We start from the raw sequence: 114,924 nt of genomic DNA, 5'->3' as shown, positions 1-114,924 counted from the left end.
AGAGGGTTGGAAGGAGGATTCAGGGACAGTTATAACTGTAAACTCTGACCTGGATTTGAAGAATGAGAAGGGTGGGGCAGTTCAGATAGCAGAAATATTACAGAATAGTGGTCAAAATGTGTATTCTGTAGATTGCCAAAAAGCAGGGTCATCATTTGAGAAGTTGCTGGAAGAATGCAGGTAAGCAATAACGGAACATAACCCTTGACTGCTTCCTCATCTGTCTTTCTACCTCTGAAATCAAACCCATCCTTCAGGATTCAGTGACATTTTCCTTGTGCCTTATTACTGGAAGAGAATTTTCTCTCCTGTGAACTTCTATGGAATTTTGATGTATATGTTTACACCTGGACAGTTTTGAGAGCAAAGGGAGAGACAATTAATAATTATGCTAAAGCAACAAGCATCAGTGAGGACTCTCCCGGGCAAAGCAGGACATAGGATCACCTCCATGCTCCATTTGTATGGGCTTAAACTGCCATGGCACCTTGGTTTATGTTTTCTTCCTCTCATCATCCTTCTCCTCCACTTCTGCCATAAGAATACACACACCAGAAAGTGTACAATTGGCAGAGCTTGGCCTTAAATACCATTGTATCCTCTATAGTAACTTTTTACAGAGAAAGTGCTCTCTAGATATTTAGTAAATGGGCAGATTAGCTAATTTTTAGCACTGTTCTAAGTAGTTCTATTTTTGAAAGCATTGTTTACCACTCTGGGATCTTTCCCTCTTATATGTTTTTTCACAGGGATATCATTATATGCAAGATATATAAAAGAATAAAACATCACAAAAGTTACAAATGAAAATTGGCCTTGGTATTTTATAGTAATATTGGATTTATATAATATATATTTAAACAGACATAAATTACATCCATAAGAGAACATATACTGTTTTTGTTACTTATAAAGAAATACATATAGATATGAGTGTAGTTATACATATTTGTATATCCAGAAATGTTTGCAAGGTATAAGAGTAAAAAATAGACTTTTGACTCTCTAGAGCTCAAGGACTACATAATATTCACCTCGTTCTGTGCTATGATGGAACTACTGAGTTTACCATTTAAAATTTAATCTCTAAAAGGAATTAGGGCTTCTGGACCATGTTTTTTCTTCAATATCATTTGGCCTGACTCTTATCTGCATTATTAATGTTCCTCGTTCATCAAGGATGGTGAAGAAATGTCTTATTCAGCAGTATTTCTTGCAGTCACAGAAAACACCAAAGGTAACTTCAGTGTGGTGGGCTCCAAGTCTTTGGGCCTATTAGATGACCTCTCTTACCTTTCAATAATCTTAGGACATTAAAAAAAAAATTTCATCTAAAAGCCCACCAGGACAATAGTTAAAAATTTAGTTCTAAGTCTCATCTCACATTAAATCAGAATCATCAGGAAAGGGCCTAAAAATTTCTATTGAATTGTGCTGTTAGAAAGAGGTAGAAGAAAGTTATAACAAGCTTCCCAGGAGGGTCTTATAAGCAGCAAGTCTGAGAAATCCTGTCTGAGTGATTGGTAACTGGGTAAGGTTCAGGCCTTTAGGAACTCATCATTAGTTGACTGTAGTACTTAATTAATAAAATACTCAAAAGTCAGAATGGACACATCACCAAGTAGCATCTCTGAGTTACCGAGTTTGATTAAGTATGGTCGTGTTATATATCTAAAGACTTACCAGCAATCTGGGCTGAATAATAACAAGGCAGCTTACATTTCAACCTATGTGATTTAGATTTACTAAAAGAAAAGGAGTTCTAACATCAGGGAGACAATTAGCTCATATAGGCCTTTGTAAAAAATTAGGAAAAATTCCCTTTTATCCTCTGGGGAAAACAACTCTGTGCTGGGACAAGGGATTCAGTAAATGAATTTCAACAGGTACTGTGTAGGAGCTTCTCTTTGAAAGGATCACAGGATACTCTTGAATTTTTCATCTCTCAACATATCTTCCAGGACAAATAATTCTACAACCATAACACCTGTAAGGGGAGGAACCATGCCCATCCTACATGGTATGGAACAGTGCCTGTACTGAACTTTTTAAAAAGTTGAATAAATGAATAACCTACCACCTTAATAGATATTGCAAACTGCACTGAAAGCATCCTTCACAATATCTTGAAATTTAGGACCAACCAATAATACTTTCCACAAAGCCAATAATACTTTCTTTTTTTTTTGCAGGGAACCTAACAATCAGCCTGTATGACAGTGTCATATTTCAGAAGGTGGGAGCTGCATGACATACTATTATTATTCAAAAACAATGACTGCCAGAGAATGAAAATGGGGAGGTATGCCAAATACTATTAGCCCATCTGATGGTATTTAATTCTTATATATTCTATGAATGATATACAAAGAATGCAATTTAAAAACTATGTATATATATGTATATTTTTTCACTGTTTTCACTAATTTTTTTTAAATTTTATTTTATTTTTAAACTTTACAATATTGTATTGGTTCTGCCATATATCAAAATGAATCCGCCACAGGCATACATGTGTTGGATTCTTTATTGTCTGAGCTACCAGGGAAGTTCTTCACTAAATTTTTTATGGGCATGGAACAAGAAATTTCTACCTCTTCTTTTAAATCTAGTAAAATTCAAAGCTGAGCATCAGTCCCATTGGATTGCCAGAAAATTTAATCTCATTCAATATTACAATCTTCTCTCCCAGGACTCAATCGGAATCCCTGAGGCTTATAGGGTGTTTAGTAAGTGGGAAGCCCATCATAGCTTCTAAGGGCAAACTTATTGGCCGCACTGGATCCCTGACGGTCAGTATTTTAGACTCAACTCTGCTGGGCACACCATGCAACCATTTTTCGGAAGTTTTGCCTCCTTCTGGGTACACTGTCACAGAAGAAGGGGTGGGGCCCTAGGAATCACGGGACCCTATTGCTTTTGGGCTCTGTCCCGGTTTCAAGGACAAACTCAAGCGCTAAGTTTTTGCAAACTCAGCACTTGACATTAGCATGTATTGCCTCCCTCTCTTGCCTTAGATACAATTCTCTGGCTCCTCCTACCCACCAAGAAACCCAGACTCATTTCTTAAATAAACTTATTCCTCTACAGAAGACCCAAGAGCTTTTAAAGTGCCATAAAATAGAATTTCCTGAAATGATGCAAACGACCTCTGTGCTGTCCCAATCCAGCAACCACTAGCCACACGTGGCTACTGAGCATTTGAAATGTGGCCAGTGCAATTGATGAATCTAACTTGTAATCTTAGTTAACCATCACGAAAATGTAAACAGCTTCATGTAGCTAGCAGCCACCTTTCTAAGGGCTTTTACTTCCACCCTGCTACAAAAATACTAATAGTCCAACCATCCACACGAATCAAGGAGGATGGAAAAATTAAAAAAGCAGTAGGATATAGCATCTCAGGAAAGTTCTGTGGTGGTGAGTTAGAGGGGTGTTTATTGTGATGTTCAACTTTTCTGTATGTTTGAAAATTCTCAAAAATTTGTGGAAAAAAAATCCTGCCATAAATTAACACCCAGTTATACATGGATTTATGAGCAGGGATTTTGAGGGAGAAGCTCCAGCCATTTTATTCTTTTTCAGAATTTATTATTTATTGATTTGGCTATACACCGAGTTTTAGTTGCAGCACTCAGGATCTTTATTTACAGCATGTTAACTCTTGGTTGCGACACGTGGGATCTTAGCTCCCAACCACGGACTGAACCTGCATCTCCTGCGCTGGGAGTGAGGAGTCTTAGCCACTGGACCACCAGGGAAGACCCTTGTTTTAATTCAACTGATTCAGACAAACAATAGGGCTAATAAGGAGGGCCCAGAGCCTGAGAAACCAGGAGATGGATGTAAGGAGAGAGAAAATCTAGATACTTTGAGGTGAGAAAAAAATATATATTAGCTGTTAGGGAAAGTAAAAACTCTGCCTCCAGGCTTACCTCTGAATGGAAGGGTTCTCCTCCCCAGGGAGGTGGAGGCAGTGTCTTTGGGATGGAGGCACTTTCTCTTAGTCACTGTGAGGCTCCAATGAACTTCTGGCCTCATTTGTCACAGATAAAGAAGTCAGGCTGGCAGAGGGAGAGGTTATTTAGGGCAAGCACGTCGGAATCACGGGCTAGGAAGCAGCGGCAATCCTGTGGCTGTTAACACAGAGATGCTGAAATTTATTCAGGGAGGGACCAAAGGGAAAGCTGAGAGAGGAGGATGAGTGAGAATTGGGTTTGATGTACCCAAAGAAGATCATGCTAGAGCATACCATCCTGCATAACCGAGTCGACTGGGCAGGCACAAAGTTGCTATTCGCTCCTTTATTTTTGCAAACTCAGCACTCGACCTTTAGCATATTTTGCCTCTAAGGAGCATTGGGACTGCTTGGAAACACTGCCATAAACAAAGTCCTCCAGAATCAGATTCTTAGAAAGCTAAGGCTGATTCTTCTCAACCTTAAGATAAAAATTAGAACAGAGGTCTGGTTATCTCACATTCAGAAATAACAGAGTGTCTAGGAAGATGTGCAGTGTGAATTTGATGTTGAGGAAGATTTTTCAGAAGTGAGCTTGGACCTATGGGAATAAAATCTAAAGCAATGTACTGTCTACCTAATGTCACACCAGGCAGAGGGAGAATGATTGCTATTCTTTGTTCTTATTCTATCAATCAGAAAAAGATTCTTTAAAGGAGTAGAAGACAGATGGCATCTTGTCAAGATATTCAGTATATCACAGTTTTAAACATTTAAATAATTCATTGTTTCTATTTCAAAATACCAAACTCTTCTGAAATGTGTTTTTCTGTTTTCTCTCTCTTACTTTTGCATAGATGAAATGTCAACATATAGTCAAGAAATCAAGAAAAAAAAATAACCCCTGGTAAATCTCTGTCATGGTATTTGCGTAGAAACATTTGTTACATCAGGTGAGCCAGAAACAAATTTCTTATCCATCAGTTATCTGAGCTTCTCAGGTATTTTAAAAGAAAAACAAAGTTACCATTAACTACTAAAAGAAGTTAACTACTTCTTTAGTAGCTAATTAACTACTAAAAGAAGTTAATTGAAGGAGTTGAGTGGAAGGATTCCTTGGACTACAAGTGATGTTTCACTTCATTCTTGGTATATTAATCCCTGTAACTGCACAGTTTAGTCTGTTTATTGCACTTACTAAAATAGCTATTAAAGCTGTCACTGCTTATAATATTTCCATTTCCTTTTGTGAATATTTATTCAATGTCTGTCTACCTTTATTAGACTTTATTATTCTCTGTCACTGGTATTCATTTAACATTTGGTGAATGAATGAACGAATGATTAAGCAACACATTGTTATAACTCAGATCACTTCCTCAATTTTCTCCATAATCAGATCAGATCAGACCAGATCAGTCGCTCAATCCTGTCCGACTCTTTGCGACCCCATGAATCGCAGCACGCCAGGCCTCCCTGTCCAACACCAACTCCCGGAGTTCACTCAGACTCACGTCCATCGAGTCAGTGATGCCATCCAGCCATCTCATCCTCTGTTGTCCCTTTCTCCTCCTGCCCCCAATCCCTCCCAGCATCAGATCTTTTCCAACGAGTCAACTCTTTGCATGAGGTGGCCAAAGTACTGGAGCTTCAGCTTTATTATCATTCCTTCCAAAAAAAATCCCAGGGCTGATCTCCTTCAGAATGGACTGGTTGTATCTCCTTGCAGTCCAAGGGACTCTCATGAGTCTTCTCCAACATCACAGTTCAAAAACATCAATTCTTGGGCGCGCAGCCTTCTTCACAGTCCAACTCTCACATCCATACATGACCACAGGAAAAACCATAGCCTTGACTAGATGAACCTTTGCAAAGGAAATATGAAAGGTAAGTGCCTGATCATTAACATCATCTCCCTAATTTACTTAAATGAATAAAATTGGAAAATTTTAAAGGGATGAGTTATGACAAATTTAAAGGGATGAGTTACGAGTTGTTTTTTGCATCGGCAGACTTTTTTTTTGCATTGCCATGCTTCATACACAATGCAAAAGAATGGTACTGTGTGTACTGTGCTATTTGGAGAAGAAAAGAGGACTAGAGAGCATACAACCAGATCCTAATCTCAGAGAGCTAAGATGGCTTGCCCCATAGTGAGGTAAGGAGCCTTCCTGTAACTGTGCTATGAAGTTTTCTTATAAGTGTGCTATGAACTTTCACAAGGTGCTTTTCAATTTTTGAAACATTTTCACATAATCTCATTTAGTCTACATACTAACAAAACAAATATTACGGTCCCATTCCCAATTATCCATTGCAAAGGTATAAACCAAAGCAGAGAAAAGTAAACAACTTTGCCCAAAATTGCAAAGTTATTAACTTTAAGGAATAGAGCCTTAACTCAGATTCAGCAGTTCTGACTTCAGTTAACTTCTAACTTTTCCATAGTGTCACCTCTGAGACTAACTATGTGCCAGTTTATTTGGATAGTACATATTTGCCCTCTATTTTTCTTGCTCAACTTTATAGTAAAATAGCCTTAAGAACAAACACATTATCTTTTTATTATTCATAACTGCTTTGAAGGCTAGGTTGGGAGTAGAAAACTGGGGGCCTTTGGGTAGATTATTTCATATTTGGGGGCTTCATCTGTAAAATACAGAGATTGGATAATTGATTCTAAAGTTCTTTCCAGCTCCCAAGTTTAATAATGTTATATGTTTATCTTTTTTATTTTTTGCATACTTACCTTTACTTTTGTCTTCACCAGAACCACCTATTTTTCTTAAGCGTTTTCCTTTAATTTCTCAAATATATCATAAAATAATATAGATACCAGTGTATTGATGTAGGAATTGGGGAGAAGAAAGCCAAACAGAGGCACAACTGAAGGGCTTTAACAGTCCTATAAGATGTGCTAAATGCTTATGGAATCAATACTGTGCTCTGTGTTTGGAGAAGTTGAGAGTATAATTAATTAGAAGTTAAAGTTATTCAGTGACTACTATATACCTAACACTGCTGTGTTCATTAAATATTAACTCATTTAACCTTAACAGCATTCTGAGGTATTAGTCTCACTTTACAGCACAAGCACAGGAAAGTTAAATAATTTGTCCAAGTAAACAGCTAGGGAATGGTGGTATCAAAATTTGATTGCAGGGGTTCCCTGGTGGCTCAGTAGTAAAGAATCCACCTACAGTGTAGGGGGCGCAGGTTCGATCCCTGGGTTGGGAAGATCCGCTGGAGAGGGCATGGCAACCCACTCCAGTACCAAAGAAGATTCTTGTCCAGAGAATCCCAAGGACAGAGGAGTCTGGCGGGCTATAGTCCATAGGGTTGCAAAGAGTCACACACGTCTGAAGCGACTTAGCACGCACACATGGCCTACTCCAGCGACCAGGCTGATCCCCACTTCACTATACTGTGTGGCTTTAAGGTACTCCCCATTCAGTAGAAAAGATTACATGAACAAAAAATGCACCATAACTATAATACAAATATATATATAAAAGTGTGTTAAGTCTTACAGAACACTATGTGTTTTATGAATGGTTATAGAATGTATTATGTGTCAGGAACTTTTTGTCTATTATTAGGTATTTATTTTCTTTAGTAAATATGGAAAATTAAGCTCAGGAAATTAACCTTCCCAAGTCATGAAAAATAACAGCACACCAGGGGGTTTCATCTCAGGTCTAGGAGACCATGTTCTTGCTACTGTACCATGCAGTCTCACACATTCAGTCAGTTATGGCAATCATTAAAGGCTTCACAGAGAGTAAGACGGAGAAGGCAATGGCACCCCACTTCAGTACTCTTGCCTGGAAAATCCCATGGACGGAGGAACCTGGTAGGCTGCAGTCCATGGGGTCGCTAGGAGTCGGACACAACTGAGCGACTTCACTTTCACTTTTCACTTTTATGCATTGGAGAAGGAAATGGCAACCCACTCCAGTGTTCTTGCCTGGAGAATCCCAGGGACGGGGGAGCCTGGTGGGCTGCTGTCTATGGGATCACACAGAGTCGGACACGACTGAAGCAACTTAGCAGCAGCAGAGAGTAAGAGTTGAGATGAATTCTAAAAAAAGAGTAGGCTTTTTTCATATGGAGAAATGGCTCAGAGCAAAGTAAGGGAAAGTATTCTCAGAAGGAATGGTTGTCCCATCTGCCTGGAATAAAGTGTTAGTCACTCAGTCATGTCCCACTCTCTGTGACCCCATGGACTGTAGCCCACCAGGTTCCTCTGTCCATGGGATCCTCCAGGCAAGAATACTGGAGTGGGTGGCCATTCCCTTCTCCAGGGAATCTTTCCGACTCAGGGAAAGAACCCAGGTCTCCCATTTTGCAGGCAGATTCTTTACCATCTAAGCCACCAGGGAAGCCCATGTGAACAAAAGATCATGTGACCTTATGCAAGGACCAAGTTACTAGGCGTATCAAAGCAAATTTCCAAAGTAGTTTTAATCCAAAAAACACTCATGGAGCGCCAGATATGGTGATTTGTGCTAAATACTTTAACCTTAGAACAGAATTGAATGAAGGGAATTTTATAAATTAAAGTGGTCTAAGTGTGCAGCCTTCCAATGGTCTGACAGTCCAAGTTTAGACATTAAAGATCTCAGAAAGATACCTTGATCATCTGCTCCTTTAACTGTAATCTTCAGAAATTTTCTTCCAGATGGACTCTTTACTTGAAACTAAAAGCGTACAGTTTAAGATTATATATGCTGACCAGGACCTTGTTGTTCAGTCACTCAGTCACGTCTGACTCTGTTACCCCACAGACTGCAGCACGCCAGGCTTCCATGTCCCTGACCATCTCCCGGAGCTTGCTCAGACTCATGTCCATTGAGTCGGTGATGCCATCCAACCATCTCTCCCTCCATCTTCTCCTTCTCCTCCTGCCTTCAATCTTTCCAAGCACCAGGGTCTTTTCTAATGACTCAGTTCTTCGCATCAGGTGGCCAAAGTATTGGAGCTTCAGCTTCAGCATTATTTGATGAGGACCTTGGTTTCTGGTATTCTCTGCTGCATACCAACTATGGATTAATCCGCAGACTCTGAAAATCAGACCAGCAGGTAATACCAGCTGTCCATCAGCACAAACATTTAGCTTGACTATAAATGATGGAAACAAACAAATAAGAACTAGTCTTTATGAAATAATATGTGCCTCTTTGAAGAGAATGCACTCTTGAGGAAAACCAGTGAGAAATACTGTCTAGCATTGGAGCCTGTTATCTTAGTCATTCTTTCCCACAAAATTGACATTACCTAAACTCCTGGCATATAAAAAGGTTAATGTTTTTTGACTGCTTAACAAACTTAAGATCTGATTAAGGCAACTCTGAATTATATCAACTAAATTAAAATAATTAGGATTGAAATTTGGAATCCGTGTAAAAGATTCTACAAAGATTACCTAAACCTCAAATCTTACTTTGAAAATATCTTTAAGCAGAAATACGAAATCTCTTATTTCATTATATTTCAATTTAGTTCACTAAATAACTTAAGAAATCTATCAGCAACTGACAGTTGCCTAACTGGTACAAACATAAATGTTTGCGTAGGGATTAAATCTATTTTCAGTTTAAAATCGGCAATATTATTTTTAACTAAAAAAGGAAATGTCAACCCACTCCAGTGTTCTTGCCTGGAGAATCCCAGGGATGAGGGAGCCTGGTGGGCTGCCGTCTATGGGGTCGCAGAGAGTCGGACACGACTGAAGCGACTTAGCAGCAGCAGGTTACTTTATTAGTTTCTCTCGTTATCAGGGAGTAAAAAAGAGCTTTTTTCTTTTTTTTTAAGGACTAATTTAAAGTGCATTCTAACAGGAAACGCGAGATTTCCAGCAATGCTTGCAAAGATGGGCCCAAGTGTGATTTTTCTGCGCCACCTTGTGGCCATAATGCAACTACTACACGTGAAAGTTAAAGGCTTTTTCCTGAGCTGCTGAGGCCTTCTAAACAGCCGCACTGCGGGAACCTGCCTCTACTCAAACATGCAGAAAATGGTATCTTTCTTTGTAGTCAGTGATGGGAAACAGACTTGCCCTTATCCCTCCGTTCTCTTCCATTTCCTTCATTCTTTAATTCCTTATCCTGGGGACCGCCCTCCCACCGCCCTCCTAGGGTCGTTTCTGCGTTTGACCTCTCCACCTCCCGGGGCATCCGGTGGGTACGGCCCCTTCCCCATGCGCAGCCCTCCCTCCAGGTCCCCGCCGGCGCCTGACCTGCAATCCCAGCCGCGAGGGCCCGCCCCCTCACACTGGCAGCCAATGGCGGCTCGGATCCGCCCCGCCCCTCCTGCCGCGTCCCGAGCGAGTTTGGGCCTGGGCGGCAGGGCTTGAGCCCCTGGCTCTGCTATTAGGCTTCGGTAGGCGCACAATCAGGAGGCCTGCGGCCTGGCCTTTGGGAAGCCATGGACTCGCAGGGGCTGAAGGTGAGCGGGCAAGACGTGCTGCGTGTTGCAGTGGGGGGATGGCGAGGGGCCGCGGGGCGTGGGGAAGCGCGCGGGCCGACCGGGCGAGGCCGTTGTTACTTGCGGTGCCCGCTGCCCAGCCTGGCTGGGTGTCCCCGTTTGGAGCGCTGGCCTGTGATTTACATCACCTGCTCTCCCTCCGCCGACCCTGCTTAGGAAGCTTCATGCCGGGCAGCCTTCCCCACGCGCTGCGTTCCGAATTGCCGTTAGTGTGCGGGCCCATCCTGTTGGTCGTCTTCACTTTTACTTTTGTACCCTGTTTGCTCATAAGGTTTTTAGTCATTTTATGACACTGAGTGCGACTCCGAGATGCGATTTTTAAGGACTCCAGCAAACTAGTGTCAGCAATCCCCCTGCGACGGTAAAAGGGGCAAAAAGATTTTATGAAATCAATTAAAGACATAGGCTTGAAAATGGAGTATTTTAGGGTGATGGTCGGACACGACTAAGCGACTGAACAACAACTTCTCTGTTTACCACTGATGCATCTCTTCGGCAAATATTTAATGACGATCCACTTACGAAATGATGATACGAAAACAAAGATATGAGGCTTGGAAATAAAATAAGTTACTTTTTAGGATCATGATCTCCATTCATTTGTTCACTGATTCCCTTGTTCAACACATGTTGAAGGAGGGCTCACTGTCTGTCCACTGGAACTGGGGATAGTAATGAATAGAACAGTCCCCGCCTTCACCGATTTTATAGTCTATTGCTGGCGAAAACCTTAATTAAATTAATTCAACAAATGTTTATTGAATGTGTCCCATGTGTCTAGCATTGTTCTAAGCCCTGAGGATAATAAGCCCCGCAATAATAAAGCTAAGAAAAACCCTCCCAAATTTTTCTACATTTGATGGGGGGAGGAGTTAGTCCCTATACAGGTGAAAGCAGTGTGTATTGTTTGCTGGTGATGAGTGGATGGAGAACACTTAGCCAATGATAGTGTCTTTTGCTTTTTTGTCTGAAACTTAATTTTCCTGTGGAGCTTTCCCCGTCCCCTTAAATTTGTTCTTCATATTGCCACCTAAATGAACTTTTCAATAAAAACACTTCTCATGCTAAAAAGTGTTGTTTTTAGCATGTTCTAGTCTAAATCAACTCAATAGGAGGTCCTTGACTCCAGCTTTTTCTCCAACCACCTCTTCCAATTATCCCTGTTCTACTTAAGCGTCTAGAAATGGCCAACTTTCTCTATAATGGGCCAGGTGGTACATATTCAGGCATTATCGACCATAGGGTCTCCGTGGTATCGAGTCTGCCGTCATAGCATGAAAACAGCCATAGACAGACAATACTTAAGCAAATGAGCCTGGCTTTGTTCCAATAAAACTTTACTTACGGACACTGAAAGTTGAATTTCATGTAAGTTTCATACGTTATATTTTTCTTCTTTTTCCTCAACCATTTGAACATGTTGATTTGCTGGCTGTTTGAAAGCAGGCAGCAGGCCAGACATGGCCCATACGCCACAGTGGGCCAGTCCCCGCTCCCGCATACAAGGATGGTTTTAGTCCTCTCCATCCTCACCCGATCCCGGTGAATCATGGCTTAATTCTGCCTTCTGTGTTGTTTGAGGTCCTCTTTTGGCCGACTTCCTTATGAATCATGAAGAGGGATAGGTAAGAGTATGTATGTAGGAAGTAGGAGTTTGTGAATAGAGTCAGTTTCTAAGTCCTCCCCAAGAATTTTACTCTCCTATCCTCCCATACCCCAACCTCACTCTCCTGCATTCCCAAAGCAGTTTATAAGCTCTTTTCTTGCATTTGCTACACTACATTTCAGTCTTTTAAAAACTTTGTTTTATTGAAGTATAGTTGATTAACAATGTTGTATTTCTAGTGTACAGCAAAGTGACTCAGTTATAATTAACTGAGTTAATTCTTTATAGTTAAATGAGTTAATTCTTTTTCATATTCTTTTCCATTGTGGTTTATCACAGGATATTGAATGTAGCTCCCTGTGCTATAGTAGGGAGAAGGCAATGGCACCCCACTCCAGTACTCTTGCCTGGAAAATCCCATGGATGGAGGTGTCTGGTAGGCTGAGGTCCATGGGTCCGCTCAGAGTCGGACACAAGTGAGCGACTTCACTTTCACTTTTCACTTTCATGCATTGGAGAAGGAAATGGCAACCCACTCCAGTGTTCTTGCCTGGAGAATCCCAGGGACGGGGGAGCCTGGTGGACTGACGTCTATGGGGTCGCACAGAGTCGGACACGACTGAAGTGACTTAGCAGTAGCAGTGTATAGTAGGGACCTTGTTGTTAATCCATTCTCTGTATAACAGTTTCTGCTAACTCCAAATTCCCAATATCTCCCTTCCTCCCTGGCTACCACCAGTCTCTTCTTTCTGTCTGTGAATCTGTTTCTGTGTCATAAATAAGTTCATTTGTGTTATATGTTAATTCCACATTTAAGTGATATCATATGTTATTAGTTTTTCTGACTTCACTTAGTATGATAATCTCTAGGTTTATTTATGTTGCCGCAAAATGGCATTTTTATTATTAATATTCCATTATGTGTGTGTGTGTATATATATATATACACTACATCTTCTTTATCCAGTCTTCTGTCGATGGACATTTAGGTTACTTCCATGTCCTGGCTATTGTAAATAGTACTGCTGTGAACATTGGGGTATATGTACCTTTTTGAATTACAGTTTCCTCCAGATATATGCCCAGGAGTGAGATTGCAGGATCATATGGCAACTCTATTTTTAATTTTTTGAGTAGCCTCCATATTGTTGTCCATAGTGACTGCACCAACTTACAGTCCCACCAACAGTGCAGGAGGGTTCCCTTTTCTCCACACTCTCTGCAGCAATTATTATTTGTAGATTTTTTTAATGATGGCCTGTGTGAGGTGATATTTCATTGTAGTTTTGATTTGCATTTCTGTAATAATTAACGATGTTGAGCATCTTTTAATGTGTCTGTTGGCCATCTGTATGTCTTTGGAGAAATATCTGTTTAGGTCTTATGCCCGTTTTTCCATTGGGTTGTTTGGGTTTTTTTGTTGTTGTTTTTTCTGAATTGTATGAGCTGTTTGTATATTTTGGACATTAAGCAAATATTTTGCAAATATCTTCTCGCAGTCCATGGGTTGCCTTTTCGTTTTGTTTATGATTTCCTTTGCTATGCCAAAACTTTTAAGTTTGATTTGGTCCCATTTGTTTGTTTTTTCTTTTATTTATATTGTCTTGGGAAACTGACCTAAGAAAACAATTGGTACTATTTATGTCAGAGAATGTTTTGCCTAGGTTCTCTTCTAGGAGTTTTATGGTGTCGTGTTTATTTTTTAGTTTTTAAGTCATTGAGGTTTTTTTGTATATTTGGTGTGAGGTTGTGTTTTAACTTCATTGATTTACGTGCCACTGTTCAGCTTTCCCAGCACCACTTGCTGAAAGAGACGGTCTTTTCTCCATTGTGTCTGTAACTCCAACATATTCTTAACCTCCTTTGTTGAAGATTAATTGACTATAGATGTGTGGTCAAATAGTCTTTAGATTCTAGTCTCTGTTGACAGTTTTAAGCATTTCTGGGGCTTTTCTGGGACAAGAACCGTGTCTTATTCATCTTTATAGTCACTGTACTTTGTCCAGTGTCTGGCACTCAGTAAATGTTTTTGGACTGGACAACCTAACCTGAACGAAGATAGTAGAAATTGGTGTAGGGAGTGGGAAGTAGACTCGAGCAACAGAAGAGCCTACTGACTGGTTAGACTTAGGGGGACTATGCAAACAGGAAGAGAGAATTTCTGACTAGGTGTCTGGCTTGGGTGGTGGAGAAACTGAAAATAGAAATCTGGAGCTGCGATAAGAGGTCTTGACACGTTTTTCTGTTTTGTTTTGTTTTGTTTTTTTAATATCATCAACATATGGAGTTTGGAGGAACTTTTTTCCCCCCCTGAATAGGAGGAATTGAGTACGATAATTCAATGAATCCTCACAATGACCTGTAAATGACTACCAGCATTTTATCAGTGAGCAAACTGAGGTGCTGTCGGATAGACCAGAAATTTGAAACCAGGTCTTTTTACTTTAAAATCCATGTCCTTTGTAGGTTACCCTGCCCCTGCCTTTCAGGAGAGTTATATAGGTGCTTAGCGATACTAAATGCTGAACAGAAAATCAAGTAAGATGATATTAAAAGGGTCCAATTCTTTGCTATCCTGTGCACTGTAGCCCGCCAGGCTCCTGTGTCCGTGGAATTCTCCAGGCAAGAATCCTAGAGTGGGTTGCCATGCCCTCTTCCAGGGGATCTTTCCAACCCAAGGATCCAACCTGAGTCTCCATCTGAGCCCCCAGGGAAGCCCCAAAAGTGTCCTTAGTTGTGGCAAACCAAGGAGTCACTTGCAACCTTAGGGAAGCGGCTCTGGAGGAAACCTGCACTCTTCTGAGATGTGCTGTGGGGGTCTTGGAAATGGCATCTGAATCATGCTGTGAAGAAGCTGTGGCTGAGACGGGACCAGAGATCTGCAACCAGAGGAGGGAAGCATAGTGAAGGTTACAGAGGACGTTTGCCTGACTTCTAGAAAAGCTCTCAGACCCTCCACAAACAGTAGATTGGGAAAAAAAAAAAAAAAAAAGGAGCTGTATAGACACTCATTTTAACCCTGTCAATGAGTGCTTCATTTGTGTTTCTCACAGATGAGCAGCTGAAGAGTCATACTAGATAGGTATGGAATGGCCTGAATTGGTTCGTGGAGGTGAATCAGGTGTATCTTAGTAATGGGGAGTATGGAATATGGTTTCCTTCTTTGATTAGGTTAGCAACTAAGCCTTAGATAAGATCCTAAGAAAAACAGTATAAAGCATAGCTGATGGTGGGCTTCCCAGGTGGCACCAGTGGGAAAGACCCTGCCTATCAATGCAGGAGACATTAGAGTCACAGGTTTGATCACTGGGTTGGGAAAATCCCCTGGAGAAGAGAATGGTTACCCACTCCAGTACTCTTGCCTGGAGAATCCCATGGACAGAGGAGCCTGGGGGGCTGCAGTCTATGGAGTCTCAAAGAGTCGGACACGACTGAAGCGACTTAGCATAGCTGATAGTACTTTTCTGCCTTGTATATGAATAATGTAATTTTGAAAAAAAGCCTGAAGAGAGTGATTTCCTTTAAAAAATAGATTCTTTGTTTTACTGACAATTATTTATTTATCGTGGAACTCAGAAAACATAATCTTTGACAATAAATTGCTGGGTTTAATAGGTCATTACTTTGTGATGCTACAAAAGCAAAGTAGAAACAAAGTGTTGTTTGTTTTAAGAAACCTATAGTCTGGCGATAGAAGCCTCTGGTCTTTTTTTAAAGTTTTTTGGTAATTGAAAGTACTCTGACTTCAATATTGTTAAGAAAGCATTTAGGAGAAAAAGATTGAAATTATTAGAAAATATTGTTATTTTAGTAGTCTTATGTTGATTGTGTTCTACATTCCTTAGTACTAAGTGCTAGGCTTTAACAATATTTAAGGAACTTAGAAGAAAAATATGGTAAGTTTTAGATTATTCAAGATCTTAGATTAATGCCTGCTTGTTAGAGTATTTCAGAACATTGGAATCTCTCTTAACTTTATCTTTATTTCCTTTTAGGCTTTGATTAATTACTACTGTCAGGAGAGATATTTCCACCATGTGTTACTTGTTGCCAGTGAGGGAATGAAGAGCTACGGCAGTGACCCAGTCTTCAGGTTTTATCATGCCTATGCTACATTAATGGAAGGTACATGCTAATTATTAAGCACTCCCACAAGTTTTAAATTATTGTTTTGCACCAAGAATAATTTTTCACTTTGTGGTTTTGATTTTCAGGTAAAATTCAAGAAGCTCTTCGAGAATTTGAGGCTATTAAAAATAAACAAGATGTATCACTTTGTTCTCTAATTGCACTGATATACGCTCATAAAATGAGCCCTAATCCAGGTATAGTATTTAAGTATAATGCTTAGACAGTTTTTCTACTCAGTTCATTTTGATTTTTGTCAATGACCTTAACCTTCAGTCTGTATTATATATTATCTGTGGATACTATTAATATCATATTTGTTTTATCGTCCTAACAAGACCTTAAGTTTATTAAGCACAAGAAATGTGAGTCTTCTCTAGCTTTCATATTTCTTATATACTATGGAAGAAGTTTCATTAGCCTGTAGGAATTGTTTGAATTAATACAAAGGTGACTATGTGTTATCAATGGTTAAACCAAAAAAGGACAGCTCAAAACAGGCGTATACCTAAATTACTCTGTAGCAGCCAACTTTAACTTGTGTGCATATATAGTTAAATGCGCTTCCTCTCTTCTACTATATCTTAAGCTTCTTAAAAGCTCTTATACCCCCCAAGGGGGCTAGCTCTTTTTAAGATATTCAGTAAATTTTTATCCAGTAGTAGGTTGGGATATATGATTAGATTATATAAGGAACTTTATACATAAACCAGCAATTAAAATTAGGTTAACTGTCTTAATATTTAGTGTATCGTAATGGCTGAGGCAGAACAGTATTAAAATTTTAGGTAATAACAAAGAAATAATATTGTATTCATCCATACATATCTAGTAACAGCTAATAGCATCATAAAAAGATCTTGTTTCAAGTAATTGGACATTTACCAAATGTCATAGAATTGTTTAAAATAATAGAAAACAGTTTTTTCTTAATCAGAGTATCACTTACATCCTTCCCACACATATTCGTGTACAAATCAATAAAATGTTATTTAATATGTTTAGCTTGTAAACAAATCTAACAACTAGATACTTTCTGCAAGGGACAGATAAAGTGAGGGGTTCCCAACCTTAGGGTGGTAGACCAGTACCTCCTGTCAGATCAGTGGCGGTATTAGATGAGGAATAAAATGCACAATAGATGTAATGCACTTGAATCATTCCCAGACCAGTCCCCTCCAAGTTTGTGGTAACACTGTCTTCCTGGAACGGGTCCCTGGTATTGAAAACATTGGGGACTGCTGAAGAGGAGCCACAAGAATTGTAAGAAGTGATCTGCAATATCAGTTTATAATTTAGTTGGGAAAGAAAATGTTAAACCTACAAAGATTAAATACTAATGTTATTATTAAGTAAAATGATACAAAATAAAACAGACGAATCCATAATTAATTGAAAATGGCATGTACTGTTTATCCATAACAGTAGGCTGGGAGGGCTTTGTGGAAATGGAGATTGATCTTGTCTTTAAAGGATAGCTAGGGTTTGAGTATAAAGCATATTTGTCAGACAGGAGAACTTGGTGGGCAAATATGTCAAAATGGTTCAGGATTAGGCTCCTCTCTGGATCCCCTTTCTCTGTGCTCCAGCAGGAGTGTGTATAGCTGGAGCAGAGAGTTTACATAGGAAAGCTAATGTAGTCAGTAAGCCTAAAAAAAAAAAGTAACAAAATATGCTTCCTGGAAGCAAGTTGTCATTTAATTGGTTATTCCCAAGAGTACTGGTTCTGTTGGAAAATGTGATTTCCAGGACACTAAAAAGATGGAGGCAGAAGTATTGTTTAGAGACACCTGAGTCCTCACTCGACTTTGCATAGATGATGCTGAGTGGGCTTGAACTCAGGAGAGGCCCAGAAGCCTGTCAGTCTCCCTGAGAAAGGGCCTAGATTGTTCTTGTACATTCTTCATGAATATTGATGAAAGCCCTGGTTATGAAAAGGCTGTGATGCATTAAGAACTGGAGCTGATATCCAGCAAGAGCCAGCTTTGTGAGCTAACCGATTCTCCGCTTGATGGAAATATAGGCAGGAAGGTGCAATGCCTGCTTCCTCCCTGATAAGTTCTGTTTCTGTATCACGACTATTTGATGAAAATTTCTGAAGGTGTTCCATGGGCGTGTTGGGCAGAAAGGATATCTTGCCAAGCAGTCTGGCCCTCCAGAATGCGATTTTGTTTCCTAAATTCTTCACTTGGTAATCCTTCACTTGTTTGTATCACTAGAGTTAAGAGGAAGAATCATGTACTTTCCTTGGTAGCCATTTCCCAAAAGGTAGTCTGTTAGAATCTCAACCCTCAACTTTCACATTTCTTTTTCCTATTACCTGACTGATCCACATTCTGATTTGACCCAGGATTTGGATCTAATTGACATTTGTGTCCTAAGCACATACGTAACAGATTGAATAGAAGTGATTAGAGTTCTAGAAGTCACTCAGTCATGTTGGACTCCTTTGTGACCCCACGGACTGTAGCCCTTCAGGCTCCTCTGTCCATGAGATTCTCCAAGCAAGAGTACTGGAGTGGGTAGCCATTCTCTTCTCCAGGGCATCTTCCCACCCCAGGGATTGAACCCACGTGTCTTGTTTCTCCTGCATTGGCAGGCAGATTCCTTACCATTAGCACCACCTGGGGAGCCCATTAAACTATATAAGTAGCAGTAATTATACCACTTTTCATTGGCCAATGACAGCAGCCTGACATGTTTTAGAATTGGATTAAGAATTAGGGTAATTTGACTACTAGTTCTGGGTTTTCCCTTAATAATTGTCCTATATTAGAATCATTACTAACTTTTTTTTTTTATGTCTTGAGAATGACGTAAAGTATAGAATGGCAATGTGGTCACAGTAGTTGTTAGCTACACATGGCCGTAGAGCATTTGAAATGTGTCTTACTTGAGGATATGAATTTTAAATTTAATTAATTTACTTTTACTGGTAGTTGATTCAGTTGTTAGAAATATGTTTAGGATGAATATATGATTGTGTTTTTTCCAAAATAAATTTTATGAAATCTAAGCGTATATTAAGATTTTCTGAAGAAAATGTAGCATCTTAATTGAGATGTGCTTTGTGTAAAGTGCATATCAGAATTTAGAAAGAAGGGAAAAAAAGGAAATTATCTTCTTAATTTTCAAATCCATATGAAATGATCATTTGGATATATTGGGTTAAATAAAATATATCATTAAAGTCAATTTTACTTCTTTTTACTTCTTTGTAGCTACTAGGAAATTTTAAATTACTTAGTTCAGTTCAGTTGCTCAATAGTGTCCGACTCTTTGCGACCCCATGGACTGCAGCATGCCAGGCCTCCCTGTTCATCACCAACTCCTGGAGTTTACTCAAACTCATGTCCTTTGTGTCGGTGATGCCATCCAACCATCTCATCCTCTGTCGTCCCCTTCTCCTCCCGCCTTCAGTCTTTCCCAGCATCAGGGTCTTTTCCTATGAGTCAGTTCTTCGCATCCAGTGGTCAAAGTATTAGAGTTTCAGCTTCAGCATGTCTTTCCAATGAATATTCAGGACTGATTTCCTTTAGCATGGACTGGTTGGATCTCCTTGCTGTCCAAGGGATTCTCAAGAATCTTCTCCAACACCACAGTTCAAAAGCATTAATTCTTTGGCACTCAGCTTTCTTTATAGTCCACCTCTCACATCCATACATGACTACTGGAAAAACCATAGCTTTGACTAGACGGACCTTTGTTGGCAAAGTAATGTCTCTGCTTTTTAATATGCTGTCTAGGTTGGTCATAATTTTTCTCCCAAGGAGCAAGCATCTTTTAATTTCATGGCTGCAGTCACCACCTGCAGTGATTTTGGGGCTTGCATATTTCTTGCATTTATTTCTACTAGTGTTGCTATAGAGAGAAGAACTATATTCTCTGCTGTTAATCATCTGATCTATCGTAAACTCTTGATCTAGAATTTAATTTTCACTTAATGTGTTTTTTCCCTCTCCTAGATAGAGAAGCTATTCTCGAGTCAGATGCCAGAGTGAAAGAGCAGCGTAAAGGAGCTGGACCAAAAGTTTTGTACCAAGCAGGCTTGTTTTTGTGGCACGTTGGTCGGCATGATAAAGCGAGAGAATATATTGACCGAATGATCAAGATATCAAATGGGAGTAAAGAGGTAGCTGATTTTCTTATTTTGAAATAGTATCATTAAAGAAAGCTTAATGTTGTTTATATATTCAGTGGTGTTCTTTGTTATTGCCCACTCTATGCTCACTTTATAAGTAACAGCTTTATTTTAATATTTTATAAAATTCTGGTTTTCTTAGGTTGCTTTTTTTTAATGCAGTCTATTAGCTCTTGACGAGATCCTTCCTGCTTCCTTCCCTCCCTTCCTTCCTGTCCTTTCTCTTTCCTTCCTTCCCACTCTCCGTATCGAACTGCTCTAGGTACAGGGCACCGTTATGTGCACTGTTAATAGAAAGATAAGAAATGCATAAACTTGACTTTCATGAACGAATCACCTAGCAGTGTTGTAGAGCACATACCCAGTTAATATTATGAGAAAATTGACAAATGGAATGAGAAGTGTGATTAAAATGTGCAGGGAAATATTAGTTAGCATTTATTGCTCATTTACTTTGTGCCTGGCACTATTCACCCATTACATAAACATTAGGAGAATGAAGAAGAATTTCTTGAAGGAAGTAGTATTTGAGCTAAAATTTGAAAGAGGGATACAGTTTCCACCAGCAAAGATTATGGAAAAGGGAATTAGATATACCCAATACGGAAATAAGGAAAACAAGGAGACATGTAGGTTCTGGACAGTGAGAACCTCACATCTGACCAGAGTTTAGGGTAAACGGAAGAGAATGGAAGAAAAGGTTGGAAAAGTAGATTGGGACAAATTGAAGGATCTTCATGGGTAGGTACAAATATTTGTATCTAATTTGATATGCATTAAGGGTCACTGAAGATTTTTAATCATGTCAGTGTTACTTTAAAGTGAAAATTCAGAATATGAATTTAGCAAAGGTTTACAGGATGAACTGGCCTGGGAAGGAACCAGAATGCAGGCCCCTTTACAAAGGTAGTACTTTCTGCCAAAGGTTTTAAGGATCTACACTAAAATTATACAGTGGATAGGAACTTGAGAATTATCAAATACCTGCAGGAATTAACAACTTATTATAAATAGTGCAGGAAAGATACTGAGGTGTCAGATATCAAGGATGTCTCTCTGAAGTTTTAAGCCTGGACAATTCAGAGACTAGTTAATGTGGATAGAAATTACACTGGGATGAGAAAGTAATCTTGGAGAGAGATGATGTGTTTGCCTTTAGACGTGCTATATTTCAGGCACTGGCAGGACAGTGAGATGGAGACAGTAGATGAACTTTTGGAAAGAAGAGAAAAAATTAGAAGAGGTGTTGGACTAGAAATAAAAGTTGGGAATCATGCACAAGTTTGAAACAATTCAAATAAGGACAGTGATCTAGTGAGTAGAAGTAGCATTGTTTAAGAATTCTTACCTGTCTTTTCAGGTCTAATACAGGGAAGTAAATATGATCTTAGTTAAAGATTTAGAAGATTTAGTAATTCACCTAGAATTTTTTTTTACAAAGGAGCAGATTTCATAATTTTTTATTTGGCATTAAAAAGAAAAATAATATATGAGTATCCGTTTTATTTCTAATCCTATAAACCTTACAGCCCATTGGCTTACTAACATTTCTGAAGGTAAATGTTCATGACTGCTTCATTTTTAAATTTCTGAGGGCATTTTATCCTTTTATTTGAATCTCACTGAACTAGTCAAACAGAATGAGATAGTTGCCAAATTATCTTAATATTTAATAAATGTGAAACAAGGAACTTCTTCCTCATCTTATTTCATTTGGTCTGCTTCCCCCCAAAAAAGTAACAAATTCTTATTTATGTACTGAATTACATGTTTAACAATTATTATTAATAGTTTATTTAAAAAGCCCCACGTAAGAATATTGGTTATTTAGCATTAATGGTTTTACAAACTTATTCATATTAATACTGGCTATAGTAGTAATCTTAAAGACTGAAACTCATAATAGTTCTCAAGACTCTAGGCTGGCAAGGGCTTGAAAGTGATTTTATTGTAGTCTTATTTTTTATAAGATTATTCAATAGAGTGATTTTTGTGACTGATTACAAATAAGAATGATGTAGCATTTAACTCATCCATGTTTGTTTCTTTCATTTCCAAGAAAAAATAAAAGAATTATTTGTTTTACAGGGACAGGTTTTGAGAGCATGGCTTGATATTACAAGAAGAAAAGAACCTTATACTAAAAAAGCATTAAGATACTTTGAAGAGGGATTGCAAGATGGGAATGATATTTTTGCTCTACTGGGTAAGGTGAGTTGGAGTTAGATTAATAAAATGATGTTTTAAAATTTATTTGTAGTATATCTGAAACCCAACAAAACTAAGTAGCTCAAAATGATGGTTTTAAATGTTGCTTTCAACTCTCAACTGCATTTGTATAGGATGATGAACAGTAAACTAGGGAAAAGTACTCCCTGCCAAATTCTTAAATCCTGGATCAATTTTATTTGTTTTTGCTGTTGCTGTTGTTGGTTGTGATGGTTCCTACATTATTTACTCACCAAACATCTATGATGCGTCTTAATATGTGTGAGGCATCACTCTAGATACTAGGGATACCCTGAGCAAAATAAAATGTCTTTCTTTCATGAAGCTTATGTTCTACCAGTGGAGAGAGACAATAAACGAAGCGAGTCATGTTGTATATGAGAAGGTGATAAGTACAGTGGAAGAATACAGAGCGAGAAGTACAACTGGGTAGGAAAGCAGTTTTAAATGTTGTAGTCAGAGAAAGTGATTTTGAGCAAAGATGTATGGGAGGTGAGGTTTAAAGCCATGTGGGCCCCTAGGGAGAGCATTGCAAATAGATGGGTAGAGAGTTCATATACCTTAAGGCATATGCCTTTAGTCTGGAGACTAAAGCACAATGAGTGAAGTGGAGAGAAGTGAAGGATTGAGGGAAGGAAGGTGAGTGTCAGGGCAGGTGGGTATGGATGGGATGGGGATGAGAGGCTGGCTCCTTCTGTAAAGCCCTTGGCTCTTGCTTTGAACCAGGTAGACTGGCAGCTGATGAAAAGAGAAATAACATGAACTCACTTAGCCATACGTTGGGAGGGCTAACCAAGTGGCAAAGTCATTAGAAATCATTGGTGGGTGGAAATGTTTAATTTGGACTCTTTCTTCAATCCCACTGATGACTTTGAATGCCTTAAATTTTTTTTTTTAATTTCAGCAAAAAGAAACTAAATTTATATTAGGAAAACAGTCTATTAAATTAGCGATTTGGGGGAGGGGATAAAAAAGAAAAAGAGGATTATTAGTGTCTTGGCTACTGCCAATATCCCTACATTGCTCTTGTCAATTTCCAGGGCTAGTGAGCTTCTTCAGATGCTTGTCATCAGGACAACTAGAATTCGTGCTGATTGGACTCAGGTTTTGCCTAATGGCGCTGCTAGAGCTTATGGACATATAGCAAGTTGTTTTTTTTTTTTTTTAAGTTTTTCTGTCTCATTTTTCATCCTCTCTAGTCCTTAAAGCAAAGCTAGTAGATAATCTTCTCAGGTAGGGCTATTTCAAGTGTTAATATAAGCAGCTTAGGAGGATTTTCCCTTTTCCTCTAATACTTTTTAGACTGGTTTAAATTCTTTTTCTGATATAACCCATTCCAATTATGTATGTATTTTTCAGTTCATTCAGGCAGAGGCTTCCCTTAGTTGAAGTCCAACCAGGAATGATATGAACCAATTATATAGCAAATTTAGTTTCATTTAATATGATATGTTTTCTGAATGTTGAGCTTTAAGAAAACGAAGATCATGGCATCTGGTCCCATCACTTCATGGGAAATAGATGGGGAAACAGTGGAAACAGTATAAGACTATTTTTCTGGGCTCCAAAATCACTGCAGATGGTGACTGCAGCCATGAAATTAAAAGATGCTTACTCCTTGGAAGGAAAGTTATGACCAACCTAGATAGCATATTCAAAAGCAGAGACATTACTTTGCCAACAAAGGTTCGTCTAGTCAAGGCTATGGTTTTTCTTGCGGTCATGTATGGATGTGAGAGTTGGACTGTGAAGAAGGCTGAGCGCTGAAGAATTGATGCTTTTGAACTGTGGTGTTGGAGAAGACTCCTGAGAGTCCCTTGGACTGCAAGGAGATCCATCCAGTCCATTCTGAAGGAGATCAACCCTGGGATTTCTTTGGAAGGAATGATGCTAAAGCTGAAACTCCAGTACTTTGGCCACCTCATGCAAAGAGTTGACTCATTGGAAAAGACTCTGATGCTGGGAGGGATTGGGGGAAAGAGGAGAAGGGGACGACAGAGGATGAGATGGCTGGATGGCATCACTGACTCGATGGACGTGAGTGTGAGTGAACTCCGGGAGTTGGTGATTGACAGGGAGGCCTGGCGTGCTGTGATTCATGGGGTCGCAAAGAGTCGGACACGACTGAGCGACTGATCTGATCTGATCTGATCTGAATATGATATGTTGCTTTCACGTGGGAGGCAATGGTCTAAGGAAGTACTAGATGTGCTCTGTTGGCATGATTTTGTTATTTTAAGTTACCAGCTATTCAGACAGATTCCAAGGGTGTCTATATATTTTTTAAAATTATCTTTATTCCTTTTTGCAATTACTGTTTGCCGTTGAGAAGTTTAAATAATTTATTTTGATGCAGTCAGTGGCATCATTGGATGGTTCTCACACTTTTCCTTTAATTCTATGGGAATATAATCTCAAACTGATTTCAGGAATGTATTGCAGTTATACTGTGCATCTGTTGAGGCAGATGCTCATTTTGAACTGAGATATTCTAGGACTAAATTTACTCCTGAAGGGGATTCAGTAACACGTTTTAAAAAACGTGTTAGGCCCCATCATCTGTTCTTAAAGCACATACTAATTTGTAGATTTATATTTTCTGACCATGAAAGTAATTGCATGTACATTGTAGAAAAATTTTAGAATACAGTAATATCTGAATTAAAAATAAATATCAGCATTGGAGATAACCAGGTAAATTTATTATATTGTAAATTACATCTCTGTTTCATAAGTATAGATCTACAAATTAACATAATGACCTTTAATGGCACCTGAAATCTTATTAAATGAATATGCTGTCATTTAATGCTATGTGGCCATTTTGGGTTCAGTTCAGTTCAGTTGCTCAGTCGTGTCCGACTCTTTGTGACCCCATGAACTGCAGCACGTCAGGCCTCCCTGTCCATCACCAACTCCTGGAGTCCACCCAAACCCATGTCCATTGAGTCGGTGATGCCATCCAACCATCTTATCCTCTGTCGTCCCCTTCTCCTCCTGTCCTCAATCTTTCCCAGCATCAGGGTCTTTTCAAGTGAGTCAGCTCTTTGCATCAGGTAGCCAAAGTATTGGAGTTTCAGCTTCAACATCAGTCCTTCCAGTGAACACCCAGGACTGATATCCTTTAGGGTGGACTGGTTGGATCTCCTTGAAGTCCAGTGGACTCTCAAGAGTCTTCTCCAACACCACAGTTCAAAAGCATCAATTCTTCAGTGCTCAGCTTTCTTTATGGTCCAACTTTCGCATCTATACATGACCATTTGAAAAACCATAGCCTTGACTAGACAGACCTTTGTTGACAAAGTAATGTCTCTGCTTTTGAATATGCTGTCTAGATTGGTCATAACTTTCCTTCCAAGGAGTAAGCGTCTTTTCATTTCATGGCTGCAGTCACCATCTGCAGTGATTCTGGAGCCCAGAAAAATAAAGTCTTATACTGTTTCCACTGTTTCCCCATCTATTTGCCATGAAGTGATGGGACCGGATGCCATGATCTTGGTTTTCTGAATGTTGAGCTTTAAGCCAACTTTTTCACTCTCCTCTTTCACTTTCATCAAGAGGCTTTTGAGTTCCTCTTCACTTTCTGCCATAAGGGTGGTGTCATCTGCATATCTTAGGTTATTGATATTTCTCCTGGCAATCTTGATTCCAGCTTGTGCTTCATCCAGCCCAGCGTTTCTCATGATGTACTCTGCATATAAGTTAAATAAGCAGGGTGACAATATACAGCCATGACGTACTCCTTTTTGTATTTGGAACCAGTCTGTTGTTCCATGTCCAGTTCTAACTGTTGCTTCCTGACCTGCATATATGTTTCTCAAGAGGCAGGTCAGGTGGTCTGGTATTCCCATCTCTTTCAGAATTTTCCAGTTTATTGTGATCCACACAGTCAAAGGCTTTGGCATTTTGGGTTACTTTAACTTTTTCTATTGTAAATAATTCTGCCATAAATATCCAGTTATGTCTTTAAGATAATTCTTAGAAGTGAAAATATTGAGATAGTTTTGCAATTTATATTGTTTATCTCTAAAATTTTCTTGAGGCAGAAAGTAATTTTTTTAAAAAGATAAAAATTTCTTAGTTTTAGATGCTACTTACAGATATCCTGGAAATATTTTATTCTAAAAGGTAATTTTTTCTGTTATAAATACATTCTTTTTGATATATTCTTTAAAATTTTTATCCTATAATTATATTTCTGTTATTTAAGGTGAATTTTAAAACAAAATCACTTATTGTATAAAATGTTTTGATTCTGTGTGATGTTTCAAAATTTTGTTTGATTAAAACTTACTTTTCTGATTATAAAAGTGAAAACTGTTCCTTACAGAAAGGTCAGAAAGCAAAAATATAGAAAATTTTAAGTAATAGAATTCTACCTCACCTGCTGTGACAACCTAAGTGTATATGATCATAGTTTTGATATCACTCTTTACTTTTTTCTCCCATTAGGCACAATGCCTTGAGATGCGCCAGAATTATTCAGGTGCTCTGGAGACTGTGAACGAGATAATCATGAATTTTCCAAGTTTCCTTCCTGCTTTTGTAAAGAAAATGAAACTACAGCTAGCTTTGCAGGACTGGGACCAGACGGTTGAGACAGCACAGAGGTTAAGTAAAACAAGATCTCACAAATATCTTTGGGTCTGGTTTTAATTTCAAGAAAAAAGAAAATCTATGTGTATTTTTTTCTTGTAAGATATTTTCAACTTGATTTTTTACAAATAATGTAGAATTGAAGAAAATCTTGACATTCCATTGTTTTTTAAGGACTGAATTTATTGATTTACATAAATATATATTAACACCTGAGTAGCTATTCTAAGACACTCTTAAGGTTCAGAAGGACAATAATTGCTGACCTCATGAAGCTTATATTCAAATCAGAAGAACCATGTAATAAGTAAACAAATAAGAAATTCTGTAGGGTGCTAACAAAGTTATAAGCTCAGTGGAGAAAAAGTAAAGCTGGAAAGTGAAATAGGGAGTTGGGGGAAGGGCTTCTATTTTATCAGCTGATCAGTGAAGGCCTCTGAGAAGATGCCATTGACAGAGGGAGCAAGCATGCAGACATTCCAGAGAAGGTTGCAGACAGAGGGGAACGCAGGTGCAAAGTCCTTGAGGCAAGAGTCCGTGTCATATGGTTAAGGGTGGGAAGGAGCAAGGTGACTAGGCGGTAACCTCAGAACAGAGGGTGGGAAGGGGAAGGTGTGCCAGGCTGGGAAGGGTCTTGTTCATCATTGTAAAGAGTTTAGTTTTTCTTCTGAAGTCTGAGGGCCTTGGATGGTTCCCTCTCTCTTCTTCCCTCTCTGCTTTTCCTTCTTTCTCTCCCGCAGTCTCTTCTTTTTCTTCTTACTGTTAAGTTAATGAAACCAGGATTTTTATCCAGCAGGTATTCCATGATAGGAATTGTATTGGTTGTGTGCCATATTAGCGTATAACTTGTTGCTTATACTCAGTTTTTCCAATAAATTGTTGACGGATCCAGAGGCTTGGTTAGATTCACATTCAATACTTGTTTTTGTCTGACAGTTAATGAATAAGTATTGATGTGTTCTTCCATCGAACAGACATAATCTCTGCATGCCTCTTTTTTGTGTGATACTAGTAGCAATTCATGCTTAATACTTGGGTATTTGGTTTAGGATTATATTATTGAAGGCAATGGCACCCCACTCCAGTACTCTTGCCTGGAAAATCCCATGGATGGAGGAGCCTAGAAGGCTGCAGTCCATGGGGTTGCTGAGGGTCGGACACGACTGAGCAACTTCCCCTTTCATGCATTGCAGAAGGAAATGGCAACCCACTCCAGTGTTCTTGCCTGGAGAATCCCAGGGATGGGGGAACCTGGTGGGCTCCCGTCTATGGGGTCGCACAGAGTCGGACACAACTGAAGTGACTTAGCAGTAGAAGTAGCGGCAAGATTATATCTTTCCTTCTGCGTTTCTTAGTTAGAATACTCCTGTAAAGAAAAACTTCTGCTGGTTCGTTATCTAATGTTACAGTTCATATAGGAAAAATTGGATAAATGCTTGAGTCTTTGACCTTATTCCCAGGTTTCAGAAAGAAGTAAAAAAGGCCCCTTGCATACCTAGCATTCTCCAGTGGTGATTAAGGATTTGGGTTTGTTTGTTTATGTGATATGGATTAAACTTTGAGTGTTTCTAACCATTTTGGTTATTATAGTTGCTCAGGTTGACTTGTCTTTGGTCATTAGTAGCTTCTTCAAGTCCTTATGACATGATCCAAAAGTCTTTTGTAGTGTCCGTACTGTTGCATATGGCAAGATAAACCAGGGTTATTTTATATATTTACTGACCCATTATAGGTATCGGCCATTGTACAAGGCAATCTAACTCCTTTTACTGAGAAGTGGTATTTGGAGGCCACAGTTTGTACATAAATAAGTTTCTGATGTTTATACTTTTCAGATTTTTTTCCTAGGCACTGTTTGTGGGCTGGGTGTTGGAAGTATCTATATAATAATGTGCAATATATATATATGTATCTTGGGGCATTTAAAAAATGATAAACAGACTTGTTATATAGTATAGTTTCTCACAACTCAGTAGTATTTATCCAATGTCAAATGTGTACATTTGAGGCAGGGATTGCACTCTCTCCTCAAAATCACTCTCGCCTTATCTGCTTGGGCTCTGGGCTACCCAGTCTCCCAGCCATCTCTGCAGGTAGCTGTGGCCAGTGTGACAGCAAGCAGTATTTATACTCTCATCATTAGTCTATTGAATGTCCCCTCCCCTATCCTCAGGAATTTTGGCTATTGTCAATGTGAGGTTTTTTGTTTTGTTTTTTAAAAAAACAATCTGGTAGGATAAGAATGGTACCTTACTTTTATTTTTACTTCCTTGTTTGTGTTGCAATTGAGCATTTTTTTTTAATGCTAAAAGCTGTTTTTTCCCCCTGTATATTCACTGTATATTCACTTTTTTTCTTATTAATGAAATCTATCCGTTCCTATACTTCTAATGGACTTTGACATCTTTTAAGAAGTTCTCCATCATGTTTCTTTTCTGATGATTTTCTTGGCCTTTTGCAATTGACTATCAGAATAGCTTGTTTAAAAAAAAATGCAAAAACCTTATAAGATGTTGGGTTGAATTGCATGAAACCTATAGATTATTGGGGAGAATTTCTTTAATCCCAAATTAGTAGTATCTTTAGGCAGCTACTGATGTGCAGCAAACAACCACACTTCTCAGGGCATGTGATAATATGTGCTCATTTCTTACTTTGGTGTGGATCATCTAGGGTCACTGACCCAGTCCAGATGTGGCTGGGGCTCCACTTCAAGTTTCATGTCCAGCTGAGAGGGCATGAAACCTCACTGCAGTTTGGACTCAGGTCAGCTCTAAGGGTCTTCTCTGGGCTCCAGCCAAATAGCACCAGCTTTTTAGAGGAAGCCCTTCTCCTTGTGATGGCAGAGATGCAGAGGACAAGCAGAAATATGCAATGCCTCTGAAACAGGGATGGCGCACTGCCATTCCTGTCCTGATCCTATTGGCCAAGAAACAGCTCCAAGTTGTAGTTGGGGGCAGTGAAGTACAAGCCAGGATTTGTAGGAGGAACTGCTCAGTTACATGGCAGAAAGCATGTATCAGGGAGAGTGAAAAGCTGCAGCTAATAACATAGCATGCCATGCATGATAAGAAACCTAATGTGTTACCCCGTTTGTTCAGTTCCATCAGTTCTTCAATGCTCAGCCTTCTTTATGGTCCAACTCTCACATTCATATATGACTACTGGAAAAACCATAGCTTTGACTATATGGACTTTTGTCAGCAAAGTAATGTCTCTCCTTTTTAATATGTTATCTAGGTTTGTCATAGCTTTTCTTCCAAGGAGTAAGCGTCTTTTAATTTCATGGCTGCAGTCACCATCTGCAGTGATTTTGGAGCCCAAGAAAAGAAAGTCTCACTGTTTCCATTGTTTCCCCATCTCTTTGCCATGAAGTGATGGGACGAGATGCCATGATCTTAGTTATGTGAATGTTGAGTTTTAAGCCAGCTTTTCACTCTTCTCTTTCACCTTCATCAAGAGCTCTTGAGTTCTTTGCTTTCTGCTGTAAGGGTGGTATCATCTGCATATCTGAGGTTATTGATATTTCTCCTGGCAATATTGATTCCAGCTTGTGCTTCATCCAGTCTGGCATTTTGCATGATGTACTCTGCATATAAGTTAAATAAGCAGGGTGACAATATACAGCCTTGACATATTCCTTTCCTAATTTAGAACCAGTTTGTTGTTCCATGTCTGGTTCTAACTGTTGCTTCTTGACCTGCATACAGGATTCTCAGGAGCATGTAAGGTGATCTGGTATTCCCATCTATTTGAAGAGTTTTCCACAGTTTGTTGTGATCTACACAGTTAAAGGCTTTAGCATAGTCAGTGAAGCAGAAGTAGATGTTCTTTTGGAATTCTCTTGCTTTTTCTATGATCCAACGGATGTTAGCAATTTGATCTCTGGTACCTCTGCCTTTTCTAAATCCAGCTTGAAAATCTGGAAGTTCTTGGTTCACATATTGTTGAAGCCTAGCTTGTATAATTTTGAGCATTACCTTGCTAGCATGTGAAATTGTGTGGTAGTTTGGACATTCTTCGGCATTGCCCTTCTTTGGGACTGGAATGAAAACTTGGAATTGGATTGGAGTGACCTTTTCCAGTGCTGTGGGCACTGCTGAGTTTTCCAGATTTGCTGGCATGTTGAGTACAGCACTTTCACAGCATAATTTTTTAGGATTTGAAATAGCTCGTCTGGAATTCCATTACCTCCACTAGCTTTGTTCATAGCAATGCTTCCTAAGGCCCACTTGACTTCACACTCCAAGATGTCTGGCTCTAGGTGAGTGATCACACCATTGTGGTTATCTGTGTCATTAAGATGTTTTTTTGCATAGCTCTACTGTGTATTCTTGCCACCTCTTCTAATATCTTTTGCTTCTGTTCGGTCCATACTGTTTCTGTCCTTTATTGTGCCCATCTTTGCATGAAATGTTCCTTTGGTATCTCTAATTTTCTTGACGAGGTCTCTAGTCTTTCCCATTCTATTGTTATCCTCTATTTCTTTGCATTGTTCACTTATTTCTTATCTCTCCTTGCTATTCTTTGGAACTCTGCATTCAAATGGGTATATCTTTCCTTTTTCTCTTTTGCCTTTTACTTTTCTTTCCTCAGCTATTTATAAGGCCTCTTCAGACAACCATTTTGCTTTCATAAACACATTAAGATAAAGATCCAGAGATTCTTTTGGTTTTAAATAATGAGATTGATAATTTTTATAAAGGAGATGTCATTTTGCTAATGAAAATTACTTACTTAAACCGTGGAGTAATCAGACCAGCAAACCAACCTTGCAAGTTATCAAATAATAATACATAATTTATTTCAACATTAACTGAAATTTTTTTTGCAGGTTGATGCTGCAAGATAATCAGAATTTGGAAGCACTGAGAATGCTGGCCCTTTACTATTTGTGTAGGGAGGGGGATATAGAGAAGGTAAGTTGTATTGTACTATATAACTTTCCTGTATTAAATATATGTTTAGTTACACACACATGCACATACTAAAGAGCCTTGAAGTGCTTTTAGAGTGTATATCATGGCAATTTTTAGTTGAGTCCTAGAAATATACCTTAACAAAGGTGGGTATCTTAAATCACCTAGTAAAGCAAAAGTATCATATAGTTAAAATTACCCTTGAAAGCTTTAAAAATTATTAATTACAGCAGATGCTGTTTTTATGTAAAAATCATGTGTCATATGATATATGATTAATGTAACAAGTGGTACTGGTTATAGAAGAGAACATACAAAATATAATTCATAGTACTTTTACAATTTTATTGAGTTTGCGTAAGTTAAATGGGTTAGGATGAAATCCCATTGAACCTTATAAGGCACACGTTTCTCTGGTAATGAACACATTGACTATATATTTTGGTTTATGGGATGCCAAAATCCACTCTGAAATCAATAATATTATAACAGATAATAGATTTAGACTCTTACCTAGGGTTAAATGGGTTAATGTGATAGTACTTAGTAAGTACTTCAGTAAATACTAGAAGAATCTTAGTAGGAGCATATCTGGAGTAAATTTTCCAGGCATTGAAATTATTTTTCAATAATCTGATTTTTTTGGTCTCAAAAATATTTTAAATATAATCCAGGCTATGTAGGTAATCCAAGGACTGACCTCATATAATATTAATGTTTGTAAATAAGTTATCATTCATATCTCACATGTGTCATAAATTATTGGAGAGGGAGCTTGGCATGTATAGTTAACTGGATATTATAGGTGTCTTTGAATATTTGGATATCACCCAAAGGTTTCTATTCAGTAACAACTATTAAAGAAGCACATTTTATAATGCAATTTTTACTTATAATCATTGCACTTTTTATGGAAGGATCCTTTACCTTTTTGTACCATATGATTTCATTGGAAGAAGGGGAATTGATAAAAGCAAAGATTTTTTTAACATATAAATACTGATTTACTAATGTACATGTCATGTATTATGCTATTTTTATTCTTAATGTATTTTAAAATTATACTGAATACTTTTGTTTTAGGCTGCCACCCAGCTGGAAAACTTAGGAAATGCGTTGGATGCCGTGGAACCACAGAATGCTCAACTTTTTTATACGATCACAATAGCCTTCAGCAGAACTGTAAGAGTACAGCAAAGCTCTGTTATTCGTAGCTGGCAATATAAAATTAGTCACAAATGTTGAAGCACCAAAAAGCATATGGCCTAGAGTGAAAATACTTGAAAATTCATAGATGTGCCTATGAATATGTGATACATTCTTAAGGGAGGTAGTTCAGAGGAGATACAGTTTCCAGCTATAAAAGGCCATCATGGAGGGTTCATGGAGGAAGTGGCACTTGTGAATCCTTTAAGAATAGGGAAGTGCCTTCCAGACGAAGGAAATGGAAAGTGATTTATTTTAACCAGAGCATAGGATTTATGACTAAGGTTGTTCTTTCCTTTATGTTTTTAAAACTGTTTTTTAAATATTTTAAAATAAGTAATGGAATATTAGGGTTGAGGAAATGGTTTCTGTCTTACTTTTTGTAATAGTAAAGAAATTATTTTTATGACAAGCACCCATAAAGAGGTAATTGGAAATGGAATAGATAAATATAGCAGAATCTTAAAACCAATACAAGAAACGAGAGGATTGAAACTATGCTAGAAAAAAATAAGGAAAAGGGCAGACTGAGTAAAATAATTATTAAAATAAAGTTGAAAGAAAATAATTAAGTTTATTATTGTTAGATGACATGAATAAACTGAATTCTCTTAATTAAAAACAAAGGTTGTCAGATCATGTGAAATTTAGGGGAACTGCTCCCCATTACAGAAATTTGAGTTAGTGGGGAATATTAACATTTTTTTATTTACCTACTGCAGACATATGATTGTTACTAGTTTACAGCAAATCAAACAATTTAGTAAGTAACAACTCTTCAAAGTAATGATGTTCAAAAAGTATATACTTAATTCTGACAACATTGCCATTTCCTGAAATATTTTTGAAGGCGTTTTTTCAAGAAGATTATAAGGCGTGGTTCTCACTAGTGGCACACTTGTCTTTAGGGGTAAATCATATTCTTATCCTAGTTTTCAATGCAATAAAAGTTCAATAAAATATATACATCTCTCTATATTATGCTATATCTACACACACACATATGTAAATATATATAAAACCTTAAATAATGATTTTCTTCTCTAATTATAAGACAGTCATGAGACAGTTTAAAAAGCGAGTTATAAAAAATATGCTTGTGGAGTAGCATAGAAGCAATACATTTTTCAAGAGAGCTGTTTTTTAAAAGCACGACTCATTAGGATGTTTAAGTTCTGATAGGATATAAACTGTTGATGCACTATCTAGATAGTAAATACAGTAGATTTATTATTCTTCTAATTTTTTTCCTATATTTTTCATCTGTGAAATGCAAATTATTCATATGTACATTTAGAAAAAACAAATTCTTCCATCTTCGTAGACTTGTTTTAGTTTAACTTAATTTTTTTTTCTTTTTAGTGTGGACGTAGTCAACTCATTCTTCAGAAAACCCAAACATTACTAGAAAGAGCTTTTAATTTAAATCCTCAGCTGTCAGAATTTGCTACAGAGCTTGGATACCAAATGATTTTACACGGGAAAGTGAAAGAGGCCTTGAAGTGGTACAAGACCGCCATGACACTAGACGAGACCAGTGTCCCTGCTCTCGTTGGTATGGCAGCTGCATCTATGAGCGTTCCTCATACAGAGGCAAACAACGATTGGTTTTAACACCTGCCTTTAAAGAAGAAAAGACATATCTTGTAGTTTTCTAAAATTAAACAGTTCTCTACTATCTACAGCAGAAAAAAATCATGTACCTTTAAAAATAGAATTTTTGTTTCTTAGAAACTATCTGCAGGTAATAGATTTTTATGAGATAATTCCCATAAATTAAGAATTCCTTAGTAACTGATTTTATGTGGGTACAAAGCTACCCATTTCCTTTTACTCTTTTTCTTTTTTTAATCTAAAACTTTGTATTATGGCCAAAAAGAAAAAAACCTTGTTTAATATTGTTTGTGTTAACTTGAGATGTACATGCCTGAAATGATGTGGATTTTTCCCATTTTCATCTGTTTCCTTTTTAGGATTTATCCAGTGTCAATTAATAGAAGGGCAACTACAGGATGCAGATCAGCATCTAGAATTCCTTAGTGAAGTTCAGCAGTCTTTTGGAAAATCGGCGGTATAGTATTTTATTTTATCAGGGAAGATTGTAACTACTTATAAAATATGAAATTTTAAATGTTTAAAAATTTAACAATGGGATTAGAGGAGTAATGTACTAATTTTAATATGTAGTTACATTTATTAATTTTCCACATGATGTTAAAAATCCAAGTAAACTAATATTTAAGTTTGAACAAATAGTGCCTACAAATATCTCTTCATATACATTTGAAATCTAAGTAGAAATAAATGGCTTTATAACTGTATGGAGTAATTTATGAAAACTACTTATTTTCCAGGAATTAACCTATTTACATGCAGTTCTCGCTATGAGGAAAAATAAACGACAAGAAGAGGTTATTAATTTGTTAAATGATGTCCTGGACACTCATTTTTCACAGTTGGAGGACTTACCTCTTGGCATACAGTATTTTGAGAAGTTAAATCCTGATTTCTTGCTAGAAATTATTACAGAATATCTGAATTTCTGTCCAATGCAGGTGTGTATTTCTGGGACTTATTTTCAAAGATGCATTTACATGATGTTTTATAAAAGGTACTAATTATGTTCTACAGGTTAGACTATAAAATGAAAGTATTTGTATCTATATTAGTTGAAATAGTTTTTAATGAAAATATTTACAGTAATGATAACTATCAACTAATAAATGTTTTGGTTTACAAATGTTCATTTGTAATTCATAAAATCTTAAAATCTTGAATTTAAACTATTAAAAGTCATTTAATTTAGGCACCCACCTTATATTAGAATCTACTCCATAATATCCTCATTAAGTGTCCATCCCACCTTTGGATTCACTCAAAGATAAAGTTCTTATTTGTAACTATGATTATTAGACTGTATTTCCTGTGTTAAGTCAGATTTTGCTTTGTGTTAAAAAAACTCAGCTATTTACTGGTCCTCCTTTTGTTCTCTGCAGTGACATGGAGCAAGTCCAGTTACTTAGTGTATTCCTCATTCATAGAACAGACCTGCAGATGTTGGAAATTAATTTTCCTGTTTCTGAACAATTCCAGGTTTCCAACCATTTCTTTTTTTATGACATAGTTTGAGATCCGTGGTTGTGAGCCTGAGGATATTCTTGATTTTATCAGTGCCTGATTAAGCTCACTATTCCAAATATGGATTTGGCCTGAAAAACTTAGATCAGATTCTTTGCTTCCTAATTCTGGATATCCATCAGTTTCTTTTTTGTGAATCAAATTACATTATCGACCCCTGTAGATTTAACAGTTAACCAGAGTCCTTAGACCTGTTAATCACTGTAACTTTGGACATAAGTGTCAGATCAGATTAGTCGCTCAGTCGTGTACGACTCTTTGCGACCCCATGAATCGCAGCACGCCAGGCCTCCCTGTCCAACACCAACTCCCGGAGTTCACTCAGACTCACATCCATCGAGTCAGTGATGCCATCCAGCCATCTCATCCTCTGTCTTCCCCTTCTCCTCCTGCCCCCAATCCTTCCCAGCATCAGAGTCTTTTCCAATAAGTCAATTCTTCACATGAGGTGGCCAAAGAACTGGAGTTTCAGCTTTAGCATCATTCCTTCCAAAGAACACCCAGGACTGATCTCCTTCAGAATGGACTGGTTGGATCTCCTTGCAATCCAAGGGACTCTCAAGAGTCTTCTCCAACACCACAGTTCAAAAGCATCAATTCTTCGGCACTCAGCCTTCTTCACAGTCCAACTCTCACATCCATACATGACCACAGGAAAAACCATAGCCTTGACTAGACGAACCTTTGTTGGCAAAGTAATGTCTCTGCTTTTGAATATGCTATCTAGGTTGGTCATAACTTTCCTTCCAAGGAGTAAGCATCTTTTAATTTCATGGCTGCAGTCACCATCTGCAGTGATTTTGGAGCCCCAAAAAATAAAGTCTGACACTGTTTCCCCATCTATTTCCCATGACGTGATGGGACCGGATGCCATGATCTTCGTTTTCTGAATGTTGAGCTTTAAGTCAACTTTTTCACTCTCCACTTTCACTTTCATAAAGAGGCTTTTTAGTTCCTCTTCACTTTCTGCCATAAGGGTGGTGTCATCTGCATATCTGAGGTTATTGATATTTCTCCCGGCAATCTTGATTCCAGCTAGTGTTTCTTCCAGTCCAGCGTTTCTCATGATGTACTCTGCATATAAGTTAAATAAACAGGGTGACAATATACAGCCTTGAAGTACTCCTTTTTGTATTTGGAACCAGTCTGTTGTTCCATGTCCAGTTCTAACTGTTGCTTCCTGACCTGCATACAAATTTCTCAAGAGGCAGGTCAGGTGGTCTGCTTTTCCCATCTCTTGAAGAATTTTCCACAGTTTATTGTGATCCACACAGTCAAAGGCTTTGGCATAGTCAAGAAAGCAGAAATAGATGTTTTTCTGGAACTCTCTTGCTTTTTCCATGATCCACAGATGTTGGCAATTTGATCTCTGGTTCCTCTGCCTTTTCTAAAACCAGCTTGAACATCAGGAAGTTCATGGTTCACATATTGCTGAAGCCTGGCTTGGAGAATTTTAAGCATTACTTTACTAGCGTGTGAGATGAGTGCAATTGTGCGGTAGTTTGAGCATTCTTTGGCATTGCCTTTCTTTGGGATTGGAATGAAAACTGACCTTTTCCAGTCCTGTGGCCACTGCTGAGTTTTCCAAATTTGCTGGCATATTGAGTGCAGCACTTTCACAGCATCATCTTTTAGGGTTTGAAATAGCTCTACTGGAATTCCATCACCTCCACTCACTTTGTTCGTAGTGATGCTTTCTAAGGCCCACTTGACGTCACATTGAGGATGTCTGGCTCTAGGTGAGTGATCACACCATCGTGATTATCTGGATCGTGAAGATCTTTTTTGTACAGTTCTTCTGTGTATTCTTGCCATCTCTTCTTAATATCTTCTACTTCTGTTAGGTCCATACCATTTCTGTCCTTTATCGAGCCCATCTTTGCATGAAATGTTCCTTTGGTATCTCTGATTTTCTTGAAGAGATCTCTAGTCTTTCCCATTCTGTTGTTTTCCTCTATTTCTTTGCATTGATCGCTGAAGTAGGCTTTCTTATCTCTTCTTGCTATTCTTTGGAACTCTGCATTCAGACGTTTATATCTTTCCTTTTCTGCTTTGCTTTTTGCTTCTCTTCTTTTCACAGCTATTTGTAAGGCCTCCCCAGACAGCCATTTTGCTTTTTTGCATTTCTTTTCTATGGGAATGGTCTTGATCCCTGTCTCCTGTACAATGTCACGAACCTCATTCCATAGTTCATCAGCACTCTATCAGATCTAGGCCCTTAAATCTATTTTTCACTTCCACTGTATAATCATAAGGGATTTGATTTAGGTCATACCTGAATGGTCTAGTGGTTTTCCCTACTTTCTTCAATTTAAGTCTGAATTTGGCAATAAGGAGTTCATGGTCTGAGCCACAGTCAGCTCCTGGTCTTGTTTTTGCTGACTGTATAGAGCTTATCCATCTTTGGCTGCAAAGAATATAATCAATCTGATTTCGGTGTTGACCATCTGGTGATGTCCATGTATAGAGTGTTCTCTTGTGTTGTTGGAAGAGGGTGTTTGTTATGACCAGTGCATTTTCTTGGCAAAACTCTATTAGTCTTTGCCCTGCTTCATTCCGTATTCCAAGGCCAAATTTGCCTGTTACTCCAGGTGTTTCTTGACTTCCTACTTTTGCATTCCAGTCCCCCATAATGAAAAGGACATCTTTTTTTGGGTGTTAGTTCTAAAAGGTCTTGTAGGTCTTCATAGAACCGTTCAACTTCAGCTTCTTCAGCGTTACTTGTTGGGGCATAGACTTGGATTACTGTGATATTGAATGGTTTGCCTTGGAAATGAACAGAGATCATTCTGTCATTTTTGAGATTGCATCTAAGTACTGCATTTCGGACTCTTTTGTTGACCATGATGGCTACTCCATTTCTTCTGAGGGATTCCTGCCCGCAGTAGTAGATATAATGGTCATCTGAGTTAAATTCACCCATTCCAGTCCATTTCAGTTCGCTACATTTGTCCCTATGAAATTTTATCTCCTCATACTTATCCCATAATTTCAGATTATTCTATCTTTTGGGGTCCTAACTGTCATCTGTTTTATATGGATCTTTGTTGCCTCTTGAGAAACCTATATGCAGGTCAGGAAGCAACAGTTAGAACTGGACATGGAACAACAGACTGGTTCCAAATAGGAAAAGGAGTACATCAAGGCTGTATATTGTCACCCTGCTTATTTAACTTCTATGCAGAGTACATCATGAGAAACGCTGGGCTGGAGGAAGCACAAGCTGGAATCAAGATTGCCAGGAGAAATATCAATAACCTCAGATATGCAGATGACACCACCCTTATGGCAGAAAGTGAAGAGGAACTAAAGAGCTTCTTGATGAAAGTGAAAGAGGAGAGTTAAAAAGCTGGCTTAAAGCTCAACATTCAGAAAACGAAGATCATGGCATCCGGTCCCATCACGTCATGGGAAATAGATGGGGAAACAGTGGAAACAGTGTCAGACTTTATTTTTTGGGGTTCCAAAATCACTGCAGATGTGGCCTGCAGCCTGAAGTTAAAAGACGCTTACTCCTTGGAAGGAAAGTTATGACCAACCTAGATAGCATATTCAAAAGCAGAGACATTACTTTGCCAACAAAGGTCCGTCTAGTCAAGGCTATGTTTTTCCTGTGGTCATGTATGGATGTGAGAGTTGGACTGTGAAGAAAGCTGAGCGCCAAAGAATTGATGCTTTTGAACTGTGGTGTTGGAGAAGACTCTTGAGAGTCCCTTGGACTGCAAGGAGATCCAACCAGTCCATTCTGAAGGAGATCAGCCCTGGGATTTCTTTGGAAGGAATGATGCTAAAGCTGAAACTCCAGTACTTTGGCCACCTCATGTGAAGAGTTGACTCATTGGAAAAGACTCTGATGCTGGGAGGGATTGGGGGCAAGAGGAGATGGGGACGACAGAGGATGAGATGGCTGGATGGCATCACTGACTCGATGGACGTGAGTCTGAGTGAACTCCGGGAGTTGGTGATGGACAGGGAGGCCTGGCGTGCCACGATTCATGGGATTGCAAGGAGTCAGACACGACTGAGAGACTGAACTGAACTGAACTTGTTGTCAAACATCATCTGCCTATGTGGCTCCAAGTAGAACTGAGAATGGAACCCTCTTGTATTACCACAGAGTTCATTCCAAGTTGACATATATCCATTAGCGCTCTTTTATTACAAGCAATAAGCAGATGACTTAACTTTGTTATACTCAACTCACAATTCAACATAGAGATATCATGGCATGCACTATCAAATACTTCATTCCTGAAAGCGTAGTTTTTAGTATTCTCCCTGATTTTTCCCTGAAGTTACAGCTTCAGTAACTGTGTTAACAAGGAAATGAGAATAATGACCTTTCCTTAGGGAGCTCACACTGCCTTTTATTGGTCATCATATCCTTTTCCAGACTTTCATGACCAATTTTTTTCAACTAACCACTCTGGAATTGCACTTGGGATTGATCTCAGTTTCTCCAGTCATGATCTGCTTTCGGTTGCTCATGAGTTGGAAAGCATTTTTCAGTACCCATGCAGTATTTAGAATTCATCCAACAAATGCTTGTAGGGTTCCCAGTGGACTGTTCAGAGTTGGGGAAATAGTTGTGTAAAAGCAAACAATATTCCTTGCCTTCTTAATACATGAATACTAGCAGGAGGAAACTTAATACAATCAATCTATTATGCAGTATATTAGGAGATTACAGGAGAAAATAACAAAACAGAGTGAAAGGGGGTAGTAATTTTAAATAAGGTGGTCTAGGTAGGCCTCATTATGATGGTAAAATTTGGAAAAAAACTTCAAGGTCACGTGGGAATATAGTATAGAGTGTTTCAGGCAAAAGGAGCCATTGTGCAGTGGCCCAAAGGGACAGAGGAGGGCGGCTGGGACCGAGTGAGGAGGCAGGGAGTGGCCACTGTAGGTCTCAGCATAGGAAACTGAATTGGTGGTGATTTCTCTGACTTCAGTTCTGAGAACAGTGGGGAGCCACCAGAGCGTTTCCCACATGATCCAGTTCAGCATTTTAAAAGGCTTCTTCTGGCAGCTGGACTGAGGGTAAACTGTAAAAGGAGCAAAAAATAATCTGTTAAATTGTAGTTGGGTCCCTAGTGCACTGCTGCTGCTGCTGCTAAGTCGCTTCAGTCGTGTCCGACTCTGTGCAACCCCATTTCTCCAATACGTGAAAGTGAAAAGTGAAAGGGAAGTCGCTCAGTTGTGTCCGACTCTTAGCGACCCCATGGACTAGGCCCACCAGGCTCCTCTGTCCATGGAATTTTCCAGGCAAGAGTACTGGAGTAGGGTGCCATTGCCTTCTCCGAGTGCACAGTCATTCTGTTTTTCCATAGTGTAACCTTCATCAGCATGATAGAATCTAATTAGCATTACAATGCTGTTTTCCTGGGGAAATATCAGAAAGGCAGACTTGTCTCTCCAGCTCTGTTTCTGTTACTTTGGCCCTTTTACATATACATGTACATACTTTTTTTAAAAAAAATCAAGCAGATATCTTAGAGATTGTCTTTGTAAGCCCTGGATTTTTTACTATGATTCATTCTGAAATTAGAGGAAAAATGATGGTTGTTTTCAATTAGTAATTTTTAGCAAGGGGCAGATGACATCACAACCTCACCCTGTTACCTGTGCTTTCATTATTTTCAATTGCACTGAAAAAGTAAATATATTTTAAGAATATACACTATATCCATTACCATGTAAAGTTTTAAAAGTCTCATCTTTAAGACACATAAGGACCCTTAGCCCTATAAAAGACGCAAAACTAAATATGAAACTACTGTAGGACTAATAAGACAAAGAATGCTAAAAAAAAATTTATTACCTAGATAAGTGCTTTAGAAATTTCAAGAAGTTGAAGTATTCTAGGCACCAATAGTTGTGTTCTGAAAATTCTTTTGAGCACAGATTTTTTGGTGCCTCAACATTGAAGATACCACATTTTTCTTGTTAGTAACAGTGGCTCCTTGTAGGGTCAGTTGTCAGTAAGAGGCTGTGCTTCAGTTACAAATCTGTGAGTGTGGAGCGTAAGGTTACGGGGATGGGAGGATCGTCCTTCAGATAAAGGAAGGAGCATTAGTAAGGTAAAGCAGTAGAGTAAACGTGGAATATCTAAAATCTAATATCACATTTCTAAGTTGTGAGTGGATAAAGATTGAGTAGATAGCCATTAAAAGAATAAACAAGTGGTCTAGTACTACTTTAGTTATTAAATTCATTATTAATAAAAAGAGAAATTGAGGGCCTAAACACGTCAGACAGAAAAGTGGGGGATATGAGACATTCGGTGTAGTGTACACGCATGTGTTCTGCCATTGGATTTTTACTACGATGACAAAATCTGAATTCTCTAAAAACTGACTTTGCGGTATTCTCGAGGGTGGTGCAGGTTATTGAATTGAATAAAATCCCAAGACAGGTTTAGAATTAGAACTCACATTCCCTTGACTCTCAGTTCCAGCAAGAAACTCTGCCTCTCATTATTCCTTTGAACAGGTGTGTTTCCTTGATAAAGCTTTTGAACATAAATGCTCCTTTCATATGTTATCAAATTAGTAGCTGTATAGTAATTTCACAATTATTTTGATGAGCAAAAGCCATCATTTATATAGTCTGTTCATAGATCTCAGGGAAATAAACTAGTATTAATCTAGTCATAGTGAGATATTGGACAATAAATAGAATAAGAGAAGTTTTAGAAAAGCATGTAGGTTTTGCTCTTCACATTACAATTAATAATGTGTTTATTTTTAGCCTAATACTGTTAAAAACTTATAAAAATGACTTGCTGATTTGTTTTGTTTAGCCTGCAAGTCCCGGGCAGCCTCTTTCTCCACTTCTCAGACGTTGTACCTCAATCCTGGAGACTATAGTCAGAACCGTTCCTGGTCTTCTGCAGGCTGTCTTTCTAATAGCAAAAGTGAAGTATTTGTCAGGTAAGGTGTACATTAAAAGCTTAAAATAACCTTTATATTCTGATGTTGATAAGAACAAGTATTAACAAACTAAGCACTCCTCATATATGAAGAATAGTCGCACAAAATACACATTTTATATATGCACAGTTCATTAACTTTTAACAGAATAAAATTGTACAACTCTTAACTATTTAGTTCTTTAAAAAAGATTACCATAAACTTCTGTGATTCAAATGAACTTCTGGAAAAATATAGTTCTACCACTTTAAAAAAAAGTCCATCAGATAGTACTAAAGCCAGGCAGTAAAAAATTATAGTCTTTAATCTCTCCTTTGAACAGATCATAATCCATCATTATTGATTCATTGGCATAATCAAATCTGATGTTTATCAGGTTTCAGATACTTAGGAAATATATTAATTCCTATCTAGTTTCTGTGATTGGTAATTCATAGCTTTAAAAAAATAACCTCAGTTGTTACTTTAGCGTTTTAGGACATACACATGTTTGGCAATATATATGTAAGTAGACCATCACATATATATATATATATATATATATATATATATATGTATATATATCTTTGCTGGCTACATGCTATGCAGAGTAAATTAAGTTTGTAAAGTCCTGTAGGGCAGAAACCACCTTAAATGTATTCATTCTCATGAACAGTTACTTCCTATATATAACAGAAAGAGTTAAGAGATTGTCTTTACTAATTTTTTGGATCTTGGTTTTAACTATTTTTAAAAAAGAACCAAATTATCAGAAGAGTTTATTTCACCTCTAAAATACTCTAGTTGTAAGAAGTGAGTCTCTGATACCTTCTCCTAAGTGAGTTCTGTTGAGCCACATGATATTTCTACTTTATTTTCAGTTAGAATGGGTGTCACCTACTAGATATTCAAATGGGACTTTGAGTTCTGTTATTAATTTATTAAACATTTATTTTGAATTTTTATATAAATCAGTCTCAGTATATTAATAGTAATATTTCATTGCCAAAGTCTCTAGGAATGAAGTGCTTCCCTTGTGGCTCAGCTGGTAAAGAATCTGTATGCAATGCAGGAGACCTGGGTTTGATCCCTGAGATGGGAAGATCCCCTGTAGAAGGGAAAGGCTACCTACTCTAGTATTCTGGCCTGGAGAATCCCATGGACTATACAGTCCATGGGTTGCAAAAAGTGGGACATGACTGAGCAACTTTCACTTTCACTAGGAATGAAGGGTTTCCCTGGTGGCTCAGATGGTAAAGAATCTGTCAGCAATGCAGGAGACCCAGGTTCAACTCCTGTTTCAGGAAGATCCCCTGGAATAGGAAATGGCAACCCACTCCAGTATTCTTGCCTGGAGAATCCCATAGACAGAGGAGCCTGGTGGGCTACAGTCAATGGGGTGGCAAAGAGTCGGATACGACTGAGCGACTAACTCTTGCTAGGAATGAAAGTCTTGTACATTAACCCCACTGTTAAAAAGAGCAGCCTGAAATACTGTGAAGTAGTGCTGGCACATGTCTAAACAGTAGTATCTTGCTAAGCTGCCAACTGCAGTGACTTCTGGTGCAAACTACCTGGAGTTGGAGCAGACTTACGGGTTAAGGGCACAGTCTCCATCAGATGCCCCAGCTGTAGACAGCAGCCACAGGCTCAGGGGATCCCAGAGCCATATGCATGTCTGACTTGCTGGCTACAAATTTAAGGGTTCTGACGACTCCCATCAGGTTCAGTAGTTTGCTTGAAAGACTCACAGAAGTCAGGAAAGCACTATAGCTAGGATTAGAGTTTTATAGCAAAAAATATCCATCTGAACTAGCAAAAGGAAGAGATGCAGAGGTTGAGGTCTGGGAGGGTCCCACGTGTGAAGCTTGCATTGTCGTTTCTTAGTGGAGTCAGGACACATCAACTTTCTGACACATCAACATGACAAAAATCCCTTGGACTGCAAGGAGATCCAACCAGTCCATTCTGAAGGAGATCAGCCCTGGGATTTCTTTGGAAGGAATGATGCTAAAGCTGAAACTCCAGTACTTTGGCCACCTCATGCGAAGAGTTGACTCATTGGAAAAAACTCTGATGCTGGGAGGAATTGGGGGCAGGAGGAGAAGGGGATAACAGAGGATGAGATGGCTGGATGGCATCACTGACTCGATGGACGTGAGTCTGAGTGAACTCTGGGAGTTGGTGATGGACAGGGAGGCCTGGCATGCTGCGATTCATGGGGTCGCAAAGAGTTGGACACGACTGAGCAACTAAACTGAACTGAACTAGAACATTAGCAGCAGGGAAGCTCACCCAGGGTTCAGTACCCAAGAGTTTTATTACATAGACAGCTCCCCTCTCCCCAGGTCAGGCTGGTATGGGTGACTTAGAGTCCCTAACCCTCTAACCACATGGTTGGGATCTCTGGCCTGGCCAGCCCTTAGTCATATTAGCATAAGTTATCAGGGCTTACCATGAATAACAAAGATACTCTTATTGCTCTGGATATTCCAAGATTTAGAGATGGTCTCCTGGGAACCAAGGCCAGCCAAATTCTTTATTACAGAAGACCCTGACAAAGGCAGAACTGCAGGACAGAAATGAAATTTCTTTCATTTTTTCCTCAAGAGAATTTGAGCTGATCTCAGATAAGAATGTGATATTGATGTGATATTTGTTTGTATGGCCTTTTTTCCCAACAACAATGACCTGTTTCTCTATTTTTAAGTAATTAGTGGCCTTCTAAAGCTAACTGGCCATATTCCTTCTCTTTACCTTTAGAAAAAACAAAAACGATCTCAGTTATTCACATAGTTCTCATTTTTTTTTTCAGGCTCTTATTTGCAAACCCTTCTTTTGGGAAATAATCTTTCTATTTTTTAAAATATATTTATTATTTGGCTGCGTCAGGTCTTGGTTGCAGTATGCGCGATCTTCACGGAATCATGCAGAATCTTTCATTGTGGCGTGTGGGCTTAGTTGCTCCATGTCATGCAGGATCGTAGTTCCCTGACCAAGAATCAAACCTGTGTCCCCTACCTTGCAAGACAGATTCTTAACCACTGGATCACCAGGGAAGTCCCAGTAATAATCACTTTTTTTCAGCTTATCTCCATGATTCTTCTCTTTCCTACAAGAATGTGGGGGTGGTAATTTGCTTGCAAATTTATTATGCTTTATTATTTATTATTATTATTTATTATTATTATTATTAAAATAATCCTTTCTTTTTTTGCCTGTAGAGTTCTGAGTGTTGAATTGCATCAGAATGAAAACTCTAATATTTATTATGCTTGATGGTTAATTGACAGATTTTGATGCTTCATTTAATAAGTTATTGTACTAACTCAGCCAAATTTTTTTCATTAAGCCCTTGTTGTTAAGAAGAATATTTTCTGTTTAAATGGATTCTGTTATAAGAAGGTTGAGCCTTTGGGACCGAAGGCCTGACTGTAAGCCTTATTTTGTTTGTTGAGGTGTCAGGTAAGGTCACAGAGAGTTATTGAACAGATAATAATTTAGGAGAGTTACGCAGGGCTCTGGTCTAGCTGTACCTGCTTAAGGCCAGTTTATGAGATGGCTAAATGTGAATCAGTGTGAGTTATATCACGAAACTTCTAGCACCTAGAGTCTGTGCTGGTGTTTCTCTGAAGAGCCTCTTCCTCCCTTAGCTGTCAGCCCAAGGTAGAATCCAATATTTTGATCACTTTCATTTTGATCATTTCCTTCTGTTTTAAGACTCCCAGATGTAGTTAATATCCTATAATGGAATATAATCTGCAAAAATACTGAGTCACTACTTATACCTGAAACTAACAGAGTAAATCAGCTGTAAATCAGCTACAATTAAAAAAAAAAAAAAGACTTCTAGATATACAATAGATGTGTTTCCAGAATATTTGAATATTTCAGTTAGTATTAAAAGGCATTTAAAGTCTGTAACTCACATTTCTAAATTTCTAGACTATATTCCTATGCTTTTTTGTGTTGTCTTTTGTGCAGTAGTAAAATTTCTGGCCAAGAATGATTGTACAACTAAATCTTTCTTGTTAATGTGGCACTATAAAATTCTAGTTATTTAAATTTCTATGTTTTACATATTTTAAAGAAGTTATAAATTTAAAAACATTAGACAAGGAAAGTAAAAGTACATTTATAGGACGGTCAGTAACAGTGGTGATGGATTCTGATTTTTTCACATCCTCTGATTTGCTCCTTATCACCAAGGGGATGGCCTGGCTTTGGATATATTCTTTCATGCAAACTAGAAAGAAGCGGATGGTGGCGCTAGTGTTAAAGAACCTGCCTGCCAGTGTAGGAGACATAAGAGATGGGTGTTAGATCCCTTGGTCGGAAAGATCCTCTGGAGAAGGGCATGGCAAGCCAATCAAGTATTCTTGCCTGGAGAATCCCATGGACAGAGGAGCCTGGTGGGCTGCAGTCCACGAGGTCGCAGAGTCGGACACGACTGAGCGACTTAGTAGTGGTGGTTCAGGGGGAGTTTAAGCTGCGGACCTCCAGGTCAAACACCGGAACTATCCATACACTGCTCTTCTCCCTCTTCGCTCAGATTTCCTCTTAATCGTTTTTTTTTTTAACTTTGTTTCCTCACCAGGTGATATTGAAGCAGCTTATAATAACCTGCAGCATTGCCTGGAGCACAGCCCTTCCTATGCCGATGCCCATCTCCTGATGGCTCAGGTTTATTTGTCTCAGGAAAAATTCAAATTGTGTTCTCAGTCTCTTGAACTATGCCTGAGCTATGATTTTAAGGTAAGTGTTCCAGACTCAAATGGATAAGTCATATCGCTGTCCTTAAACCTTTAGCAAATGTTTACATGTTCAACTATTTTGTATTTTAGCCTGTAACATTTTGCTAATAAATGCATTTTTTTAGTGGAAAATGTTTTGAACTCGTTAGCAGTAGGAGAAAAAAATGGAGGCACCTGTGGTTTAGTTTAACAAAACTATATGGACTTGGCAACAAAAGACCTGGAATTAGCGTCTGATCTTCCTACCTTTTGCTCTCTGAACCTCAGTTTTCTTTTCCATAAAACTTATAATACTCTACAATTTTAATGAACATTAAATGTACTGTGAATACATATAAAGATAGTTGTAAACTATAGAGCATTGTTGTTGTTCAGTCATTTAGTCCTGTCCTACTTTTTGCAACCCCATGAACTGCAGCACGCTAGTCTTCCCTGTCCCTCACCATCTCCCAGAGCTTGCTCAAACTCATGACCATTGAGTCGATGATGCCATCCACCCATCTCATCCTCTGTCGTCCCCTTCTCCTGCTGCCTTCAATCTTTCCCAGCATCAGGGTCTTTTCTAATGAGTCGGTTGTTGTTATCAGATGGCCAAACTTTAGAGCTTCAGCATCAGTCCTTCCAGTATTCAGGATTGATATCCTTTAGGATTGACTGGTTTGATTTCCTTGCAGTCCAAAGGGCTCTTGAGAGTCTTCTCCAACACCACAGTTTGAAAGCATCAATTCTTTGGCACTCGGCCTTCTTTATGGTCCAACTCTCACATCCATACATAACTCCTGGAAAAACCATAGCTTTGACTACATGGACCTTTGTCAGCAAAGAGATGTCTATGCTTTTTAACATAGAGCATTGTGCCAAATATTTTTATGTTTTAGGATTTTTATTGTTTGTCTCTTTCTTGGACCTTGATTTTTAATAACTTTGGATACATCATCACAGAATGCCTAGTCATTTTGAAAGTTGGTATGTAGTTTGAGGACATAAACATGCTAGATTTCTATCCAAGACGTTCAGTGTAAATATCCCATATCCCTGAGCATTACGTAAAATCCTAGGTTCAGGGGCTTCCTGAAGTCACGTTAGGAGCTCCTCAGACTTTCTGTTTGTCTGGCAGTTCTTTGACTCTTTGATGTGAGAACCCTTTAGTTAACTGGAGAATTCAAGTTGCAGGCAAGGTTTGCAGAAAGTAACACCTGGTTCTTAGAATGGTAGTTCTTAAGACTAATGAGACATTATGACCCCAGTGCCAGCACCCCACCCAATAAATCAAGATCTCTGAGATCAGAGCATAAACGTGATTGTTTACACAAGGACAACAGGTAAACTTGATGCCTAGCTCTGGCTCAAACCCAGCCTTAGGAGGACTATAGCCATCCTAGAGGTTAGATGGCTGCCACATCACCTCATTCTGTACCATCTTCTTTTCTTGACTCCTTCCTCATCGTCTGTCATTCTCTTATTTTTTCTGTATATGCTTTTGGTAGCCAAACTAAAGACAGAAGCTTCAATAGTACACATTTCAGAGTAGTATCAAAGGGTAAAAACCCATGTTTGGTTAACATGCCCTGAAATGTTTAATCTTTAAATTAGAAAATAAAAAGAAACTGTAGAAATCTGATAACTTATATTTCAGTACAAGAAGTCTCAGATAAAGAAATTTCATTTTCTGAAAACTAAAATAATTTCTTCGAATATACTTGCTGGCCTTCTAAACTCTGTGTGCAGTTTCTCTCCTGTCATGGTAGCAGCACCAGGGGAATGCTAGGTAGTGGCAGGTTACCTGAATTCTGATGTTTCAGTAAATGATCAGAACATGAATAAGAGGACAGAAAAGGACCTCATGCATTCACAGGGTGGACTGTCCTCAGCATTCCTATTATCACAACATTTTATGGATTGTAAACTATGTGTTGATATTGCAAGCACTCCAAGGAAGGATTTCTGAATATTATTTTTTCAGGTGAGAGAATATCCTTTATATCATCTGATAAAAGCACAGTCACAAAAGAAAATGGGAGAAATAGCAGAAGCAATTAAAACTCTGCACATGGCAATGAGTTTACCAGGAATGAGGAGAATTGGATCTTCCTCAAAGTCAAAATACAGAAAAACTGAAGTTGATGCAAGCCATCGTTTATCAGTCTTTCTTGAGTTGGTAGAGGTTCACCGTTTAAATGGAGAACAGGTAGGTCAAACTTAATTCAATTGCTCAGATCTGAACTTTGTTATCCAAATATATATAGTCATAGGAAATGAAAATGCAAAAATTATTCCCTTGAGCAAGTGGTTAAGTTTAGAAAATTTGTTTCTCATCACTTGGCACCAGATGGAAGCAAACATGAATGCAATTCTGAGAAAAGAATTAGAATCTTGTAAAAAATGAGGAACTTATCATTTATAATCTGTTTTTTAAGTTACAGTGGTTGCTAATCAGTTACTTCATATTTCATATTTTAGTGGAAATTAAGGCTATGTCTAGGTACTTGCCAAACCTCAAAGAATGTCTACTTCACTAACAAATTAACATAAAATGCACTTAATAAGGAGAACCAATTCCATTATAGATTGATTCTATGATGCACAATTTTTTTTTCTTGGTTTAACATTTCTTAAATCAGCTAAGTTGAGATGAATTAAAATAAATGATACTTTAGGTTCATTGAGGTACCAGTGTGGAAATTAAGAAATATTTTCACCTGGAATATAACAAAAATGATGTCTTAGTGTAGGGAATACCTGCTATATAGTGAAGAACCATCTGGTCCAGAGAGCGACTGTGGACTGGATCCCACTGAAGACGCAGTAATGAACATGACGAAGACTTTAGGCTTTGGAGTCAGGCTGCTTCCCCATTTGTTAACTCCTTAGCTGTCTGAGTCTTATTTTCCTTATTGCAAGGTGGGAGGTAATTATAGTAACTACCTTGGAGGATTGTCATAAGAAGTAACGGGTTAATACAATGCTGGATGCAAGGTAAATGTTAATTAAATTATAGTAGCAGCAACTCTTATGTAGCAACTGCTGTTGTCATAGTTATGAGAACACTTTTCAGCTAACAAATACGTCATCTTAATTTGGTCTCTGAGTTTTAAATTTTTGTGCTTTTCAAAAATCGATCAATATATCACAAATATCAAAACTGTACTAGCACTTATTGTTCATTCTGTATTAGAAGAAGACCCTCATTTGTAGTGTGATATGTTACAGTTTTGAATGTTATTTTGATGTCACCCTTACAGCACGAGGCAGCCAAAGTTTTACAAGATGCCATCCATGAATTTTCTGGGACGTCTGAAGAGTTGCGTGTCACTATCGCTAACGCAGACCTAGCTCTGGCCCAGGGAGATGTGGAGAGGGCTTTAAGCATGCTTCGGAATGTTACAGCCGAGCAGCCGTATTTCATAGAGGCCAAGGAAAAAATGGCAGATATATATCTGAAGCACAGAAAAGAGAAAATGTTATATATCACTTGTTACAGGTAAATGGGTCTTTCAGCCCATTATATTTTGACACATGTATCTCCTAAAATTAATCCCCAAACTTCTTTCTTCCTTTTAACTGCTTTTCGTATACTTTAATAGATCCCTTCCTTAATGTGTTCTTGCTTCTTCTACTGTGACCAGCCACAATCACTCTAACCAGGTTACACTCTCCCTAAAACCTAAATCATAGTAATTAGGATTTATTTCAACCTGTGACTCCCTCCAGCTTCTCAGCTCAGTCTCCCTCCTCAGGTATTATTTTTGGACCTTGAATCTTCCTGGGTGGGAAGGAAAAGAGCAACAATTATGTGTCTTCTAATAGCTTAAAAGCATTATGTAATGTAACAATTCAGGGACTAAATGGTCATGTTTAGCACTGTCTCATAGCAGAAGAAAATTATGGCTTAGTATACATTGCACTAAAGTATGGATTACAGAAATGGCAGGGGTTTAAAGTATCATATGCTGATGCCCTTAGGATTTAGTGGGATACACAACACACAGACGTGAGTGTGCACATGCACACACAGGTTGCTCTTACACTTCTCCCCAAACAAAAAGATAAAGATACAAGCACATAATCCATGTGAAAGAAAATTAATGTTTTTATCCTTAAGAATTTTGATGAATTGAGTCATGTTGATTCATCTATATTTTGTAAATATCAAAGCCCAGAAATCTGTTCACATTCTTTGTGGTTACTGAGTGATGCAAAGAAACTGAAGAGTACCTCCTGTATAGTTGAATGGGCGGGAGCTTCCTAAATTATGTTTTCTGTGATGTTTCTAAAAGATCAGCACTATCATCTCTAATGATATGACAGTGTTTTAAAATTGAGTACATGTATTGGATCCACTATAGTAGAGTAGTTAAAAGCATAGTTTTTTATTTTATTTTTTTAAGCAGATCTGACACATTAGCTATGTAGTAAACTCTTAGCATTATCTGTAAAGTCTTAGTTCTCTTTTCTCATTAGTTTTTGGACCAATTAAATGAGATGTTCACTAATGACTTAGCACCATATTACTTGAGCAACTTTGGTATTTTCACCTTTAGCAGTTTACATTTTGTAGATAAAAAGAAGCAGCAAATACTAAAGTAGAAGATTTTGTATTTTTATCCCTGTATATGACTTACACCATGAATATCAGAGCTCAAAACACATAGGATGACAATAAGTATTTGTCATATTTTGGAACTTCATTCCCACATCATTTTAGAATTAAGGAGAACAAAACATATTTCTGGATAATGAGAGCTTACATATTTACTGTCTTGTCAGTATACTTCTACCTGCTTTTCAGGAAATGGAAAATTTAATGAAAAAAATTGTTGCCCTAGAGTAAACAACCTGGTTGTGAGTATTGGTAGGGTTTTAATAGTATGTATTACACTGTGGGATATAAAGAGTACTCAAAGGCTATTAGTTTATTGAAATAAGTGAGCTTTTCTTTTATTGGCTTAGAAGAAGAAATTTGTATTCAGTATGCTAAGTAGACTTCATCTGATTTCCAGAGAAATGGCTGAAAGGATGCCCAGTCCTCGGTCTTTTCTTCTCCTTGGTGATGCATACATGAATATTCAGGAGGTAAAGTTTATGATACTACTGTACCTAGATTTAAAAACAAAAAACCAAAAATTCTTCTTTGTGATTAGTATAACATTCTACGGAAAGGAATTTGGTTTTTTTTCCCTCCATTTTTAATGAGATATAATTGACATGCAGCATTGTGAGTTTAAGATACAACATGATGATTTAACTTACATACATCATGCAGTGATCATCACAGTAAGTTCAGTGACTATCCATCATCTTATATAGGTACAAAATTTTAAAAATAGAAAAAAATATTTGTTCTGTGATGAGACCTGTCAAAATCTACTCTTTCACAGTTTTCATATACGGGTACATATAATGTACCTCACTGTTAATTATTATGTTGTACATTACATCTGTAATACTTTTAACTGGAAGCTTGTACCTTTTAATCACCTTTATCCAGTTCCCCCTCTCATTTTACCAATGTTTACTTAATAGTTGAAGATCATGTCATCACAATAAAAAGGAGACAACCATGACATTTAAAAAGTTGTAGTTATTTTTTTCAAACGAAGATCCAGTTATTCAGCACAGACGTTTGAAATAGAGATGATACCAGAAGTAAAGTGAGAGTCATCTTTAAAAGGGTGAAAAGAGCTACTGGCTGAGACGGAGTTTTCTTCAAAGGGAAGCAATCCTCTGACCTCTGATTCTGTCTTTTCTAATGACTGCCAGATGAAAAGTCAAGAAGCTATCTCTCAGTTCTCATATGACTACTTATGAGGACCTGGGCCTACTTAATATGGTTGGGATTGTCCTACTAAGTTATACCTGTACTGCTGCTGCTAAGTCGCTTCAGTCGTGTCCGACTCTGTGCGACCCCATAGATGGCAGCCCACCAGGCTCCCCCATCCCTGGGATTCTCCAGGCAAGAACACTGGAGTGGTTTGCCATTTCCTTCTCCAACGCATGAAAGGGAAAAGTGAAAGTGAAGTTGCTCAGTCGTGTCTGACTCCTAGCGACCCCATGGACTGCTACCTACCAGGCTCCTCCATCCATGGGATTTTCCAGGCAAGAGTACTGGAGTGGGGTGCCATTGGTGACTGTCATTTCCCTGAAATTGTTAATGTTTCTGGAATTAATATGTGCTTTATTAGTCTTGTTAAGTTTTCCAGATGTAGAGCTTAGTTATAGAAGTGTTGCCATTTAATGGGAGCCAACTAAGCTGTTATTTTATTGCTTATTTTTTGTATCTGCCAACATTAGCCTGAGGAAGCCATAGTAGCGTATGAGCAAGCACTAAATCACAACCCAAAGGATGGAACATTGGCAAGCAAAATTGGGAAAGCTCTTGTGAAAACTCACAACTACTCAAAGGTAAATACTTCACATTTTTAGATATATCTGTTGGATCAAATTTGCGAACCCTGCTCGTTGAGAAATCTTCAGCAAGCACTATTTGTATCTTAATGGTTGGAAACCCCAAATTTGTTTTTACAAACTGGAATTTGTGTTAAGGACTTTCTCAGTGTCTCAGATTCTTCTCTGCTTCGTTTTGCAAAGGATGTTGAGACCCTCAAGTTTACGTCAGGCTTCACCTTACACCCAATTTTGCCATCAAGTAAATTAAGATATGTTTACTGTTAACATCTCTTTCATTATGTGACAAAGCATAATAGATATCCTTTCTGTTGAACCAGTTTTGAGCCATGTGCTTTGAGGATTTTTTTTTTTTTTCTGTTTTTTGTTTTCTAGTCAGGATAATGGATTTTCCTCTAATTGTTATATTCTTGCCCTACTCCTTGTAACTGTTGATCATATATATAACACCTAGCAAAGAATTTTCAGTCAGTAAATTTCACTAACTTTTGGAATAAAAATTTTGAGTACTTTTGTTATTTGCTAGAAGAAATTCTAGTTGCCTTCTGTGAAGTTTGATTCTGTAAGAAAAATGGCATACTTAACCAATAGTGCAAGTCCGTGTATAAGCTGCTTTTAGGTTACTTCCAGTTGCTTTAAGTCATAATGTGTGTAGGATCTATGCTTGAATGCCACTCTCACTGCCTTTTCTCTTCCTAACTGAAATGGATTCTGTTTAGGCAATCACTTATTATGAGGCCGCTCTGAAAAGTGGACAACAAAATTATCTCTGCTATGACCTGGCTGAGCTCTTATTAAAATTGAAGTGGTATGATAAAGCAGAAAAAGTTCTTCAGCATGCTCTAGCTCATGAACCTGGTATGAAAATCTAATTTTAATATACCTGATATATCTGATCCTTTTTATTTTGATATTATATTAGTATGTATTACCTCCTTAATATGTGTGAGGTTGATTTAATTTGTCAGAATGTCAATCTACTAAAATAAGATATTCGTGTTATAGAGAAACACTTTACTTTCCAAAGTGACATAAAGGAAGTTTTTTTAACTAAATTTTTATTTCTATTAGAGTACACTTGATTTACAATGTTGTATTAATTTTAGGTGTACAGCAAAGTGATTCAGTTATACATATATATAATATATATACACATACAATATAGCCATTCTTTTTCAGATTCTTCTCCTATATAGATTATTACAGATGACTGAGTAGAGTTCCCTGTGCTATATAGTAGGTCCTTGTTGATTATGGTGATGTGTATTTGTTAATCTCAAACTCTTAATTTATCCCTCGCTACAACTTTCCCCTTTGGTAACCATAAGTTTGTTTTTGAAGTCTATAAATCTGTTTTATAAATAAATTCATTTGTATCTTTTTTTAGTTTCCACATATAAGTGATAATCATATGATATTTGTCTTTTTCTGACCGACTTCATGTAATGTGAATCTCCAGGTCCATCCATGTGGCTGCAGATAACACTATCTCATTATTTGTAATGGCTAAGTAATGGTCCATTGTATATTTGAAGTTGATGCTTAAAGCCTACTAAGTTGAATGCATTTTTAATTCCATAGAAATACTTGCATGAGTCTTGTCAAACCTTGCTTGAAACACTACAGATGGCCTTAAATGTGGATGTGCATTTTTAAAAAGGTTTTAGAGATTAAAGGAGTATGTTCTACTTCCATGGGCATAAGCATATTACATTTATTCAGTATAAATACTTTCATTTAATAATTACTTGCTTAGCACATCCAGTGGTGTACTTAGATGCCTTAGTGCTTACATTAGTTTTTGAGGCAGATAAAATTATCTCCATTTTTAAATTAACAATCGATACTCAGTTTTCTTGATAGTTTATAGGTTCACCTAGCTGATAAAGAGTAGCACCAGGGTTCTGATAAACATCTTAAATTTAACTTGTCTGAAACTGAATTCCTTATCTGCCTCCCCACATCTGTTCCGTGTGCGGGCTTCATCTCAGTAACTTCATCTTTTCTTTGCAGTTTCAGATAGCCAAAATCCTGGCCTTCACCCTGCTCCTTGTCCATTGGAAACCCTCTTGGTTCTTGCAGATATATTCAGAATTCTCTCGCGTCTCCTTATTTCTCCCACTGTCAGCCTGTCCTTGCTTATGTGGATTACAGCAGTAGCCTCCACCTGGTCTCCGTGTTTGCACCCTCAGCCCCACGCCCTGACACAGTCACTCCTAACCCAGCAGCAGCACTGGGCCTTCCAAACAGAGGAAGCCCGGTCCCGCCTGCTCCAGTCCCCCTCGTCTCCCATTTGTCTCAGAGTTAACTGGAGTCTTACAGGGGCTTATGTGGCCTCCACAGGTGCATGCTGCCACCCCCCTGACCTCTGCTTCCAACCTGCCCTCACCATTGTCACAGCCTCCTTGTGGTTCCTTGTACCACCTTTTCTCACCTGTAAAATAGCAATAACAAAACATGCCTCTCAGGTTGAAAGTTTAAAGAAACAATGTACGTAAACCACTTCAAACATAGTATGACGCACTTGATAAATGGTGGAAGAAACAACTTTGTGTTAATTACCTAGAGTTCTTTTAATACTCTTGAGCACTTGCCTTGTACAAGGCTTTAATTGCTTTGCATCTATTATTTAATAATTTATGAACCTGAAATTTTACAATAATTCTATGAGATAGGCACTGTTATTTCCCATACTTTACAGATGAAAGGGAGGGACAGAAAGGATAGATACCCTGTTCAATTTGTATCTTGTTAACTAGCAAATGATAAAGCCTCGATTTGAAGCCAGACAGGTTGACATCAAAGTCAGTGTTTATTATGTATGTGTGTGTGCTTTGTGTGTGTGTGTGTGTGTGTATATACACACTTTTTTAAGTTCTACTATTAAAAAATAGCAGTTATCTTAATTGCATGTACCAAATACCCTATCTTGTCTCTGAAAAACTTCGATAAACGGAAATGCTTACACACTTAATGAAAATTGAAATTCTTACTGTGTCGTTGTATTGTTCTATGTCTAAGAAGAGTCTCCAGTTATTCTACAGTTCTTTAACCTTTCTTTAGGCCACTTTTTAATCATAAATCCTTCCCCCTCTGCCAAATTTGGCCATTCTTCATTTAACTTACTGAATATTATTAAACTTAATTCACTATTTTTCAGAATCAAGTTTAAGAACTTGTAGGAAAATGTAAACATTTTAAATGAGTCATAATTTTCCCAATATATTTTCTTTCATAGTAAATGAACTGTCGGCCCTCATGGAGGATGGACGTTTTCAAGTTCTTCTAGCAAAAGTTTACAGTAAAGTGGACAGACCTGATGATGCAGTCACTTCATTGCAACAGGTAAGGAAAATACCTTCGTTTGTGAAGGAATGAGGGTGGGTGGCGGTCTCAGAAGGAAATATACCACATACAAAAAAAAAAGACAGTCTTTAGGCCCAGCTGTTCTGGAAGGTAAGTCAAATAGAAATAACATTTGAATGCCAGTGGATTGTACTGTTTAAAAATATCATTGCTAATTATTATATAACAATTAGGGAAGGTTGATATTTTCAAGGTTGATATTTTTAATCCTGTTTTACAACTAAAGAAGCTTGGTTTAATAACTTGCAAGAACTCACTCAATTAGTGTCATAGGCAGGAGTTAAACTCACTTTTCTTCTGTTTATTTCTTGCATTTATTTATATCTTCTTTAGTTTCCCTTAATACTTTGTGGTTTTTCAACGTAGAGGTTTTGTACATGTTTCCTTAGATGTATTCCTAAATATAAGTGTCTGATGTGTTTTGATGATTTCTTAATTTCTAGTTTGTTAATAGTATTTTTAGTACATGACTTAAATTTTATCTAATGTATTCTCTGCATCTGTCAAGATGGTCATGTGACTTTTTTCCAATTTTTTTTTCCTGTGGTATATTAAATTGATTGATTTTCAGATGTTAAACCATCCTTATATTCCTGAAATAAATGACACTTTGTGATTTTTTTAAAAAGATATTGCTGGAATTTAAAGATATTTCCTAATATTTTGTTCAATATTTGTGCACATACATTCAAGAGAAAGACTGTTCTCGAAGACATGCTATTTCTTAATGTTTGGAACAATTCAGTATTAGCATCTTTGAGACCTTGAAGCTTTTTTGATGGTAGATTTTTATTAATGGATTTAAAATGTCTAGATTTCAGACTCATCATTTAAAAATTTTTTTCCTTCTAAGTGATGTCCTTAATACCTTCCCAAGAATGGAACAGCTAAGTTGAATAGCCTCAGTGATTTTAGAGACTTAGCATGTTTTACAGGGGTGCTCCCTTCAGAAAGACTAGTCTGATCTATATGCCATTGACAGTATGTGGATGTACTTACTCCCTGAAACCAGTCAATATTTGATTCAATAACTTTCAGGTACTATTAATGTAATAAACATTTACAATTTTTAATGATAGTATCTAGACATCTTTTCTAAATATTTGTTCCATGGTTGCATTTCCTCCTCAGAGAAAAGACTCTCTACTTTTATAGTATTATACTTTTATAGTTTCAAAGATAATTGCATGGCTCATTTGCAAACAAGTACCTTTTGAAGACCTCAATTAAGACATTATCTTTGGATCAGGCTTTGTTAGATTGAAGACCAATCATGTTTAAATAAATCTGTAAAATTATGCTACATGTGAATGATTGAGAATTGTTTCATTTCTTTTCTACTTCTTTTTTTAATTGCTTTTTATCCTTACATTTTACTAGGCTCGAGAATTACAAGCTCGGGTGCTAAAACGTGTTCAGATCGAACAGCCAGATGCAGTTCCTGCACAGAAACATTTAGCAGCTGAAATTTGTGCAGAGATTGCAAAACATTCTGTTGCTCAGCGAAACTATGAAAAAGCAATTAAGTTTTATAGAGAAGCTCTTGTTCATTGTGAGACAGATAATAAGGTCAGTACCTTTATAAAATTTTCAGCACCTTGTAATCCAGATGTCATCTCATTTCCCCAAATGTAAATTTCTTAACAGCTTATTTATAAAGATTTGAAAAGAAATGTACTAAAAATACAAGTTAAAATATTAATATTGGTTTTATAAATACTGTAAAATACATGCTGGCTTGAATTAATAATGTTAGAGTCTAAAAATTATTATGGAACAAGTGATAAAAAGTAAATCTGTAAGCTTTTATGTTCATCTATGTTTTAATAATTACTGTAAAACGATTTCTCAATCTCAAATACCTGAATCTAGAGGATTCAATTCAGTTAACTGAATACCTATTGTGTATCAGTCGCTGTTTAGTGCTGGATATACAAAAGTGGCTAGATTGAATCTCAACCTCAATTGGCACAATGTTAGAATAAATGCAAAGATAATATTAGTGTAGAAAATATATACATGGCATTTTTTGAAAGTTTTTATTGGCTGTATCATTGATTTATAATGTTAGTTTCAAGTATACAGTGAAGTGATTCAGTTATACATAGATTCATTCTTTTTCAGATTCTTTTCTCACATAGGTTATCACAGAATGTCGAGTAGAGTTCCTGTGTTATACAGCGCTCGTTCGTGAAAGTCGCTCAGTCATGTCCAACTCTCTGCAACCCCATGGACGATACAGTCCATGGAATTCTCCAGGCCAGAATACTGGAGTGGGTAACCTTTCCCTTCTCCAGGGGATCTTCCCAACCCAGGGATCGAACCCAGGTCTCCCACATTGCAGGTGGATACTTTATCAGCTGAGCTACCAGGGAAACCCTATCTTGTATACAGTAGTGTGCATATGCTAATCCCAAGCTCCTGATTTATCCCCCCACTACATTTCCCCTTTGGTAACCATAAGTTTGTTTTTGATATCTATAAATCTGTTTCTATTTTGTAAATAAGTTCACTTGTATCATTTTTTAAAAATTAGATTCCACATATGAATGATATCATGATTTTAGTTATTCTGAGTTCACTTAGTATGATAGTCTCTAGGTCCATCCATGTTGCTGCAAGGGGCGGTATTTCAGCTTTTTTGTGAGTAATGTTCCGTTTTAATATGTGCCACATCTTCTTTATTCCTCTGTTGATGGACATTTAGCTTGCTTCCATGTCTTGGCTGTGGTGCATAGTGCTGCTATGAACGTAGGGATGAATGTATCTTTTCTAGTTATGTGTTCTCCAGATATATGCCCAGGAATGGGATTGCTGGATCATATGATAGTTCTATTTTTTATTTTTTTAAAGAAACCTCCATACTGTTCTCCATAGCGGCAGTACCAATTTACATTCCCACCAAGAGTGTAGGAGGGTTCCCTTTCTCTACACCCTCTACAGCATTTGATGTAGACTTTTTTTGGGGGGAAGGATAATTTTTTTCACAGAATTTTATTTTTTGTCAAACCTCAGTGTGTGGCTCAGCTGGTAAAGAATCTGCCTGCAGTGCAGGAGACCTAATGTAGACTTTTTGATGATGGTCATTCTTGACCCAGTGTGGGGTAACACCTCACTGTAATTTTGATTTGCATTTCTCTGATGAGTAGTGACACTGAGCATCTTTTCACCTGCTTTTTGGCCATCTGTATGTCTTCTTGGGAGAAATGTCTGTTTAGATTTTCTGCCCATCTTTTGGTTGGGTTTTTGTTTTTTTTTTTTTTTTTTTTTTTTTACTTTTTTAATATTGAGCTGCGTGAGCTGTTAATTTGGGAGATTAATTTCCTCATCACATTGCTTGTAAATATTTTCTCTCATTCTATGGGTTATTATGGTTTCCTTTGCTGTGCAGAACTTTTCAGTTTCATTAGGTCCCATTTGTTAAATTTTTTTTTTCATGACCAGGAGGTGGATCCAAAAAGATACTGCTGCAGTTTATGTCAAAGAGTGTTCTGTGTTTTCCTCAGAGCCTTTTATAGTGTCCAGTCTTGCATTCAGGTCTTTGATCCATACTGAGTTTATTTTTGTGTGTGGTGTTAGAGAATGTTCTAATTTCATTCTTTCACATGTTTCGTGTAGTTTCACGAGCGTGTGTCTTCCTTCACGCCTCTCTCTTGACTTACCCGCCAGAAGGGAGCAGGAAATGGCGGCAGTCAGTTCCCCACAGGAACCGTCTGTTAGTGCTGATCTCTAGGATTTTCTACTCTCAGTCTAGTAAATGGCTAAATATTTAAGTGATGTAAAACACAAGACAACCATGTTCTAGAATTTGACGTTTAAGATTGAACATTTTGAATTAACATAGCTCTTTCAGACATAAGGCAAAAATAAGTGTTTATTAAGTCACAACCAAACAGGTGCCTCGTTCAGTGATGACTAAAGTGACTGAAATCATAGTTGTAAGTCTGGAGCATGTCTGCTGTAAGCCTTTTATTGATATTTTACGAATGAGGAAACAGGTTTAGAGAGGTAAAGGGCCGTGGCCCCATCGTGGAGATGCTTGGACTAGAATCTTAGCTGCTTATTTTGGACCTGTTCTTTTCACAATGCTTTGTCTCTACTTTTCAAGTGAGTTACAGCCTGTTTTTCCATAATTTTTCCAGTATAAGAGAAACTAGAGATGAGCAAACCTATAGCTTTACCTGCCTGTCGTGGATGGCATTTTTATTGTACTAACTTTGGTCAGGTGACGTCTGCGCCCTAGACACTTTCCTGACTTTCTGCTCTAGACTGTTTCTGATTAACCTCGCCCTTCGCTACAGATAATGCTGGAGCTGGCCCGATTATACCTGCTACAAGATGATCCTGACGCCTGCCTGCGGCACTGCGCGCTGCTTCTCCAGAGCGACCAGGACAATGAGGCCGCCACCATGGTTAGTCCGGGACACTTCAGTGCCAGCAGGGCCCTCGTGTCTTGTATTTATTCCATGTGGCAGTTTCAAATTTTACCTGATAAAACTAATAGTAGATGTGAGGCCCGGCTCTTGGGAAAATTAATATTTTTAAGATTATTAGCACATTTTTAGTTTTTCTGTATGACTAAAAGGATGCCTGGTCAGGAATGGTTCCTGTGGTCAAGTTACTTAAACATGCTGGAGTTTTTAACAGTTTCAGTCAGACTTTCTGAATTACAGAGAAAATTCTTTGTATAACATTTTAAGACACTGTATTTTAAATAGTTTTGTCTTTCTCAATTTTATGAGGGTTGAGGTTTTTGTTAGCTTTTCAAACAGCTTCATAGATGACAGTTTGTGAGGTTCATAAATGAATCACTATAACTGAAAAATACAAGAACTCTCCCTTTTAAAACACATAATAAGAAAATCTCACTAAATCTTGCTAATTTTATATTCCTTTGAAATATTATTTTGGGTTTTTAAAAGATTTTCTTGTTATTTTTACAAAGTCCAGTGAGGTTTCTTCTCTATGATAACACATAGAGTGCAGTTTCCTTCAAATTTCTGTTTTAAAAATAACTGCTTAAAACATATTTTCTGCTAAAAATAGTTTTTGTGAACAGAGAGATCTGTTTCACATCCTTGACGGATCTCAGTGCTAATCTACTTAAGGTGTACTTGAATTTAAATGGCTCCATTTTATAAAACTTTGCCCTCGTGTTTCTCCTATGTGTCTTCATAGCAGTCAACCTTGATAGGAATAACATGCTTTGTAAAATCACATGGCTGTATTTTTATAACCAACTTTTACCTTTATAGATGATGGCAGATCTCATGTTCAGAAAACAGGACTACGAACAAGCCGTGTTTCATTTACAACAGCTTTTAGAACGAAAACCAGGTAAATATCTGCTGATTTTATCTTCAAATGCAGTTAACGCCCTTTCTCTTTTTGGCTGTTACACTTCTTGGAAAAACCGCAACCATGGTCAAATCCAACACTGTTTATTCCACACCTGCCGTTGAGCAGCTCAGATGATTATAAGGAAAATGACTGGTCATTAAAGTCACTGGTCTCATTTTAAGACCACCAACCCCAGATGTGCCCTCAGATGCTACCAGGCAACCCTACTGCATCTCTGATGAATTCACTCACTGCATCTCTGATGAATTCACTCACTGCATCTCTGTTTTACTCTTCTTCCTCTCGCTTCAAACCTCCGATAACCTTTCCCCTTTCCTCATCCTCAGCTAGGAACCTTCCCTCCTGGCTCACTGAGAGGACATGAATACCTGGAAGAGAAAGTCTCCTGCTTCCTGTCCTCAAGTCAGCCTGCCCCCAGCCCTTTCCCCCTTCAGGCCTGCCACCCCACCTGCAGCACGGCTCCCTGTGGGCACTGGGCGCTCCCCTTGCTTCCGAAGGGTTTGCCTTCTGGCATCCATGTCTCCTGCACCATCATTTTCTTTGCAGTTGGCACGTAAATAGGCTGTGACATCTCCCCACCTTGAAGGCATCAGTAAATACATAACAACCAGCTCCCACCTCTCCATTTACTCTACCCGTCCACTTCCTGCTCCATTTCTCCGGTTTCCTCTCAGGTGTTTCTGTCCGTGTGCTCTTCACTGTCTCCTGCACTCCAGGGAGGCCGTGTCAGCCGGGCGGCCAGTGACCTCCATGTTTCCAGATCCAGGTCTAGTTCTCGTTCTCTGCTTCCCCAGGTCTGACAGTGTATTTAGCACAGCTTATCCCCGCTCCTTCATCAAAGACTTTCTTCACTTCTGGGATGCTGGGCTTACCTGGTTTTTCTTCTCCCAGCTGATCATTCTATTTCACTCTCCTTTGTTAGATCTATCTTCTCTTTATGACTTTTAATTTTCAGAATGTTTTAGACATCTGATCTCAAACTTTTTCCCCGTCTTTAATACCTTCACCACACTCTTATGACTTCATCCAGACCCAGTGTCCTTCATGTCCGGTGTGCAGTCTTGACTCGTCTACACCACTGCCTGTTTGCACTCCCACTTGGGTGCCTGGGAGGCTCTTCAGCTTAACCTGTCCAAAGTAGAACACCAGGTCTTTTCCTTCCCTCCAGACCTGCTCCTTCTCTTTTTCTTTTAGTAAAGGGTATTATCCATTATGCATTTGCTCTGGTCCCCAGCCTTCTAGTTAGCTTTGTCTCTTCTTTTCCTCATACACCACATCCAGTGTGTGAGCGAGTCCCTGTTAGCTCTACTTTCAGAATAATCTAGAATCCCATCACGTTACCACCTCTGCTGCTGCCACCCTGGCTCAGCATCTCTCACATAGACTGCAGCGTTCTTGTAATTCATTTCTGTTTCTACTCCTTGGCTCCAAACAGTTTAGAAATGCTTTCAGCTCAAAGTAGCAGAGGTATCCTCATCCCCCCACTAGACTCCTAGTGACCTAAATAATTATGGCTTTTATTTTACTCTTATGTATCAATAAAAAAAATTTAAAAGTAGATTGTTCCAGCAGTGATTCATACATTCCCTAGCATCGTCAGGAAGTCTGAGTCCTTTTTCTTCTGCTATCATTAGCCAAACTTTCATTCTAACTTTTTCATCCAAGATGACCACCACACCTCTGGGCATTGATGTTTCTGGATGGGGAACGTGGAGGTGAGCCAAAGGGCTTACCTCCCAGTGAATCATCTTTTTTAAAAAAAGAAAAAGAAAACATTTCTAGAAGCACCTCTGTGACTGCAGAAGAGTGGGAAATGTCATCTTGTAGCTGAACACAGTGTCACAAGATTAAAATCAGAACTCTGGTAGTGAAGAAAAGGATAGGAGATACGTGGTAAGCAACAGCCCCAGCAGGTTATGACCTTGAGACTTGTCACTTGCTGTTCCCTCTTCACAGAATATGCTCTGCTTCCTCCCACTCAGGACTTTGCTCCCATGCTGCCTCTTCCTGAGCCTACCCTTCCCCAGCCATCCTACACCACTGACCCCTCATCATTCTCCATCCTCTTACCCTGTTCTTGTTTTTTTGTTTTGTGTTGCATTTGTAGAACAAAACCAAAACTGTGATCTGTTATTTACAAGCATCAAGTGGCCAGGAATTGTGCCTTCATTGCTATGAAGATGTAGAACAGTATCTGGCTGAGTATAAACTTTGAATGAAATGAAATGAATGAATAAATGAAAGAAGAGGGTGAGGGGAAACGGAAGGTGGGATCAGGGAATGTACATTCCTTATGTGTAAAAGAACTTGATAAAAGAATATGTGAACTCAGAGAAATCCTTGAGCTGTCATTCAGTTCTTCCAACCCCTTGTCTCAGGATGATGCCATGGAAGGTTAGAGCTCATGGCTATAGAAGTGGCTGTGCCTCAGGCACAGATAAACTCTGCATGTTGTACTTACTAATGCTTTTAGTTACTAAAAGTTTGGATTTATAGAACAATACTTTCTGCTTACAAATAAAATATTCCTTGTTAGGGCCAAGATTGAAAGGGAAAAATCTTGTTTGACTTCCTCAGGCCGTGTCGTTTCTCCCACTGTCTGCTCCAGCTTCTATTCAAATGGTATTTCAGAGAGTGCTCCTAATCACTCTAACTTCGTACCTCTTCTGCCCACTCTTAAGTCCACCATATGGGCCACCCTTTTACCTCATTTGCCCAAACCTTACTCTCTTCAGGCCTAAGTTGTTTTTTTTTTTTTTTCTGCCATGGCTTTTGTCTTGGCTTCTAGACTCTGTTTTGTCTTTCCTTCTCTGAACTACTGTTTAAGGTAATACGCATACTTTCATTCTGTCCCAAACTTTTTCCATATTACAACATTTCCCTCTGAGCCAGTTATCCAACCTGATTTAAAAAAAAAAAAAAAACAGGTCTCTTCCCTTGTGAATATTTTTGTAAGTCTTTGGTGGCAACATTGCCACTATGTAAGATCTGAAGGAGCCCTTCTCTGTCACAGGAATTTCATATCTCCCAGGTTTCTTGGCACCAGCACTTTTTTCAAATAGATAATAGTGGTGCTCTGGACTGCCTACTTAAAAAGTGGATTATTATAAATTCAGTCTAAGGACCTGTTACTCCAGAATTACTATACAGCCACCAGCATCGGATATATTTCTAGGTACATAGATGATGCAAAGTAAATGTTTACTGGTTAAATGGATCAGTGAATGACTGCGAAATACCAAGTTGTTTAAAAATACAAAATTTTAAGTAAACTTTTATTGTCCATGTGATATTTTATGCTTTTAATCTTGCATTCTATGCTTTATTCCTAGTAGGACTTTATAAACTTATCTACTAGTCAGCTTTTTCAGAATTATTCTCAAACCTGCACAATACTTCCTGTGTGTTATTCTCAGCAGAACATCTTATACTTTAATGTTGTGTTTGAGCTTACTTCAGAAATGTACTAATCTGATTTAACCTAGCTAGTAGAAAATTCTCCTTACAGATCTAATTATTGCACTTTTAACAGATTACAAACCTTTTCTCTCTCAAAACTTCCAGATCATCCTGAGCTTTCCCCCTCCCTCACACTAATTGGTTAGCAAGTCCCATTAGTTCTTTCTGCTCAACGGTGAACTATCACATCCTGTCTTCTCCTAGCCCCCTGCTCTAATTAAGGACTTTATTAACCTGGCGCTAGTGGTAAAGAATCCACTTGCCAAGCAGGAGACAAGTTCAATCTCTGGGTTGAGAAGATCCCCTGGAGTATAAATGGCAACCCAGTCCAGTATTCTTGCCTGAGAAATTCCATGGACAGAGGTGCCTGGTGGGCTACAGTCCATGGGGTCTCAAAGAGTTGGACACGACTGAAGTGACTTCACACGTACCTCTCACATGGGCTAATGCAGTTTCCCAGCTAATCTTCTAGTCTCTAGGCTCTTGCTCTTCCAGGCTATTACAGGACTATCATATTCATTCTAAAACTATTCTTCTGCTTTAAAAAAAGTCTAAAAGTCTAAAATAGAGCATTATTTTGATAATAATATATGCCAGGGTTACCTTTCCATCTGTATTTCATATCCCACTTCCTCTAATTCAGTATACAGCACTCTCCATTCCATTATCAGTCCTGTCTTTGCATATGCTGTCTGCCCTTTGAATAACAAGATCCCCCTCCTGCCCTTCAGGCTGCTGGAAGGTCTGTCCAATGTGAAACCTTTTCTTCCTCCCCCAGGCAATATTAAGAAACGCAATGAAATTCCATAGCACTTCATTCCTCATTGCATCACACTGTGTGTGTGTGTGTTTTTTTTTTAGTAAGTCCTCACTATTCATCATTACTTGAACTAACTTTTCAGAATATAATACATTTCATCTTTTGACAGATTTCTAAAGTGTACAAATTTGTCCTCTGTCGAATTTTATGGTTAACCAAAAGACAAGTTAATGCAATCTAACCTATCAGTGGTAATTATAACTTCAACTAATAATAAATGCACTTCAATAATATTTTAAGGTGATAATTATTCAAGAAACTGGCCTCCTAAGGTTGACTTTAGATTATATCAGCAATATCATACATCACACACATTAGCAAAGTCATACAAAAAATTGGGGGCCAGAAATTTCAACCTAAATTTACTTCTTGTTTAATCCAATATAGCTTTTAGATTCTATGGCTTTTTTATAGGATAGTCCTAGTTTTTATTACAATATTTGGCATTATTTATATATTACTATTGATGTTTGTAGTTTTAAGCTCTTTAATGCTTTTATTTTACTTGGTTTCCATGGTACTCTCAAGGTCAATATTATAATCCTATTTTAAGAAAGTGAGTGATCCCAGACTCAGAGAATTTGAGTAATTTGCTTGAATTTGCAGTCAAAGAAAGATAGAAAGTGAAATTGCTCAGTCGTGTCCAACTCTTTGTGACTCCATGGACTGTAGCCTACCAGGCTCCTCCATCCATAGTATTTTCCAAGCAAGAGTACTGGAGTGGGTTGCCATTTCCTTCTCCAGGGGATTTTCCTTACCCAGCAATCAAACCCGGGTCTCCTGCATTGCAGGCAGATGCTTTACCATCTAAGCCACCAGGGAAGCTGAGTTTCATAGTCTAAGGACAATACAAATATCCGAATCTTCTTTATGAAATTGTATTCATATCATATCCTCTTTTTGATGATACCAAAGGCAAAGGCAATAAAATTTTGAAACCAAACATTATGGGTTAAGAAAGGCAAATGTGGGTGGAGGGTGTGGTCAAGATGGCAGAGTATTAGGACATGAGTTTACCTCCTCCACAAATACATCAAAAATATATCTACATGTGGAATGACTGTCATAGAATATCTACTGAATGCTGACAGAAGACCTCAGACCTCTGAAAGGACAAGAAAATCTCCACATAACCTGGTAGAACAAAAGAAAAAAGAAAAGCAAAAAAGTAAGAAAGGAATTGGAACCTGCCTTCCTGGGAGGGAGCTGTGAAAGAGGAAAGGTTCTTGCACCCTGGAAAGTCCCCTCACGGGGAGATCAGCTGGAAAAGAGGGGGAGCTTTGGAGCCTTGGAGAATGCAGCAACTGTTTTTGCCTCTGGTAGAATGAGGAGAGACCTGCACAGTCAGTGCCACCACTCTGCACTCACCCCCTGAAACACATGTCCACCAATGTGGGTGGGGGCTTGGTAAAGAAGCTCAGGCTTCAGAGATCAGATCCAGGGAGTAAAGTGGGATGGGCTATGCAGAAACCTCAAGATGCTAGAGTCTGCACCTGAGGATGTAGGCAGAAGCAGCCTGGTCTGCTTCAGAGGCTGGGTATCACTCTGTGGGTAGTGTGCAAGGGAAGGGATGGAACTCGCCATTACAGCCTTTTCTCCTTTGTGAGCTCTCAGATGTCAAGATGCAGCCTGCATGAGCTCCAGGAGCAGTTGTAAGCCACCACTGCCCCTAGGGCTTCAGAGGTGGCTGTGAGCTACCACCACTGCCCTCGTCTGTGCTTCAGGACAGGTCTCCAGCCAATGATTCTGTCCTTCTGGACTCCCTGTGCAGTCACAAGCTGCCTCTGTTCCCATTGCATGTTCTAGGGGCATGTATGAGCTGCCACCACTGCTGAGAACCCCATGACTGGGCACCAGCAACTGCATCTGGATACCCTCTTCAAGGGGATAATGACTAGCCCACACTAAGGAAAGAGGCAACAAACATCCATACAATAAACAGCCCTCACGCCAAAAATATTCATCCCACATGAGCTACATAGGGATGCTCCCACATATAAATAGGCCTCCAAGACCACAGTACATAACTATTTCTCCTAAACTCAGAGTAAGAGAAATAGAAGTAAAATGAAGCAGAGAAACCACTCCCAGTTAAAAGATTAAAAGAACTCCCCTGAAAGAACAGGCAATGAAACAGACCTCTTCAGTTAATAGACACCAATCTCAAAAAGAAGATAATGAAAATACTGAAGGAATTAAGAAAGGCTGTCAACAGAAATGCAGAGTACTGTAGAAAGGAACTAGAAAAATGTAAAAAGAAAGAAAAAGAACCAAGGAAAATTAGAAAACTCATTTACCAAGACAAAAACCGAACTAATGACAATGAATAACAGAGTAAATAATGCAGAAGAATGAATATGTAACCTGGAAGATAGAATAATGAAAAACACCCAATCAGGACAGAAGGTCAATGAAAAAAAAATGAAAGCAATATACGAGACCTTTGGATAATTTACCATGCCCATCTATGCATAATAGGGGTTCCAGAAGGGGATGAAAGAGAGAAAGAGCTCAACACCACATGTAAAGAAATTATGGCTAAAAACTTAGCAAAACCTAAAGAAAGAAACAGACACCCAGGTCCTACAAGAAGCACAGAGGTAGGAAATCATTCACACACTAATATGATATCAAAACCAGTAGTTGTGAGGAGAGTACAAATGCAGGATATTGAAAATGCACTTGAAATGAAAAAATCAGCAACTTAAAAGCAATCTTGTTTATATACAGACTGTTATATCAGAGCCTCATGGTAACTGCAAATTGAAAATCTCTAATAGATACAGAAAAAGAAATCCAAACACTGAAGTTAGTCATCAGATCACAAGAGAAAAGGGGAGGGAAGGAAAAACACCTACAAAAACAAATTCAAAGCAGTTAACAAAATGGCACCAAGAATATACATATTGATAATTACCTTAAACGTGAATATATTAAATGCTCCAACCAGAATGTATAGACTGGCTGAAAAATAAACTTAAAATGTATTAAAGACCTAAATGTAAGACTACCTGATACTATAAAAGTCTTAGAGAAAAACATAAATTTTTGACATAAATTGCAGCAGTATCTTTTTGGATCCATCTCCTAGAGTCATGGAAATAAAAACAAATAAAAATGGGTAAACTCTACATAAACTCTAAGGCTTTTTGCACAGCAAAGGAAACCATAACAAAAAGATAACCCACAGAATGGGAGAAAATATTTGCAAATGATGAGACTGATGAGATTAATCTCCAAAATCTATAAACACCTCATGTAGCGCACTATCAAAAAAATAAATCACCCAATCAAAAAATAGGCAGAAGACCTAGGTTGACATTTCTACAAAGAAGACACACAGATGACCAAGAGACTCATGAAAAGATGCTCAGTACTGCTAATTATTAGAGAAATGCAAACCAAAATTACATTAAGATATCACCTCACACCACTCATAATGGGCATCATCAAAAAGTCTACAAACAGTAAACACTGGGGAGAATGGGGAAGAAAGGAAACCCTACTGCCCTGCTGATGGCACTGTGCCTTGGTACAGCCACCATGGAGAACAGTATGGAGGGTTCTTAAAAGCTAAAAATAGAGCTACCACATATGTGAGCCAATAATCCCACTCCTGGGCATATATCCAGACAAAGTCACCCAATGTTCATTGTAACACTGTCTACAACAGGGAAAACATGGAAACAACCTAAATCTTCATTGATAGATGAATGGATAAAGAAGATGTAGTACATATGTACAATGCAATATGACACAGCCATTAAAAAGAATGAAATAATACTTGAAAAAGTACTGCCATTTGCGGGAACATGGATGGGCCTGGAGACTATCATACTAAGTGAAGTAAGTCAAAGACAAATATCATATATCACTTATGTGCTGAATCTAAAAAATACAAATGAACTTATTTACAAAAGGAACGGACTCACAGAAATCAAACTTATGGTTACCAAAGGGGAAAGGTCAAGGAGAAGGGATAAGTTGGGAGTTTAGGATTGATATATACATATACTGCTATACTTAAAATAGATAACTGAGAAGGACCGACAGTGTAGTACAGGGAACTCTGCTCAATATTCTCTAATAGCCTAACCAGGAGAAGAATTTGAAAAAGAATGAATACATGCATATGTATAACTGAGTCACTTCACTGTATACCTAACTATACTCCAGTATAAACATTTTTTAAAAAAGAATAGCTTTATTTTCATCTATAAAAAAGAATTTCTTAGACAGCAGAAACTAAAAGAAACAGTATTACTAAATCCTAGAGGAAATATCAAAAATTTCTTCTCTGAATAAGAAAGAAGAATATATAGGAAAGAGAAAATCACAATTACAAAGCAAATCATCCTAATAAGCCAGGACACGGCTTAAAAAAAATTTTTTTTTCAGTGCAACTAATGATAACCACAATGAACAGTAAAAGATGTAAAAGAGGACATCAAAATTATAAAATACATATGAGGAGAGTAAGAAAAAGTAGATCTTTTTTTTTCATATCTTCAAATGTGTTTGAGCCTATATGACTACCAGTCTCTAAGGCAAGTAGATATAGGATGTGATTAACATACTTGAAAAACAGGATAACCACAAATCAAAAACATAACAGTAGATTCACAGAAACCAGGAAGAAGAGAACATAAGTATAATACAAGAGAAAATCATCAAGCCACAAAAGAAAACAAACAGAAAAAGGGATAAAGCAGAAATATAAAATCAATGGGAAAGTAGTTAAAATGGCAGTAGTTAGTTATCCATCAATAATTACCTTAAATGTCAATGGACTAAATGCTCCAATCAAAAGAGACAGAGTAGCAAATTGGATTAAGGAGGAAGAAAAAAACCCCAAGAGTCTACAATATGCTGCCTGCAAGAGACCCACTTAGGTCAAAGGACACACAAAGATTGAAAGTGAAGGGATAGAAAACATTTTTCCTGGAAATGAGAAATTGGGGGTAGTTTTGCTCATATCAGACAAAACAGACTTTAAAAGGAGAAATTCACTGATTCAGTTATACATGTATTTACTCTTTTTTCAAATTATTTTCCCATTTAGGTTATTAGGGAATATTGAGCAGAGTTCCTACGCCATAAAGAAAGTTAGGGGAGGACACTATATAATGACAAAAGAATCAATACAAGATTTTACACTTGTCTACATATATGCATAACGGATTGGAATGCAAAAGTAGAAAGTCAAGAGATAACTGGACAACTGGCAAGTTTGGGCTTGGAGTACAAAACGGAGCAGGGCAAAGGCTAACAGTTTTGTCAAGAGAACACACTGGTCATAGCAAATGCCATTTTCCAACAAACCAAAATATGCCTCTACACGTGGACATCACCACATGGTCAATACTGAAATCAGATTGATTATATTCTTTGTAGCCAAAGATGGAGAAGTTCTATACAGTCAGCAAAAATAAGACCTGGAGTTGACTGTGGCTCAGATCATCAGCTCCTTATTGTGAAATTTAGGTTCAAATTGAAGACAGTAGGGAACACCATTAGACCATGCAGGTATGACCTAAATCAAATTCTTTATGATTACACAGTGAAAGTTACAAATAGATTCAAGGGAGTAGATCTGGTAGACAGAATACCTGAAGAACTATGGACAGAGGTTCATAACACTGAGGAGGAGGCAGTGACCAAAACCATCCCAAAGAAAAAGAAGTGCAACAAGGCAAAATGGTTGTCTGAGGAGGCTTTACAAATCGCTGAGGAAAGAAGAGAAGCAAAAGGCAAGGAAGAAAGAGAAAGATATATCCAACTGAATTCAGAGTTCAGAGAATAGCAGGGAGAGATAAGAAGGCTTTCTTAAGTAAACATTGCAAAGAAATCGTGGAAAACAATAGAATGGGAAAGACTAGAGATCTCTTCAAGAAAATTGGAAATATCAAGGGAATATTTCATGCATGAGAATGAAAAAGGACAGAAGCAGTAAGGACCTGACAGAAATAGAAGCAATTAAGAAGAGATGGCAAGAATACACAGAACTATACAAGGAAGGTCTTAATGAACCAAATAACCATAATGGTGTGGTCACTCACACCTAGAGCCAGATATCCTAGAGTGTGAAGCCAAGTGGGCCTTAGGAAGCATTACTATGACCAAAGCTAGTGGAGGTGATGGAATTCCAGCTAAGCTATTTCAAATCCCCAAAGATGAAGCTGTTAAAGTGCTACACTCAATGGATCAGCAAATTTGGAAAATTCAGCAGTGGTCATAGGACTGGAAAATGTCAGTTTTCATTCCATTCCCAAAGAAGGGTAATGCCAAAGAATGTTCAAACTATCGTGCAATTGCAGTCATTTCACATGCTAGCAAGATTTTGCTCAAAATCCTTCAAGCTAGGCTTTAGCAGTATGTGAACCGAGAACTTCCGGATGTACAAGCTGGATTTAGAAAGGGCAGAGGAACCAGAGATCAAATTGCCAACATTCATTGGATCATGGAGAAAGCAAGATTTCCAGAAAAACATCTGACTCATTGACTATGCTAAAGCCTTTGACTGTGTGAATCACAACAAACCGTGGAAAATTCTTAAAGAGAGGGGAATACCAGAGCACCTTACCTGCCTCCAGAGAAACCTCTTTGTGGGTCAAGAAGCAACAGAACTGGACATGGAACAACAAACTGGTTCAAAATTGGTGGAAAGGAGTATTTCAAGGCTGTACATTGTCACTCTGCTTATTTAACTTCTATGCACAGTACATATGTGAAATGGTGGGCTAGATGAATCACAAGCTGGAGTCAGGAATGCTGGGAGAATATCAACCTCAGATATGCATGTGGTGCTACCCTAATGGCAGAAAGTGAAGAGGAACTAAAGAGCTTCTTGATGAAGGTGAAAGAGGAGAGTGAAAAAAACATGGCTTAAAACTCGGCATTCAAAAAAAAAAGACCATGGCATCCAGTCCCATCACTTTATGACAAATAGAAGCAGAAAAGGTGGAAGCAGTGACAGATTCTCTTTTCTTGGACTCCAAAATCACTGAAGACAGGGACTACAGCCATGAAATTAAAAGACACTTTCTCCTTGGAAGAAAAGCCATGACAAACCCAGACAGTGTATTAAAAGGAAGAGACATCACTTTGCCGACAAAGGGCCGTATAGTCAAAGCTATCGTTTTTCCGGTAGTCATGTACGAATGTGAGGGGTGGACCATAAAGAAGGCTGAGCACCAAAGAATTGATCCTTTTGAACTGTGGTGCTGGAAAGGACTCTTTGAGAGTCCCTTGGACAGCAAGGAGATCAAACCAGTCAATACTAAAGGAAGTCAACTCTGAATATTCATTGGAAGGACGGATCCTGAAGCTCCAATCCTTTGGCCACTTGATGTGAAGAGCTCACTCATTGGAAAAGACCCTGATGCTGGGAAAGATTGAAGGCAAAGGAGAAGGGGTTGGCAGAGGATGAGATGGTTAAATAGCATCACCAACTCAATGGACATGAGTGAGCAAACTGGGAGATCATGGAGGACAGAAGAGCCTGGCATGCTGCAGTCCGTGGGATAGCAGAGAGTCACACACAACTTAGCGACTGAACAGCAGCAGCAGCCACATATATACACTTAATATAGGAGCACCCAAATGTCTAAAACAATACTAACAGACATAAAAGGAGAAATCGACAAGAATACAACAATAGGAGACTTTTACACCTCATTTGAATCAATGGACAGATCTTCTAGACAGGAAATGAATAAGGCAACAGAGATCCCAAGTGATACAATAATACAGTTAAGACTTAATTGATATTTTCAGGTCATTAAATCCCCCATCCCCCCAAAAAAACACCAGAGTACACATTCTTTACATGCCCCTGGAACATTCTCTAGGATTGACCACATACTAGGGCACAAATGGGCCTCAGTGAATTTTAAAAGTATAGAAATAATCCTAAGCATCTTTTCTGACCACAGTGGCGTGAAACTAGACATCAGTGACAGAAAAAGAAATGAGAAAAAATTATTCCATGGAAACTAAAGAACATACCACTAAAAAAACTAATGAATAAACAGTAAAACAAAGAGGAAATTACAAAATACCTTGAGGCAAATGACAATGAAAACACAGCCATACAAAAATCTATGGGATGCAGCAAAAGCAGTTCTTAGAGGGAAGTTTATAGCAATGCAGACTTTGCTCAAAGTAACAAGAAAAATCTTGAATAACCTAATTTGCCACTTAAAACAATTAGAAAAAGAAGTAATAAAACCTAAAGTCAGCAGAAGGAAGGAAATAATAAAGATCAAATAGGTAATAGAGATTTAAACCAATAGAAAATATCAATAAAACCAATAGCTAGTTCTTTAAAGAGGAAAGCTTCTGCACAGCAAAGGAAACCATAAACAAAATGTAAAGATTCAAAGAATGGGAGAAAATATTTACAAATGATGCAGCCGACAAGAGCTTAGTTTCCAAATTGTACAAACAGCTCATACAACTCAACAGCTAAAAAAAAAAAATAAAACTTTAAAATGGGCAGAAGACCTAATTTGACATTTCTCCAAAGAAATATATAGGCACATGAAAAGATACTCAACATAGTTAATTAGGGAATTGCAAATCAAACTGCAATGAAATACCACCATACACCAGTCAGAATAGCTATTACTAAAAACTCTACAAGTAACAAATGCCAGAGAAGATATGGAGAAAAAGCGGCCCTCCCACACTGTTGTTGGTGGGAATGTAAGTAGGTACAGCCACTATGGAAAACAATAATGGAAGTTCCTGAGAAAACTAAAAATAGAAATACTGTTTGATTCAGCAGTCCCGCTCCTGTGTATATATCCAGACAAAACTCTGATCTAAAAAAGAAACACGCACCGTTATGTTCACAGCGGCACTATTCACAATAGCCAAGACGTGGAAACAACCTAAATATCCATCAACAGAGGAATGGATAAAGAAGTAGTAGTACATATATACAATGGAGTATTACTCAGCCATGAAAAACAGAATGAAATCATGCCATTCGCAGCAACATGGATTAGGGATTATCATAATAGGTGAAGTAAGTCAGAAAGAGAAAGACAGATAGCATATGATATCACTTACATGTGAAATCTAAAATATGACAAATGAACCTATCTACAAAACAGACTCATGGACGTAGCAAAGAGCTGTGGTTGCCATGGGGAAGAGAGTCCAGTTAACACATGTAAGCTAATGGAATGGATAAACAACAAGGGCCTACTGTATAGCACAAAATTGTATATTCAGTATCCTGTGATTAACCATAATGGAAAAGAATATTAATAAAAGTGTATATTTGTATAACTGAATCACTTTCTGTACAGCAGAAATTCACATACCATTGTAAGTCAACTATATGGCAATAAAACTTTTAAAAAGACAAATGGTTATATTGTAACCTGGATTGTTTTGACATCATGTAAAAGAGTAGATGCAAAGCCCACAGAGGTTCCTGTTTTTTCATGATTTTTTTTGTATTTGTTAAAACATACATAACATAAAATTTGCCATGTTAGCCATTCTTCAGCATGTGGTTCAGTGGCATTAAGTACATTGACATTTTTGTGTAACCATCACCATGATCCATCTTGAGAACTTTTTCTTCATTTCAAACTGAAATTCTATACCCTAACTCCCCATTTCCTGCAGGCCCTGACAATCACCATCTACTTTTTGCCTCTATGAATTTGATTCCTCTAGATACCTTTTATAAATGGAATCATACAGTACTTGTTCTTTTTTTGTTGGCTTATTTCACTTAATTCAACGTTTTCAAGGGTTATCTATGTTGTGTGTGGCACATCAGAATTTCCTTCCTTTTTAAGTTGAAATAATATGCCTTTACATATATATACCATGTTTTGTTTATCCATGCATCCACTGATGGATATTTGGGTGGTTTCCACCTTTTGGCTGCTGTGAACACTGGTGTACAAATATTTCATTAGGTCCCTGCTTTCAGTTCTTGTGGGTATATACCCAGAAGTGGAAGAGCTGGATTATATGGCATGTTCTCTTTCCTTACAAAATAGAATCAGGATAAATTGCTTTTAAGTTTTTCTTTGTATGTGTGTGCTTTAATTCTAGGAATTCAGTGACTCCATTGGTATAGTCCATGGAATTCTCTAGGCTAGAATACTGGAGTGAGTAGCCTTTCCCTTCTCCAGGGTATCTTCCCAACCCAGGGATCGAACCCAAGTCTCCCACATTGTGGGCAGATTCTTTACCAGCTGGACCGCAAGGGAAGCCCAAGAATACTGGAGTGGGTAGCCTATCCCTTCTTCAGCGGATCTCCCCAACCCAGGAATCAAAACAGGTCTCTTGCATTGCAGGTAGATTCTTTACCAACTGAGCTATCAGGGAAGCCCCAGCAAAGTGATCAGAAAAGCTTATATAAATAAGGAATTTTATAAATCCCTACCATGCGTCCTGTGCTAACAGATACTTATAAGATCCAATATCTAAAAAATATAACTATACAGAAATAAAGTGTGAGCCATCAGTGTGATAGACAAGAGTACAGTGACTAAAATGTTTTTGAAGATCATTTTATGACAGGAAATGTTTACTATACAATGTTGAGTCAGAATCAGAATCCCAAACATGACTCTAACTTTTATATATGTAAGCAACATATTTGTTTGCATTTAAATATTTATAAATTGATTTCCACTCATAAAGATAGGAAATGTACCAAAATGTGGTAATCTCTAGTTGGTGGGAATATGAGGGATTATTTTTCTCCTTTATACTTTTCTATAGTTTTCCAAATTTTCTCAAGTGTCCATGCATTGTTTTTATAATCTTAAAAAACAGGTATTAAAATGATTCTCAAAATTTAGTATTTTAGTGATTAGAAAGGCCTGAATAGATTTAATTTCTGGCAGAGCCTGCCAGAAAATTATACCCAAGACTAAATACCTAACTCTTTTTCCTTAGAAGAAGATAAAATAGGATTAAAATACTGGGATTAATATAAGGTTATAATATGGCAAGTGGGTATCTAGTGTTTCAGGTACGTATACACATTAAGGCACGTCTGGAGTAAAATTCCTAATTGCCCACCCTAAACGTTATCATTAAGATGTTCTCCAGTACTCTTGCCTGGAAAATCCCATGGATGGAGGAGCCTGGTGGGCTGCAGTCCATGGGGTCGCTAAGAGTCGGACACGGCTGAGCGACTTCACTTTCACTTCTCACTTTCATGCATTGGAGAAGGAAATGGCAACCCACTCCAGTGTTCTTGCCTGGAGAATCTCAGGGACGGGGGAGCCTGGTGGGCTGCCATCTGTGGGGTCGCACAGAGTCGGACACGACTGAAGCGACTTAGCAGCAGCAGCAAGATATTCTCACCTGCTTCCTAGCTGCCTGCCTGTTAAGTCGCTTCGTTCATTTCCGACTCTGTGCAACCCTATGGACTATAACCTACCAGGCTCCACTGTCCATGGGATTCTCCAAGCAAGAATACTGAAGTAGGTTGCCATGCCCTTCGACAGGGTACCTTCCTGACCCAAGGATCGAACCCACATCTCTTACTTCTCCTGCATTGGCAGGCAGGTTCTTTACCACTAGTACCACCTCGGAAGCAGAAGTCAGAAAGCAGATCTCAGAGACAGACTTGTCCTGTGCAATCAAATTGATCCTCCTGAATTGTACTTCTAAGAGTTTAGATTGTGCAGAGGCTGTTTCTTTCTAGAAGGTTTTGGTCCCAGGAATAATGACTGAAAAGTAAGTCACAACGAATATGCATTTTATAGATTTGCCTATAATGAACATTCTCTCACTGTGACCAGACCAACCCCAGCTTTATTGTTTGAGAAATCATCCACTGTCCATACAGTCTCTTTAGGGACTTATAACCCCTAAGGTACTTCTTTTATTTATATTTAAATTGCACTTCATTTGAAGCAAACTATACTTTAATAAAGTAAGATTTCAACCATCAAAACAAAAGCTGTAAAATGTTTTCCATAACCGAAATGTTCTTTGTTTCTAGATAATTATATGACGCTATCTCGTTTAATTGATTTCTTAAGAAGATGTGGAAAACTTGAAGATGTTCCACGATTTTTCTTAATGGCTGAGAAACGTAACTCCAGAGCAAAACTGGAGCCAGGATTTCAGTACTGTAAAGGATTATATCTTTGGTAAATTTGTTAGCAAATAAACTCTATATAATGTTTTTCTCATTCAATTACAAAATTTCTGCATTTTAAAGTGATAGTTTTATTTACTAAATAAATTATAAATGATTTAAAGTTTGTAGTGATTGAAATAAGTAATGCTTTTTTTTTTTTTTTTTTTTTAACATGTAACAAGGTATACTGGAGAACCAAATGATGCCCTTCGACATTTTAATAAAGCTCGGAAAGACAGTGACTGGGGCCAAAATGCCCTTTATAATATGATAGAAATCTGTTTGAATCCAGATAATGAAACTGTTGGAGGCGAAGTATTTGAAAATCTGGATGCAGATCTGGGGTGAGTAGTAGTTGACAAGATACACTTTAAAAAAAAAAACAAAAAACACTTGTTAGGGGCAAATAAGCAAGGGTGTTTTATAAGGAGAACTAAATTCCAGGAGAGCACTAATGAAAGTTTAGTGAGTAAATCAGCTGGAATAACTCTTCTCTGAAACAAGTATGAAATGCTTATAGGTTTCCTAAATCAGAATAGATGTTATTAAAGACAGCCCCCCAATTACTCTGTAAAAAATGGGATGAATTGTAGAGTTTGATTACTTAGGGAAAAATTGCCCACATAACAGTAACTTCCTAACATGATAGCTATCTGCCAAACCCTGTGCTCTATACTTTATTAACACACTGTCTTATTAATATTTATTCCCTATTACAGCATTGTGAAAAAGCTCAGAGTTAACCTGTCTAGTGTGATGGAGTTAGAATACGGTGGAGGCAAGCTTTAGGTTGAGTCCTACCTGGCCTCAGCCACTTGCTGCGAGCCTTGTGGTGCAGCCCTGGCCAGGGGTTGTGTTTCTGTCAGTGGCCGTTTGTGGAAGGCAGGAGGGCAGCGTAAGGATGTAAAGGGAATAGAAGAGACGGTTTCTGCCTCCAGGAACATGCGATTGACCTGGTAGGCAAGACAGTATCTGAAACCATTCACTCTCCAACAAAACAGAAATGGGTTAAATTGATGTTAAGTGTTGGAGGAATTCATAGAAATCATAGCAGTCAGGGGAAGCTGCATAGAGGAGTGGGAGAAAACAGGACCCAGTTGCTGAGATGTGTCAGTGACAACTTTGAAGGCTTGGATTATAGAGGCCCACTGAAGGATTTACAGTAAGGGAGAGGCATTTTTATTTTTTGTTTGTTTTAGAAAGGTTAAAGTATCCTGCTGTTGTTATGCAACTAAAGGCTGTCCACATGGAAATCTTCAGCCATGGGTTGAAAACACCAAACTCAGAATATAGAACTCAAAAGGGAAGTCGCAGCTGGAGTTACAGATTTGGGGGACCAGTGCTGAGTGGGTAGTCAGGACCCCATGAATGACCTGTTTTCAAGTAGAATGCAGTAACGGAAGTCTAAGACCTAAATTTGGGGTGTGCTAACATTCAAGGAGATTGGAGGAGGAAGAGAGGTAAGGAAAGGACAATGACTTTGGTGGAGAGAGAAGGAAAACTGTAATCTTAACAAAAAACAAAGAAGAGGAGCTTGGGAGAAGGTTACCAACAGTGTAAAATCTTTTAGAGAAGGTAAAAGAAAAGCCTGAGAAGATCAGTGGCTTCAGTGATTATTGAAAGTGAAAGTGAAGTAGCTCAGTTGTGTCTGACTCTTTGCGACCTTGTGGACTGTATAGCCTACCAGACTCCTCCCTCCATGGGATTCTCCAGGCAAGAATACTGGAGTGGGTTGCCACTTCCTTCTCCAGGGGATCTTCCCGACCCAGGGATCGAACCCTGGTCTCCCGCATTGCAGGCAGACGCTTTAACCTCTGAGCCACCAGGGAAGCCCAGTGATTATTAGGCTTTGAGAATTTAATTTCCTTTTGTTAATTGATTTACTAATACATTATATTCAGGTGTGGGTCAGTATATAAGAAAATTGCTATTGCACAAATTGTTATTGCACTTAAAATGTACAACCTTTTGACAAATACAGAATTTCTTTTCTTAAAAGTCTAATAGGCAACAGGGAGAGGAAAATTAAGTACACTTTATATGTCTGCAAACTTAGATTCAAATCCTAGGTTTAATATAGATATGTGACCTTTGGAAAATTAATACTTTCTCTGTTGGAGCCTTGGTTTTCTCATATATAAAATGGATTCAACATTGATTGAATGAAGTAATACAGTGCTTGGCACATAGTAAGAACTTTAACATAATAACTTTCTGCTCCCTCCTTTTTAATTTTTTTAAATTGAAGTACAGTTGATTTACAGTATTTTATAGTCTTTTTTTTTTCCATTTTCTGAGAAAATATGCTATTTGATAATTTTATGATTCTACTTATCCTGAATTCAGTTTTGTATTAGTGAAATGAATACACTTACCACAGGTAGATAGTATCCAGTTTTTGTTTTCAATTTAAAGTGAATAAATGTCTAATGATGTTCGATTGAAGCTATGTTAGTTTTGTTTTTTTTAAACTAACTGTGCTTTAATTTATATTAGAAAAGAATAAGTGATGTTCTTCAATAGGATTAGTTTTAAATTGGTGAGAAAAGTAGAAACCAGTGTACCCTCAAGCTCATTCTAATCTCAATGAATTTTGTTTCATGAGTAGTAGATATTAACAGATTTATTTTTAATTGCATACAGTAATTCAACTGAGAAGCAAGAGTCTGTGCAGTTAGCAGTGAGAACAGCAGAAAAGCTCCTTAAAGAACTAAAACCTCAGACTGTTCAGGGTCAAGTACAGCTTCGCATAATGGAAAACTATTGCCTGATGGCCACCAAACAGAAATCTAATGTGGAGCAGGCATTGAATACCTTCACCGAAATAGCAGCATCTGAGGTTAGTAGATGTTCTTTTTCAACTTCACATGTTACCTTTCCTTGCTGTGTTTAGTCGCATAGTTGTGTCCAGCTCTTTGCAACCCCATGAACTGTAGCCTGCCAGGCTCCTCTGTCCGTGGGGATTCTCCAGTCAAGAATACTGCAGTGGGTTGCCATGCCCTCCTCCAGGGGAGCCTTCCCAACCCAGGGATCAAACCCAGGTCTTCCACCTTGCAGGCAGATTCTTTACCATGTACTCCACCAGTACCTTTCCTTGGTAGTGTAGAAATATGTGTTTTTATTAGTTGTTTATTTTCTGAAGATTGACTTCATTATTTACAATTATTAAAAATTAGGTATACAGTTTGGTATGATTTTCCATCAGGCACCTTTGTTTTCACAAGAGGCATTGTTACATGCTTACGTGTTGTTATCAGTTCAGTTCAGTCGCTCAGTCGTGTCCAACTGTTTGTGACCCCATGGACTGCAGCACGCCAAGCCTCCCTGTCCATCACCAACTCCCAGAGTTCACTCAAACTCATGTCCATTGAGTTAGTGATGCCATCCAACCATCTCATCCTCTGTCATCCCCTTTTCCTCCCACCTTCAGTCTTTCCAGCATCCAGGTCTTTTCAAATGAGTCAGTTCTTCACATCAAGTGGCCAGGGTATTGGAGTTTCAGCTTTAACATCAGTCCTTCCAATGAATATTCAGGACTGATTTCCTTTAGGATGGACTGGTTGGATCTCCTTGCTATCCAAGGGATTCTCAAGAGTCTTCTCCAACACCACAGTTCAAAAGCATCATTTCTTCAGTGCTCAGCTTTCTTTCTAGTCCAACTCTCACATCCATACATGACTACTGGAAAAGCCATAGCTTTAACTAGACGGACCTTTGTTGACAAAATAATGTCTTTGCTTTGTAATATGCTGTCTAGGTTGGTCATAACTTTTCTTCCAAGGAGCAAGAATCTTTTAATTTCATGGCTGCAGTCACCATCTGAAGTGATTTTGGAGCCCCCAAAAGTAAAGTCAGCCACTGTTTCTCCGTCTATTTGCCATGAAGTGATGGGACTGGATGCCATGATCTTAGTTTTCTTACTGTTGAGTTTTAAACCAACTTTTTCACTCTGTTCTTTCACTTTAATCAAGAGACTCTTTAGTTCTTCACTTTCTGCCATAAGGGTGGTGTCATCTGCATATCTGAGGTTATTGATATTTCTCCTGGCAATCTTGATTCCAGCTTGTGCTTCATCCAGTCCAGCATTTCTCATGATGTACTCTGCATAGAAGTTAAATAAGCAGGGTGAACAATATACAGCCTTGATGTACTCCTTTCCTGAATGGAACCAGTCTGTTGTTCCATGTCCAGTTCTAACTGTTGCTTCTTGACCTGCATGCAGATTTCTCAGGAGGCAGGTCAGGTGGTCTGGTATTCCCATCTCTTTCAGAATTTTCCACAGTTTGTTGTGATCCACATACTCAAAAGCTTTGGCATAGTCAATGAAGCAGATGTTTTTCTGGAACTCTCTTGCTTTTTTTTTTTTTTTTTTCAGTGAAGCATATTAGGTTTATTTTCTAACTCAAAAGAAAAGTTTTTATCATTTTACCATTAAATATAATTTTTCTGTAAGTTTTGGGGATATTTTTCTCAGATTAAAGATGTTTCTTCCTATCTGATTTTTTTTATTTTTTTTTTTTTAATTTTATTTTATTTTTAAACTTTACATAATTGTATTAGTTTTGCCAAATATCAAAATGAACCTATCACAGGTATACATGTGCTCCCCATCCTGAACCCTCCTCCCTCCTCCCTCCCCATACCATCCCTCTGGGTCGTCCCAGTGCACTAGCCTCAAGCATCCAGTATCGTGCATTGAACCTGGACTGGCATCTCGTTTCATACATGATATTTTACATGTTTCAATGCCATTCTCCCAAATCTTCCCACCCTCTCCCTCTCCCACAGAGTCCATAAGACTGTTCCATACATCAGTGTCTCTTTTGCTGTCTCGTACACAGGGTTATTGTTACCATCTTTCTAAATTCCATATATATGCGTTAGTATACTGTATTGGTGTTTTTCCTTCTGGCTTACTTCACTCTGTATAATAGGCTCCAGTTTCATCCACCTCATTAGAACTGATTCAAATGTATTCTTTTTAATGGCTGAGTAATACTCCATTGTGTATATGTACCACAGCTTTCTTATCCATTCATCTGCTGATGGACATCTAGGTTGCTTCCATGTCCTGGCTATTATAAACAGTGCTCACGATGAACATTGGGGTACACGTGTCTCTTTCCCTTCTGGTTTCCTCAGTGTGTATGCCCAGCAATGGGATTGCTGGATCATAAGGCAGTTCTATTTCCAGTTTTTAAGGAATCTCCACACTGTTCTCCATAGTGGTTGTACTAGTTTGCATTCCCACCAACAGTGTAAGAGGGTTTCCCTTTCCTCCACACCCTCTCCAACATTTATTATTTGTAGACTTTTGGATCGCAGCCATTCTGACTGGTGTGAAATGGTACCTCATAATGGTTTTGATTTGCATTTTTCTGATAATGAGTGATGTTGAGCATCTTTTCATGTGTTTGTTAGCCATCTGTATGTCTTCTTTGGAGAAATGTCTATTTAGTTCTTTGGCCCATTTTTTGATTGGGTCATTTATTTTTCTGGAGTTGAGCTGTAGGAGTTGCTTGTATATTTTTGAGATTAGTTGTTTGTCAGTTGCTTCATTTGCTATTATTTTCTCCCATTCTGAAGGCTGTCTTTTCACCTTGATGATAGTTTCCTTTGATGTGCAGAAGCTTTTAAGGTTAATTAGGTCCCATTTGTTTATTTTTGCTTTTATTTCCGATATTCTGGGAGGTGGGTCATAGAGGATCCTGCTGTGATGTATGTCAGAGAGTGTTTTGCCTATGTTCTCCTCTAGGAGTTATATAGTTTCTGGTCTTCTGTTTAGATCTTTAATCCATTTTGAGTTTATTTTTGTGTATGGTGTTAGAAAGTGTTCTAGTTTCATTCTTTTACAAGTGGTTGACCAGATTTCCCAGCACCACTTGTTAAAGAGATTGTCTTTAATCCACTGTATATTCTTGCCTCCTTTGTCAAAGATAAGGTGTCCATATGTGCGTGGATTTATCTCTGGGCTTTCTATTTTGTTCCATTGATCTATATTTCTGTCTTTGTGCCAGTACCATACTGTCTTGATAACTGTGGCTTTGTAGTAGAGCCTGAAGTCAGGTAGGTTGATTCCTCCAGTTCCATTCTTCTTTCTCAAGATCGCTTTGGCTATTCGAGGTTTTTTGTATTTCCATACAAATTGTGAAATTATTTGTTCTAGCTCTGTGAAGAATACTGTTGGTAGCTTGATAGGGATTGCATTGAATCTATAAATTGCTTTGGGTAGTATACTCATTTTCACTATATTGATTCTTCCAATCCATGAACATGGTATATTTCTCCATCTATTAGTGTCCTCTTTGATTTCTTTCACCAGTGTTTTATAGTTTTCTATATATAGGTCTTTAGTTTCTTTAGGTAGATATATTCCTAAGTATTTTATTCTTTCCGTTGCAATGGTGAATGGAATTGTTTCCTTAATTTCTCTTTCTGTTTTCTCATTATTAGTGTATAGGAATGCAAGGGATTTCTGTGTATTGATTTTATATCCTGCAACTTTACTATAGTCATTGATTAGTTGTGGTAATTTTCTGGTGGAGTCTTTAGGGTTTTCTATGTAGAGGATCATGTCATCTGCAAATAGTGAGAGTTTTACTTCTTCTTTTCCAATTTGGATTCCTTTTATTTCTTTTTCTGCTCTGATTGCTGTGGCCAAAACTCTGTTGAATAGTAATGGTGAAAGTGGGCACCCTTGTCTTGTTCCTGACTTTAGAGGAAATGCTTTCAATTTTTCACCATTGAGGATAATGTTTGCTGTGGGTTTGTCATATATAGCTTTTATTATGTTGAGGTATGTTCCTTCTATTCCTGCTTTCTGGAGAGTTTTTATCATAAATGGATGTTGAATTTTGTCAAAGGCTTTCTCTGCATCTATTGAGATAATCATATGGTTTTTATTTTTCAATTTGTTAATGTGGTGTATTACATTGATTGATTTGCGGATATTGAAGAATCCTTGCATCCCTGGGATAAAGCCCACTTGGTCATGGTGTATGATCTTTTTAATGTGTTGTTGGATTCTGATTGCTAGAATTTTGTTAAGGATTTTTGCATCTATGTTCATCAGTGATATTGGCCTGTAGTTTTCTTTTTTTGTGGGATCTTTGTCGGGTTTTGGTATTAGGGTGATGGTGGCCTCATGGAATGAGTTTGGAAGTTTACCTTCCTCTGCAATTTTCTGGAAGAGTTTGAGCAGGATAGGTGTTAGCTCTTCTCTAAATTTTTGGTAGAATTCAGCTGTGAAGCCGTCTGGACCTGGGCTTTTGTTTGCTGGAAGATTTTTTATTACAGTTTCAATTTCCGTGCTTGTGATGGGTCTGTTAAGATTTTCTATTTCTTCCTGGTTAAAAATTCCAACATATGTAGGCTGAACAACACGCTGCTGAATAACCAACAAATCACAGAAGAAATCAAAAAAGAAATCAAAATTTGCATAGAAACGAATGAAAATGAAAACACAACAACCCAAATGGGACACGGTAAAAGCAGTCCTAAGGGGAAAGTTCATAGCAATACAGGCACACCTCAAGAAACAAGAAAAAAGTCAAATAAATAACCTAACTCTACACCTAAAGCAACTAGAAAAGGAAGAAATGAAGAACCCCAGGGTTAGTAGAAGGAAAGAAATCTTAAAAATTAGGGCAGAAATAAATGCAAAAGAAACAAAAGAGACCACAGCAAAAATCAACAAAGCCAAAAGCTGGTTCTTTGAAAGGATAAATAAAATTGACAAACCATTAGCCAGACTCATCAAGAAACAAAGGGAGAAAAATCAAATCAATAAAATTAGAAATGAAAATGGAGAGATCACAACAGACAACACACAAATACAAAGGATCATAAGAGACTACTATCAACAATTATATGCCAATAAAATGGCCAACGTGGAAGAAATGGACAAATTCTTAGAAAAGTACAACTCTCTTGCTTTTTTGATGATCCAGCCAATGTTGGCAATTTGATCTCTGGTTCCTCTGCCTTTTCTAAAACAAGCTTGAACATCTGGAAGTTCATGGTTCATATACTATTAAAGCCTGGTTTGGAGAATTTTGAGCATTACTTTACTAGCGTGTGAGATGCGTGCAATTGTGTGGTAGTTTGAGCATTTTTTGGCATTGCCTTTCTTTGGGATTGGAATGAAAACTGACCTTCTCCAGTCCTGTGGCCACTGCTGAGTTTTCCAAATTTGCTAGCATATTGAGTGCAGCACTTTCACAGCATCATCTTTTAGGGTTTGAAATAGCTCTACTGGAATTCCATCACCTCCACTCACTTTGTTCGTAGTGATGCTTTCTAAGGCCCACTTGACTTCACATTGAGGATGTCTGGCTCTAGGTGAGTGATCACACCATCGTGAGTATCTGGGTCATGAAGATCTTTTTTATATAGTTCTTCTGTGTATTCTTGCCATCTCTTCTTAATATCTTCTGCTTCTGTTAGGTCCATACCATTTCTGTCCTTTATTGTGCTCATCTTTGTATGAAAAGTTCCCTTGGAATCTCTAATTTTCTTGAAGAGATCTCTAGTCTTTCCCATTTTATTGTTTTCCACTATTTCTTTGCATTGATCACTGAAGAAAGGCTTTCTTATCTCTCCTTGCTATTCTTTGGAACTCTGTATTCAAATGTGTTGTTATACTCTGTATTCAAATGTGTTGTTATATTTATTTCTATTACAATGGTGAGTTCTAGAGAAGGCAAATTCTGCAGGAGGGCCAAAATTAATTCCCAAGGGAATGGTTTTATCATCTATGTTATAGGTATAGCCTAGGTTAACCTACTAAGTGAAAATAAATACCTGAGTGCCTTGATATCTCCTTTTCACTTATGTGAACCTGAAATTTTTCCAGCTCTAAGGACTAAATGAGATCAGTACTGACAACTTGTAATTCAGTCATGCAAATAATACTACTATTCTTTAGCAAGACTGTTATCACCCCCTGCAGCAGTAATAATAATATTTAACAATAATGAATTTTATTGTTAGATCAAAGACTCTCTTTTCACCCCATTCAAATCCACCACCCTTGCTACCCTCTGGGCCATCTATTTTCCCTTCTCTCATACAGTGCTCTACTCTCCAGTTACTTGTTATTAAGGAAAGAATCCTAGGTACCCATTCCATCAATGGGGTTCCCTGGTGTCTCAGTGGTAAATAATCCACTTGCCAATGCAAGTGGATGGGTTTGATCCCTGGTTCAGGAAGACGCCCTGGAGAAGGAAATGGCAACCCACTCCCATATTCTTGCCTGGGAAACCTCATGGACAGAGGAGCCTAGTGGGCTATAGTCCATGGGGTCACAAAGAGTCGTACATGACTTAGTGACTAAACAACAGCTCCATCGACAGTTGGTCATAGCTAGTTCTAAGTATACACTAGTTATGTTCTTCCACCATGAAAGACTAGTAATTTGGGGCCTCTCAGAGGATATACAGAATTTTGCTATATTTTCTTCTGGTTCAAAGATCACAGTGACAACAATAAACCAAAACAACAATAAACCAAAACCCTTTGCTGACCCCTTCCCCTGCCTCTCAGGACCCTGGAGGGCTTTGGAACACCTACAGCTCCTGTTGGTACTTGGGTGCAGGTATCCTTGGTGGCACTTGACCACCACCCTCAGTCCTCCTGGGAACAAAACAGCAAGGCAGCAGCTACACAGTTCCACCCTCACGCCGAGCTTCTGCTGGCATTCAAAGAGTGTTCTCAGGGGTTGTGCTCAGTAGAATTGACTGTGCGGGAGCAGATGGATGACAGCAGCTGATCCAGAAATAGGACTGTCCTATATCTAAGACAATCTGTAAGAACATGATGAAGCACCATTTCAAGTAAGGTGTCATAGCTACCGAATGTTGTGAAGTAACGTTCTGCCGTGTAAGGTGGTTTTGAACTGTGAGGCTTAAGAGAGAACCCTGAAAGCACTAAGTGACATCACAGGTGTTTCCTAGAAAGACTGTGCCAGTTTTTTTGTTTTGGTGAGACTGCCCCATGTTTTGTCATTCTAAATGTGTGATTAGTAATATTCTGTCCTCAGATCTGCTTGCTGAGCACACTGTCCAAAGACTGATGTATGAATTGAAGTTTCATAAGTGAATTTTATCTTGGCATTTTTCCCTTTTAACTCATAGGCTCTATATATTAAATATAATGAATATTCATTGAGTATCCAGTGGGTGCTAAGCATAGACTCACAAAGAGAAGCCACATATAGTTCCTGTCTTCAAGTTTCTCATAACCTACCAAAGAAGAGACAAGCGTACTGACTGTAATGTAAAGCAAAATCTGTTACATTCTGTTCTAAAGTTGCAAATAAAAGTGCTGTAGGGGACAGTATAAGGAGAGCTGAGAGACCTTTTCTGTGGAGGAAGTTATGATATAAGAAAAACCAGGATAAACTGCATTTTCACAGGCAGAGATGGAAGAAGTATATTCTAAGTTAAGGGGAAAATGTGAACAAAGGCAGGGAGGCCGTGAAGCATAGGGTATATCCGCAGCCCTGTGTGGCATTCAGATTGATTGAAAAACAGGGATGTGTCAGGAAGACATGAGGGGAAAGAGTGGAAGATGCATTAAACCCAAGCTGAAATGGTCCACTTCCTTTCTTTCCCTCATCTTGAACTATAAAGGTACATCATTTATAACAGAGCTATAGCACCTTTTGTGCTATAAAGTTGTTGCACTTTCGAGTGACAGAGAGAGAGAAGGTGGTACAGATATCCTGAGAGAGAACATCTTAGGATGTCTCCACCAGAAAAGGTATCATGGGTCCAGTGCAGGGGTTGGAATGCAGGTGTGCAGTATTAAAAACCATTCTTCAGTTCACTCAGGAGTGATCAAGCTGTGAGGAATTGATTAATTCTAATTAAACTCAAGGTATGTAAATTTTAAATCAGGGAGCTCACTTTAAATGTATAGTGTTGGATATTTTTAGTATGTGAATAGATCTGGGCATTTTTTCAGGACCCCTCTCTTTGTGAGCTATCCTAGGATTTGACAGACAAATACATATTAAGTCTTTATTTATTATACTTTCCTACCTAGCCCACCTGGGATAAGGGTACAGTTCAGTAATTAATAATATCCCACATGTCTTCAAAATCCTTACCAAATTGGTTATATTTGGCATTCAAATAAAACCCTTTCTGTCACTCCTTAATTAGAACAAATTACACATTGGAACTTTAACAGAGTGTCTGAAGAACTATGGAGGTTCATAACATTGTACAGGAGGTGGTAACCAAAACCATCCCCAAGAAAAAGAAATGCAACAAGGCAAAATGGTTGCCTGAGGAGGCCTTATAAATAGCTGAGAAAAGAAGAGGTAAAAAAGGCAAAGGAGACAGGAAAATATGCACCCATCTGAATGCAGAGTTCCAAAGAATAGCAGGGAGAGATAAAAGAGTGTTCTTAAGTGAACAATGCAGAGAAATAGAGGAAAACAATAGAATGGGAAAGACTAGAGACCTCTTCAAAAAGATTAGTCATACCAAGGGAACATTTCATGCAAAGATGGGCACAATAAAGAATAGAAATGGTAAGGACCTAACAGAAGCAGAAGACATTAAGAAGAGCTGGCAGGAATACACAGAAGAATTGTACAGAAAAAGGTCTTAATGACCAAATTAAGGTCATTAAGATAACCACGATTGTGTGGTTACTCACCTAGAGCCAGACATCCCTAGAGTGTGAAGCTAAGTGGGCCTTAGGAAGCATTACTGTGAACAAAGTTAGTGAAGGTGAAGGAATTCCAGCAGAGCTGTTTAAAATCCTGAAAGACAATGCTGTTAAAGTGCTGCATCAATATACCATCTATTTGGAAAACTCAGCAGTGGCCGTGGTACTGGAAAAGGTCTGTTTTCATTTCAATCCCAAAGAATATTCAAACTACCACAGTTGCACTCATTTCACACGCTAGCAAGGTAATGCTCAAAAACCTTCAAGCTAGGCTTCAACAGTACATGAACTGAGAACTTCCAGATATACAAGCTGGATTTAGAAAAGGCAGAGGAACCAGAGATCAAATTGCCAGCATCCGCTGGATCATAGAAAAAGAGAATTCCAGAAATTCTCATTTGACTTCATTTGCTTCATGAAGTCAAATGCTTCATTTGACTATGTTAAAGCCTTTGACTGTGCAGATCACAACAGACTGTGGAAAATTCTTAAAGAGATAGAAATACCACACTACTTTACCTGCCTCCTGAGAATCCTGTATACAAGACACAAGCAGCACATGGAACCAGACGTGGAACAACGGACTGGTTCAAAATTGAGAAAGGAGTGCACCAAGGCTGTATATTGTCACCCTGTTTATTCAACTTATATGTAGAGTACATCATGTGAAATACTGGGGTGGATGAAGCACAAGCTAGAATCAAGATTGCCTGGAGAAACAATCTCAGATATGCAGATGACACCACCCTCATGGCAGAAAGTGAAGAGGAACTAAAGAGCCTCTTGATGAAGGTGAAAGAGGACAGTGGCTTAAAAAAAAACCTAGCTTAAAACTCAACGTGCAGAAAACTAACATCATGACATCTGGTCCCACTTTATGGCAAATAGAAGGGGAAACAATGGAAACGGTGACAGAGTTTATTTTCTTGGGCTCCAAAATCGCTGTGAACCGTGACTGCAGTCATGAAATTAAGATGCTTGCTCTGGAAGAAAAGCTACGACAAACCTAAACAGTGTATTAAAAAGCAGAGACATCACTTTGCTGACAAAGGTCTGTATAATCAAAGCTATGGTTTTTCCAGTGGTCATGTACAGATGTGAGAATTAGACCATAAAGAAGGCTGAGCACCAAAGAATTGATGCTTTCAAACTGTGCGACTTATGAAGACTCTCTGAGAGTTCCTTGAAGAGCATGGAGATCAAACCAGTCAATCCTAAAGGAAATCAACCCTGAATATTCATTGGAAGGACTGATGCTAAAACTGAAATTCCAGTGTTTTAGAGTCAACCATGTCCAGGAAGAATAGAGAGTCCAAGACAGAATATACCCAAGAAGGAACAAACACACCAAGGCACATGATAATCAAACTGATAAAGATTAAAGACAAAGATAAATTATTAAAAGCAACAAGTGAAAAAAGACAAATAACATCCAAAGAAAAACCCATAAGGTTATCAGCCAGTTACTCAATTGACACCCAGCATAGGAGCACCTCAATATGTAAGCCGAATACTAACACAGGGAGAAATTGACAGTAACACAATAATAGTGGAGGACTTTAATACCCCACTTTTACCAATGGACAGATCATCCAAAAAGAATATCGATAAGGAAACACAGGCCTTAAAATGATACTTTTCACAAGTTGGACTTAACTGATATTTATAGAGCATTCTATCCAAAAGCAGCAGACTACACATTTTTCTCAAGTGTATGCAGAACATTCTCCAGGATTGAGCACATATTGGGCTATAACGCGAGCCTTGGTAAATTTAAGAAAATCAAAATCATAACAAACATCTTTTCTGATCACAATGCTATGAGATTAGAAATAAACTACAATTAAAAAAAAACTCTTAAGAAACACAAAGAGGTGGTGGATAAACAATATGCTACTAAACAACCACTGGATCACTGGAGAAATCAGAGGAAATGAAAAAAAAAAAAAAAAACGAGACAAGTGAAAATGAAAGGACAGTGGTCCAAAACTTAAGGGATGCAGCAAAGCAGTTGTAAGAGGGAAGTTTATACCAATACAGTCTTAACCTCAAACAAGAAAAATCTCAAGTAAACAACCTAACCTTTCGCCTAAAACAACTAGAGAAAGAAGAAACACAAAACCTAAAGTTAATAAAAGGAGGGAAATCATAAAGATGAGAGCAGAAATAAATGAAATAGAAAAACAACAATTTCAAAATACAATTAAACTAAAAGCTGGTTCTTTGGAAAGATAAACAAGATTGATAAACCTTTAGCCAGACTCATCAAGAAAAACAGGAAGAGGACTCAAATCAGTAAAATTAGAAATGAAAAAGGAGAAGTTACAGTTGACTCCACAGAAATACCAAGAATCATAAGAGACTACTGTGAATAACTGTATGCCAACAAAATGGATAACCGGGAAGAAATGGACAAATTCTTAGAAAGGTAGTCTCCCTAGACTGAACCAGGAAGAAATAGAAAATGTGAACAAACCAATCACCAGCCCTGAAATTGACACTGTGCTTAAAAACCTCCCAACAAACAAAAATCCAGGACCTGACAGCTTCACAGGTGAATTTAGAGAAGAGTTGACACCTATGCTTCTGAACTGTTCCAAAAAGTCTCAGAGGAAAACTTCCCAACTCATTTTATGAAGCCACCATCACCCTGTTAGCAAAACCAAAGATACCACAATAAAAGAAAATTACAAGCCAGTATCACTGATGGACATAGATGTAGAAATTCTCAACAAAATACTAGCAGTCCATATCCAACAATACATTAAAAGATCATACACCATGATAAGTAGGATTCATCCCAGGGATGCAAGGATTTTTCAATATCTGCAAATCAATCAGTGTGGTACACTATATCATCAAATTGAAGAATAAAAACCATATGATCATCTCAATAGATGCAGAAAAGGCTTTTGACAAAGTTCAGCACCCATTTATGATAAAAATACTCTCCATAAAGTGGGCGTAGAGGGTACATACATCAACATTAAGAAGGCCATATATGACAAACCTACAGCCAGCATCATACTCAGTGATGAAAAGCTGAAAGCATTCCAAGATCAGGACAAGACATGGATGTCCCCTCTCACCACTTTTTAAAAAATTAATTAGCTTATTTTAATTGGAGGATAATTAATTTACAATATTGTGATGTTTTTTTGCCATACATCAACATGAATCAGCCACGGGTGCACATGTGTCCCCCCGATCCTGAACCCCCCCTCCCACCCCCCTCCCCACCCCATCCCTCTGGGTTGTCCCAGAGCACTGACTTTGAGTACCCTCCTTCATGCATCTAACTTGCACTGGTCATCTATTTTACATACAGTAATATACATGTCTTAGTGCTGTTCTCGAAAATCATCCCACCCTCGCCTTCTCCCACATAGTCCAAAAGTCTGTTCTTTACATCTCTCTTTTGCTGTCTTGCATATAGAATCATCATTACCATCTTTCTAAATTCCATATGTATGTGTTAATATACTGTATTGATGTTTCTCTTTTTGACCTACTTCACTCTGTATAATGGGTCCAGTTTCATCCACCTCACTGGAACTGACTCAAATGCACTCTTTTTATAGCTGAGTAATACTCCATTGTGTATATGTACCACAACTTGCTTATCCATTCATCTGCCAATGGACATCTAGGTTGCTTCCATGTCTTAGCTATTGTAAACAGTGCTGCAGTGAATATTGGGGTACGTGTGTCTCTTTCAATTCTGGTTTCCTCATGTGTACGCCCAGCAGTGGGATTGCTGGGTCGTATGGCAGTTCTATTTCCAGTTTTTTTAAGGAATCTCTACACTGTTCTCCATAGTGGCTGTGAAAAGTGAAGTGAAAGTGAAAGTCGCTCAGTCATGTCCAACTCTGTGACCCCATGGACAGTGCATGGAATTCTCCAGGCCAGAATAATGGAGGGGTAACCTTTCCCTTCTTCAGAGGATCTTCCCAACCCAGGGAGCAAACCCAAGTCTCCCACACTGCAGGCAGATTCTTTACCAGCTGAGCCACAAGGGAAGCCCAAGAATACTGGAGTGGGTAGCCTATCCCTTCTCCAGTGGATCTTCCTGACCCAGTAATCGAACCCAAGTCTCCTGCATTGCAGGCAGATTCTTTACCAACTGAGCTATCAAGGAAGTCCATACCAGCTTGCATTCCCACCAACAGTGTAAGAGGGTTCCCTTTTCTCCACACCCTCTCCATTATTTATTGTTTGTAGACTTTTTGATGGCAGTCATTCTGACTGGCATGAGATGATGCCTCATTGTGGTTTTGATTTGCATTTCTCTAATAATGAGTAATGTTGAGCATCTTTTCATGTGTTTATTAGCCATCTGTATGTCTTGTTTGGAGAAATGTCTGTTTAGTTCTTTGGCCCACTTTTTGATTTGGGTTGATTCATTTTTCTGGTATTGAGCTGCATCACCATTTTTATTCAACATAGTTTTGGAAGTTCTAACCACAGCAATCAGAGAAGAAAAAGAAGTAAAGGTAATCCAGATTGGAAAAGAAGAAGTTAAACTGTCACTATTTGCAGATGACATGATACTATACATAGAAGACCCTAAAGATGCTACTAGAAAACAACTAGAACTCATCAATGAATTTGGTAAAGTTGCAGGTTACAAAATTAATACACAGAAATCTGTTGCATTTCTACACACTAACAATGAAAGAGCAGAAAGAGAAATTCAAGAAGCAATTCCATTTACCATTAGATCAAAAAGAATAAAATATCTAGAAATAAGCCTACCTAAGGAGACAAAGGATGAGATGGTTGGATGGCATCACCAACTCAATGGACATGGGTTTGGGTAGACTCCAGCAGTTGGTGATAGACAGGGTGGCCTGCCGTGCTGCGGTTCATGGGGTCACAGAGTTGAATATGACTAAGCGACTGAACTGATGATGAAGGAGACAAAAGACCTGTACTCTAAAAACTAGAAGATGCTGATGAAATAAATCAAAAAAGACATAAACAGATGGAAAGATATACCATGTTCATGGATTAGAAGAATCAGATCAGTTGGTCAGTCTTGTCCGACTCTTTGCGACCCATGAATCGCAGCACGCCAGGCCTTCCTGTCCATCACCGATTCCCGGAGTTCACTGAGACTCACGTCCATCAAGTCAGTGATGCCATCCAGCCATCTCATCCTCTGTCGTCCCCTTCTCCTCTTGCACCCAGTCCCTCCCAGCATCAGAGTCTTTTCCAATGAGTCAGCTCTTCACATCAGGTGGCCAAAGTACTGGAGTTTCAGCTTTAGCATCATTCCTTCCAAAGAAATCCCAGGGCTAATCTCCTTCAGAATGGACTGGTTGGATCTCCTTGCAGTCCAAGGGACTCTCAGGAGTCTTCTCCAACACCACAGTTCAAAAGCTTCAATTCTTCAGTGCTCAGCCTTCTTCACAGTCCAACTCTCACATCCATACATGAACACAGGAAAAACCACAGCCTTGACTAGACGAACCTTTGTTGACAAAGTAATGTCTCTGGTTTTGAATATGCTATTTAGGTTGGTCATAACTTTCCTTCCAAGGAGTAAGCGTCTTTTAATTTCATGGCTGCAGTCACCATCTGCAGTGATTTTGGAGCCCAGAAACATAAAGTCTGACACTGTTTCCCCATCTCTTCCCCATGAAGTGATGGGACCAGGTGTCATGATCTTCATTTTCTGAATGTTGAGCTATAAGCCAACTTTTTCACTCTCCACTTTCACTTTCATCAAGAGGCCTTTCAGTTCTTCTTCACTTTCTGCCATAAGGGTGGTGTCATCTGCATATCTGAGGTTATTGATATTTCTCCTGGCAATCTTGATTCCAGCTGTGCTTCCTCCAGCCCAGCATTTCTCATGATGTACTCTGCATATAAGTTAAATAAGCAGGGTGACAATATACAGCCTTGACGTACTCCTTTTCCTATTTGGAACCAGTCTGTTGTTCCACGTCCAGGTTTAACTGTTGCTTCTTGACCTGCATACAGATTTCTCAAGAGGCAGATCAGGTGGTCTGGTATTCCCATCTCTTTCAGAATTTTCCACAGTTTATTTTGATCCACACAGTCAAAGGCTTTGGAATAGTCAATAAGCAGAAATAGATGTTTTTCTGGGACTCTTTTGCTTTTTCCATGATCCAGTGGATGTTGGCAATTTGATCTCTGGTTCCTCTGCCTTTTCTAAAACCAGCTTGAATATCAGGAAGTTCACGGTTCACATATTGCTGAAGCCTGGCTTGGAGAATTTTGAGCATTACTTTACTAGCGTGTGAGATGAGTGCAATTGTGTGGTAGTTTGAGCATTCTTTGGCATTGCCTTTCTTTGGGATTGGAATGAAAACTGACCTTTTCCAGTCCTGTGGCCACTGCTGAGTTTTCCAAATGTGCTGGCATATTGAGTGCAGCACTTTCACAGCATCATCTTTCAGGATTTGGAATAGCTTAACTGGAATTCTATCACCTCCACTAGCAATATTGTCAAAATGACTATGCTACCCAAGGGAATCAACAGAGTCAGTGCAAACCCTATCAAATTACCAATGCTATTTTTCACAGAAATAGAACAAAAAAGTCGCAAAATTTGTATGCAGACACAAAAGACCCCAAATATTCAAAGCAATCTTGAGAAAGAATAAAGCTAGAGGAATCAGGCATCCTGACTTCAGACTATAATACAAAGCTACAGTCATCAAAACAGTATGGTACTGGCACAAAAATAGAAGTATAGATCAATGGAACAGCATACCAAAAAACAGAAATAAGCCTGTGCACCTGTAGTTAATTAACCTGTAACAAAGGAGGCAAAACTACACAATGTCAGAAAGATAGTCTTTTCCACAAACGGTGCTAGGAAAACTGGACAGCCACATGTAAAAACAAATGAACTTAGATTATTCCTTAACTCCATACACAAAAATAAGTCAAAATGGATTAAAGACCTAAATGTTGGACTGGACATTTTAAATCTATTAGAGGAAAACATAGGCAGAATACTCTCTGACATAAATCACAGCAATTTTCTTTTTCAGTCCATCCCCCAGAATAATGGAAGTAAAAGAAAAAATAAGTGGGACCTACTTGAAAGCTTTTGCGTAACAAAGGAAACACTAAAGAAAATGAAGACAGCCCACAGATTGGGAGAAAATATTTGCAAATGATGTGACTGATGAGGGATTAGTCTCAAATTTATAAACAGCTTATGACACTTAATAGCATCAAAGCAAACAACCCAAAGAATGGGCCAAAGACTTGAATAGCCATTTCTCTAAAGAGTATATACAGTTGGCCAATAGGCACATGAAAAGATGTTCAACATTGTTAGTTATTAGAGAAATGCAAATCAAAACTACAGTGAGATATCACCTCACACTGGTCAGAATGGCTGTCATCAAAAAATTCGCAAATGCTGGAGAGCGTGTGGAGAGAAGGGAACCCTCCTGCACTGTTGGTGGGAATGTAAATTGGTACACCCACTATGGAGAACATTATGGAGGTTCCTTAAAAAACTAAAAACAGCTACTATGTGACCCTGCAATCCTATTCCTGAGCATATATCTAGAGAAAAACATGGCCCAAAAAGATACACGCACCCCAGTGTTTTTTGCAGCACTGTTTACAATAGCCAGGACATGGAAACAACCTAAATATCCATTGAGAGAAGACCGGATAAAGATGTGGTACGTATATGCAATGGAATATTACTCAGCAGTTAAAAAGAATGAAATAAGGCCATTTACAACAACATGGATGGACCTAGAGAGTGTTGTACTGAGTACAGTAAATCAGACAGAAAAGAAGAATCATATGACGTCCATTATATCTGGAATCTAAAAAGTAATGATACATGATCTTACCAAACAGAGACTCACAGATTAGAAATGAACTCATGGTTGCAGGAGGGGGAAATGATAGTTAAGGACTTTGGGAAGGTCATGTACACTCTGCTATATTTAAAATGGATAACCAACAAAAGCCTATTGTATAGCTCATGGAACTCTGCTCAATGTTATGTGCCAGCCTGGATGGGAAAGGGGTTTGGGGAAGAATGTACTTAATTGCTCAGTCGTGTCTGACTCTTTGCAACCCCATGGACTGAAGCCTGCCAGGCTTCTCTGTCCATGGGGATTTTCCAGGCCAGAAAATTAGAGTAGGTTGCCATGCCTTCCTCCAGGGGATGTTCCAAACCCAGGGATCAAACCCAGGTCTCCCACATTGGAGGCAGATTCTTTACCATCAGAGCTACCAGGAAAGCCCAAGAATACTGGAGTGGGTAGCCTATCCCTTCTCCAGGAGATCTTCCTAACCCAGGAATTAAACCAGTGTCTCCTGCGTTACAGGTGGATTCTTTAGCAGCTGAGCTATGGATATATGTATATGTATGGCTAAGTCCCTTCACTGTTCACCTAAAACTATCACAACATTGTTAGTCGGCTATACCCAATACAAAATGTTTGTGGTGTTAAAAAATAATAATAATGAATTTTTTTTTAAGTTAAAGGGAAAAAAAAAGAACTGGCGAATTTGTGCACACACATACAAAAAAAAATCATCATAATCCCTCTGCTGAAATTTAAGAAGCACTTTAGCTTTATCAGATACATACTCATTATTGCTTTGGTATGTTAATTTTCTGAATAGATGGCAAGTGCTGGAATTCTCCAGGCAAGAGCACTGGAGTGGATTGCCATTTCCTTCTCCAGGTGATCTTCCCAACCCAGGGACTGAACCCGGGTCTTCTGCACTGCAGGCAGATTCTTTACCAACTGAGCCACTAGGGAAGCCCCTCTCCATTTTATACCAGTTTTTATTAGCTTGTTGATTTCACAGAGTGACATTTTCTAACTTTGAACTCTGTCTTTAAAAAGATAACATCTCTCTTATAGTCACTATTAAGGATCTGCAGAGTCCAAATCTAAAGGCATCTTTTAAGGCATGAGTTTATTTCATATAATTTCCAAGTGATTAATTCATTGCATGCCTTAATAACATTTCACTGGTCACACTTTATTGGAAGAAAAGGCTTTTGAATAAAATGAAAAGGGATAGGGAAAGGAGGAACAGAAGTCAGTCTAGATAAGGAATATCATTTGCAGGTATGTCATTCTGTTGGTTATCTGATTTACAGGTGAAATAACTAAGGAACCAGAATGATACATGTGCAATTAGGACTACATTCAGATAGAATTTTATTTTTTTTCTATTTCAAAACCAAAACAGTCAATCCCATTAAAGATCAAGTTGTCCTTATTGCCTGGAATTGTGTGGTTATGGCACTTGCCTTCTTGCTGAATTCCCTTGACCAGATGGTTCTTCCTGGCAGCTTGAGGTTAGTTGATGTGCTAAATACTGACCATATCACAGGATTTAAGTGAAGCCAGAGACAGAATCCACAGGCCAGTCCGTATATTATGTGGCACTTGCTACTTTCCATGTGTTTCCCTTTGAAACATGAGACATTTTATGTTTGTGTATCCGGGGGTCTAAATGTCTTTTTTCTTACAGAAGGATCATGTTCCAGCACTTTTGGGAATGGCAACAGCTCATATGATCTTGAAACAAACTCCCCGGGCCCGAAATCAGCTGAAGCGGATTGCAAAAATGAACTGGAATCCTATTGATGCTGAGGACTTTGAGAGGAGTTGGCTGCTGCTTGCTGATATTTATATTCAGTCAGCAAAATACGACATGGCTGAGGAACTGATAAAACGGTGCCTGCGGCATAACAGGGTAGGTGCTGTACTGTGCTTCAGTTCACTTCAGTCCAGTCGCTCAGTCGTGTCCGACTCTTTGCTGCTACCCCATGAATCGTAGCACGCCAGCTGTGTTCAACTCTTTGTGACCCTATGGACTATAGCCTGCCAGGCTCCTCTGTCCATGGGGATCTCCACACAAGAATACTGGAGTGGGTTACCATGCCCTTCTCCAGGGGATCTTCCCAACCCAGGGATCGAACCCAGGTCTCCTGCATTGTAGGCAGATTCTTTACTGTCTGAGCCACCAGGGAAGCCCAAGAATACTAGAGTGGGTAGCCTGTCCCTTCTCCAGGGGATCTTCCCGACCCAGAAATCGAACCAGTCTCCTGCATTGCAGGCAAATTTTTTACCAGTTGAGCTACCAGGGAAGCCCATGGGGTGGGAGACTGAGGAGGAAAGAATGATTGTTAGCCTTGGTTGTATAAACATTCTATAATAGGCTTCAGAGTGTATTGGTCCATTTCTAGGGATTTCTCTGTTTTTGGAAATTAAATGTTTATTTCTACCACAATCAGGATATAAACATTAATAATAAAAAAAGCTATTTGCCCTTGAAAATAAAATAAAGATGTATGCAGTTTCAAGTTTCAGCTGTGGTTTGCCCTACTTATCAAAAGTGTTTTGGAATGTCAAGCATTTGCCTGTGATTATCCATCTCATCCCAGAACTAATGAAAATTGCAGAAGAACATTAATTGCAGACGCCTGTCCCTCCTATTAAATACTCCTGATGAATTTACTGCAGCTGCATGTTGTTTTCACATTATTAGAATACACTCTGCATAATATATTTTATGGGAGGGAGTCTTTTCAGCATTTAATTTGATTTAATAAAATGTCCTTATCATGAGGTATAAAATTGAAAATCTTCACGTCCTTAGAATTTAAGGCTCTTTACTAACAGTGCATTTTGGTGTTTAATAGCCCCCAAAAGGATGTCTTTTTATGACCTTTGTAAAGTTAAGAATCTTCCTATTTACTGAGAAATAATTGTGCTCAACTTAGAAACTTAAGGGTATTTATCTTTATGGATTCTTATCAGTTACTTCAAAATCTTAATCACAGTAAATCTATGTTTTATTCTCTTTGAGCCAATTAGAATTCAAAATGGATCATTTGTTTTTTAAAGAGAAGTCATGATCACCTAATATTATTAAGTTACTTTTTTAGGGACTTGAAAACTGAAAGATTTAAGACATTTATCAACTTATGGTTTGTACAGGTGATTTAATTTACATTGGCCTTAAGAAAACACGATACTTATTAATAGACTTTAAAAAATCTAAAGTGCCAAATAACTGACCTCTGTAAGTAAGATTTCATGGGAATTAAGATTTTGATAGATAGAATTTCAATTTGCCAGAACTCAGACAGCAGTACATTGCATGGTTGAACATGATGGCTGGTTTAGAGGTTAAACATGATGGTTATTTAGGCATGTTCATATGGGAAGCATGAGATTCAGGAACTGGAGCTTAGAAACTTTGAATTATGTAATTTAAAAATGGAGATCATCCAGATCTGGGGCAGGAAATGTACAAGATGCAACTAGACCATCCTGTCATACCAGATGGCAAGGAAACTATCAGAGATTATTGGAGTCATGTCAGGGACTCAAGAGCCAACTTGAGGACACTCCCACAAGCCAAAGTTGACACACTTCAGGCATCAATAATGACTGCATTGAATAACACACCAAATATGTTTAAATCCATGAGTTTACAAAGATATAAAAAAGAAAAGGAAAAAAACCTAATTGGTCACCATTGAAATATGCTAATAAAATGTTATTTCTAAAGCTGGCAAGTAAAGGGAAAGAATTAAGTATCTCTCCTGCCTTTTCTGTGTGAATAATACTGCTGGGAAATGAAATGATGGAAAAGGAGATGTTTCTCATTATAGATGTTGTCCAGATAATGAAGAAATGAGGAAAGAATGATAGAATGTCACTATTTTCCAACCATTATGAATTAATGAATGGGTATAACATCACAAGACATTATGTGCCTCCTGAATGAAGAACACACTATCTGACAGTCAGACTGGGGGTGAGACAAGTGAAACACTCAACTCTGGGTCCAAACTTTAAAGGGACACTTAATGTAATTATCTTAAGTGATCCTGCTCTAACAAAGTATCCGAGACTGGGTGGCTTATAAACAACACAAGTTTCTTCTCAGAGTTTTGTTAATTGATGCTGGAGTCTACAACCAGGGTGCCAGCATGATTGGGTTCTGGTGATGGCCCACTTGCCTGTTGCAGACTGCTGAGTTCTCATTGTGTCCTCACAGGGCAGAAAAGAGAGTAGGAGAGCTCTCTGGGCTCCCTTTTATAAGGGCACCAATTCCATTCAGGAGGGCTCCACCCAAATGACCCTTCCCAAAGCCTCACTTCCTAATACCATCACATTGGATGTTAGGATTTCAGCATATAAATTTAGGGGGACATAAACACTCTGTACATCACAGTAATCAAGATGAATGATATTTAATTCAATTTTTTTTAAATAAAAAAAAAAGTATCAAAATGTGAAACAGGATCTTACAGTGCTGTGCTGAGCTGTATTGAAGCCTTAAGCAAAAGGGTAAATGTGTATGTACCCTGATTACATGTTTATATTTTTTAATGGTTAATAGTTTTCATGAAAATATTAGTGGTGTATCTTCTTGAATTAAAGGAAAGTAAAATTCCACTAAATAGAAAAATAACATATAAAAATAACAAACAACATATGAGTTTTAATACACCTACTTTTCTGTTTTTCAAATTTTTTTAAATTAACATTCTGGGAAAAAATAGCAATTATACATGTACCTAAAAGCATGTACACAGCATTGTGCATTTTTGCTTTTTCCTGAGGAGCAGTGTGGCTTGGCAGAGCAGCGATCTATGAAGTAAGTAGCTTCATCTCTTTCCCTCAAATCAAAATCAGATCCAAACCTCTAGATCTAATACAATTTCCAGGAAATATCAATGACATAGGAATGTATTATATAACTACCACAAGGATGCACTCAGCTAAATCTGGGCTGTGAGAAACTCTAGGATAAACATTCATATTTTTCCTACATTTAATTGCAAGGAAAGAGAGAGAGAGGAAACCTCTAGATCAAAAGGAAGCTTAGGGACATTTCAAATCACAGTGTGTGGGCCTTATTTAGTTCCTCATCCTGACAAGCAAACAAAAAAATTATGTTAAGGCTATTTGAAATTTGAATAGTGACTATATATTTGGTAATGTCAAAGAGTTGTTATATTTTAGGCATGATAATTTGTGATTATGATTAAAGAAAGTCCTTATTTTAAAGAGTATACTAAAATATTTATGAATGCAATGTTATAGTATCTGAGGACTTTTTATCTGACAATACAGAGGGACAAATATGGGATAGAAGTGAGACAGTATTAGGCGTTAATTGTTAAAGAAACAGATTCATGGGGTCCACGATACTGTTATTTCTATATCTGTTAAAATTATTTGTAATAAAAAGTGTTAAGTATATGTATAAAACATGTCCTTGCCTCTCACCCAAAAATCCTGATTCTGTAGGTTTGGGATAGGGGCTTGGCATCAGAATCTTTTTAAGTCCCATAAATGATGTGATTGCATAGCCAAGATTGAAAACCATTGTTTTATGGGCCATTTAAATAAGTTAATATGATTGACCTCTATAGTCATAAGCACTCCATAAAATCTTAGTGATGTCAAGCTTAATCTATTGATAACGTCTTGTATTTATTTTTAGTCATGCTGCAAAGCTTATGAATATATGGGCTACATTATGGAAAAAGAGCAAGCATACATGGATGCTGCCTTAAACTATGAGATAGCATGGAAACATGGCAACCAGACAAACCCAGCAGTAGGTGAGTTTAACATTTGAACACTAGGTTTTCACCGGAAACGTGGATTTTATGTGTAAACCTTCATTTAAATAAATTTGATTTTCTTGTTAAGGACAAGATATACATTAACAGCCAACATCCTTTGGCATTCCTGAGAAATAAATTTTACATTCCTAATAGATTATTAGCTACTAACTTATTAGGTATAGTTTGCTGAGATTCAAACTCGACCTCAGTGGCTTTAGAGGACATCTAATCTAATTCTGCCCCTTTGTCTCCCTTCACCCTGTAATTGAAAAATGTAATACTGTGGGAGAAAGTGTTCATTGTGAAAGAAGTGAGAAAAACATTGCATTAAATCAAGTTCTGCTGGTTGCTTTGCTGCAGAACTTCTCAAAGACTCTAAGCCCTAATATGCATTGTGGTGGATATCACGTAGAGAACGTGTTTCCCACGATAAGTTGACTACAGAACTTTTTTTTTCCCCTGAGCATCTGGAAACATCATCCTGTCCCAGTGGTAGACTTGGTTTGAGGAAGGCTAGTCGCCAAGGTCCCTAACAGATGGGCGGCACCTGGAATATACTTAGTGACCACTGACAGCCACGTTGTGAGGGAGCTCACCCCCAGGCTTCTCTTTGTGTGGAGCTGAGATCAGCTTCATTGACACTGCCCTGTCTGTTCTCTGGAGCAACCCGCAGAGCTCTTCCCCGCTTATACATAAGGGCCCTCAATTGCAAACTCTCTCATGTCTCTCCTCAGTTTCTCTCCAGACTGTTCTCAGGTGCTTTTTCATTCTTCCTAAGACTTGCTTTCAAGTCTTTCGCCCTCCTTGCTGTCTCCTGGAAACTCTCAAATAGCATTTCCCAAACTTGCTTTGGAATACTGGGTGAGATACTGATAGTTACTTCTTTAAAAAAGAGAGTTGGAAAAAAAAAAAAAGAGAGTTGACTGTGAAGAGATTAGATTTCATGGCCAAATAAGTTTGGAAAAGGCCATATTTGGCTATGTCCCTCCTGATCTGTTTTACTAGAAATGAAAAAATTGTTAAGTGTGATTTACGAACGAATTGTATGTATAATGAAGCTTTTTTTTAATGAGGCATTGAGTAGTTGATAATTCAACTCAAGATGACATCTGTCTTTTTAGCATCTGTGTCACGGTAATGACTCAGATTTAATCTACAGTCAGATAGGTCATCTTTAAACTTACTGCTGTCAGTTCAGGACTTCCCCTACTTTTTCTCGGGTCTGTTACTTTACTAGACTTGTTCAGAGCACAGAAACTAATTTGTAGACAGTATTTTTCCTTCTCAGGTTTTGTTCATGTTGCAAATAAAGTCAGCTTGTAATATGAAAATTCCTTAAAATCTTTAAAATATATGTAATTCCGATGCTTTATTCCCCAGAAGGAATGCAGTTAGAAGTGTAGTTATTTAAATATTCTGTTCCTTCAAAGACCAGCAAATAGAGTCCAGGTCACTCGTTCTTTCATTGTGTTCTCTTTGAACTTTATAGGTGATTTTATCAGCTCCTCTGACCTCTCTTTAAAATCATTTCTCTGTAAAGACATTTCTCTGAGGCTCTCAATTAATTCTTACAGTTTCTTTTTTAAGATTATCATTGCATCCAATACTCCCAGCCTTTCTGGCCAAGTTCGTGATGCATTTTTTTTTCATTTGTCAGGAAATCCTAAAAATCATAGTTGTGTTCTTTGCATAGAATTCAAGCCTGAGCACTGTCACTGTAAAAGACACCAAGGAGCCGAGATCCACTGCGAGGAGAACACAGTCGTGTTTCTCTCTTCACAGTCGTTCCCAGGTTATGTGACAGTCACTAGGCTGTTTACACTGTGTTTTTGTTTTCTTGCTTTCACGAGCTCAGGCTCTCTCCCCCCATTTTTTTTTTTTTTCCTGATTATACAAAGAGTTGAATTCTTAGAAGCCTGACAGGTGTAATGAAACTGGTACACATGTTCTTTGCCATGTGTAGCTCTTCATTTCCTCTCTAAAGTTTTTTTTGAAGGAAATGGTCTATCAAGTTTGTTTCATCATGACAACTTTGTGCTTCTAATTTAGTGTTTACACGGTTAAAAAAACAAAACATTATTATTTGTGTGGTACTCTGAAATTTTTTAAAGCATTTCACAAGTATTTAATTTGATCTTTAAATTTACATTAAGAGTTAGCAGGGTTATCTTCCCCATTTTTGGATGCAGAAACTTGAAATTGACAGCTACCGGTGACTTGCCTAAGGGCTCAAAGCTAGTCAGGAAGCCGGAAACCGAAAGTTATGTCCAGGTTTTTTTGTCTCTAGTTTCCATATTTGGCATGACATCTTTAAGTTGTTTTCCTTTTTAAATGTCACAAACTATTTATTATTCTGTTTTATAATTCCTTTCTAATGATATCAAGTTTACCTCTCTGATACTGTTTTCATCTTGGACATTTCTCATTGTGTGTGTGTTTGTGTGTGTGAATTGAATACTATGAATTTTAGATAATTTCTGTTCCTTCCTTCTTGCTACCATGATTGCATTAAGCCAATAATTCTTCTAAAACATTGTTTTGAAATTCTAAAAATTTTCTTCAGGGGTCCTTTGATTAAAGTCCAAGGGCAGCATTCAAATGTCCTTTTCATATTTTTAAGTGGTAAAGCAAAATATATTATTAGTTACATATTATTTACATTCTGTTATATCTTATTTATTGAATCTACTTTTTCATCTCCTTATTTGCTTACTACTAAAGAAACTAAGATGAAATTGGCATTCTTATTATAGAACAACAGTTATTTAAGAATGTATTAAAACTTTCTTCCAAAATGTCAGTATTTGGACTTCCCTGGTGGTCCAACTGTTTAAGAATCTGCCTGCCAATGCAGAGGACACAGGTTCAACCCCTGGTCTGGGAACATTCCACATGCTGTGGGGCAGCTAAGCCCGTGCGCCACAACTTCTGAGCCCACGCACCTAGAACCTTACTCCACAGCAAGAGAAACCACCGCAGTGAGAAGCCCACACACCACAACTAAAGAGCAGCCCCTGCTCATCACACCTAGAGAAAGCCCACCCACTGCAGTTACTGGAGAAAGCGCGTGCACAGTAAGACCCAATACAGCCAAAAATAAATAAAGATTTTAAATAAATACTGCTTGCAGTGTGCCATTTCACTATCACATGTGGCTGACGTGGCCGTCTAATGACTAACCCTCTGCCTTCTGAGTCACCCCGCTGCTGCACTGCCCTCTGCTCCCCCTGCACTCCAGGCCCATTTGGCTACTGTGTCTCCCTCTACCACTGGCCTCTCCATGTGCAGTTCTCTTTGCCGAACGGAATTCTTTCTTCCCACCCCCTTGGCCTACATTATGCCTCTTCCTTCAGGTTTCACACATTGCCTGACACCCACCCCAGATCTCTTATTACAGTGCTGTTGGCCTGTGCCATTATTTCATAGCATTTATCTCAGTTTTGAAATCATCCATGTACTTCCGTAATTACTTAAATAACATACGCTCTTTCCTAACAGAATGTAAACCTCAGGAACCAGTTTGCCTGATGTGTTAAGTACATCAGTACTGTGTAAAGGAATAGCCGTGTTATCACTTACTGCTCTGTGATCAGTTTTTACTGTAATCTGAAACAAATGGGACTTTTCTTTAAGTTGCAAAACCATATTTGTGGTATGGCCGGCCATCTTCTAGCCCAGCTGTGGCCCCTTGTTCCAACTCCATTTTCTTTGGTACCTGTTCTCCTTTGTATCACTCCACCTTCCGTTATCTTATCGTTTCTATCATGGTACAGTCATCACCCTGCACTAAGAGTTCTCTAATATTAGCATAAACAAAGGAGGAAGCCAAGAAAGGTAATACTAACAGTGTGCTCTATAAATAAATAATACTATATCATTGCTGGGGGTTTTGTCTTTACAGGATACAAACTGGCATTTAATTACTTAAAAGCAAAAAGATATGTGGATGCAATTGACATATGTCACCAGGTAACACTTAAATTTATATTTCTTAAAATTTTTCAGATGTGCTATTTCCTACTTTTGTTTAATATCAAGTTGTACATGAATAGAGATAGAGGATGTACTGTTTTGGTTCAATGCCTCGTCGGATACATCTGGAAGAAATTACCGGTTTTCAAAGTTTAGAAAATAAAGTTTACTTAAATCAAAAACATGTTTTTAATTAGGCCTCAAATAAGGTTTGCCAATTTAAAGGAGGAGGCTAGACAAGAAGCATGTTAAACAAACTTAATCCTTAAGTCAGAAAATATCCGAAGATTTTTATAGATTCTCCAGGTCATTGTTCTGAATAGAAGTTCTTATGTTTGTGTCCAAGTCTGGTTATTAGAGGATTCAGATTTATAAATTAAAGAGGTATTTTTGTCATTTAGAAGCCATTCAGTTACACTTCTGTAATTGGTTTCTCGACTTCCCTGATGGCTCAGACAGTAAAGACTATGCCTGCAATGCAGGAGAACAGAGTTCGATCCCTGAGTTGGGAAGACTGCTGGAGAAGGGAATGATTACCGACTCCAATTTTATTGCTTGGACAACTCTATGGACAGAGGAACCTAGCAGGCTATAGTCTATGGGGTTGCAAAGCAGCAAACATGATTGAGCGACTGGTTTCTGACTAAATGATCCCTTGCTAAATGACAAACTTTTGAGTTGCAGTTTTAGAATTTGCAATTTCTTTATAAATACATTGTCCCATTGATATTCATACAAGGCATTGTACTAAATATCATTGGGAGCTCCAAGAAAAGCACCTTAGCAGAGAATTATGTAGTGTACCTTATCCCAGATAACTGTGTCAGCATCATTATAGTGAATACTTGGCTCCAGTGATTGCTGTTGATTACTGAGTCTCTATGTAAGGCAACATTTCACATTAAGGTTAAGGTTATATATTAATTTGTGGAGTTTTGATTTTTCTTCCTTTATGACTACCACCCTACTCTTCAACTCAGTAGACCTGGAAATTTGTATGTTTCAAAATCATTCCAGTACACAAATGTGTACTCCTGGGTAAAAATATCTCTAAGGATTTGTTAAATATCATGCATAAATAGCTAAATTTTAAAAATTATCTTAAATCATTGATCATAATTGTTTTATATAACTGATCTAATAAGGAAATAATTATATTTGTTTTATTTTCCACATGTAGTGGTACATTTTTACCATTTTCATCTAATTACTGTTAATAGAAATGTCACCATGTCATATCTCAGATATCACCTTTAAAAAGTGTTGTTGTATTTGCAATATTATTATAATGTAATCTCAACTGTAATGCCATTGCTAGTAAGTTTTGTGGCTCCCCAGTTCTTGATAATGAATTATAAGTTAAGTTTTTGTTTTATTTTGTTTGTTTTGGCAGGTTCTTGAAGCACATCCAACTTACCCCAAAATCAGAAAGGATATACTTGATAAAGCTCGCACATCTTTAAGACCTTGAAAATTATTTTAACTTTTCAAAGCAAGAAATGGAAAGAATATGAGTTCTTCCAGTACAAAATAGGTTAAGCTAATACTTTGTATTAGAAAGCATACTTTCTCCAGCAGAGGCTGCTGTTGCATATAAAGAGAAACACTGTGTTAAATGGATGTCTTCTGATGGAGAAAGTGAATGAGCTGGTTTATTTAATTGACTCTCTTGATTAGGTGCAGATTTGGTGTTTCTGTGATAAAGATTATAACCCATTTCTATAAAGAATATTTTGTTAAAATCTAGATAGGTAAGTACCCTGTATCTTTTCTAAGGGATATTGTTTCAGGAAATATGTTTAAAATACTATTGGTCTCTGTTAAACATTTTTGTGAAATTCTCTGTTATTTCAAAGGTTTGAGTAAGTTTCCATGTAAATATTTATAAAAAAGAAAACATTTTTAATAAACGTTTTATGAAATTTATGAACTCAAAACACATGGTGAGTTTTGCAAATTCAGGGTAAACTACCCATGTTAACACATAGTATTACAGAAACTGACTTTCTTAGAAGAATATTTTGGAAAAGTATAAAGAGCGTTTGTGAGTTTCCCTTCTTTGTTGAATTGATTCTTCCTGCTTTTAATGCCAATGAGATTCTTTTAAGAAATAACCAGTACCGGAAATTAAATAGGTAGACCTTTATAACAATATTTAACCTTAGCCCAAAGACAAGGTCTTTTGGTGTAACTTTAGACACTGTGACACCTGATAGAGAATATTTTCGGTCAGCAGGGACTCACAAAGCACACCATGTAAAAAGCAACCACATACCCCGCTATCCCTAGCATTCCTGCCCCCAACCTGAGAGAGTTACTTACTCTTTACACTGAATTGAACTTAGCCTTCCCAGATGGCACTAGTGGTAAAGAACCTGCCTGCCAGTGCAGGAGACTCAAGAGATGCGGGTTCGATCTCTGGGTCGGGAAGATACCCTGGACAAGGGAATGGCAACCCACTCCAGTATTCTAGCCTAGAGAAGCCCATGGACAGAGGAGCCTGGTGGGCTACAGTCCAATAGGGTCACACAACTGAGCATCTGAGCACAGCTGCTGCTGCTGCTAAGTTGCTTCAGTAGTGTCCGACTCTTTGCGACCCCATAGACGGCAGCCCACCAGGCTCTGCTGTCCCTGGGGTTCTCCAGGCAAGAACACTGGAGTGGGTTGCCATTTCCTTCTCCAATACATGAAAGTGAAAAGTGAAAGTGAAGTTGCTCAGTCGCGACCCCATGGACTGCAGCCCACCAAATCCTCTGTCCACGGGATTTTCCAGGCAAGAGTACTGGAGTGGGGTGCCATTGCCTTCTCCGCTGAGCACAGCAGCACACCATAAACCTGATCTTCATAAACTCAATTCTTAGCATCATTCTTAGTGTATCTACATCTACATCTTGGTTTTAAAAATAAAATAAACACAGTCTTCCATTTTAACTGCATTTTCAATAAATAGTTTTTAAAAGTCACTTCCTTTTCCTAAAGTACTTCATGTTTATTTCTTTTGAGTTACATTCTTATTTCAAATCACTTCTCCAATTTCCAGAGTCCTTTTAATTCCAATTATGTGTTATAAGATTTCTAATCATTTTTAGTTATGCTGTTTCATGGAAATGTTTCATAATTAGAGCATTTATGAAATATTTCATGTCTGTTAAAACACTTCCATGTCTTATTACATTTTGTCCTCACAGTCCTATGATACAGATATTATTATCTCTCTTTTACAAATCTGGCCCTGTGACACATTATCTTTCTCTGTAATTTAGGGGGAAAAACTTTCAAACTGAATGGACATTGTTAAGGACATAATACAACAGAATACCCGTAGCAGTTCCAATGAGCCTGCATTGTAGAATGCTAGAAACATGGAAATTGGATGGAGAAAGTAGAACATCTGTTCTCCCAGCAAGACGTTTCCAAATCTGTTTTCCTATCTATAAAATGAGGAGTTTGTGTTTGTTTCTTAAGCAGCCACTTATTCTGCCATTTGTTAGATACTATCCTAGGAAGTTTCTTTAAAGTATGTCTTTTATTTCTCAATAAACTCTCTAGAGAAATAATATTTTTCAGATAATGAGATGAAGCTCAATCTAAAATTTGCCCAAGCTCACAGAAAAATTGTCAGAACCTGGATTTCACACCAGCCTTTCCTAAATTGAGATGCTTTCCATAACTAAGACAGACTGTGTCTGTAAGAAACATTCTCTTATCTGCATCTGGCTAGCAGATGAAACTGAGTGTTCTATCACAGAGATGGCGAGGTAATAAGGAACAAGACCTGAATGGAATGAACGTTCTTACAGATGTGGACACTACTAAAGAGAAGCCTGAGTGAGGAGCAGTGTAGTGCTGTGGCGAGGAATGTGGACCTGAAGCCAGACCGTCCTAGGTTTAAAGTTTGACTCTGCTACTTACTACCTTTCTCCAGTCACATAGGCTCTCTGAGCCTCGGTTTTCTCATCCATAAAAAAGCGTATCAGGATAATAACCTTCCTCGGGTTGTTGTTAAGAATTAAATGAGAGAACTTACATAAAACCTATAATGAATCTTACTCACTTAGGCTCTTAATAAATAGCAGCTCTATTATTGTAAACTAAACAGGGTCAAGTAGTAGTTGCAACTGAGAAGAACCTTCACAGGAGAAAAGAGAGCAAGGACAGCGGAGAGACTGACAGGGCCAGTCAGGCCCCTCAGAAGCACAGGCACACAGGAGTCAGGATTCTCATGCATGGTCTCCCTTCCCTTCTTGCCTCTTTGTCTCTCACTCTTCCAACCCCAACTGGAAATTGTGTTGCACTCTACATGCATAAATCTCTCTTCATCTAATTTTTGAACAGACTTACCCTTCCCTCCTCTACTGGAATTCTCTCCCTGCTCTCCTCTCCCTAATCCCCAACTCAGTGTCTCCAAGCCTCCCTCTCTAGGCTTACTCTCTCACTTAGTTATCAGTTTATTAATCACCTGCTCAGAGGCCCTGTCCGTGTCCAGTGACACTCTATAAGGTAGCCATCATGTCAGTCTGTACTCTGTCACGGTATTTAAACCCTCTATTTAGTACTTGCTAATCTCTGATGTTTTTCTTGTGCACATGCCCGACATCACACATCCAGGAAAGCTGGAACTCGAACTGAATTGCTACTTGAAGGAATCAGTTCCCATAGCATGTTCAATGAGAGTTTAGGGTCCACATGTGAGATGGAGAAGGAGGGACACAACACGAATGAAAGAATTTTCTGTGAATCTGGGATTTGAATGCCACCACCCTCAGGATAAGGATAAGGAAGCGGTTTTAAGTTCAATGTCCTTTGACCTCAGGTCAGCTAGTATGAAGAACTGGATCCCAAAAGGAAATAGCTTTCTTTTCCAGAAGTCAAGAACCTAGAGCAGTTCTGGAAAGAAGGGTTTTATGCATGGACAGCTGAGGAAGCTAGGTTCAACTTTGCACTAGGGTAGATAATAGAATCACTATGGAAACCAAAAGACCAGTTAAAACTGCGAGGAAACCTCCTAGTTTGGGCCTGGTGATAAGTGAAGAGCCTTTTAACAGGATCGTGTAACCTGTGCTAGTGCTGATAAAGTAGAAAATGCTATTTTTTTTTGTTTGTTTTTAGTGAAAGATTGGCAACAGTGCAAGGAGAACAGCACATTGATCCTCTGTTGGTAGAAGTGTCATGCACCCTTTCTGAAGGGCAATTTGGTGCTATGAATTAAGGCTTCATCCTTTGACCAGGAAATCTCACTTAGAGAAATACATCATAAGAGACAGAAATTTTCTCAAGGTTTTTTGGTTTAAAAACTGATGAAAGCAATAAGTTTAGGTTTTATGATTATTGTCAAAACATTCACCATAATTGAAGTGTTTGAATATATACTAGTTTACCTGATAATGTGGTCATCAAAAGCCGTTTTCAAAGATTTTTTTTTTTTTTTTACTATTCATGTTTTAAAATTTTTTTCAAAGATTTTTAACTGCTGGGTGTCCTACAAATAATAAGTGAAAATTCAGGAAACATAACTTCATATAAAATTAATTTGCATAATAATAATAAGTAGATGTATAGTGAAGTGAAAGTCAGTCATGTCCAAGTCTTTGCAACTCCATGGACTGGAATTCTCCAGTATTCTGCAGAATACCGGAGTGGGTGGCGTTCCTTTCTCCAGGGGATCTTCCCGACCCAGGAATCAAACCAGGGTCTCCTGCCTTGCAGGCAGATTCTTTACCAGCTGAGCTACCAGGGAAGCTCAAACAGATGTACACATAGATATATATACACATAGACAACACACAACTACTGCAACTAATGCAGTTTTTAATGGTAGTTATGTCTGTGTGATGGAATAGTGATGAGAAATGTGCCATTTTTGAAGTTAACTGCAATGAACACATACCCTGCCCCCACCCCCCATCCCCCCGCCCAAAAAGGATGTTTTTTCCTTTTAAAAAAAGGATCGCTTTCTCAAAGATGAATAGAAAAAAACTAAACAAAAGCTGACACTGACATTGTTTCAACTCTTAACACCCACACTTTACTACTAATGGT

At 38.2% G+C, this 114,924-nt stretch overlaps 1 protein-coding gene across 2 annotated transcripts; it reads left to right on the top strand.

Annotated features, from left to right (window-relative positions):
* Positions 1-10,270: 10,270 nt before the first annotated feature.
* TTC21B (tetratricopeptide repeat domain 21B) lies at positions 10,271-110,830 on the top strand. 2 transcript variants are annotated; one of them, XR_011461508.1, is made up of 30 exons: positions 10,271-10,405; positions 16,046-16,175; positions 16,265-16,375; positions 20,144-20,310; positions 22,408-22,530; positions 27,001-27,158; positions 31,979-32,063; positions 33,147-33,245; positions 34,632-34,824; positions 35,243-35,340; positions 35,624-35,824; positions 43,210-43,339; positions 47,916-48,073; positions 50,036-50,260; positions 51,315-51,553; positions 53,073-53,145; positions 54,364-54,474; positions 55,197-55,335; positions 57,716-57,822; positions 59,224-59,412; positions 62,145-62,255; positions 63,099-63,180; positions 79,473-79,623; positions 79,796-79,957; positions 82,257-82,452; positions 100,791-101,015; positions 104,787-104,907; positions 107,715-107,987; positions 108,815-108,882; positions 110,279-110,350. XR_011461508.1 is itself a non-coding variant. In XM_005893457.2 (29 exons), exons 1-29 carry the CDS (start codon positions 10,385-10,387, stop codon positions 110,354-110,356), a joined length of 3,951 nt encoding a protein of 1,316 aa, XP_005893519.2. In that variant the 5' UTR covers positions 10,271-10,384; the 3' UTR covers positions 110,357-110,830. The 2 variants fall into 2 exon arrangements, 1 of the variants encoding a protein (XP_005893519.2); XM_005893457.2 differs by lacking the exon at positions 107,715-107,987 and having other exon boundaries at positions 110,279-110,830.
* The last annotated feature ends 4,094 nt before the right edge of the window (positions 110,831-114,924 follow it).

The sequence above is a fragment of the Bos mutus genome, chromosome 2 (genome assembly GCF_027580195.1).
Source record: "Bos mutus isolate GX-2022 chromosome 2, NWIPB_WYAK_1.1, whole genome shotgun sequence".
NCBI classification, from domain to species: domain Eukaryota; kingdom Metazoa; phylum Chordata; class Mammalia; order Artiodactyla; family Bovidae; genus Bos; species Bos mutus.
Note: the sequence above shows the minus strand (reverse complement) of the source record. Positions and strands in the feature narration are given on the sequence as shown.

Excerpts from the sequence above, each read along its gene's own strand:
- TTC21B (XM_005893457.2), top strand. The coding sequence starts at position 10,385 with ATGGACTCGCAGGGGCTGAAG. Across the intron at positions 51,554-53,072 it reads TTATATATCACTTGTTACAG|AGAAATGGCTGAAAGGATGC; the intron begins GTAAATGGGTCT and ends TCTGATTTCCAG. Across the intron at positions 104,908-108,814 it reads CCAGACAAACCCAGCAGTAG|GATACAAACTGGCATTTAAT; the intron begins GTGAGTTTAACA and ends TTGTCTTTACAG.